We start from the raw sequence: 103,577 nt of genomic DNA, 5'->3' as shown, positions 1-103,577 counted from the left end.
ACTGCCCTGGGATCCCGGGCGTCTGGGTCCCCAATCCCTGGGTCGATTCATACATTCGCACTATGCAGACATTTTCCTAGGGACGCAGAGGGCACTAACCCTACCATCACGGCCCCAAAGAAGGTCTTCCCTCTCCTATAGTCCACCATATCGGGGTGACTGATGTTGACGTACACCCTCTCGCCCCTCCGGAGCTGCACCAGGCCGCCGAACCCCACGCTTGTGTACCAGAGGGGTCTGTACTGTGGCCTCCCGGCACGGTCCAATACTGGAGTCACGGTTTCGGCGCCCTCCAGCAGCAGCTCGGGAGCGCCCCGACCGTAGGCGCCACCAGCCCGATACAACGAGCTGCGCAGTGTGACGGAGCGATCCTGAGGGCCCCCGCCGGAAGGTGGCGCCCGACCCCGGTAGCCGACGTTACAGTAGAGGTAATAGAGGCCGTCCTGCGGGAGGGCCAGCCCCTCGGCGCCAGAGAACTGCGTCCCGCTCCTTAGAAACGCTTCTTCTTTCTTCGCCTCCCAGCTTAGCCCCTGTCCCTTCATCCACGCGCCTGCAGAAAGACGGGTGGATGGATTCTCGGGAGGGGGCGTGGATTCTCGGGGAACTGGCGCCGAGAGCACCGCTTCAGGACGGGACTTCAGGGAGGGTAGGCAGGAGAGGGCGGGGCGCGACTCCTGGAGGGGCGGGGGCGGCGAGGCTATGTTTGGAATGAATCCAAGCTGGGGGCTGAGCGCATCAGGTTGTGGGGTGCGGAGGGCTGTGGTAAGATCTAGGCTTTGTATGCTCAGGGAAGCAGCAAGAATGGGGAATTAGTGGAAGGATGGGCACTTTAGGGGCAAGAGGTGGTGGAAGGGGTGGGAAATCCAGCACTGGAATCGCAGAATGGAGGGACTCCACAAAAATTGGCACTCTTGGACTATTTGAATGCATATTCAGGTCGACCACAGCCTTACCAATAAGGTGGGCAGCCGGGAGCCTGGAACTGAGATCTGTTTCTGGCTTCTCTTCCTGCAGCTGCTGAAACCCTGGAACTGGTGTAGAGGCCACAACTGGGGGCAGGGTAGCCACCCATGGATGCTTCCCATGAGAGGACAGGGCTCCAGGGCGCAGGAATGGATTCTTGGAGGAAGAGGGTATCTGGGAATGCAGACGGGAAGGGAGTCCATTGCTCTTACTCAGTCCTTGCTGGGCTTGTGCTCCCAGGCCTGCGGACTCCATTACCTGGTTGGGTAAGGTAACCGTGTCCAGAGTTCAGATTCATCTGATGCCAACTGCACCCCTCCAACCATGGACCCAAACCCCAGGCTGGGTTTCCAGCACCATCCCCAATACACATCTCCCTGGAAGGGAGAGCAAGCAAGACATATGTATTTGGGCAGAGAGACGGGTCTGTGTGTGTCTTGGGAAGAGGAGAAGAAAGAAATAGACAACCAGGAAGGGAGTTGGAGACATCAAGACAGTAGCGGTACAGGAACATGGAAACATTCAGCAAAAAGACAGACATAACATTTCCACCAGAATCAGCCAGTCAGTTGAGCCAGGTATGCAAAAGACCCCAGTAATAGCCAGAGGTCAATGAGCATCAGCAAGATGCAGCCCTTTAAGGTCTGTTGCAGCCACTCACCAGTCCTCCCTGCTCCTGGGGCACCAAGGCCAGCACAGCCAGGACAGTGATAGGCACTGCCAGCAGGAGGGTCACCAGCGAAGTGGCTCCTGCCACAGCCAGCAGGAGGCAGCCCGTCCCCTGGGGCCTCCCACCCCGGCCCTGCAGCCCCAGTGCTCCCATCCAGACTCTGAACCAGGACCAGAACAGGGGGGCTTTCATACCTCAGGGGTGGGGCCACCCCCTCCCTATAGACCCACACACCTGGCTGGGACTTTCCGCACACCCCTGCTCCCCTCACCCAGCTTCCTGTTTACCCAGAGCTGGGGTGGGGCAGGTGGATGCCTGGGTTCTCTGAACTGGGGAAGGAGTTGGGGTAGAGAGACAGTCTCAAAGAAGAGATGGAGGGGCTTTTTGTTCTGGCTCACAGGGAGGGAAATTGAGACCCAGAGAGAAAAGGAAGCTTGCAGAAAATCAGACAGCAAGACTGTAATGACAATACAGAACTCCAGCTCTCCAATGTCTATTGCATTCTCCTATACCTCAGAGATGGGTGCTTAGAAGGAGGGCTGCAAACCCTTTCCTGAAGTAAAGGGCTGGAGTAGGAGGACAAGAACTGGGGTCTTGAGGGATGCATGTCTGATTTCCTGAAATAAACCTATATACACACACTGGGCTGACCTCTTCCATTCCCTTGCTCACTCCTATCCTCCTAGCAGTAGGTGGGAAAGGCAGAGTTAAGCCAGTTCACAGCAATGGCAGTTGAAGCAGGCCTCAGCCTCACCAATGACTGCTGACTTGCTGAAGAGAGATAGGAATACAGTATTACCTCCCTTGCTATAAAGATCAAGGACTAGAGAATGATGAGGCACACTCCCACCTTAGAGAGCTTTAGTCTAGAATGAGCTCCATCCATTAGTACATGCTTACTAAATATTCATGAATAGATGAATGAAAGGAAAAATGAATGAATAAGCAAAACAAAATAGGAAGGACCAGATGAATGGAAGAAGCAGGCAGTGGGAAAGAGTTGAGGGAAAAAAGATCAGGTCCGAGGAAGTTTCAGATGGCCCCAGATCATCTCTACTTCTTGATGACATCTCTCTGTGTTAGGATAATAACAATAACAATAGGACTAATAATAATAATAGTAGGACTGGGGTTATAGCTCAGTTAATAGTCCTTGCTTCCCATGCACAAGGCCCTGGGTTTGATTCCCCAGCACCACACACAAAAAAAATAATAGTAGTAGTAACACTAATAATAATAATAATAATATAGCTAATACACAAATAACATTGAGCACGTGTGAGACACCAATCTACATATTTTATTTATAATAATTATTTCAATCTCGATAAAAACCTAAGTAGAAATTGAGGTACAGAGAGGCTAGCTAAGAAACTTATGGACAGTCTGGGCTTGTAGCTCATTGGGAGAATGCTTGCCCAGCATGTGTGAGACTCTAAGTTAGATTCTCCCCCCCAAAAAATTTGTGCATTTCAAATTTGTGCATTTTACTGTATGTAAATTTTGTCTTCCTCAGGCAAAAAAAAGAAATGGAGAAATATACTCAACTTGAGTCAGTGATCAGCACACTCTGGGGTTTAGAGGTGACATGTTCTAACATTTGCAACTTCAAAAGATACAAGACACAAGATAAATGTGTGATAAAGAAAATACAGGCCAGGGCTGGGATTGTGACTCAGCGGTAGAGCGCTCCCCTAGCACGGGTGGGACCCAGGTTCGATCCTCAGCACCATATAAAAATAAAGGCATTGTGTTGTGTCCATCTACACCTAAAAAATAAGTATTTAAAAAAAAATACAGGCCAGATGCAATGGTACACATCGGTAATCCCAGTGATTCAGGAGGCTGAGGCAGGAGGATCCCAAGTTCAAGGCCAACTTCAGCAATTTGGCAAGACACTGTCTCAAAATAAAAAAATAAGGGCTGGGGATGTGGCTCAAGCAGTAGCACGCTCGTCTGGCATGTGTGCGGCCCAGGTTCGATCCTTAGCACCACATACAAACAAAGATGTTGTGTCCGCCAAGAACTAAAAAATAAATATTTTAAAAAAAGTTCTCTCTCTCTGTTTAAAAAAAAAAGAAAGAAAACCAAGTTTTAAAGATAAATAAATAAACAAACAAACAAACAAATAAATAAAAATGGCTAGGGATGTGACTCTGTTTTTAAGTGCCCCAGGTTTTAATCCCTATTACCAAAAATAAAGAATGAAAGAAAATATAGAAAACTCTTAATTGTAGAATCTGGGTGGTAAGGATATATTTGCTGTATAATTCTTTCAAATTTTCTCTTCATTTGAACTTTAAAAAAATATATAAAATAAACGAACATACATTAATATTGTCCTATTGTTCTACAGGGGGAACATTAAGGATGGTGTGGTGGTAAGAAGTAACAGAATTTTCCTGAATTTTTATTTATTTTTTTGTGGTACTGGAGATTGAACCTAAGGTCTTATACATGCTTACATCCCAGCCCTTTTTTACTTCATTTTGAGACAGTCTTTTTTTTTTTTTTTTTCTTGGCAGTACTGGGGGTTTAACCCAGGGGTGCTTTACCACTGAGCTACACCCCTAGTTGTTTTTTTTGTTTGTTTGTTTTTGTTTTTGTTTTTGTTTTTGTTTTGAGATAAGATCTTGCTAAGTTACTGGGGCTGGCCTTAAACTTGTGATCCTGCTGCCTTAGCCTCCTGAGTGGCTGGGGTTACAGGCATCCACCATGTCCAATTACAAAGTTCCTGAATTTGGAAAACAAAATGCAAATACATATAAACCCAGGCACCAGATCTCTTCCTCACCTCTTGCCTTCACTTAAGCTTCATAGTCTTTACCTTTCCCAAAGGTCAGGAGTACAATCTTCCATCATCCTTCACCCTCTCCATCACAGTATCATGAAGGGGCCTTTGCCCAGGTCTCTATCCAGAGGGTCTTGGATCACTGCCCTTAGTTCTGTGCTCAGCACCAGAATGTTGCCTCCTGCAGGAAGTCTTCCTGGATTACCCCCACCTCCTATGCCAACAACTTGTCAACTTTTTGTCCTTCATCTATTAGCAGTATGGCTACCTCTGATTGTCCTGCTTATTAATCAACCAGCCAAGCACCCTGCTGGATTCTTGGCTGTCTATATAGAAGACCAGGAGTCACCCTAAAGTCATCAGAGTTCTGTCCAATGTAGAAGTCAGGCTGTGTGTGTTCTCATGCATAAACCGAGATCATGAGCTCTCAGCAGATGCAGACTGAAAGGTAACTGGGAACAAGTTAATCAGGTAAGGCCTCTAGAGGAGGGGGACATTCACTGACTACTAGCATAATCAATAGTATGACTGGAGTTGAGAGGAACCTATTCACTGCCCACAGCCTGGGAACCTTGAAGGAAAGATGTTGTAATCCTAGACCTCAGAGATGTACTTCCTCTCCTAATAATAATGTGTTGGGGTGGTTAAGACCAGAGAAGGGGCAGGAATGTCTGAGATGGCCACTCTTCTTTCTACCTAGGGGTCTCTAGCCAACGTATCCACCCTTCAGGGTAAGCTGGAAATAGGTAGAGACCCTCATCCGGTAAATTGTGGGGTTTGGGTAAGGATGGCCACACCCCAGAGTGAGGTAAGGTTAAGAAGAAGGGAGTCAGAAGCATGTATTTGATATTCCCTAGGCCCTAAAGAAATCCTCTGTCCATCCTGAGTCTCTGCTGACCAAGGAAATGAAAAATAATCCATTTCTGTTCCCACCATCCTCATGGCCATCTCAGGCTTCTGTTTCCCACACACACCCTAACTAATTCCTCTTAAACCCAGGAGAGTCTTGGTTTTAGACCATAGTCAGTACATCTGGCTTTGGTGTGAAGTCAGTAGTCCCTTCTTTGCCCTCAAACAGGAACCAGTGGTTGGAGTGCAGGAAGTGCCTGAGGGGAAGTTGTGGGCCCCAGAAATTTTTCCACGCCCCAGTTCACCATATCAGCCAAGTAGAGACCTGCTCTACTGGGCCACAGTAGCTGAGAGGCTCTGGACACTTTTCTCTCTACTTTTCTACATCCCCCACACCCACTCTAGTTCCAGGCTCCTCTCCCTCCATCATCCCTCTCACCAGTTTCTAGAACTACCCAGTGCTTGAGAGGCCCCTCTAAACCACCTGGCCAGCCTTGGTCAGAGGGAAGGGAGGTGGAGGGCTCTGGAGTTGGCTAGAACTCAAACCCCAGCTCTACCCACTTCTGACTAGATATCTCCGTAAAAGTCCATGCTTGAGATTCAGACTCCTTAGACCTGGGAAACAAATGGATACTATATTACCCTCTACTCTCAGGATCTGTGGGAACAAGTGGAAAATGCCCATCTCAGGGTTAGGACATAGGTGAGGCTCCTCAGCTAGGGAAAAGATTGTAACACAGGGCCCCTTGTTTCACAGATAAGGAACTTGAGACACGTGACTAGCCCAGGTCATTAAGACTGTCAGAACACTGGCTAGGCTTCTTGATCTCCAGGCCAGTTCTCAGTCCTCAACCTAATGTGTTCATTCAACTGTGAGTAAGGGGCCCTTCTCTTCTGTACAGGGAGGGTTGTGGGTGTGTAGGGAGTAATGGGTGAAAAGAGATATGGATGGTTTACGGTAGGTGATCAAGGCTTCCAAGGACCACAGGTGTGGGTGGGAAAGAGACCCCACAGAGGTCCTGGATTAGCAGGGACTGTGATGGGAAGCCACAGGGGTGAGCGGTCCCAGATATGAGGCAAGGTAACTGATAAGGGATGCATAACTCTGGTAGGAAGTGAGATAATGAGGTCTAGGGTGAAAAATCTTTAAGAGTATATTTTTCCGCCTCTAAAACTGATAGGGAAATTGAGATGCCCACAACCAACCAGGAGGATGTGAAAGCTGAAAAGAGAAATAGACCCTCTAATACTTACCCCTCTTCCCTACAGGGTGCCCTTTCTTCCACTATGGGGTGTTGGGCCTGGGAGGGCTCCTGCTCTTCCTTGTGGTCACTCTGTTCACCTGCCTCTGTCTGCTCCGTCGGAGAGGTGAGCCCTAGCTTCATTTCCTCAGTCACCTATAGCAGTGCCCACCAACACCCTTCCTACTGCTGAGGCCAAAGTCTCAATCAATCCTGACAGGTCCTGACTGGTGGGAGTTGGGTGGGAAAGGTAAGAGAAGAATATGCAAAGGGCCAGCGCTGAGCTGGGGATGTAGCTTAGTGATAAAGCATTTGTTTCCTATGTGCAAGACCCTGGGTCCTATCCCAAGCAATGCAGAAAAGAAAAAGTGGGGGGCAGGGCTTTGTCCCTGGAAACCACCAGAATCAATAAGGGAAGAAACTACTGCTGGGATGGTGCAGAGCTAGTGAGGAAGGCTTTGCTGAGTTGCTTCTTTTCTTCCAGTGAAAAGATTGGAGAGAAGATGGGTGAGTCTGGGGCAGGGAGGGGAGGGTCAGAGAGAGCCCAAGCAGGGTTGGGGGATAAGGGGGTGCAGGGGGCTGAAGTGAGGGGTGGGGCCAAGAGTAAAGAGGGGAGACAGTGGAAACATGAGAAAGTCAGAGAAAGACAAAAAGAGAGAAGAAATTGAGAAGAGAGAAAAAGAAATGATATGAAGATCAGAGAAAATAAGATTGAAAGAGAATGGAATGAGAGAGACAAAGAGATGAAAAATGAGAGAGAAATTAAGAGAGAGACAGAAAATGAGAGAAAAGGAAAAGTAAGAGAGTAGGAATAAAAGTGTGCATGGGTGGAGGGGGGGTGGCAGGGGGGAGCAATAGATGGAGAGACACAAAGAGAAACAGCAATAATAGAAAAGAACAGCAGGGCCGGGGATATAGCTCAGTGCTCGCTTTGCACGTACGAGGCCCTGGGTTTGATCCCCAGCACCGAAAAAAGAATAGGAGCGTAGATCAGCAGAGAGAGAAAGATGGAGACAGGGAGAATGAGAGGAAGAGGGAAGCTTCAGAGAAAAAAAGGAAAACTGAGGCATCAGTGAGGTAAGAAAGATGGGAGCTGAGGGCAGTACAGGGAAGGATCTGAGGGTGCTGCTCCCAGCACCCTTCCATCAGCATCTCCTACCTGGCCAGGACCACCTTCCAGACCAAGAGCTCCACTATGCCTCTCTACAAAGGTTACCCATATTGGGCAGTGATCAGGTCGAAGGAGAAGCAGAAGGCACGAAGGAGGACCACAGCACTGACTACGCCTGCATTGCCAAGAACAAACCCACCTGAGTACCCCCAGACACCTCCCTCACCCCAGGCGGGTGGTCAGGATCATCCTGTGGTTCACTCAGTAAAGACCATAATCTTGCCACTTCTGTGTCTCAGGCCTCTCAATCCATCTCGAACCACTATTCCAAATGAGAACAATCCAGATTTAAGTAGCTCGCTCCCACTCTTTTTTGGGATCAAGTCATAAATATTGGGTAAAAAAAAGGTATTAAGGAACTGAACTTCCCTGGGAGCAGAAAATTGTCTGTGGGTCTGGCTGAAATCAGCAATTGACAAGTAGGAATAATTAATTTGATAATCTCCATTTCTCAGGAGCCACAGTCTCAGCCTCCCTGGCTGAGACTCCAGATAATGCTGGGACAAGCTCCAGATAATGCTGGGAGGGACCTCTAGGCCCTATTGCAGGGAGATCTCTCCTTGGACCTGTCCAGGTCAGACCCAAGGGGAAGAGAGTTAAGAACCAGGGGGACCAGATTTGGGCATCTGGAAAATTAAGAAGAAAATATACAAGACTCTAAAGGAGGAAGTAGTTATGGGGCAGAGAAGGATATATTAGGGTCTCTTGAAAAGGGTCAGAGATCACTAGGATCTGGAATCATTCCTCAGAGGCCACCCAAGGAATGGCAGCATGTCCCCATGTGATAGTGGCCTGGTGGAAGAGATGAAAGGAGCCATTCAGTGTCCCAACACTGAAGCTCTCTTCTTCATAACATATGTCCTTTCCTCCTCCAGTTCTTACTGCCCCTCCTATCCCTCCATAATTGCTCCAGGCTCCATACTCACATTTGCTCTGGTAAGAGAGGGTGCTGCCATGGAGAGAAAACCAAAGGCATAGAATCCAGCCTGAAGGAGGAACACTGTGCTTATCTTTAGCCCATGAGGTCCTGCATGAGGGCAGTGGAGAGGAAGGGGCTTAGTTAACAAGGGCAGGGGGAGGATTCCTGATTTCCAGGGACATTCCAGTCAAGGAGGTCCTGCCTCCCCAAGCCTTATTGTCTCTGCCAGCAGCTGAGTCCTATTGCCTGTGCCAACATCCAGGCCCAGCACCTCCACCCTGCACACATAGACGCCAGCATCTTGGCCTTGGTGTCCTAGATGTGCAGCTCAGCCTGGTGGTCACAGAGGAATTGGGAAAAAGAAAGGGGAACCAGGCGATCCCTGAACTGTGGGGTTCTGTTCTTCACTTCCTTCGCAGGGGCCACCTTGTCTTGGTACCATGTGACAGAGCCAATGGCTGGTCTCCCTCTGCTGGCATTGAAGGAGCAGGGCGGGAGGGCTGCAGAGAACACCCAGAGAATACAGAGAGAAAATCCAGAGATGCCTCTCTAGTTTCTCCAAGAGAAAAGAGCTTGGAGTGAATATCCCAACTATCCCTCTTTGTAAGGCACACAGACACATGCTTTGGGTGTCTCATTAAATCTTTCCCTCTTTACTAGTTTTTTTTTTTTTTTTTAGGGGGCGGGGGTACCGGGGATTGAACTCAGGGGCACTCGTCCACTGAACCACACCCCCAGACCTATTTTGTATTTTATTTAGAGACAGGGTCTCACTGAGTAGCTTAGCACCTTGCTAAATTGCTGAGGCTGGCTTTGAACTTGTGATCCTCCTGCCTTCACCTCCCAAGCTGCTGGGATTACAGGTGTGTACCACCGCACCCCGCTAATTTAATTTCTTAACATTGTTTATTAAATCATTTTTCAAAGTCTTTCCCGTTCCAATTCTCACCCTCACCCTCTCCAACTGCCTTCACAAAGGACTTGTCTTGCTGAATTTATGCTACCATGGTGCAATTGCAACTCAGTATTGAATGTGGCTGCCTAGCTAACTAATATCATCATGATATTATTTCAGGAATTACTTTAGTACTAATAACATTCCATAATAGTAAACCATCTTTGCTATGTTTTTTGTTAGAGCATTAACTAATTAAATTTCCAGGTGAAGATATGGCTGAGATTGGTTGAAATCCTCATTGAACTTGTCCATATTGATTAATTAAATCAATTATTAAAATCTCCAATTAAATTATCTAATTAGGGAAAAATTTCCCCCATCATTCTATTTCAGTGATTCTCAAACCTGACTGTGTATGGGAATTCCCCTGAATTACCTGTTTGTACTTTTTTTTTCCCCCCTTGAGCTGAATTTCACTCTATTGCCTAGGCTGGCCTCAAATCCCTGGGCTCAAGGGATCCTCCCCATTCAGCCTCCTGAGTAATTGGGACTACAACGCACACACACGCCAAAGTCTTTGTTGAAACAGATTCCTTGGTTGGCCCCTAGAGTCTGGACAGAGGCCTAAGAATTTGCCTTAGGTTCCCAGGTGGCTGAAGCTGAGAATGGAATCTACACCTAAGAAGCCCTGTATTTAGTTAACTAATATGCCTGATAGTTAAGCAATCTCTGTTAATTAAAATAGGTTTCACTAAAAAAAAGTATGTTAGACTTAATTAGGACTCCTGAACTCCTAATTATATATCCAGATCCTAGCTAATAAGCCTAGATTAATACACTTCTTAAACATCAAATGAAAATCCTACAAAAAAGATAAATCCTACAAAATTCTGGTCCTTTCCTTCCTTCTTTCCTTGCAGCCGTTTTTACTGGTTCTTTCAACTTTATCTTACTAGGAAGGTAACTGAGAAGAAAAGGTCTCTGGCATGGAAATTTAGAATAACCCTTGCAGTAAGCCAGAGACCTAGAGGGGCTGTGAACCTACTGTCTACTGGCATCAGCTAACAGAGGTGAGGGGAATTGCCCACGGCTCCCCTCAGGGCACAAGGTTCAGCCCTACCAAGCTTGCTCCCCTAGGGCATCTAAGTCCAGCCTCCCCCTAGCCTCCTTCTCCCAGCCCCACACCCCTAAGGGTCCTGAGCAAATACCCTGACATTTGGATAGACCATAATAAAGATGAGCAATAGCGTCCAGGCCATGTTGAAGGATGCTCCAGTTGTTGAGGAGAACCTGGGTGGAGGTCCTCAATCACTTGTGGTCAGATCTTTGGTCACCAGATGGGGGGTAGAAAGCTTTTTAGGACAAACAGAACTCACGCATCACTTGCTAAGGACCTGACTGCCTGGGACCTTGGGTACCAAATGCATGCCTCCCTGAGGAAAGAAGATGCTGCTGCTGAAGATGTCTGGAACTCTGGGAAGTGGGGCACATGGCCCACATGCAAGGAGCAGGGTGGAGCTTACATGGCTGGTAGCCCAAGGGTGGGTGAGACCAGGATGTGGTTCCCTCCGCTTCTGAGGTTCAAGAAGACCAACCCTTTACTCAGAATAAGCCTCCAGCAGCCCTACTGGGCCCCAAAGCTAACCTCCTTCCCCTCCCCCTTGCTCAAGTTTGCCCAAGCCCATCATTGCCCCCAATTCCTTCCCTGAACTCTGGTCCTCCCCCTTCCCCCCAGGACTGCCCTAGGATTTCTATAAATGAGAGAATTAGAGAAGTAAGCTGATTGATGATAGGAGGCAGGCACCAGGGACTTTGTGGAGAAGCTACATTTACATAGCCTGTTTTACTCTGATAGTGTTGATTGGGTGGTTTGGCAGAGGAATGAGTGCTACTGATGGAGTTTGGACTCATTCATATTCAGATCTCCATTCAGGAATCCACTCCTACTGGAGGTCTGTTTATCTGCCTTCTATACAGGCTTACCCACTGGGAAATTCACTCTGTATTTTACAGACACAAATGAAAGACACATCACATTCCACATAACTTTGAGTTTATATAGGGATTAGTACAAGAGTATGCCACACACCTGGTTATGTATACTGCACATAACACAGCATACAGAAAACAAGCATTACATGTAATATGCCAGGTGGAACCTTTTTAAACGGTAAGCATGTATTGATCGATTGACTGATTGATTGGTGCTGGGGATTGAACCCAGGGCCTCATACATGTGAGTCAAGCACTCTTACCAACTGAGCTATACCCACAGCCCCTATTTCTAGTTCTATTTTGAAATATGTTATTAGCTATGTTGCCACCTATCACTGCAACTCAGAGCTTTCTTTTAGAGAAGCAGTAACCTCAGGGGTAAAAATGCTGGCTTGGAACAGGCTGGGTTCAAATGCCAGCTCCCTCACAAACTAGTAACATAATCTTGAACACATAGTTTAACCTCCCTGAGCCACCTGGACAACCACACAAGCCACAGAATCTGAGAAGTATTGAGTCAGTCATTGTTCAGCAATGGAAAAGCCACCTCCCAGGGCATCTAACTGGACCATGTGGGACTGAGATGCCTTAGCAAGGCAAGAGCTGCCCCCTGCTGGTCACAGGGCATGAGAGACTGAGACTTCATGGTGGTTTTACTCCGCTGGGCCTCATTTCCAGTTTCTTCCCTGTCCCTTACTTTGTCTCCTTCTATCAACCCCCAAACCCACCCCAAAAAGTCAATGTGGAGAAAATTATCTCTTCTACTTCAACTGTGAGAAAGCCACAGTTTGGGGAGCAAGGCAAGGTCAACACTAGTGGGGACATGGAATGGGCCACCAGATACTCACATGTGGAAGTATTCCATGTCCCAGGTCCATGTGGCTTAGAAGCCAAGTCAGGCTAAGTTGGAGTCCCAGTTCCACTACTTACATGTCTGTAAAATGGGAGTCTCTCCTGTAAACTCCCAGATCCCTCTGCATCAGATGTTCAGGGTTCAATGATTCAGATTTCCCCAGTCCTGGGATAAGGTGATCAGGGTTATTGCTGAGACTGAACTCAAGGATGTCCTTCTCTCTACCCAAGACCTCCAAACCATTCATCATAACTTGGAATGCTGTGGATTCTAAATACAGTACTTAGGGGTTCTTTTCTTTAGTTCATTTAGAATAAATCCCGTTATGTGTAAGGATTTGAGGACCCCTTCAAATAATTCTGAGAACTTGTAGGGAAGTGTAACCTGCAGGATGGGAACTACTAGGTTAATCCGCTTGGTGGACACAAGGATGGAATTTTTTCAAAAGAAAACTCTTGCTGAGATCTGACTTAGTGGTAGAGTGCTTTCCTGGCATGCCCTGGGTTTGCGATCTAGCACGGCAAAAAAAAAGAAAAGAAAAGAAAGAAAAAACAGCTGTGGCCTGGTTGGAGGATGGGCAGGGGTGAATTTCCTCTGGCTAAGTTCCTGTCAATGATTGTCAGCTAATGAATGGCTCTCAGATTGTCACACTTTCTACGCCTGAAAACAGCTTCTCTTCAAGGTTCCCAGCATCTGATTCTACCACTTTCGGTCTTGCCTTTTGGCTGTCAGCATCCCTCAGGCCTGAGTCCCCCCATATTCCTGTACTTTACACACACTCCTGTATCTTCACACCATCCTCCTATTGCAGAACTCCCTCACGTTCATAAAGAGTTGCACTTGAGCCTGGTGAGGTGGTGCACACCTGTAATCCCAGCAGCTCTGGAGGCTGAGGCTGGAGGATGGAGAGTTCAAAGCTCGCCTTAGCAACCTCAGAGCGCTGAGCAACTTAGTGAGACTCTGTCTCTAAATAAAATACAAACTAGGGCTGGGAATGTGTCTCAATGAGCCTCTGAGTTCAATCCCCAGTATAAAAATGTGGGGATGGCCTGGGGATGTGATTCAGTGGTAAAGCACCTCTGGGTTCAATTCCCAGTATCAAAAAAAATTTTTTTAAAGAGCTTCATCTGACTTTTCATCTTCCCATTAGTGGACTTAATGCCCACAAAAATAACATTTTTAACATTGAGATTCAATTACATTCAGTAAAACGTATAGATTTAAGTGAAGAGTTTGATGACCCTTGACAAATATATATGCCCATGTAAACCACGCTGTAGTTCCCAAAAGCCCAGCAAATCCCCCCATTCCCCTTTCTGGTCAATCCATCTCCCCTCCCAGAAGCAACCATTGATTTATCCTTAACTTCACAGTTGCTTCACTTCCTCTACTCCAACCATCAGCTTGACTCTACATGACTTATATCTTAGAGCTTGTCACCAGGAAAGCCCCCAAATTCCTGTACCTTACACACACTCCTGTATCTTCACACCATCCTCCTATTGCAGAACTTTTGTATTGTTTCTCCCATTTTCATTCAACAAATTTGGAGCAAATGCAATGGGTTCACAGAAAGTTTATCTTTTACATCAGGTGGTTCATGTGCCAATATCATAACAGGATTTTAGAATAGCACATCTCACACAATAGTGTGAAAACCCAACCATCATATTTATGAATCATAAAAGGATCCATAGCCACAGTTTAATTGCTGCTTATTCTCTGATGAGTCCCCAGTCTATATTTCTACCTTCAGCGTCTTTCTTGAGACTAAGCCCAGAATATTTATCTGTCCTCCTAGATGTTCAATAGGCATTTCAAAATCATCAGTGCTACCCAAATCATGTCAGCCTCCTAAAATTCCTGTCTCAATAAGTGGAAGCTATCCACCCAGGCATTTAAGGTCCCAAACCTGGAATTGATCCTACTATGCCTTCTTCCTCAGTTCCTCCATCCAAACAATCTTCAAGTCCTGTCCATGCTGCCTCTGAAATATATCAGGTGTCTTTCCCCACCTCTTCATTCCCACTGCTGGTTAAGGCCTTTGTCATCTTGGATGAAACCAGTACAATTTTTTCTCTGATAAATAATGTGCATTCTGCTCAGTAGTCTTTCCACTCCTTCTTTGCTGAGCAACAAAGTCCATTCATTTATTCAGCAACACTTTTATTGATATGTTCATTTATATTTACTTCTTCTTTTTTTTTTTTTTTTTGAGAGATAGCCTTGCTCTGTGATACAGACTGACCTCAAACTCCTTTCAAATAGCTAAAACAATAGGAGTGTGCCACTGCATATGGCTTAGTGATGCTTTCAATAAGTGACTTCTGTGGGCCAAACACCCTATTCTTATCTCTCCCTCATTTCTCATGTCTCTTTCTGTCTCACCACCTTTATTCATATCATTTGTTTCTTCTCCATCTTTCTGTCCACACCCCACATCTGCCTCCATCTCTCTCTCTCTCTCTCTCTCTCTCTCTCTCTCTCTCTCTCTCTCTCACACACACACACACACACACACACAGTCCCCATCTCTCTCCACACCTCTTTTTGCTTCCCCATCTTTCTCCATGTTTTTTCTTCCATCCCTCCTTATTAGCACACTTTCTCTGACCCTATATTCCTTGCTCTCCTTCTCCCCCATTTCTCCTTGTTGAGAGAGTGAACAAGGCCAGCAGTGAGACACTCATCTCTTCCATCTGGGGCCCTTTGCCCCTCCACTGAGAAGGCATCCTTGACTCTACCAGGCTGTTTGGCTTGGCACATGTCAAGAAAATTTAAAAACACATTTATAATTCTTTTTGTGGGGGGAACTAGGGATTGAAATCACTTCTCTACAATTGAGTCACATCCCAGCCCTTTTTATTTTCTATTTTGATACAAAGTCTCACTAAGTTGCTGAAGCTGGCCATGAACTTGTGATCCTCCTGCCTTAACCTCCTAAGTCATTGGGAAGATAGGCATGGGCTACCATGCACAATTCATGTAGGTTTTTAAATTTCAAAATACAGCTGTCATCCCATTGACTCAGGAGGCTGAGGCTAGAAAAATCAAAAAATTTAAGGCCTATATGGACAATTTAGCAATGCCCTCAGGATAAAAATAAATAAAATAAGTGGTAGAGCAGCCCTGAGTTCAGTGTCTAGCAGGGCCAGTGAGCACGTGCATGCGCATGCACACACCCCCCCCCACACACACACTCATAATAATAATAAAATAAAATAAGTTATCTTTGAAGTTATCTACTTCCAAGACTGAGGATGTGGCTTAGTGGTAGAGTGCTTGCCTAGCATGAGTAAGGCTCTGAGTTGGACCCCCAGCACCACAATAAAATAAAATCCCATTCTAAATAATTTAAATGCTTTTAATATTTTAATAATTTAAATGAATTTAATATTTTCTGTCTAGAGAAAATATCTCTCTTTAGAGAAAATATCTGTTTAGAGAAAATATTTTTTATTTATTTATTTATTTTTTTTAGAAAGAGGGAGAGAGGCAGAGAGAGGGAGAGAGGCAGAGAGAGAGAGAGAATTTTAATATTTACTTTTTAGTTTTTTTGGCGGACACAACATCTTTGTTTGTATGTGGTGTTGAGGATCGAACCCGGGCCGCAGGCATGCCAGGCGAGCGCGCTACCGCTTGAGCTACATCCCCAGCCTAGAGAAAATATTATAGTGGAATTTAAAATATTTTGAATTTTGAATTGAATGACAGAGATAATACTGCCTATTAAAAATGTGGGATGTAGGACTGGGGCTGTAGCTCAGTGGCAGTGTTAGCTTAGTATGCACGAGGCATTGGGTTTGATCGTCAGCACCTCATAAAAATAAACAAATAGGGCTGGGATTGTGGCTCAGAGGTAGAGCGGCTCACCTAGCATAGGTGGGACCCAGGTTCGATCCTCAGCACCACATAAAAATAAATAAATAAATAAATAAATAAATAAATAAAGACATTGTATTGTGTGCATCTACACCTAAAAAATAAATATTTAAAAAAAAGTTAAAAAAAATAAACAAAATAAAGGAATTTTGTCCATCTACAAATGAGATGGATTAAAAAAGGAAGGAAGGGACAGACGAACTGGCGATGTAGCTCAGGGGTAGAATGCTTGCCTAGTATGTGGCAAAAATGTTTCTTTTTGAAATGGCTTTGTATTTTTCTGCTGTTTCTTGCCTCCTGCTCCCATTCATAGTCTCCTGTTACCTGCAGTCTCTTTTCTGAGTAGTTGTATTTCTGATGTGTGGCCTGCTTTCATCGCTAAGATGATAAGTTTTGTTCTTCTGTTCATGATGGAATTTTGGGCTGAATTTCCATCTGCTTTTAGCACTACATTTCTGAAAAGTTTCATTGCTCTTTTTTTTTCTCCTTTTTTTTTTTTTTTTTTTTTTTTTGGTATTGCGGATTGAAGCCAGGGTATTTAAACTCTGAGCCCCATCTCCAGCCCTTTTTATTTTTTATTTTGAAACAGGGCCTCGCTAAGTTGCTGAGGCTGGCCTCAAACTTGCAATCCTCCTGCCTCACCTTCCAAAGTCGCTGAGATTACGGGTGTGCACCACCTCACTCAGCTCTCATAATTAGTTGTACAGAAGTTTTAGTCATTTCTTTTTGCTACTCTTACCTAAATGGTAGATTTTTCTGAATGATTAGCAGGAGGGCCTTGTAAAGGGTAGGAGAGGATTCAGAACAGCTTTCCTGGTTTACAAATTCAAAGACTCTTTTGCTGCAATAATGAGTTTATTTCCTTAAAACCTGGCACCTTTGTATAGCCAGTACTTGCTCTGCTTCTGCAAACCTTTTCATGCTTCTGTGTTTCACAGCAGGTCCCACAGACTGTTATCACCCCATACACCTAAAAAGATGCACTCTGTGAAGGATTTTCACTCTGTATTCAAAGAATTTTGCTAGCATGTTCTGAGATCTGCCATTTCTGGGTCCCTCTGGGCATTTTAATCATTCTCTCTCCACCTACCCCAGTCTTTCCTCTATTCTAGCAACCCTGCTCTCAATTTTTCCTTCTGAGGGTGAAGCCTTTCCTCCCAAGAATGAGTAGGTATTTGCCAATACTGCAGTCACCAGGACCCTTCAGTGCAGCTCTTCTCTGCCACACTGTTGGGAACTGCCTGCCCAACTTGGATTTTATTTTTTTTTAATATTTATTTTATTTTAGTTATCGGCGGACACAGCATCCTTGTTTGTATGTGGTGCTGAGGATTGAACCCAGGCCGCACGCATGCCAGGCGAGCGCGCTACCGCTTGAGCCACATCCCCAGCCCCCAACTTGGATTTTAGACACACATATACATAATTTGGAATTTGTAGCTTCTGTGCTTCTCAGCTTTACTGAAAATGGTGTGTGTGTGTGTGTGTGTGTGTGTGTGTGTGTGTGTGTCCATTCTCTTCATTGCTCTATATGGATTCCAGGAAACAAGGGGGAGATTTAGAAATAAACTGCTGTCACATTCCTCTCAAAGCCCTACATGGAGACTTTGTAGACAAGGAAAAGCTTCTGGCAATGGCAGCAGGTGAATTGGTTTGGGTTCTACAGGCTGTGCCCTGAAGGCTCTGAACCCTGACTTATTTTCCTACTTCAGGAACAGCTGCTCAGTAACCACACTCCAGCAGTGCTACAGACATCAGGATATCCTTTTGTTCATTTACAACAAGAAATTGCACTGCAGAGATCTATTTCTTCCCAGCCCCTTGTTCTCCCTCCAGATACACACAAGCACTGTGTCAATCAGGGTTCCACAGGAAACAGCACCCACAAATTAGGACAATTGGAAGAAGACATTTTATTTACAAAGGTGTGGGTGACTGCTGGGAAACGCAAAGGATAGTGCTACCCTGGCCCAAAGGAAGGAAAAGAGAGGGAAGTTCCAACAGGGGTTCTGACTTATTTGGTGCCACACATCCCTTTGGCATTCTAGTAAAGCACAAAATATATTATATAGAAAACAAAAGAGACCCAGTGAATTGCATTCCACTTACCAAAATATTAATAAAACCCTGCAAACTTGCAATAGAATAAATCATGTACTTCTTTATTGCCATATTAAATAAAAGATAACATTTGAAACCCAGGCAAATTGAAGTTTAAATTTAATAAAGACATATCAGTACAAAAGATGTTGTTGCTTAGCTTGAATAAGATCTTTAAACTGTGAAGTGGTCTTTGACAAAGCAAAACACATACATTGGACAGTTTCACAGCTCATGTGAAATCTCTCTTCTGGGCTACTGAAACCCAGAAGATAGTCGTAAGAACTGTTCCTGAGGTAGGGTCTAGAGAGGAGTATTGTCCTTAATTGAGGTTTAGGTATGCCTGAGGTGACCTTATGGGGAGACAGCCAGGGGGATGGTTACTCCAAGCTAGTGTGTTCCCTTCCAGTGCATTCTCTTCTTGTAGGCACACTCTGTGGGACCTAACTTTAAATAGCAGTCCCCTGGAGAGCACAGAATCATAACAAGGGCCCTTAGCAACACAGGGCACTGACAAAGTAGCTCTAATCTCATAGGATTCCAGTGGTTCCCTTTTTGGAACTAAGTCAGCATTCTGTCTCTACTCCTGAGCAGCCCAGCACCCAATGACAGGTCCTTAAGCTATGTTAGTACCTTCAGGAAATACCTGGAAAGCCCTGCAAGCTCAGGAACTGCTCTATTTCTTCAGGATATCTTCTCTCAAATTTGAGTGTATATTAGAAGCAACAGAGACACATAAAAAAATCCATTGTTGAGCTGGGTGCAGTGGCGCTTGCCTTTAATCTCCGTGCTTCGTGAGCCTGAGGCAGGAGGATTGCAAGTTCAAAGCCAGCCTCAGCAATTTAGTGAGCCCTAAGCAATTCAGCTGAGGCAGGAGGATCACAAGTTCATGGCCAGTCTCAAAATAAAACTTTTAGAAAGAACTGAGAAAAATGGGTTGGAGTTGTGGCTCAGTGGTAGAGCACTTGCCTAGCATGTGTGAGGCACTGGTTTCGATTCTCAGCACCACATATAAATAAATAAATAAATAAATAAATAAATATCTAGAAACAACTAATATATGTGTGTGTGTATGTGTGTGTGTATATAAAGATCTGAGAGCTGGGCATGGTTGTGCACACCTGTAATCCCAACAGCTTGGGAGGCGGCAAGGCACTAAGCAACTCAGTGAGACCCCTGTCTCTAAATAAAATAAAAACTAGGGCTGAGGATGTGGTTCAGTGGTCGAGTGCCTCTGAGTTCAATCTCTGGTTAAAAAAAAAAAAAAGATCTGAGAAAAAATTAAAAAGGCCTGGGGATGTAGTTTAGTGGTAGAGTGCCCTGGGTTCAGTTCCCAGTGGTGGGGGTGGGGGCTTTCGGCCCTCCCTCCCACCAATGGCTGTGTTTTAATCAGTCTTGTCTGTGTGATGAAGCCTCCATAAATACTCAAAAGGATGGGGTTCAGAGAGCTGCCAGGTTGGGAAACACATGGAGGTGATGGGAATATGGCATGCCCAGGGAGGACATGGAAGCTCCCTACTCCTCTCCCAGTACCTGCCCTATGCATCTCTTCTATGTCCTGAGTTGTATCCTTTATAACAAATCAGTAAACATAAATAAAGTGTTTCCCTGAGTTCTGTGAGCCATTCTAGCAAATTATTGAACTCAAGTAGCAGGTCATACCCTCCTCTAGTTTGTAGCTGACTGGTCAGAAGTATAAGAGGTGAAAACTTGTGTTGGGCACAGTGGCCCATGCCTGTATTCCCAGAGGCTTGGGAGGCTGAGGCAGAAGTATCGCAAGTTCAAAGCCAGCCTCAGCAAAAGCGAGGTGTTAAGCAACTCTGTGAGACTCTGTCTCTAAATAAAATACAAAATAGGGCTGGGGATGTGTGTCAGTGGTGAGAGCCCCTGAGTTCAATCCCCAGCACCGCCCCCCCCCCAAAAAAAGAGGTGGAAACTTGTAATTAGCATCCTAACTGGGGGTGAGGGGTCTTATGAGATAAAGCCCTTTGACTTGTGGGATTGGTAGATAGTATCAGAACTGAATTAAATTGTAGGACACCAAAGTATCCAACAAAGAATTGGAGAATTGGTTGGTGTGGGGGGAATCCCACATGAAGTGTTATGAACATCAAGATAAATTGTGTAGGGCTGGGGATATGGCTCAAGTGGTAGTGTGCTTGCCTAGCATGTGTGAAGCACTAGGTTCGATTCTCAGCACCATGTAAAAATAAAAATAATAAAAAAAAAGATATTGTGTCCACCTAAAACTAAAAATGAATATTTAAAAAAAAAAGATAAATAGTGTATTTTTCCTTTTTACTCTTAAAGCCACACAACTTGTTCCCTCACCTCTTTGAAATCTGCTTAAATATCACTTTCTCAGAGAAACCTTCACTGCTTACTGTATTCAAAACTGCACTCTACACATGGCATTTTTATCCTCCGTCCCTACTTTTCCTCCTTCATCTTTAATATACTTCTTTATACTTATTGTTTTCCTTCCCCAATTTGACTGACTATGAGGACAAGAGTTTTCATTTGTTTGGTTCATCAGCCCTGGAAACATGCATGGCATATAACAGGCAGGCACTCAATAAATGTTTGAATAAATGCATGAATAGAGAAGCAAATTGCCCCAAGCGGGCAGAGAGAGCACTGGGAGGGCAGGGGCTGAGTCTCTCTGAAGCTGCTACAAAGGGAACTCAAGAAGTCAAGAGTCCACCCGGCATCCCCACCCCATCTCAGTCAGGAAGAGGCAGTGAGAAGTGAAAACTCAGCTATGAAGCAGAAGTAGCTGAGAAGACAGCAGCAGGAAAGGGGTCTACATCAGTACTGGGACAGAGTGGTGGGGCCCAGGGCAAGGACTTTGGACAAGGAGGACACAGTGAGGGGGGATGCTGTCTCCTCACTTTCCTGAAAGTGAAGAGTCGAAGAGTAGAAAAGGGAGAAAGGCTATGCCTAGGGAGGGCATTTATTAGAAAGTACTCACACACTCTGCTGAATCCATGGTGACCAGCACCCTTAAAACACACACACACATACACGGGGGTGGGGTGGGGGGTGTGCAAGCTGGTGCTTGTGATGTCAACTTCTCTGCAGTTTGAGAACCACTTTCAGTTTTGCTGAGTATCTATTTAAATTCTTGAATTCCACTGGGTGCATACCTGTAATCTCTCAGTGGCTAGGAAGGCTGAGAAGCAGAAGGATCCCAGGTTCAAGGCCAGCCTTAGCAGCTTAGTGAGGCCCTGTCTGAAAAAATAAAAATAAAAAGGGCTGGGGATATGGCTCTGTGGTAGAGTCCCCCTGAGCTCAATCCCCAGTACTACAAAGTTCTGAACTCTTCAAGTCCTGAACTCTTTACATTTTAACAAGGATTTCAAAGAAGACAAGATGAGGTGACATTGCACATCCTAAAGCAAATAAATTAAATCCTCCATTAGGCATTTCCATGTTTCCAAGTGCCCCTCTAGAACTGCCAGGAGTGAGGGTTCCCTCCATTGCTAGGCCCTGTATCCATCTCACCACCTTCCTGGATTGTCCATGGATTTCAGAGTCTTCTCCCACCCACAGTGCAGAAAAATTCAGCCAGTCCTCCCTTGGCTCCCTATCCTAACCCATGTGCCCAGACTAATGAAACCTAACAAAGTTCAAAACTTTATAGTTATCTGAATATCATGACTTATTCAAGGGAAATATTTGTTTATTCCTGATAATAAATGCCCTGGGATCTTACTGTCCTTCTCCCATATCTTCAATAGCTTATCAAAATATTTCTTTGCATAAGGGATATAACTCAGTGGTAGAGCATTTGACTAGCATGTTCGAGGAGGACCTGAGTTGGATCCCCAGTAATGGGAAAAAAAAAAAACTTAGAAACAAAAAAAGCACCCCCCTCAAAAAAATTATTTCAATACATCTGTAATCTAACATGCTCATGAGGCAGAAGTAATAGGATCACAAGTTTGAGGCCAGACTGGGCAACTTAGTGAGACAAATTTAAAAACTGTCTCAAATAAAATAAAAAGGTTTGGATGTAGCTCTGTGGTAGTGTACTCACTTAGCAGGTATGAAACCCTGGGTTTAATCCCCAGCATACACAGGAGTGGAATTGAGCAAAGTAGAGTACCTGTAGTCCCATCTACTTAGGAAGCTAAAACAGGAAGATCACTTAAGCCCAAAAGTTCAAGGCTAGCCTAGGCAACACAATGAGACCCCTATCTTGAAAAAAAAAAAAAAAAAAAAAAGAAGCAGCAGCAGCAGCCAGGAATGATGACACATATCTGTAATCCTAGTTACTCAGGAGGCTAGGCAGGAGGATTGCAAATTTAAGGCCAGCCTCAGCAACTTGGCAAAACCTGTCTCAAAATTAAAAATAAAAAGGGCTATGGGCCAGGCATAGTAGTGAATGCCTGAAATCCCAGAGGCTCCAGAGGCTAGACAGGAGGATCACAAGACCAGCCTCAGCAATGGCAAGGTGCTAAGCAACTCAGTGAGACCCTGTCTCTAAATAAAATACAAAATAGGGCTGGGGGTGTGGCTCAGTCCCCAGTACCCACCTCCAAAAAAAAAAGGGCTATGGATGTAGATATCCCTGGGTTCAATCCCCACTGCCACACACATACACACACATACACAAAAGGAGTTTATAGAATGTTCTTTTTATGCCTACTTCCCTTTCTTCCTGGGGTGCTGGTGTCAGCAGAAGTTGATGGGGGAAGTGAGATCTAAGAGGTAGCAAAGAGGGGAATGAGGAGAAAGGGGAAGTTTGGGAGGGAGGCCTCAGGGGAGACTGGTGGGAGAGAAGAGCCGGCAGACTAACAGACAGAGCCAGTCTGGTTCTCTCTCCCTACTGCCACCTGCCACCTGCCACCTGCCACGGGCATCTGCTGAGCTATGAGCCAAACCAGGGATTTACAGGGTAGGGAGGTATAAAGGCTGGAGCTCGCAATGGGAACAAGGAGGTGGGCAGCCCTGGGCCAGGGAGCTAGGTTAGGGCAGGCAGAGTGGGGGGGTGCTCCAGGACAGAATTGTGGGTGACCCTGGGCTGGGTGTGGGGGTGCGGAGAGTAAGGGAGGGGTGAGGGTAGATCAATCTTTGTACCCCTCAGGAGGTAAAGCTTTTGGACTACTGAAGGCCCAGCAGGAAGAGAGACTGAATGAGATCAACAAGGTAAAAGGAAGACCTGAGGAGGCAGAGCCTGGGGGATGGAGCCCTGGGGCAGAGGGAGCCAATCCTGCTGTTAACCTTTCCCCAACAGCAGTTCCTGGAGGATCCCAAATACAGCACTGATGAGGATCTACCCTCCAAACTGGAAGCCTTCAAGAGTGAGAGGGAAACTGTTAGGGTGGAAAGGGGCCTGGTAGGCTTGGGGGTAGGATTTCTACAAGAACCCAGAGGGGACAATGAAAACGCAGAATTGACTTTATTGTAGGAAAAGGAGAACCTACCTTGATTGGAGTCCCTTTCCCTGGCTTGCCCCTCTTAGCACCCCTCTAATTCCCTCCACTTTAACAGGGCTTCTCAATCCTTCAACCTTACTTCCTCCGCCTGCCCCTCCTCCTTCTTCCACATCTTCTTTCCCAGCTGGTCAGCCACCTCTTTCTCAATCCCCTTCCCTGGACCCTACAACCAGGGCTTACCCTATCTGCTTTCTTCCAGAAAAATATATGGAGTTTGACCTGAACGGAAATGGAGATATTGGTAAGAAAAGGGTGATTTGGGGGAGTGTGCAGGCCTAGGCAGATGAAAAACTTTTCCACTTATTCTATTCCCTGTGGCCTTGGGGGAGAGCCTACCTACCAGAGTAAGAGGACGGAGAATGAGAATTTGGGGGTGGGAATGGAGGCAGAGAGAGAGAGGGATTCCCTTTCTTCTCCACATCCTGATCCTCTCCCTCCAGATATCATGTCCTTGAAGCAAATGCTAGAGAAACTTGGGATTCCCAAGACCCACCTAGAGCTTAAGAAATTAATTAAAGAGGTGTCAAGTGGCTCTGGGGAGACATTCAGCTATCCTGACTTTCTCAGAATGATGCTGGGCAAGAGATCCGCCATCTTAAAAATGTAAGAGTCCATTTCCAACTTCTCCTATATTTACCAGTTTTCTTGTCCACCCCCAGCCCTACTCTTATCTCCATCCTCAACTGCTATACATTACTCAGCATCCACTTTTCCATTATTAGACAGGGACTCTTCCAAGGTCCTCTTCCCATCCCCATCCTTCTGCATAGCTCCTAGCACTGCCACCTCTGCTCTCATTCTTCCTCCTCCCATCCTCACAACCCCGTCCCCTTCGAGACGCTCACAGCAGCCTAAGATTTGTTCCCTTGAAAAAAGTGTTCCTTGATACCTGTGTCTCTTCCAGGATCTTAATGTATGAGGAGAAAGCAAGAGAACAGGAAAAGCCAACGGGTCCCCCAGCCAAGAAGGCTATCTCTGAATTGCCCTAATTTGTGTGTATGTGTATGTGTGTGGGTACACACATGTGCATGTCCACAGCGAGATTGAAGGGGCTTCTAATGATCCCAACATGAAAAAACAAAACAAAACAAAAAAAAACAAAATTGTGAGCCAAACTAAATAAATTATCCTTCCCTTCCAGATCAAGTCTGTATGGTTTTTATTTTGGGGATTTTTCTCCCCCTGGGTTTGGGAAAGAGAGATATATCTTCCAGGGAAAGACAGCAAGAACTTGTTCAAATAAACAATCTATCAACAATTCTGTAGCTATGTGTGGTGGCACACACCTTCAAGCCCAGCTATTTGAGAGGCAGGGGCAGGAGGATAGCAAATTCATGACCAGTCTAGGCAAAAATAAAAAGAAGTCCTGGCATAGTGGAACACACCTGTAGTCAACTCAGGAGGCTGAGGCAGGAAGATTACAAGTTCAAGGCCAGCCTCAGCAACTTAGTGAGACCCTCAGCAACTTAATGAGATCCTGTCTCAAAATAAAAAATTAAAAGTACTGGGGATGTAGGTTAGTGATAAAGTGTCCCTGGATTTAATCCCAATTACCAAAACTAAAGTAAAAAGGGCTGGGAATATAGCTCAGTGACAGAGTACTCCAGGTTCAATCTTCAGTACTGCAAAAAGTAAAAATAAATAAAAAATTGTAGTATCTACTATAACAGATGGCTCTGTGCACCAAGGGGGATTCCAGATATATAAGACAGTTGTGACCAGAAGAAATTTAGGTAGGCTATTTTAAAAAATCTGTTTATTTGGTAAAGGTCCATGGTAACTTTCACAAAAGAATGAGGATTACTTTGAACTAACATTCTCCACTACTATTAGTTTTCTGACCTTGACAAATCTCTCAGCCTCTCTGAGTTTTTTATCTGAAAATGGGGATAATATATCTTGCCTGGCATATCACAAGCCCTTAATGTTTAAAACTTGAATGAATGAATGAATGAATGAAAGAACTGATGTCATTAAATGAAGTAAAGGATTTACAATACTATAAGTTATGATAACTTAAGAGTTAAATGAGTCATTGGATCCTCCTATTGGGGAAAAGCTATAGAAACCCAGTTTATCATTGTGAGCATGTATGAATATGTAACAACAAATCCTGCTACTATATACAACTATAATGCACCAATAAAAATATGGAAAGAAAAAAAGAGGGGCAGATAATGGAGACACAGGATCTCTTGAGTTGAAGAAAGGGGTGAACAGTCAAATCCAGGGAAGGTAGGAGCCTAAGAGCTTCATAGTATTTGATGAGGCCAGACCTTTCCTCCTTCAAGGTATTCAGATGAGTCAACTCTAACAACCCTCACTCTTTGGACAGTATTTCAGATATCTTTCTCACCCCCTGCCCCACCCCAGCTTTTTTTTTTTTTTTTTGTGCACAGTTGGTTGGCGGGTGGAGGGGTTCGTCAAGCCCAGGGCTTCCTGCATGCTGGACAAGCACTGTAACACTGAGCTACATTCCTAACCTCATGTTTCTTAAGTCCCTTGATAACGAGAATCTGATTATCCAGTTTAATTCACATACTGAGCATGTACTGGACCACTAAGCCTTCCATAGTGGCTCTTCCCAGTGGGGAAGCCAGGAAGGCATCCAGGTAGGTAATTCCTATAGAGCTGCAGTGACTGTATACGACTTCAGATGATATAGAGATCATTGCTTCATGACCAAAACTTAATCATTGAATAAGTTAATATGTATCTAACTGTAATGAAATTCATAGCTAACCTTTATTGAGCACCTACTATGTACAGGATACTATTCTAAATATTTTCCATGTATTAATTCATTTAATTTTCACAACAACCCTGGTAACATCAAGAGGGATAGAAAGGACCTGGGGCTTAAATAATTCATTCATTCAGGATAAATAGCGTTATACTCATACCATGTACTATTACCACCCAGCAATAAGAATTAAGAAGCTACAACTGCACACAACAACATGAATGAATATTGTATATACAGTGTTGAGCAAGAGGAATCCTTACTGTATAATTAGTTTGTATAAAATACAAGAAAGGTAAAATTCAGGTATATTATATGTAGTTGGGATAGTAATTAGCCTTGGGAGAGGGTATTAACAAGCAGAAGTTCCAGGGCAGCTGCTGAGATGGGGTGCTAGTTAAGATTCTGTTTTTGTGATCACATGTTCTGCTTAGTTTGTGAAAATTCATACATATTTATTACATACATATATATTGTGCTGTGATTAAAAAATATTAAATCCTTTATTTTATAGGCATCAACTATAGGCTAGTCTCTTTTTGTAAGTTCTTGAGATGTAAAAGTGAACAAAACAAACATTTCTCTCTTTCATTCTATTTTGGGAATTGGTAGAGGAGGAGAAAGACTGTCAACAAACAAAATTTAAAATTTATATGGGATCTGGGGATTCAATTTAGGGGTAGAGTGCTTACCTAGCAAACCCGAGGGCCAGGATGGGATCTCCAGCTCCAAAAATAACAACAAATAAAACTTATATATTAGGAAATTATAAGTTGTGTGAATTGGGCATGGTGGTGCACACCTGTAATCCCAGCAACTTGGGAGGCTGAGGCAGGAGGATACCAAGTTCAAGGCCAGCATTAGCAATTTAGCATGGCCCTAAGCAACTTACTAAGATCCTGTCTCATGGTCTGGGGCTGTAGCTCATGCCTCATATGTGTGAGGTACTAGGTTCGATCCTCAGCACCACATATAAATAAATAAGTAAATAAAAGATATTGTGTCCATATACAAGTAAAAAAAAATCCTGTCTTAAAATAAAAAATATAAAGGACTGGGGATGTGGCTCAGTTGGTTAAGTGCCTTAGGTTCAATCCCCAGTATCACAAAAGTGAGGAATGAGGGGGTACCAGGATTTAGGGGTGGGGGCAGAGGAGATTAAAATTTGAAACAGTTAATAAGGATAGGCCTTACTGTTTAGGTGATTAACTTTGAGCAAAAACTTCAAGGAGGGTAAAGCGAGAGCCACAAGGGTTTCTGGGGGAAGAGCCAACTACAGAGGAAAAGGGCATCAGAAAGGCTCCAAAGTAAGACATCTCTTACAGCAGGTAGAGAAAGCAATAAAATCAGAGACTGTATGTGATCGACCCACTGAGGAATGGTATGTCACACTAAAGAGTTTGGCTTTTATTCTGAGACAAATTGGAACATTACAGGACATTGATCAGATGAGTCCCTTGAGGCTTCCTGGGAGAAAAGACCCATTCTGGCTACTGTGTAGAGAGGAGTCTGTAGGAGCAGGAGAGACTCAAGAGCCAACTGAGAGGCTATTGCTGTATCCCCACTGAGAGATGATGGTGGCTTAGATCAAGGTGGAAGCAGTGCAAGTGATGAGGTTGAATATCTTCTCAAGATAAAATTTCCTATTTGATTGCAAGTGAGAAGTGAGATTAAGAAAGGAGGCTGGGGATGTGGCTCAAGCGGTAGCGCGCTCGCCTGGCATGTGTGCAGCCCGGGGTTCAATCCTCCACACTACATACAAACAAAGATGTTGTGTCCGCCTAAAACTAAAAAATAAATATTAAAAATTCTCTCTCTCCCTCTCTCTTTAAAAAAAAGAAAAAAGAAAAAAGAAAGGAGCAATGCTGGACATTGAGGCACAAGCCTGTAATCCCAGCGGCATGGGAGGCTAAGGCAGGAGGATCACCAGTTCAAAGCCAGCCTCAGCCTCCGAGAGGCATTAAGCAACTCAGTGAAACCCTGTCTCTAAATAAAATACGAAATAGGGCTGGGGATGTAGATCAGTGGTTGAGCACCCCTGAGAGGGAGGGAGGGAGGGAGGGAGGGAGGGAGGGAGGAAGGAAGGAAGGAAGGAAGGAAGGAAGGAAGGAAGGGAGGAAGGGTCAATGAGGATTCTGAGGTTTTGGACTTCACCGGATTTTTGAAATTGCCATCAGCTTCAGCTGATGGGGAAGGCTATGAATACAGCAAGTTTTGAGAAGCTGGAGATCAAATGTTTATCTTTGGATACACTTAATTTGAAATGGTCTATTAGATATCCAAGAGACATCAAACCTAAATACAAGTCTGGAGTTGGGGGGAGAGATCCATGATGAAACTATATGTTTGGAAGTCATCAATGCATAAATGCTATCTGAAACCAAAAGACTCGATGTCCTTGACAACCTATTTTGGTTAGTAGAGGGTCAGGGTGAAGGCTTCACTGAAGTGAGTTTAAGTGAGATTGGGGACTAGAAGTAGAGCTCAGTGGTAGAGCATGTGCTTAGTATTTGTAAGGCCCTGGGTTGGATGAAAGTTACCTTGGAAGGACAGAAATTAGAGAAAGTAATAATAGACACCTTTAAGAAAATATTGTACTGTTAAAGAAAAAAAAGAAAAAGAAAAATTTTTTGCTATGGCAAAAGGGAGAAAAAAATGGTGTGGTAGTTAACTATATATAGAGAGGGAGGATAAGAGAATAATTTTTGAAAGTTTGGAAACTGACCCTTACAAATACAAATATGTATTTGTATTTGATGCCAGGTCCTCACACATGCTACACCCTTAAAGGCTAAAATTCTTCTTCTTCTTCTTCTTCTTCTTCTTCTTCTTCTTCTTCTTCTTTTTTTCGGTACTGGGGATTGAACTTAGAGTGCTTTACCACTGGGCTACATCCCCTGTACTTTTTCTTTTTAGACAGGATTTCTCTAAATTGCTAAGGGCCTTGCTAAATTGCTGAGCCTGGCCTTGAACTTGCTATCCTCCTACCTCAGCCTCCCAAGTTGCTGCAATTACAGGCATGTGTCACCATACCTGCTGCAAAGGCTAATATTCTTAACTGACTCCTGACAAATTTTCTGCCTTCACTGTCCAAAAAATGGACAAATAGTCATTTTATTTATCATTGCCAGCTAGGTGCAGGTCCCCAAACACATGCTTTCACTGATCTGTTCACTGAACCTTATTTTGCACCCTCTCAAAACTTGGCTAAACTATAATTAGCTCTTCTTTTTCATTCTTTTGGTACAGGGGACTGAATCCAGTGGTGTTCTACCCTTGAGCTACACACTTAGCCCTTTTTATTTTGAGACAGTCTTGCTACATTACCCTGGCTGAACTTGGATTTGCGATCCTCCTGATTCAGCCTCCGGAGTTGCTAGGATTACATATGAGCACCACTGAGCCCGACTTCATATTTCTTAATGTTTTTTTTCTAGAAGCACTTCTAAACTTCCCCAGGGAGACACATTTTATTTTTACTTCTATAATATTCTGTGCATATATTCAGAGTTTCAAAATATCGTTGTTGAATGATTTGTTGAACTAGCAGTAGGTCTAAATGGAGCCGAGGATTCTACAGTCAAGAACTAAGAGACAAAGGGAGAAAATAGTCCTGCAGTTTGTAAAATGAAACCCTCTGTTGAAACCCGATAATAACAAGTATAAAAATCTATTCAAGAAAATTATAGGTTGTAAAATCAATTGTAAGTCTCAGTCTTCGGTTGCTGATATTTTGAAGATTAGGTCATTCCTAGCTTATCTTTGTTCAATGATTTGCATATATTATGCAAATAAATAGAACTACTCAAAGAATGCCTACGCCGCGGGTGTCGATGACACGCTCCCCTAGAACCTGGGATTGGCCTGTCTACCCACTTCATTTGCATGACGTGATTTAATAAATGGAAGGCCCCGCCCCTCTGAGGCCTTCACCTCTCGCGAAAGGACGCGTGAGTTGGGACTCTCCCCGGGTCTACGGAAGCCCCGCCCTCGGCTTGTAATCCCTCCGGTTCGTTCGCCGTCCTTTCTTTCTCCTCCGCTGAAAGGACCACAGGCCTTGCATCGTTTCCTTCCACTTTCAGCGTCCCTACGTCTCTCCGCTCCCATCTTTCTGCGGACGCACGACGCACGCCCCGCCTCTTTCTCCCACCATTCGTCGTGTAAATTCTGCGCCCCAACCGCCCGGCCGACCGGCGCCGCATTCCCGCCCCCTCTACACAACTCAACGGCCGACGCCGGGGGCCCGCCTCCTCAGCCAACCAGCGTCCTATCGTCTGTAAGTCCCTCCTCTTTATGCAAATAAGCTCTGCAAGCCCCGCACACTCTGCCCCTTTTTTTTTTTTAAAATAAGGACTGCCCCAGAAGTAAAGAAGGTTAGGTTAGAAAGCGCCCCGCCCTTTATGCAAAACAGGGGGCGTGTCCAACCGCGGTGGGAGGCGGGAGGTGGGGGGGCGCTCCCGGGGGCGGCGGTTGCCCGGATGGGCCGTTAGTCGGAGCCCAGCCGCGGAGTGAGCGAGGGAGACGGGAGGAGCCGAACCCGGCGCCATCCGCCGCCATCCGCCCCCGCCCCACCGCCATCCCGCCCCGGGGAGCCCCTAAGTCCCGGTCCCGGACCCCCACGCACCCGGCCAGGTGAGTCTGGGCGAGTCGAGCGCTGACGCCCTTTTCCGGCGCGGGAGCGGAGGCGGCGGCGGCGGCGACAGCGGCGGCGGGCCGGGGGGAGGAGAAGCTGCCATTAGCCGCCGCCATTTTGTCCTCCTGCTGCCGGGCCTGCCTGCCCCTCCCCCTCCGGTACCTCTACCCCAGTACCGGCACCTCCAGCCCTTCTCTCAGGGTCTGCAGCCTGCCCCAACCCACTCACCGCCCTGGCTTCAGAGACCGACCCCAGCTCTTGAGCCCGAAACACTGTACCCTCTACTGCTCTTCTGCTACTTCACCCCCATCTGTTAGCCCCCTCCCCGCCACCGCCGCCCTAGGTTGAGCCGCGCCCGACAGACCTCCTCTTGGAGGGTCTCTTTTCCATATTATGGGACCTCCCCCTCCCATTACCCGGTGCTCTGGTCCCCCTTAATTGGCCCCTTTGCGTCGAGTCACTCCCCCCTCTAGAACCTTGCTTTTATCCAGCATCTGCCTTCTACATTCCTCAGTTTCTTCTCTGCTTTTTCATTTTTCGTAGTAGACCTGTCCCCTTCTTTCTTCCCAACACCGTGTTTCTTTTTGGGTCGCTAGACACTATACCATTACTTTCTCCTCCGCATCCTTTCTCTGCCATTACTTCCATATATTATTTCCCACCTGTGTTTGTGTTAATATTTTTATTAGTTTTAGTCTGTTCTCTTTACATTTTTTTTCTTCTTATATTGATTTTCGCAGATTGGCTTCCTCCAGTACTACAGAGCAATAACCATTCTCTCATCTCTAGCCTGTCATAAAGTTCTCTCTCTCCCTGATTTTGGCTTTCATCTTAGGCCTATCTACTTTCTCCTCACCATCTCCCATCTTTTTCCTTTACACTGTTCCCACCCACTCTAGATGGAGTTTGGCCTACTTGGGGAGCAGGGGCTATTAAGGAAAGAAATGACTGCTGATGGACATTTTTGAGGATAGGAAAATGAAGTTGATTCTTGGCTTGGCGTTCTGGTTACTGGCCCATATTACAGGGTGTTCTCAAAGTAGCTTCTTAGTGCTTTGGATTTTTCTCAATTCTTTCACAGTGCTTTGGTTTACTCAGGTCTACACATGGTAAGCCAGAGCCCACTAGTACTTTTTTGTGAAGGTAGAATTGTTCCCAGGAGCCAAGATGGGCTCAAGTTTAGGAAAAGGTAGAGTGTTTCAAATAATTGGAGTTCTATAACATGAGAGATGTAGAGTCCAGGTTGTTCCATGAGAATCCTCTGGCACCAGCTCCCATTCGGGTGGAGCAAGCTCATAAAATCCTTAAACTCCCAGCATACCTTCCTACAAACATTCCCAGATGGGACTTGAGATTGCTGGGAGTAGAACCTGGGGCACAGGGCCCTGGGGCATGATTTGGGAGCTGGTGTATAATAAATTGGTGATCTAAAGTTTTCTTTCTTTCATGGTGGAGTTGTACGCCTCTTTCTTATTTTCTTTGCCGCTTGGACTTGCTTGCCTCATTTGATTGTGGGTCTCTGAAATGATTTTGGTGGAGAAAAGGAATTATTACTTTTGGGAATAATAAAGAGGCTGCTGCCCTTTCTAGATTGGCACAAAGGGCAGAGCATTAATACTGGGAAGATAACTAGATTTTTTTTTTTTTTTCCCCTTGGCAGAAGGTATCAGAAGAAAGAGAAAACATGGCATTAGCACTATGTGGGAAATAAGTATATTGTGGTTGCTTAAAAAGAATGTGGAGTTTACATAGACTGGAGGAAAAGTCACTAAAGGGCCACATACCCGGGTCCCTAGTGAGAATGAAAGAGACCATCTACATTTCTGTTTCAGTCTATGAAAAGGGTAGAGTCTGAGACACTGGTATCTGGCCCACAGGCTCCGGCACGTTTTGGGGGAGGTGCCTGAAGAACCCAACGTACTCAATGAGCTTCCAGCGCAATGTCCGATCGCTCGGGGCCGACTGCCAAGGGGAAGGATGGAAAGAAGTATTCCTCGCTCAACCTGTTTGATACTTATAAGGGCAAGTCCTTAGAGATCCAGAAACCCACTGGTGAGGGTCCTACAAAGATGCTACTAATGGATGGAGGCTAGGCATGATTGGGGTATACATTTTAGAGCTCTTTGAAGGGGAATGGGTATAGTAGAGTAAAAGACCAGAGGAACACACTGGAAATCTCCCCGTTTTACCTTGAGTCCTATAGAGGGTGTTGAGTTCTGGGTTAACACCAGTTACCCTCCTACAAAGGCGTGTCTTTGGTTCCCTGTCTTTGGACACGTAAGAACTGGAGGAAAAGAACTGTGGATTTGGGGAAGTCTGGGGCCAGCTTGCTCCTCGCGGGCTCAGATCAGTCATCCCACATAGAGACAATAAATGTAATATATCTCAACGTTTCCAAGAGGCATTTCGGAGATTTTTATCGAGGGAAGGGATAGCTTCTAAGAGAAACTTGGAGTACGTAGGAAACAGGCCGTTCAGGAAGTCTGAATAGAATCAGGTTGGGATGCTGTCAGATCTCCCATGTGAGATGTTTTTCACCCTCTCTCCACCTTTTCTTCAGTTGCCCCTCGCCATGGCCTGCAGAGTCTCGGGAAAGTTGCCATTGCCCGGCGTATGCCACCCCCAGCCAACCTTCCAAGCCTGAAAGCCGAGAACAAAGGCAATGACCCCAATGTCTCACTAGTGCCGAAAGACGGAACAGGATGGGCAAGCAAACAGGAGCAGTCCGACCCCAAGAGGTAGACAGAGGTTTGGGGGACCAAAGAGTGATGAGTATCTTAACTTTGAACTTAAAAGTGGATTGGGATTTGGTTTGGTATAGTCCAGTCCCATGATAACCAGAAAAGAAAAAAAAAATGAAGGAGTCACCTTTTGAACCTATTCTGGGTTTCTGATTAGATACTAAGAAATGACACCGCCGGTGGTGGTGCAGGCCTGTAATCCCCAGTGATGAGTTCAAAGCCAGCCTCAGCAACTTAGTAAGACCCTGTCTCTAAATAGAATATAAAAAGGGGCTGGAGATGTGGTTAAGTCCTCTTGAGTTCAATCCCTTGTACCAAAAAAAAAAAATAAAAAATGGTACTGTAAGCTCTTTGTTAGAGAAAAACAGCTAACAGCCTATACAGGGTGGCAAAATTAATGGTAGTTTGTTCTAATATTTCTAAGTAATAGTATTGGACCTAGGGTCTATCCTTACTTTCTACTAATTGGAGAAGTTGGAGAGGCATCTTGGGTTTTGGGTAACCTTTTTCTATTATCCCTTCAGTTCCGATGCCTCAACCGCTCAGCCGCCGGAATCGCAGCCACTGCCGGCTTCACAGACGCCTGCCTCCAACCAGCCGAAACGACCCCCAACAGTCCCCGAGGTATCTGGAGATCTAGAGGTGTTGGGAGGGAAATGGTTTCTATCTCCCCCAACCCATGTCATCATTTATCTTTTTTCTTAGAACACTCCTTCGGTTCCAAGCGGGGTAAAGTCCTGGGCACAAGCCAGCGTCACCCATGGAGCACATGGAGATGGTGAGTACAGAATTGTCAGGGAACTGTGTCTGAGCATCACAGGAGGCAGGCGCCCTTGACTGTGCCTTAAGTGTCCTTGGTCCTCTCGCTGAGTCTCAGTCCCTTGTATTCAGTTTCATGGGGCACATGAGGAAGTTTTAAATCTATTTTCTATGTGGGGGTAGTAGGGTTCTAGGACCTTCTTGGGGAATGATCAGGTATTTCAAAGAGGTAAATTTGAAGGCAGGAACCTCTTAGAGCCCTTTACTTTCATGGTGCATGCATCTTTAACAAATGTATCTGTCTTTTATCTGCACCTTCACCCCAACAGGTGGAAGGGCATCAAGCCTACTGTCGCGATTCTCTCGAGAGGAATTTCCGACCCTGCAGGCGGCTGGCGACCAGGACAAGGCTGCCAAGGAAAGGGAGTCTGCCGAACAGTCGTCTGGGCCAGGACCAAGCCTCCGCCCCCAAAGTGAGTGACTGCATAGTGGGAGTAAGTGGTTCCCTTCAGCCACGACATTGTTTATTCTATCTCTGAGCTAAGTGACGGCTTATTCACCTTCCTCCCCATCATTTTCACTTTCCTTGGAATATAAACATGTCTTTTCTCCACCTTTGTCCAAAATGTAGATTCTACAACTTGGAGGGACGGAGGTGGGCGTGGCCCTGATGAGCTGGAGGGCCTGGACTCCAAACTTCATCATGGTCATGATCCCCGGGGGGGGCTGCAGCCTTCAGGCCCACCCCAGTTCCCTCCCTACCGCGGAATGATGCCGCCCTTTGTGAGTCTGGATTTTTTATTTTGGTTGCACTGAAAGCTAGTGTGTTAGGAGTAAGGACTTGACCTTTGGAGGATGCAGTTACAAAGCAGGCAGCCAAACAGAGGGTGGGTGGACAATAGCAGGTTTAAAGGACTGGCAGTCTATTTGTCCCTCTTGTCAGCTACTGTTGGGTCCTTTTGCAGATGTATCCCCCATACCTTCCGTTCCCTCCACCCTATGGACCCCAGGGGCCTTATCGATACCCTACTCCTGATGGGCCCAGGTAAGGAATCCCGGTCTGAGTTTGTGGTTGGGAGAAGGGGAAACCTCTGGGAAAAAGATATGGTTTTTTAGCTAGGAGATATAGTCTTGTGTGTGGTTTTATAACACATCATCTTTTATCTTGTCCCATTTTTCTTTCAACACACAGCCGTTTCCCCCGTGTGGCGGGGCCCCGGGGCTCAGGGCCACCAATGCGCCTTGTAGAGCCTGTGGGTCGGCCTTCTATTCTTAAAGAGGATAATCTCAAAGAATTTGACCAGTTGGACCAGGAAAATGATGATGGTTGGGCAGGTGAGTGAATATGAACAGTTAACTATTGGATCCTAAAAGGGATATCGTGGGAGAACAGACATTGAACAGTAGAGAAAATATATGAAGAAAAACCAGGTCTTGGCAAAGTGCAGAGAGCAGTGACAGTGACAAGACTTATAGTTGATGAACATAAACCTTAGAGGGAGGGGCCAGTATTGATAATGTGTCTCATCATGTATTTCAGACCACTTCCTGTGTCCTAGGAACACATCTGAGATTGAAGAGCAGGACACTTGGATTACTACTCTTTATTTTTCTTTTCAGGGGCCCATGAGGAGGTCGACTACACTGAAAAGCTCAAGTTCAGTGATGAGGAAGATGGGCGAGACTCTGATGAGGAGGGAGCTGAGGGCAAGTAAGTTAGGACTATCAGGGGAAAGGAGGGAGCTCTATTTTTTTTTCTTTTTCTACACCTCATGGTAATATACTCTCAGAGGAGTTGATTTGCAGCTGAATTTAATTTCATGTTCTGCTCACAGCAAGGATTCCCAATCAGCTGCTGGTGAGGAACGGCCTCCTGAAGCAGATGGCAAAAAGGGCACCTCCTCTGGCAGCGAACCACCCCCTCTCAAGACCGCCTGGGCAGAGACCTCTCGGCCTCCAGAGACAGAGCCAGGGCCTCCTGCCCCAAAGCCTCCCCCACCCCCACCTCACCGGGGCCCCACCGGGAACTGGGGCCCCCCTGGGGACTACCCAGTGAGTGTCTACAATGAGGGTTGAGAAGGGTTAAATTGTGGGAGGTATCAGCTGAGTAATTGAAGCAGTAATAATGGAGGAAACGGAAGGGAAGTCTGAAAAAGGACTCTGTGAAGTTGAGGGTAATGGAGAATCTCTGGAAAGCTTGAGAACATCCTGGGGAGTCTGGGAGAAAAATTGGGCTGCTAGTAAGGAAAAACAAGACCCCTGAGTGCTTAGGTCTCCAAAGAAGAAAAGGAATGGAAAAAAAAAAAGTGATTAGATTTTTTTCCACCCACAAAGGCCATTCACCCTGAGGCCTGACACTGGCATCCTTTGATTGTTCTGCTAAAGAGATGATAGAAAGGGCTGGGGATGTGGCTCAAGTGGTAGCGTGCTCGCCTAGCATGCGTGAGGTGCTGGGTTCGATTCTCGGCACAACACAAAGATATTGTGTCCATTTAAAACTAAAAAACGAATATTAAAAAAAAAGAGATGATAGAATGCCTAATGACTGACACCCCTGGCCTGCTGGGTCTGCCCATTGACAGGATCGTGGGGGTCCTCCCTGCAAACCCCCAGCACCTGAAGATGAGGATGAGGCATGGCGGCAGCGGCGAAAGCAGTCTTCATCTGAAATCTCCCTGGCAGTGGAGCGGGCCCGCCGTAGGCGAGAAGAGGAGGAGCGGCGCATGCAGGAAGAGCGCCGGGCAGCCTGTGCTGAGAAGCTCAAGCGACTGGATGAAAAGTTTGGGGCACCTGACAAACGGCTCAAAGCAGAGCCTGCTGCCCCACCTGCCGCCCCACCTGCCCCAGCTCCACCACCTGCAGGACCCAAAGAACTCCCTGCAAGTCCAGCTCCACCGCCGGCACCAGCCACAACACCAGAGAAAGAACCTGAAGAGCCAGCACAGGCCCCTCCTGCTCAGTCCACCCCCAGTCCAGGTGTGGTTCCAGTTCCCACTCTAGTGAGTGGTGGTGGCACTACCAGTAGCACCAGCAGTGGCAGCTTTGAAGCCAGCCCAGGTATGGAAAAGAGGATAGGTACTGCTAAGATCTTAAGGGTGCAAGGTAATAGGGATGGAAGTGAAGTAGAAGTTATTTGTTTTGGTTTGTTTGTCTATGAGTGGTGGGGGGAAGTCCCATCATTTGCTCATCTATGAAAGGGAAAGCTCTAAAACTGCTTCTATAAGCCTAGAGTGGAGCAAGATTGAAGAAAGTTGTTTGGGTGATTTCATAGGCCATTAATAGCAGCAGTAGTGGCTCTTGAGGCCATAGTTTGTTTTTATGGGTTTTACATGGGATGGGCTTCAATACAGTGGGATTCGGTTGAATACCTCAGTCTCTGGAGAGAGCGAGCTACATGAGTTGGCTGGAATTTCTGATCTTTTCTTGGACTGTCCTATTGCACTAGGTTACTCTGTTTTTTTCTCCAATGCAGTGGAACCACAACTGCCTTCAAAAGAGGGTCCTGAACCAACAGAAGAGATTCCTCCACCTACCACACCCCCAGCCCCAAAGGTGGAACCCAAGGGTGATGGGGTGGGTCCTACCCGACAGCCCCCCAGCCAGGGCTTGGGCTACCCCAAATATCAGAAGTCATTGCCTCCTCGTTTCCAGCGGCAACAGCAGGTGAGATCAAGTTGTTTTTGCTAATTTTATCCATAAGTTGTCTTCTGGGTTCTTTGCCTTTGTTTGGGTCTCCTGTGTGACAGTTTCCATCTACTCCAGGTTTTTGTCAAACTTGTGCATTAACTTTTTTCTCTGCTGCTCCCTTCGTGTGGGGGCTTTATAACCTCTTCCATCCCATCTTTTTTGTTCTTCCTCAGGAGCAGCTCCTGAAGCAGCAACAGCAGCAGCAGTGGCAGCAGCATCAACAGGGGTCTGCCCCTCCTGCCCCAGTGCCCCCATCACCACCACAGCCTGTGACCCTGGGGGCTGTGCCAGCTCCGCAGGCTCCACCACCACCCCCCAAGGCCCTGTACCCAGGTGCTCTGGGCCGGCCCCCACCCATGCCCCCAATGAACTTTGATCCTCGCTGGATGATGATTCCTCCTTATGTGGACCCTCGGCTCCTTCAGGGCCGGCCCCCACTGGACTTCTACCCTCCTGGTGTGCATCCTTCTGGTAAGGGGCCTTTGGAGGGGTGGTAAAACCCCTCAGTCCTAGGAAGTGTGGATATCAATGTCTCAATTTGTTGTGATTGGAATTACAAGTGGGGGTGAGGGGAGTGCTTAACGGCAGAGATAGTTCTGTGAGAGAGTGGACTTGGGGAAGAAACAAACGTTGGGCCTTATTTGGCAAGGCTTTATTAGGGGGTTTGGTTCTTTCGTATGACAACTGAGTGATTGTTCCTATTTCACAAGAATAGGCAAGGCACAGATTTACTGGTGTGAAAGATGAAAGGTGCTGACTTAACAGAGAAGACTAGATTGGGGAGGTGGTTTTGAAGCGCTGGAAGTCCAGATGACACGAAATGATTTTATTCTTTTTTTGTTTCCTCAGGCCTAGTTCCCCGAGAGCGCTCAGATAGCGGGGGTTCTAGCTCAGAGCCGTTTGAGCGTCATGCAGCCCCCCTTTTACGGGAACGGGGCACCCCACCAGTGGATCCAAAGTTGGCCTGGGTAGGAGATGTCTTCACCACCACACCCACTGACCCTCGCCCACTTACTTCACCTCTGCGCCAGGCTGCAGATGAGGAAGACAAGGGGTTGAGGTGAGTCTTGTTAATGAGGAATGAGTGAGTTCCTAGTTAAAAGGCCTGGGTCTAAGGAAAAGGTACTGTGGATTATTGGTGAGATGATGAACATAAAGGGAATATTTAGCTCGTATTAATGTGTTCTCTTTCCCCACCCAATTCTTGTTTTCCTCATCCTGAGATACTTCATTCTTTTTCTGTCTCCCTTTTAGGAGCGAGACTCCTCCAATACCTCCTCCACCACCTTATCTGGCCAGTTATCCAGGCTTTCCTGAGAACGGAGCCCCTGGGCCCCCAATTTCTCGTTTTCCTCTGGAGGAGTCAACTCCCCCAGGGCCACACCCACTCCCCTGGCCCCCAGGCAATGATGAAGCTGCCAAGATACAAGCTCCACCACCCAAGAAGGAACCCCCCAAGGAGGAGACTCCACAGCTGACAGGGCCGGAAGGTCGAAAGCCTGCCCGTGGAGTTGGAGGGGGAGGCCAAGGCCCCCCACCACCACGCAGAGAGAGTCGTACCGAGACCCGCTGGGGCCCTCGCCCAGGTAGCAGTCGTCGAGGAATCCCTCCAGAGGATCCAGGGGCCCCTCCCCGCCGGGCTGGGCCTATAAAGAAACCACCACCACCTGCAAAAGTGGAAGAGCTGCCTCCTAAATCCCTGGAACAGGGGGATGACTCCTCCAAACCCCCAAAGCCAGACCCACTCAAGACAGCTAAGGGGAAAATGGTCCCCAAGGAGACCCCACCCAGTGGGAATCTTTCCCCTGCACCAAGGCTTCGGAGGGATTATTCATATGAGAGAGTGGGTCCTACCTCTTGCCGGGGTCGGGGCCGAGGCGAGTATTTTGCCAGAGGGAGGGGTTTTCGGGGGACCTATGGGGGACGGGGACGGGGAGCCCGAAGCCGAGAGTTCCGCAGTTACCGGGAGTTTCGTGGAGATGATGGGCGTGGAGCTGGGACTGGAGGACCAAACCACCCTGCTCCTCCCCGAGGCCGCACTGCTAGTGAGACACGAAGTGAGGGTTCAGAGTATGAAGAAATTCCTAAGCGGCGCCGGCAGCGTGGCTCAGAAACAGGCAGTGAGACCCATGAGAGTGATCTGGCTCCCTCAGACAAAGAGGCTCCCCCACCTAAGGAGGGAGTACTCACCCAGGTCCCTCTCACTCACCCACCACCAGGAGCCCCCCCTTCACCTGCCCCTGCCCGTTTTTCCACTGCCCGGGGTGGACGTGTTTTCACTCCAAGAGGGGTGCCCTCACGGCGTGGCCGAGGGGGAGGGCGGCCCCCTCCTCCTGTTTGCCCAGGCTGGAGCCCTCCATCCAAGTCCTTGGTTCCAAAGAAACCTCCAACAGGTCCTTTACCTCCGAGTAAGGAGCCTTTGAAAGAGAAGCTGATTCCAGGACCTCTGTCTCCCGTGGCCCGGGGAGGCAACAGTGGAGTAGGCAACATGGGTATAGGTGTGGAAGATGGGGAACGACCCCGAAGGAGGAGGCATGGAAGGGCTCAGCAGCAGGACAAACCACCTCGGTTCCGGAGGCTGAAACAGGAACGAGAGAATGCTGCCAGAGGGGCTGAGGGCAAGCCCTCTTCCCTAGCCCTTCCAGCCTCCACTCCTGGACCTGAGGAAGCCTTGGCAACAGTCACAGTGCCCCCTCCACCTCGTCGGGCAGCGGCCAAGTCTCCTGATCTGTCAAACCAGAACTCAGACCAAGCCAATGAGGAATGGGAGACTGCATCAGAGAGCAGTGACTTTGCTAGTGAGCGTCGTGGTGACAAGGAGGCTCCCCCACCAGCAATTCTGACCCCCAAAGCTGTGGGAACTCCTGGGGGTAGTACTGGTGGGGCTGGACCAGGCATTTCAACCATGTCCCGTGGAGAGCTGAGCCAGAGGGCCAAGGATTTGAGCAAGCGGAGCTTCTCAAGTCAGAGGCCAGGAATGGATCGGCAGAACCGCCGCCCAGGCCCCAGTGGCAAGACTGGCAGTGGAAGTGGAAGTAGTGGAGGTGGTGGTGGAGGTCCAGGGGGAAGGACCGGCCCAGGACGAGGGGACAAGAGGAGCTGGCCCTCTCCCAAAAACCGAAGGTGTGTACAGGTTGGAGTTTATTCTTAAGATGGAAAAAAGTGGGAGAAAGCCCCAGGGGAAGGTGAGGGTAGGTACAGGCAATCTGTGGGCACATGGACTCAAATTAGAAAAGCATTAGGGTTCCATGGTCAACTAAGGTGCCTGATTACTAGTACTCCACATCTTGTTTCTTGCTTTTAACTACACAGATCCAAACATGAAAAATCCTTAGAGGGGCATAACAAAAGGACAGGTTTTAATGGGAAAAAGTTGAAAAATAGAACTGTATAGAAAAACAGTTTAGTGAACTTTGGGAACTGATGCTCTTTTCTCTTCAGCCGTCCTCCAGAGGAGCGTCCTCCAGGACTCCCCCTGCCTCCCCCACCCCCTAGCAGTTCGGCTGTCTTCCGCCTGGACCAAGTTATCCACAGCAACCCTGCTGGCATCCAACAGGCTCTGGCCCAGCTTAGCAGCCGCCAAGGAAACATAACAGCACCAGGGGGGCACCCAAGGCCTAAACCTGGGCCTCCCCAAGCCCTTCAGGGCTCCTCCCCTCGGCCCCCAACCCGATATGACCCCCAGAGGGCCACCAACAGTGTCAGTTCTGGTAAGCTGGAGAGGGTACTGGGTGGGAATGTTTCTATCCCCAGAGAAGGTCAGGTGCTAAAGTGGGAAGAGCGGCCTGGGGGCCCTGCTGCTGGGTGTCTTCATTGAGCAAGGGTGGAAGGATTGGGGGGAACAGTAGGGAGCTAGGGTCAGTGATAGTGAGGCAGATGCTGACAGTTTTCCCCTTTTCCCCAGACCCCCACTTCGAGGAGCCAGGGCCGATGGTGAGGGGGGTGGGCGGGACTCCCCGGGACTCTGCCGGGGTTAATCCCTTCCCCCCCAAACGGCGGGAGCGACCTCCCCGAAAACTGGAGCTGCTGCAGGAGGTGAGGGATGGGGCTGGAGATTGGGCTTTGCTGCACTTTCACTTTGAAGGTTCTTGGTTATATTTCTCCACTCTTTGCTATTCCCATATTCTTACTCAAAATTCTCACTAGTAGTTACTGTTTGTTTCCCGTGTGTCTTCATTGTTGCCCCCCCCCAATGCCTCACTCTGTCCTGGCTTCCTATATTCCCCAGTTCCTACCCAATTCGTGTTTTGCTTCTGGCCTTTCTCCACCTTTAGGAATCTCTGCCAGCTTCTCATACCTCTGGAATCCTGCCCTCAAAGCCTGAGGTCCCGGGCCCTCAGGGAGAATCCAGAGATGCAGGCACAGAGGCCCTGACCCCCCACATCTGGGATCGTTTACATACTGGTGAGTGAAGCTGAATGAAGGAAGGAGCTGGTAAAGTGGTGAGAGTGAGGTGGCTTTGGAACTGTCTTCTCACTGCCTGCATCCTGGTTGGTGCTCTCCTCCAGCCACCAGCCGAAAGAGTTACCGGCCCGGCTCCATGGAGCCCTGGATGGAGCCCCTGAGTCCATTTGAGGATGTGGCTGGCACAGAGGTGTGTGAGGATGGGAGGGAGTTGCTGAGTTGGGATCTTGTCAGAATATTGGCCATATTTCCCCCACCTGTTCTGGGTCAAGTCTGGGGCTGTTCTCACATGGTTATCTCCTTAAATTTGTATGTGTGCATCAGTCAGGTATCGGGATGCTCTTTACCTTGATTTAACTAGCTCCTTCTCCGCTCCTCTCAGATGAGTCAGTCTGACAGTGGGGTGGACCTGAGTGGGGATTCTCAGGTGTCATCAGGTCCCTGCAGCCAGCGAAGTTCCCCTGATGGAGGACTCAAGGGGGCAGCAGAGGGACCCCCCAAGCGGCCTGCAGGCCCCTCACCCCTGAATGCTGTTCCTGGTGAGGGTCCACCTGGCTCTGAACCCTCTGAACCTCCTAGGAGACGGCCACCTGCCCCCCATGATGGGGACAGAAAGGTAAAAGACCAAAGGAAAGGATAAGAATGTTTCAAGTAATCTTTTACTTTGGCTTTCCCTTTATCTGTTCCATCGCTCTTTCTGGGTGTTCTGGGAATTCCCTGATTTGGGTTCCCTTTCTTTCCTCCCTACACCTTCACTTTACTATGTTCTGCAACTCAGGAGCTGCCCAGGGAGCAGCCTCTGCCCCCTGGCCCCATAGGCACAGAACGAACACAGCGTACAGACCGAGGCCCAGAGCCTGGCCCCCTCCGGCCATCCCATCGACCTGGCCAAGCAGTCCAGTTTGGAACTAGTGACAAGGTGTGTGTGAACTAGACCTGGGAATCTTCCTATGTTGGAAGGAGAGAGGAGGGGCTAGAGATAGGACATGGAAAACATATCTGAATCACAGGATGCTCTCCTGCCTTATTATCACAGGACTCGGACCTGCGCCTGGTGGTAGGAGATAGTTTAAAAGCAGAGAAGGAGCTAACAGCATCAGTTGCCGAGGTAGGTGGAGAATTCAGTAGGAAGACCCAGCATTTCTGGTGAAAATTTCTGAGAGTGACCTGGGTGTCCAGGACATCGGGCATTCTTCTTGACAAGTTTTCTCCTGCCCAGGCCATTCCGATATCCAGAGACTGGGAGCTACTCCCCAGTGCTTCTGCCTCAGCTGAGCCACAGTCCAAGAGCCTGGGTTCTGGGCACTGTGGCCCAGAGCCTAGTTCCTCAGGCCAGCGCCTATATCCTGAGGTCTTCTATGGCAGCCCTGGGCCTCCCAGTTCCCAGGTAAGCCCCAATTTTCATCCTGTGTGCCCTTGAAAGAATCTTCTCTGCCTGTTGTTTCTTCTAATCAGACCTAATTTGTGTAATTGTAAAACACTATTTCCTTGTTATTCTATTTCTCTCCTTTTTAAGCTGCTGCAGTCGGGGGATGGGTTAGCTTTCTTGACCAGATATAAATGGAGCAATTTCAAACCTGCCTTTTCTCTAGCAGGTCTCTGGGGGAGCCATGGACTCTCAGTTACATCCCAATAATGGAGGCTTCCGCCCTGGGACACCCTCACTTCACCCTTACAGGTAAGACCTGTGAACCTCAGAATAAAGTTGAGATAGATTTCAGGGAAGAGAAGATGCAGTTTTGGGTTCTAGAGGTTTTCTGGATTTAGGCATTGCTGAGATTAAGAGTAAATAACTGGCTTCTTAACACCATTCCTTCCCTGATGTCTTTTCAGGTCACAGCCCCTATACCTACCCCCAGGCCCAGCTCCTCCCTCGGCCCTGCTCTCTGGGGTAGCACTCAAGGGCCAGTTTCTGGATTTCTCAGCACTGCAAGCAACAGAACTGGGGAAGTTGCCAGCTGGAGGAGTTCTCTACCCTCCACCTTCCTTTCTTTACTCTCCAGCTTTCTGCCCCAGCCCTTTGCCTGACCCACCTTTGCTTCAGGTAAGAGGTGGTTAGGTGCTAGGGGTGGGGGGAATGTTTAGAGGAGTTGACATACTTCTCCCCATTCCCTAACAGGTACGCCAGGACCTGCCATCCCCTTCGGATTTTTATTCTGCTCCTCTGCAGCCTGGTGGCCAAAGTGGCTTCCTTCCTTCAGGGGCCCCTGCACAGCAGGTACCTTTTATCTTCCCACTCCCCCTTTATTCTCTATCTAGTCACTAGCTTTTTTATTTTCCAAAATGACTTCCTGACTCAATGTACACACTTGCCTTTTTTGTTACAGATGCTTCTACCCATGGTAGATTCACAGCTGCCTGTGGTGAATTTTGGCTCCCTGCCGCCAGCACCACCTCCTGCCCCACCCCCACTTTCCCTGTTACCTGTGGGCCCCGCTCTGCAGCCTCCCAGCCTGGCTGTGCGGCCCCCACCTGCTCCTGCTACTCGGGTGCTGCCTTCACCTGCCAGGCCCTTCCCCCCTAGCTTGGGGCGAGCAGAGGTAAAGTACAGCAAGTGAGGCACTCCAAGTTTAGGGACAGGGATTCTGTCTTAAGATGAATGGGTTGATGGGCGGAGGCTCAGGAATTCTTTACCTTCAGCTTCATCCAGTGGAACTAAAGCCCTTCCAGGATTATCGGAAATTAAGCAGCAGCCTTGGGGGACCTGGCTCATCTCGTACTCCCCCATCTGGAAGGTAATCACAAATTGGAATGCAGACTCCCTATCTCCAGGGATTTGGCTTTCTTTGGAGTCAGGGAAAGTCCTAAACTTACCTTAAACACGCTTCCTCCCTCAGGTCCTTCCCTGGGCTCAATTCCCGTCTCAAGGCCCCACCTTCCACCTACAGCGGGGTGTTCCGCACCCAGCGCATCGACCTCTACCAGCAGGTGAAGAAACTCTTGTGGCCTCCGGTCTAAATTCAAGAGTTGCCACCTGAGTTTCTGACCTAATAATTTGATTTACTCTTCCATAACCACCTGTCCCTTAGGCCTCCCCACCGGATGCCCTGCGCTGGATGCCGAAGCCTTGGGAGCGGACAGGGCCACCTTCTCGAGAAGGGCCTTCCAGAAGGGCAGAAGAGCCTGGGTCCCGAGGGGACAAGGAGCCTGAATTGCCCCCACCCCACTGAGGGAGTTCCTCTTGCCCCCACCCCACCCCCCGGGGCTTGTATATAGATTATAAATATATAAGGGGGAAAGGGGTGGGTGGGGAGGGGTTGTGGGGCTGGAGCCTCGCTTCCCCTCCTCCCCCTTCCCCTGGTCCCCTATCCCTGGGGCCGTTTGTTAAAAAAGAATAATAAAATGATTAAAAAAATATATTTCTAAGTGACTCGGGGGATGGGTATGTTTGGTTATAATACTTTTAACAGCATGGTGTTATTAGAGTGTAGCTTCATTAAGAATATGTCTGGGCTTAGTGCGGTGGCACTCGCCTGTAATCCCAGCGGCTTGGAAGACAAGAGTCAGGAATATAAAGTCAGCCTCAACAATGGTGAGGCTAAGCAACTCAGTGAGACCCCCGTCTCTAACAAAAATGGGCTTGGGATGTGGCTCAGTTGTCAAGTGCCCCCAAATTCAATCCTTGGTACCCAAAAAAGACCGTGTCTGAGAGGGACTAGGGATAAGCTCAGTTGGTAGAGGCCCTGGGTTCAATCCCAGCACATACAAAATCTTTTTTGAGTGTTTTGCTTTTGTGGTTTTGGCATGGGGCTCTACAGAAGCTGCAGAGCTAACGACTTGCCCTTAACGTGTTTAATGATTTCTATTGGTCTAGCATGAAGCTAGTTAAAAGGGAAAGGGACATCAACTACATCTCAAAAGGAATGGCAAAGAATGCAGATGTCTTCCATATCCAAGTACATTAACAACTGGCTTTTTGAGTTTTGACAGCCTAGGTCCAGCATGATCAAACCTTAATTTCATTGGGGCATCACATGTAGGTTATGCTTCAAGAGTACTTGAGTCCAAAGCCATGTTTTCTGTCCTAGTGTACACTTCCATCTCAAGACCTTGGTCTTTTTGTTTGCGTGTAAAATTAGTCCTCTTGCCCAGCTGCTTGGTGGCATGTCCCTATAAATTCTAGCTATGTGGGGGGCTGAGGCAGGAGGATACAAGTTCTGAGCCTAGCTTTAGTGATTTAGCAAGACCCTATCTTAAAAAAAAAAGTTGGGATACAGCTTGATTACAAAGCCTGGCTGGGTTCAATCCCTAATACAGGAGATGTTTCTGCAGAAAAAGCTAACCTTCAAAACAATCTTACAAAGCTAGGGATGTGGTTCAGTCAGTGGTCTAGTGCTTGCCTAGCATGCATAAGGCCCAGGATCAATCCCCAGTACTACAAAATAAACAGGCTTACACGTTACGTGCTGCATGACTGAGTACATATGCTCACTGGGACAATTACAAGCTGTTTCTATAAAGTTGGGTTCCTAGGAAATACTAGATTTTTAAAAAACATACAAAATAAGGGACTTAAAATACTTAAAGACAATTTGGAGACAAGAGCCAGGAAAATCCGACTTTTATTTCTTAAATACTGTGAAGGAAGAATGGGAAAATGGTCCCCTGGTGAAGAAGGGCCATAGAGCAAAGAGCTAGGGATCATCAGCAAAGGCCCGGTGGGCATTAGGGAAGCGCTGGGGGCTGTAGTTGGGATCTTCCTGCAGTCTTTTTTGTATATCAGACCGGAGCTAGAAAGAGAGAATAAGCAGGTCAGAGTAGCACTGAGCAAGCCCCAGATCCCAGCAAGCACACGACACCATCCCCTCAGGAGCTAATGCTTTCCCCACCAGCCACATCTGTCAATTGCCCAATATGGCATCACTGAGACTTCCCAGATACCACATGGGAAAATCTTCAAAAAGTGGCAGCCCCAGACTACCACTTCCTCTGAAAGGATCCAGGAAAAGGGACCCTAGCCCAACCCCTCCCGCTAGACCATCCCTATTCTGCTTCAAGGTGGGGGCACCTGCTGCCTGTAGCTCTCCTGAACCTCTGGTGCCTCCAGGTCCCGGCTCAGGCTCTCGGGGCTCGTCAGGGGCCGAGCTCCGGCTGCCTTAGCTGCCCGGCTCACGGCCTCTGAGAGAAGCAGCTGGGGGCCCTCACCCTGCATCGTCTGGGGGACGGGGTTAGGAGGGAAAAGAGGATCAACGTCAGATCCAGTGCCACCACCCAGCTCACCCTTTCCATGAGTCAATCACTGAGTATTTATGCTAGAGGAAAGAAGTGGGAACATTTTTACATGTGGCCTTCCTAGCTGGCTCTGGCCAAATACAGTGTTTGTGTTAAACTTGCTCTTCTAAGCAAGGGCCAAATGCAAGCCATCTGAGATTCTGAGCAAACTAATCCAAGCCCACCTGAAAAGAAAATGAGCCCTAGTCACTTGGGCATTAGATAGCTGAGGGACTAAGATAGCAAACAGAGGTAAAGTCTTGTGTGGTTATACACCAACTACAAGCCAGTGTGAGTCCCAGAAAGATTTTCTCATTAAATAATCAGACCACACTAGGAATAGCTCCTTCTAGCTCTGAAGAGTTTGTTTTATTTAAGCATGATAAGAGAACCTGGGTAGACAGGGATCCTCAGGGAAGAGGTAAACCAACCTTGCGTCTCTTGGCAGGCATACCACTGAGGTAGGCATCACTCAGAGGTGGCTGCGGTTTCACCTTCCGCTGGCTCTGAATGTCCTGCTGAATGATAGGGACCCACTCCTGGGAAGGAAAGGATTAGAAAGTAATTCCCACACCCTGCAGCTCCTTAACCCACCACTGGATCACCTCCTGCCACTTACTGGGGGAACTGCAGCTGCCCAAGGTTCTGTCTCAGCTGAAGCTCCATCCTGTTCATCTTGAGAGCCTACTTCAGGAGCAGGGGGTGGACCTCGAGACATGGCCTCCTCTGCTGTTGTTCCTGGGGCTGGGGAAGCATTCTCCCTCTGGGTGTCAGAAAGTAAGAAGACCCAGATTTCAGAATTTTTATCCTCAAGCCCTTCTTTCCCTATCCCTCCTTCTCCACATTACCTGGCCCCCTCAACCTCTCTCCCTGGTACCTGAGGCTCAGGAGTAGTTCTTTCTGCTCCTTGAACTTCCATTGGCTCCTCAGAAAGTGACTGTAAAAGTGAATAGAGAGGGGGCTGGGGATGTGGCTCAGCAGTAGAGTGCTCACTTAGCACATGCAAGGCCCTGGGTTTGATCCTCAGCACCACATAAAAATAAATATACTGTAGATATTTTGTGTCCAACTATATCTAAAAAATATATTTTTAAAAAAAAAGTGAACAGAGAAAGAAACAAAATGTAGAAACTTCTCAGATCTCTCCACTTCCCTCAAGTTTCCTGACAGAGTCCACTGGGTCCCTTACCTGGGGGGGATCACCAATCCTGCGAACATATCTGAGGATGGCATCAGGGCCCACAGGCATGTGCTCCAGAACCACCTGAAGCCTCAGTCCCATCATAGTGGTCAGCCAGCTTACCAAGGATGGATTCACCCCACGAGACATACGACGCTGAGGGATAGAAAGCAAACTTGCAACACAACCCTCAACCAGCTTTTACAATTTATCAGACTCAAGAGTAATAGGCTGTAGTATGGCTAGAAAAGTGAAAACTGCAAAACATCAAAGGAAACAAGAGACTAGAGATCTGAGGTTGCATGGTACTTACAATTCGACCATTGATAACAGCAGCAAGCTCCATCTGCTGTCCCCCCAAGCAGTGCAGGTTTAGGGCTAGGCATTCAAATAGGCCCTGGTTACACAACTCCAGCAACCGGGCTCCAAATCCACTATCTGTAGGCAAGACATGAGGAAGGAATGTTGGTACCCAGCAGCCCTGCACACCCAATGCCCCACTTTCCCTGGCCCAGCTAACCCCTAACCTGTGCAGTGCAGCACATGAGCAGCAATGCTATTAAACTGTTCTTGCAGAAACTCTAGGTTTGTCCGAATGATGTCCACGCCTGGCTGAACCTGTACCAAAGACTGTAAGACAAGACACAAGAAGACCCCCAAATCAGGAATCCTAACACTAGAAATGGAGAAGGAAGCCATAAGGAATATTAGCTTCCCTGCCCAGACCCAGAACAGGAGGGAATAGAGAAGGGTCACTCACAAAACTCTCCCGCACATATTCTTCTAGTCCGGTAATCAATGTGTGGGTTGCCATCTACAGGAAAACATCACAGGTTTAATTCCAAACCTTGGTTCTCAAGACTCCCCCTCTCCCTACCCTAACCCTAAAAAGTCCAAGGCTTAGGCTGGGATAGCTGTGGCTTTAACTGGCAGATACAGTCAGGAATAAGCAATTGGTAGTGGGAAAGAGGAAAACTGCGAGGGCCCAGGCTTGCATTTACCCGGATGTTACCAGGTGTGGGCTCCTGGCCACCCAAGTAGTGCTGGTGGAAGAAGGAACGCAGCTGAGGCTGGAGCCTCTGCAGTGGCTGGAAATGCCCATGGAGAAGCATCACCACATCCACCATGGAGAAGTTCTGGCACAGGAGAGAGAGCAGGGCTCCAAAGAATCCTGGGAATATAAGCAGAAGTTAGCAACCACCTTTACCACCTAGGTTTGCCCAGTCCATCAGCTTCATCCCATCTTGCCAACAGCCCTAGACAAAGGTTATCTACCTTCTCCTCTGTGCCCCCCTTCCTGGAATAAACCAAGACACTCCCTGCCCTTTGCTTACCAAGGGCACCATCAGCCCCAGGTTCAAAGATGTTGCTGGATCCACTGAGGCGCTGGATGAAAGCAGCAATGCTTTCACTGCTGCCAGCTCGAGCCCCCAAGGAGCCCAAGAGGGAGCTCAGCACACCCTGCACCACTGAGGTAAAAAACTCTGGTGGCAGGCTCTCAGGACCCAGGCCTCCAGGACTCCCTGTGCCACCAGAAGGGGACCCTGGTGGTGGTGTGGTCTGTTGTTCTGGGGCTGGGGGTGGGGGTGGAGGAGGTGGAGGAGGTGGAGGGGCCGTCTGTGTGGCCTGGCAAAGAGAGAAGAAATAAAGAACAGAAAACAAGGTGAGAACAGGGACAAAGACATAACATGGCATCAAGAGGGAACAAAACAGGGCTGGGGTTGTGGCTCAGTGGTAGAGCACTCGCCTAGAACAAGCAAGGCCCTGGGTTCGATCCTCAGCACCACATAAAATTAAACAAAGGTATTGTGTGCAACTACAACTAAAACCAAATAAATAAATAAAAGAGGGCACAAAACAACAGGAGTCTGGGAAGAAAGCCTTTACTTCTTAAAGCAGAATACTCATACACAGGTATTCAATAACAAAGTTAGACTAAACAGTGACCTCTATCCCTCTGAATAGGTTAGATCAAAAAGCAGTGACATTACTGCATGATTTTTTTTTCTCATCTCCAAAACAGAGGATTCACAATCAATTGATTACCCAGTCCCTTTCCCTGCCATGTTACTAAAGGGTAATCCAATGGCTATAGAATGGCAACAAAGTATCACTGCTTGGCCCAATGCTGGAGAGGAAGAACAGAATAAAAGGCAAGTCCATTACTCACCTGCAAGAAATCAGTCATGCCCTGGAGAAAAGCAGGGACACCAGGCATTGCCACAGTGATGGTGGGAGAAGCCATGCCAGGCCCACCAGCTCCTGACCCTGTAGGCCCAAGCAGGTTCCCCAGGAGCTGGGAGAACTGGAGATCAGCTGTGGAGGACTGGGGGGGTGGAGGCTGAGCAGGGCCCCCAGGAGCAGGACCAGCTGTGGTAGCTGTGTTGGTGGTACCAGCGCTGGCTGAAGCAGTGGCAGGGGCTGGAGGTGGAGCCATTCCTGGGGTCCCCTGAGCTGTCCGAAACCCAAAGAAAAGTGAAATTTGAAGAAAGACTAGACATTTATAGTAGCCCCATTTCTAGCAGGAAAACAAGAACATAACGAAAGAGCTAGGAAGTACCAGTGAACAGCTAGAAAGCAAGTATCAGACTTGAGAGTCATAGAATTCTTAAGTTTGAAGTGAGGAAAAATGAGGACTCACCCACAAGAACAGGCTGCATAAGAAGCTGCCCCACAAGGCCGCTCACCATCTGAGCCAATGAGGCATTGGTACCCAGTCCAGCACCCTGCTGACAGGAAAGGAGAGGAGAGGATTTCAATCCTGTTCTCCTTATACATGACCCCTAGATTCTTTCCCGGACTCTTCCCCACTAGAACTCTCCCACCCTTACTCACCAAAGCCCCAGAGACTGGGGGCCCCCCAGGATGAGAAGGCCGAGCCTGTGGAGGGGTGGGCCGGGCAATCACCACCCGGGTTGGAGCTGTTGGGAAGCCTGGCACCTGCTGTCCTGTGGGTGGCAGAGGAGAGAGATGGAAAAGAGCTGAGGGCCAGACTCTTGAGTGACAGCCAACAGTACCCACCACCATGGACTAGGCCCCAACCTCCCAGGCCTCCCCTTCCAGGTGATTACCTGCGGCCGCGGAGGCAACAGCTGCCACCATGGCCTGATGAGTGATCTGGTGGGCGACGGCGTGCATGAACTCAGGGGGCAGGGAGGGCAGCTGGATGAGGGTGGAGCCTGGGGGGCGGGTCTGATGTAACCTTGAACCTGGACCCCTGCAACCCACCCACTCAGCCCTAACCCTTCTCTACCCAGAGCTCAACCTGCTCTGATGCCCTTGTTCTTACCCAGGGTCTGGCCATGACCAGGGGGTCCTAGGGAGCCAGTGGGAGCACTCGGGACACCACCGGGCTGTGTGCCAGAATCTGGGCAGGGAAACAGAGAGTGTGACCCTGAGACCACTGGGGCCAAGGCCTAAGTGTACCCTCCTGAGATCAGTTGTCCTACAGGCCACCATTTCCCAACCAAAAAGTCAGCTTTTCACACCTCTAGCAGGAACAAGGTGACTTCTTAACCACAAAAAATTTCCAAGGATAAATCAGTCCCCTTCATGCCTCTCCCAACACATGCCAACAATCTGCACAACCCTATCCGACCCTTACTCCCTCACACCTCAACACCAACCCCAGACTTCCTTCAGCCTACTGGTCTTCTCTTCCAGTCACTGATCCTAACTCACCTTGAATATTCATGTGCATCATGACGACAGGTTCCACACTCTGGTGTGATATCCGGATAACCCTCGGGTGGCTGGTGGCTGGCGGGGGAGCTGGCCCTGGTGGGGGAGCCCCCTCAGTTGAGGACTCAACAGTGGTAGAAGACGGGGCCAGAGTCGAGGCCTGGCCAGGACCAGGGGGAGGTGCCTCAGCATTGGGAGTTGTGGGGGGGCGAGTCCCATTCCCTGTCATAGTCACAGTGGTCCCCACGTTGATCTAAAAGAGAGATGGACAGGCAAAAGTGAGAAAAAACACAACAGCTTAATCCAAAGCACCTCTACCATCTATCTCAGAAGCCTCTATCCTTTATCATTATGTTTCCCAAGTTCTCTCCCTCTCTACCCTCCTTTGAGCCCAATAATCACTCTGTATCACTGCACCACCCCCCACTTCATCCTCTCTTGGGTCAGCCTCCCATGACCCACCTGGATGGGAATGGCTGCCTGCTGAAGCACCATGGGCGTGGTGTAGTGAGACATGGGCCTAACCACATGCAGGTGTCGTGGGGGTGCACAAGCCAAATTGCAACGCAGGTCAGAGAGTGCCACAAAAGTGTTGCCCAGAAGCCGCAGGCTCTCCCCAACCAAATTGATCAACCTCTGGTCCTCCTCACGGCCTTCATGCTGTGTTCATCACCATGTCAAAAAAAGAAAAGAATAAGTCCAAATCACCTCTTCTAAGGATCTTCTAAGGATCCCAAGTTTTCAGTTACATATTTAGAAGTTTCTACATTGCTCAAACCTTTGCAAGTCAATTCTATTTTATGTACAAAAAGAACTTCCTACTAAGACAAATTCTACAAAAGATCATAAGTCATCAAACTAATCTCCCTTACTATGTAAATTTCTTAAACAATTCACTTAGGGACACAAATGGTGCAAGGACAGTGGGTACTGCAAAAATTACCACCTTCCAAGGGAGTAAAGATCATTTACGTGTCTAGAGGGATTTTGTTGCAATGCTGTTTGGGGGAGTAAAGGGTTATCTGCCTCAGCCTGTTCTGTTTCAGGAGTACTGGGGGGAGGGGAGAGGAAGGATAGGCCATCAAAGGGCTCACATTGTTGTTATAGTCCGTGGTGGCAGCAGCACCCAGAACTTCATAGTAGCGCTGCAGGAAGGGCTGGAGGCGACTCTCCAGCCGCTGCAGCTCCTGGAGCACTTCAACATACTCCGCTGGGGAAGGATGGCTGTGGATAACCCCAAGGGCAGTGAGGAAAGGCTTTCCTTACAGTCCCCACCTCAAAGTCCAGAGATCATCTACTCTGTCTCCCCCTGGCCTCCCAGACCCCTGGCCCAATCCCTTCCTGGACTAGCAGAGCTTCTGTTCTTTACTCCCACCCAGGGGAAGATGGAGAGGACAAAATGACCCTTACTCTCATCTTCCCCACTACAATCTTGTAGCTATAATGTATGAAACTAACTCTAAAATAAGAGATGGGCCCTGTGTGAACGTGAGAGAAAATCTTGCGGTACTAGGGATTTAGCCCAAGATATCCACTTAACTACATCCATAGTCCCCCATTTCCCACCCCAAATTCTGAGACAAAAAATTGTTAAGGTTGGCTTCAAATCTGCACAGCCTCTGGAGTCACTGAAATTACAGGCATGTGTCATGTGCTCAGGGGAGAGAAGAGCTTCTGCTCAGCTGTCAATTCTAACCTCGTTTACCTCCAATGAGACCCCCTCACCCACCATACTTCTCCTGGTCTTCATATTGCACTTAGAGCCCACAACCCCAAAAGGTTCCCTCCATCTCTCACTTGGGTGCGTTTGTCTCTGGGGCAGGTGTAGGGCCTGTTGGAGTTTGGCCAGAAGGGGTAAGCTCCGGGCTCTGAGCTGGGGCACGCTCCTCCACTTCTTCTGCCTCCATGGGCTCCCGAGGAGGTGCTTCATTTTCAACTGATTCTGATGTTTGTGAGTTCAAGGATACTGGCTCTGGAGCCACAGCTGACGTCTGTGGGGGTGGCTGACTGTGCTGTGCCTGGGGTCCCCCTCGACACTGAAAAGTGGGGAAGTCAGGACACCAAAGACAAGATGAAACTAAAGCAGATAACTCAGGCCAACTGAATGTGAATGGAGAAAGTGCTCCAACTAGGCTCCCTAAAGACAAGGACTTTATATTCATTCTCTTTAACTCCCTAACAATCAGTATAGGACTAGCATAAATTAGATACATGACAAATAACTAACACTTTTAAACAAATTACTAACAGAGTAAAAATTGCAATTTTCTAACTTCTATAAGGAAAGACCACAGGTTGTAGTTGCTACACAAACTAATGAAGTTAGAGCATTCCAATGCTGAACATGTCAGTTAAGAAATCAATTATGGGGTCTGGGGATACAGCTCAGTAGAGTTCTTGCCTCATATGCACAAGACCCTGGGTTCAAAATCAGGGGCTGGGGCTGAGTGGCAGAGCGCTTGCCTAGCATGCATGAGGCACTGGGTTTGATCCTCAGTACCACATAAAAATAAATAAAGGAATTTTGTCTATCTACAGCTACAAGAAAGAAAGAAAGAAAGGAAAGAAGGAAGGAAGGAAGGAAGGAAAGAAGGAAAGAAGGAAAAGAAAAGAAAGAGTGGAATTCTTCTTTAACTGAAAAGATGCTATGCCAAGTTATCTAAGAACTGAAACAAACTCCCCCGATACCAGGCATTCAGAGGATTGGCAGGGACAAGATAGCCTCACAAAGATACTTTTTTCTGCCCAAAAGAACGACTGCAAAGAAGAGACCAGATTAGTAAGACAGAATCCTGTGGATGAGGCCAATCATGCTCCTACCCTCAGGCTATGAGGAGAAGGGGACGCAGAGAACCTAGGCAGATTTGCTCACTTACCTCCATTCGGGATAATAAGGTCTGGATATCCCTGATCATGTGCTGAGCCATCACTAGCCGTACCCGGGGCTCACTCTAGAATAAAAAAGGAATAATCAGGACAGGTCTGAGATGAAGCCATAAGCTCCACCGCCTACTAATCCAGGTCCCAAGCATCTCATTAGCCAGGTCCACCCCACCTCATGGCCTCCTTCTCCCAGATCCCCTTCCCTGACCCTCCCAGGCCCCTCAATACCTGAATCGGGGCCTGTTCCATGTTGATGTGAACATCCACAGCAGAGCCGTCACTCTGGGGAAAGGGTAAGGGAAGTTGCTCTGGGAGAAGCCAAATACTAAGGCCTCCACACTTTTCAACTCATTCTATTCAGCCCCACCCCTTTTTCTCAAAGACCAAGGCCAATATCTGATCAGAGAGCTCTCCAAACCCAATCTCAAGACTGAGACAACTATCTAATGTGTTCCCTGACGCTAACACAACCCAAACTACCCCTCCCTAAAAAACCCTTCTATGTGAAACACAAGCTTACAGGAAGATTGAAGGTTCCAACCATGACATAGCTGTTGGCATTCCGGTCATGAACAGAGGCCCCAGGCCCCCGAGTACCAGGCAGGGGTCCCCCACCATGGGCAGCTGAGGAAGACCCTGTCCCAGAAGATGCTCCAGAAGGGAGCTGAGTCTGAGGAGGAGCCCGTTCCACCAGGTGGATAACCTTTCCCCCAACATCTGCAGGAAAAAAGATACACACCAAAACATTGCATGAGTAGGTATATACATGGCCTTAAGCTCATCCCTCTGGGTAGCAACCTAAACCTCTGAATTGCCCTCCAACCCTCTTACTGTATTCTTGGAGCTTCTTATCATCTTGCAGAACTCGCCCCTGATAGATGAGCCGTTGTTTCTCAGAGGGGATGCTGACAGAGGCAGCAATGTGCTCCTTAAACTCCTTTACATTCATCTGTAAGGAGGAATAATCATACACAGGAATCAGAATGGAGGAAAAAAAGAGAAAAAGCCAACTGATTTGTGGAGTTAAGGGGTAAAAACCAGTATAGAATCACTATCCAACTGTCCTGACTCTAAGATATTAATTGTGCAAAACACTGAACCAAGACAACCCACCAAAATACAGAATAAATTTAACAAACTTTCAGGCATAATACAAACACATATGTTTAAAATTTCTTTTAATAGTTGTAAAAGAACAGAATGACTTTATTTTGTTTATTTTTTATGTGGTGCTGAGGATTGAACCCAGTGCCTCATGGATGAGGAACAAAAAAGCCAACTAATATTCCTTCTCTCCTTTGCCTAGCTTCCAAAGGAAAGTGTATCTAGAGAGATCAGTAACCCCTTCCTAAATACAAAATGATACCAGGAGTTCATTTTTCTGCCGTAATCTCAAAGACAAAAATAACTGCAAACCCAGATGGGGTGGTACACGCCTATAATCCCAGGGACTTAGGAGGTTAAGGCAGAATTGCAAATTCAAGGCCAACATCAGCAATTTAGCAAGGCTATGTCTAAAACAAAAAAGGCAAGGAGGATAGGGTAGGGAATTAGGTTAAGGAAAACCAAGAAGAGGCCCCAAGCCCCAGAGTACCAGGCAGGGGTCCCCCACCATGAAGGTAAGAAGGGAGCAAAGGGCTGGGGGTGTAGCTCAGCACTTGCCCAGCATGTGCAAGATCCTGGGTTCAATCCCCAGCTCTGCAAAAAAAAGAAGGAAGCCAAAAAGAAAAACATTTGCCCTAACTACACAAAGTCTTGGAAAATATTACAAATATCTAGCCACAGAAAAACCTATATGACTTTCTTAAACACGTCTTAAAATATCATAGACCCATCAGCTCATGAGTTTGTCTCCAAGAACTACAGAATTAAAAACAGATAACTATGGTATTAAATTCAAGAGTCATTTTATGCAACAGATGTTAGTAATTCCACTGAATAGTCTACTAGGGCTCCACCTGCATTATGGGTTCTGGTTTCCAGACTTCATAAGTACAGTATACAGCTGCAATCGATCTGTTTATCAGAAAAACTGTTTGAGGTCCCCGCATTGTTTCCTTTCCCCAAAACTGGAGCCCCAACTCTTCCTTTGGGCTAGGGTCCACCCATGATAGAACAGGCTCCTCCTTCGAGTCTATTTTACTTTGCACTGAATTCTAGCAAGGTGAAGAAAGACAAAATAAAATCTGCCTCACTTAACAATAAACATACCTCCCCCAACAAACACATCAAAAGATGTTCTATCTAGAATATAAACAAAGGAATCAATGAAAATTTGAAGACAAGAAAATCAGGCTCTCCCATCAGTCTAAGGGAGGAAGACGAAGAGCTAATGGGTATCTTCCAGAAGTACTGGGATCTCACCTGGGCCCCCACAATAAAGGTCCGAGTCTGAGAGTCCAAGGTCTTCACTAATACCTCCAAGTTGTCAGGCTCCTCCATAGCGGTACTGGTAGAATCACTGGGCTCCATGGCGGACAGCTCTCTAAGGAAGAACGGAGGAAGGTCCGCTGTCGCCCGTAGATTTTATATACCGGAAGCCTCCCTGGCCTGAATCTCCGCCCCAATACCTAAAAAGTTTCTCCTACACAAGCACACACACTCACACCCGCCCCCATCCCCCTTCTGATTCCGGGGCACAGGGAGAGAAACACAAAGGACAGGAGATCGACGGCATAGGGAGCTGAAGGACAGGAGGTGGGAGGGGCTCCACAATGCCAATCACAATAAAGGAGGGCCAGTTGGGCTGAGAATGAGGGAAGGAAGCACGAGACCAGAGACCAGTGTCATCACCGGTCGCGATAGGGCAAAGGCCCTAGAAGTCGGCAAATTCTGGGACAACGCGAGAGCGGGGGTGAGGGTGGGGGTGGGGGTGGGGGTAGCGCCCGGCTCGGCGGAGAAAGTGGCTTCGCGCACGCGCGCCACGCCCATCGAACCCGCCGAAATCACTACACACCCAGGACGGCGGACACTTACGGGGAGGGGGGGCTGGACCGGCTAGCTGACTGCCCCCCTCTTCCGCCTTCCTCGGTGTTCCAGCAGAGCGGCGCAACCAACACGCGGCCACTCACATATACATACACACCCCACCACCCTGTGGCTCCGCCCCCGACTTCCCCCGGTACCGTCACTTCCGGTTTCCCCTAGTCTGCTACCGAAAGCCACTTCCGTTTCCCCAATAGTATTTGGGGCTCTCGACGCGGTACTTTCGGCTCCTCCAGGTCCCCAAAGTTTACTTTTATGGGGCACGATGAGGAAGTCCGCGGCCCCAGGTAGTGAGCTCCCGGGGGTGGAGATGGGCTGGGGCCGGCCTAGATGGGAAAGAGCCGAACACCCTGAGTAGCCACCGCCGCCGTCGCCCGGGGAACTGTAGTGCGCCTGCGTGAGTCGCACTACGCATGCGTAAACATTTAAGCACTTCCCTACCCCCCTCACCCTGGCTTTTGCACTTTGCCTATAAGCACGCTAGAGACCTAGGAGGTTGAGGTGGCCATTATAAATGCCTGAAGAAAATATATCGACTCCACGCCTTCTTCGAGAGACGCTGTGGATGGTTTTATGAACCTTGGATTTTGGAGATTTGGCATTATGCCTTATCTATATTAAAGTTTTGGCAGGCAGAGAATTTTGAGCGGCACTGACCTAGCCACCTAAAACTCTCATTCTCACTGTGGCCCTCACCTGACCCTGTGCTCGGCGCCTCCGGAAGTCACTTTACCTTAGGCGGTTGGGGTCCGTTTGCGGGCTACTTTGCGTCTCGTCGCGTCGTTGGGTAGAGATCGTTTTGACCGGGTGGGGCGTGTTGCGGACTGTGGTGTCAAGCTAGCCATTGGCTAAGTGCGGCTGAGGGGACATGCCATGTTTTAGGAAAGCTAAGCAAGCCACTGCTTTTTAGGACTTTTCAAGAAAAGGGACACCACCACTGAATTTGAGAACTGGGAGCATACGGAGTCCGGCTGGACCAAAAGACAAGACCCTGAAAATGGGGACTTGAAGGGCCCACCAACAGGGTTTCTAAGCTTTGGGTGATTACAATCTCTATAATCCTTATCATTCCTAGCTTTTCTAGAATTCGTAGTTTATATCCAGGTGCAAGTACTATATCCGTTAAGTTACCATAAAGCCGGACGTGGTGGCTCCCTCGTAATCCCAGCAATTCGGGAGGCTGAGACAGGAGGATCGCGAGCTCGAGGCCAACCTCAGCAGATAAGTGAGGCTGTCTCAAAATTTAAAAGGGGTGGGGATGTGGCTCAGTGGTAAAGCGTTCCAGGGTTAGATCCCACCCCCCCAGGGGGGAAAAAAAGTTCCAATAAGCATGTTTAGTGAGCACTTCGTTTGTGCCAGCCACCGAGTGGGTTACAAACAGTCATGTTTTTAAGCCTTAAAAGGGCCCTTAAAAGGAGTGCAGCTCAGTGGCAGAGCTCCTTCACAGCATGTGTGAAGCCCTGGGTTCATCCCAGCACCACACGAAACACCGAAACACCGCAAAAGGGTTTTCAACATGTGAGATGGATAATAACATCCACGAGCCTAAGTAGAAGAGCTGGCAAATCCAGGCCTGCCAGACTCGGGATTGAGTCTTCTGCTTTACTGCTACAACAATTGTTTGTTTGTTTTTTAATTTTTATTCAAGGGCTTGCAATCCCAGATATTCCAAAGGCTGAGCCAATAGTTTTGCCAGTTCAAGACCAGCCAAGGCAACAAAGTCAGACCATGTCTCCAAAACAAAAATTTTTTCAAGGGCTGGGGTGTAGGTTAGTGGTTCAGCACTTGACTAGCATAACAAGCAAGGTCCTGGGTTCACCCCCAGTCCTGCAAAAATAAAATTTGTAAACATTACTCCCAACAGTATAATTAACTCTTTAGACACCCATTGCCCAGATTATGTTTTCTTTTAACTAAATCACAAGCCCATAGCCCATTTGCACCTCTCAGTGCAAATCTTTTTGTGGCAGCCCATGAGTTTTAAATAATTAAGCCCCACAACTCATCACATTAACTGCTTAACTCACTTGGCCCTATCCATTGCCTCTTGAGAATTCTTATCATTATTAGAGAATTCAGAAAATATAAGTTCTTTATAAACAGTATTATCAATTACAGAAAATGCTTCTTTAGATTTACTGTGTGCAGGTCATTGTAAAAGGCTTTATGTACCTTCCTATTTAATTCTCTAAAACTGAAGATTTGCACATTTTACAGATGAAAAAACAAGACAGAGAGATTAATAAAATTGTCCCAGATCTGAGTTAGGGTTTGGACCCAATCAGACAGCAATGCCATTTTCTTTAATCATTAGAATATGTGGTCTTTTGTAGTAATAAACATTGAGTGAATTAACTCACTTATGTGTCAGCAAGCTTATCTGGGGTATGTACAAACTATTTCTACAATTATAAACTTAGGAGAAAACCCTCCATGCCCCAGCAACCAGTTCATACCTGTTCAAAGCACTTAAGATTGTATGTCAGTGGTTGTTTACACAACTAGTTTTTCCTATATCCCTGGCTTCTTCAAGGCCAGGGATTGTGTCTTATTTGTTTTTATATCCATAGGGATTAGCCAGTTCCTGGCAAACAGCTAGGACTCAAAAGTTTCCTAAGTGAAGATTTGCACATTTTACAGATGAAAAAACAAGACATTAATAAAATTAGGACCCAGTCAAGCTACTTCTCTTTGATGCAGCACAACACAAAAAGATCTCCCATCAAGATATGGGACGAAAGACCACAGGCTTCTAGCTCTCCTCAAAATTGAGAGATCCTGCAATGGTTGCATCCAGAAGAGGGGGAGGAAGGCCCCACACACTGTAGATAATCCAGGTTTGGGTTGGAAAACAAGGTTGAAGTTATTCATTAGCAGGTGAAGGGGTCAAGGGTCGAGGCATGGGGGCTGGAAGCGAGTGGACTGAGCAGCCCTTGGTGAAGAGAGCAGTTAAAGCACCAGTTACCCCACGCAGACCACCAGCTCCTTCCCACCTGAAGATGTTCAATCAAATTTGGGCAGCTCTACTCTACCTCTATGGCATTCTCCTTAACTCCATCTATCAGTGCCCTGAACACAGTCAACTGACAACTCTGGGAGTGGATGAGAAAGAGGTATGGACTGAGAATGGGGGAAGCCTATGGTGGAAGCCTTAAGAGTCTTGGGTGGGTAGCCTAGGATAACCAGAAGCTATGTTTGAAAAGGGAGGAAGAAACATGAGTGTTTTGATGATGAAAACAGGAAGAAAAATATCAATGCTGTAGCCATCACTGTGGAGATATGAAAGAATTGGAGGGTGGGGTAGAGTGGTTACCCAGGTTGATTGCAGAGAATCAAAGAGGAAGTTATTTCATGACTCCTTGTCATGAACTTAGCCCCCAATTGGAAAGAGGAAGACAACCAACACCTTCACCCCAAATCTTGCTGTGCTGACCGATGAAGCAGTTGAATGAATTCTGAGATAGACCCCCCAATCTACCCTCTTTTATTCCCCTTATTGTCTCTCCAGTTCCCAGAGCCCCACCTGGGCCAATGGTACTTTATCGCAGGGGCAGCTCCCACCAAGGAGGAGTTGGCGACTTTTGACTCTGTGGACAACATTATCTTCAACATGGCTTCTGGTTCTGCCCCACTGCAGCTCCAGCTTCGTGCTACCATCCGCATGTGAGTAGTGAGAAGGCAGAGGCATCAGTAGTTGCACTCTCTGCCTGAAGTGTGAGCAGCCACCCACTGGGCTCTTGGTCGGTATATCCATGACTCTTGGCCCAGTGAATTCAATAGCTCTACCAGTTGCTCTCTGGAGAAAGAATGGACTTAACCATCTCTTGGTAGCTTGAAACCCAAAGGGAATCAGGCATCAGCAAAGAACAAGATGGAATAAAAACATGCTGGGGCTGGGGATGTAGCTCAGTTGGTAGAGTGCTTGCACAAGGACCTGGGTTCAATCCCTGACACCACAAAAAACAAAAAACAAACAAAAAAAAAACATGGTGGTACTGTGTGGTTGGGATAACACTCTGTCTTTTCTTCTTGCTATCATCACCTCTGCAGGAAAAATGGATTCTGTGTGCCCCGTGAATGGATTTATCACTTGACTGAAGGGAGCACAGACCTCAGAACTGAAGGTTGGTTCCCACCAGCTCTCAACCACCCCAGCCTCCCTAAGCTTGGTTTTGCATTTCTGTTCTCACCCATCTCCCACTCTGCCCTGACAGGCCGCCCTGACATGAAGACTGAGCTCTTCTCCAGCTCATGCCCAGGTGGAATTATGCTGAAAGAGACAGGCCAGGGTTACCAGCGCTTTCTCCTCTACAGTGAGTGGAAATGCAAGGCAGGAAGTGTCAGTGAAACAAGGGAGGGCAGAAGGGCTCCTCAGTCTGGGCCCTTAGACATCCTTTCAAAATGGGCTGAGAATTTCTGTGAGGTCCTGGGAGTGAGAAGGAGGGTCTTTGACTGGCCTGGCTGCACCCTGCCCTTTCAGATCGCTCACCACACCCTTCTGAGAAGTGTGTGGAAGAATTCCAGACCCTGACCTCCTGCCTGGACTCCAGAGCCTTCTTACTAACTCCCAGGAATCAAGGTGAGGGGTTAAAGTCTTCCAGAAGAGGACTGGGACTCACCAGGTCTTCTGCAAGTGCTAGATGAGAGGCTCATGTGATGTTACCAGAGGGCATGGCCAAAGGCAGACATCACCTGAGTGGCTGTGAGGTCACTTGTACTTCTCATAAGCTATGATGGCATCACAGGGATATGACTAAGAGCTGTGATTTTTGTCTAAGGGAACCAGGATGGGTTCTGGGCTATTCAAAAAACAGGTTTAAATCTATAGTGGATAAAGGGGGCAGAGATTCAGACATACAGGAGAAAAGGCCTTTAAGAGTCCTTTGACATGGGGGAATAAAGGTGCACATTCTCCCCCAACCCCAAAACCACCAACCTTGTTCTCTTCCTGGACTGCCTTTCTATCTTCTTTTCCTTCCTCCCATCACAGAGGCCTGCAAACTGTCCAGTAACTGACCTGTAACTTCATCTGTGCCCCCAGAACAATATAGCGGGAGCTGAGTTGTTGGGGGAAAGAGAAGCTGGAGACTCCTGATTCCCTTTCAAGGAAAATAAAGATCATTTTTCAATCCACATCACATCCTGGGGTTTATCTCAGACATCAATGTTACTCCCCCTAACTCAACACTCCTCTAGACCCTCTACCACCTAATCCCCCAAATTGGACGGCGTCAGGAAAGACACTGAGTGACAGTACCTCTCACATTGTAGTGGTGTATTTAGGATTTAGTATTACACAGTTATTTATTGCTGAGTGAACAAGCCCCTAGTCTCTAAGTGGGAACTACAAACTTCAGTGCTCCCCTGTCTGAGCTGCGAGACCCTTCTGAGCTGTGGTACTCCTGCCAATACTGCCTATACCATCCCTGCTTCCTCTGACTCATGAGCACCAGATCTTCCTGCAGCCTTTGTCACCTGTGGGCCCTCTCCAGGCTCCTAATCCACGAACATAGCAGCCCCATTCCTTCCTAGATGGCTCAGGTTCCAGGCTCCTGGGACATCTTGGGTCTCTCAGCCACACTCTTAGTGAAGAGATCTCTATTGTGCCTTTTTGGTCTCCTCCACCCCTGGCAAATTTGGAAAGGGAGGAAAGACCCATTGGTATTTATTCTCCACTATCACTTTTTTTTTTTTTTAATGGAGGTGGAAAGAAAAAATGTAAAAGGATAAATGTAAAAGCAGAAAGTAACAACAGCTGGTGAATCCTAGGGTAATGCCCACCATCCATAAATATGTCTGTTCTCTCAGCTAAACAGCTCTGTTCTCTCCTGTGTATGAAGGGGGGCCCTGTGCCTCACTCTCGGGTTTCTTTCTGATCCCTGAGGTCCCTGTGCTTACAATCAAAGTCATGCTCCCCAGTCTTTTACTAAAGGCCACACTATCTTCGCCTTTTGCCCCCACCCCACCCCATAGTCACAGTCCCTTTCCTTGATCTCCCCTCTGTTCTTCACCCTCCCTCAGGAAACCCTCACCCTCCCAGTCAGTGGCCTCCTCATCCCCACCAGGCTCCCGGAGGCTGACAGCCAATACCAGCGCCTGCAGGAGACCAAAGAGGCAGGCAAAGTGTAGAGGGTGGGCAGTAAGTAGGCTCAGCACAGCATGGAGCCCATGCAGAGCAGCAAGGAAAGACAGTAGCCCGTGAATCCAGAGGCCCACTGGTCCTCGAAGACCCAATGCATCCAAGACTGCCCGCAATGGCCGAGAGCACAGCGCCAGCAGGGCTGAGGCCAGCAGCTCTAACAGATGTAGGGTCAGGTTGGTGGAGATCTGCAGACACTCCTCTGGGCCCCCCAGGTACCGTGGGGGTGCCCCTGGTTCCCCCCGCAGCCAGCCCAGCAGCTTCTGATGCTGGCCAGTTTTCTCCACTGGGACTTCTGGCCCAGGGGCGCCCAGTCCCCCTTCAAGAGACACCACAGGACTCCTGGTGCCACCTGAATCCACAGGATCCCATTCTAGTTTTGGAATGGCCCCTCCATCCTCCAGTCTCCCAGACTCTTGAGTGCTAGAGACAGTCTTGTCCCACTTGAGGGAATCCATTCTTTTGTTCCCCAGTTGCTCAACTTGGGGCTCCCTGCTTGGTTCTGGAGCAGCCCGGAAACTCCTCAGTGTCCCTGAGTCCTTGGTCTTGGGAGGCCCCACATCTCCTATGGTTTCTGGGGCACTGTCCCAATCACTCCCTGAATTCTCAGGGGAGCTGTCCACCCATTTGGGTTCTGGGGCAGGTGGGTCAGGCCTCATGGGTTTCCGGCGGCCCCAAGGGCGAGGTAGCCAGCCACCAAGGCGTCGCAGGAACATGGTTGGGGTGTGTAATGAACTCCCCAAATCTGGGGCTACTTCCTGGCACTTCTTACACTCTCAAGGTCTCCTCAGAAGGCAGAATCTATTCAGGTTCAGAACAGGTTATCTGCTTGTTGATGCCGTCCTATTCTGAATTCAGAAGGGGCTCCCCGCTCCCCTGAATGGTCATGCAGCCTCAAGAATGGCAAGTGGTTTGTTTTGTTTTCCGTTTGGGGGTAAAGAAGGGAGGCACACTCGAATTCATTCACCACCACAATCCCACCCATGAGATTTCAAGAGTCTCAGGGTCTGACAAGACCGGGGTCACCCCTACAGTGTCCGTGTTTCCAGATTTCCTTCCCAGCAGGCAGCACCCCAAGTTTCACTCACCAAGGCCACGCCACAAGGTGCCCCAGAAACTGGGGAGGCGGTGCTCCATCAAAGAAGGGAGGAAGAAAGGTGGCCCAGGGTTCTTAGGTCCTCCTGGATCTGAAAAGTCTTAATCTGCTGCCCCAAGGGAGCTCAAGGAATAGAAAGTCTCTGTTGGGAAGTAGATGGAAGATGTCCAGCAAACTCCAGCCAGTAGCGTCCGTCCCGATTAAGGAGGCTATGATTCCTACAAAGTGGCCCCACCGGCCGGCGAGGACGCAACAGAGACGCGGCCTCCGCAAGGTCAGGGCGGAGATCCTCGGAGATCCCAGTCGGGAGGCACAGCGCGGGCCTACGTGGGGACCCAGGCGTCCAGGCGCTGTGCACTGGGACCGCTCCTGGGCCCAGCGTCGGAGCCTGGGCCTCGCGGACCGCCCGTAGTCGCGGAGCCCGGAAGCAGCTGCACCGGGACGGGAGGGACTGGCGGGGGCGGAGCCCACAGATCGCGGGGCGGACCCTGAGGATCGACCTCCCCGCTACCCCCGCGCTTTCTTTGAGCTCGGTTCCGCAGGCGGCGGCGCGTATCCGCGAGGGCCAGAATCAGAATACAAACCCAGTTCTGTTTTCACCTCCCAGAGGCACTACGCCCCGGTGCTTCTCTAAATTCGCCTACCCACTGCCCTTGGGTTCTTGTGTATCCGTCCTCCCAACTCTAGCACACACTCTCCACTTCTCTCGCACGGCTTTTCCGTAGGGGAAAATGATGAGGGGGACATTGAGACTGTAGCAGCCCTTCTTTGCCCCTCCAAGCAGGGATCTGTTAACTCTTCATGTGCCTAGCACCTGGTATGAGCACAATGGAGTGAGGGGGTGCTAAAGTGGCAAACTGTGGGAAAACAAATTATTCCCTGCCCTCAGAAGCTTTCAGGTTGTGAAATGAACTGTGACAAGTTTAGATTTGGGAGGACGGTTTGGTCCCAGCTCAAACAGCATTAAGGGCGGATAATTACACCTTGTATCATAGAGCTCTTGAGAGCAAGGGCTTTCCTTGACTTACCCTGTCACCACCCATTATAATGTAATAAAATGACTACACTTCCCTCCTGCAGGGTTAGGAAAGTCTTTCACTAGTAGTCTTAGTACATAGTATATGACTATGTTTAAGATCAGTGACTGAATTGGCTGGAATAGTCAGGGGACCCTTCTTAGGGGAGGTGAGAATTATGGCAATTCCAGAGTTCAGGAAAGTTTGAAAGAATAGGTGTGGCACCTATCCAGCAGGGGCTAGGATCTGGAAATGAACCCAGACTGGCAGTCACCTGGGGAGGCAGCCTCTTTTGGCTCAGGTGGAACTTTTATGTAGTCCCCAGATTTCTGTTTGGCTTCCTCAACAGATTCCAAAAAAGTAAATAAACCACAATACAAGATGTTTATTTCTCAATTCTCAGCCCTTCCTCCCCAAATCAGTGTCCAACAACCAAAACCTGAAGATCTGGCACCTGGGCAGATCCCAGAAAACATAAGTCGAAGGGCCCAAGTCAGAGATCCAAGTTCAGAATTCAAAGCAGACCAACGTCAGATTTCACCTATGTCAGAAATCAAGGTTCATGTATATCCTCAGATCCCGCTCCCAGGCCTTGTCCTTCTCCTCTTGCTTTCTGTTCTCCCTCCAGCTAAGTGTGGCCACTCGAGGAGCTCTCTCTCTCCCAGACACAGCCCGGGTATCCCGAGCTGGGAAATGTGTGACTCGGGGCTGGGGTGCTGATCTGTAACCTAGACCTTCTTGGTCCCTCTTGAGGACAGTAGGTATGGGGTTGGCACGGCCTTCACCACGGGGTCCCAGCCCCATTCCTGGTTCCCAGCCTCCCCTCAGCAGCAGCTTGAAACCAGGGCTGGAGGTGGGCACCCCAAAGGGAAGGCTAGGGGGCTGGGAACCCCTGGACAGTGACAGCAGATGAGCAGTGGATGTGCAGTGGTTGGAGTCTTCAAAATGGGCATCACAGGTCTCGCAGTACTGAGAGGAGGGAGAAGGAGACCTACAGAAAAAGAAGAACAGAGGAATCAAAGGCGAAGAATTGAGGCCTTAGGGAGATGGCAGTGTGAGGCAGAATCCCTCCAGCTTTTCTGCTAAGGAACACATTGCCTTCCTTCCCACTTAGCATCATCACTTTGTTTTGCTTTGAATGATGGGATTAAAACCCAGGGCTTCAGGCATGCTAGGCAAGTGCTCCACCACTGAGCTATACCCAAGCCCCTCCCCACCTAGCAAGAGGGACCCAGATGGCAATATTGGGAAGAAAAGTTGGCAACCAAGCCTCACAAGATCTTGGGAAAGGGAATGATAATGACTATAGATATTATTTTTATAGTGCAGAATTCATGGCAAGTACTATTCTAGCATTTATATATTTAACTCAATGAATCCTAAAAACAATCCCATGAAAAAGGTGCTCTTTAACCCCCATTTCTCAGATGGGAAAACATATGTAGTCATTTTCTTCCAAATAAGTGGTGTTAGAATTTAAATCTAGGGAGTATATGTCCATAACCACTTGAGTATATTACTTTATCAACCTACCCTGGAGAATAGGGACACTCCTTAAGCTGTTCTAGGGCCTCTGGTGTGGGGTGGCCAGGAAAGGCAGAACATATTGAAAGAAGAGTATGGGATAAGGTTCCCCCTCACCGGTTCTCTGGGCTCCGTGTCTCTCCATGGCTCTCCCTGATCATGCGGGCCACCTTGGCAAAGCCTGCTTCTTCAGCCAGCTGAGCAGCATCCTTGCCACCCAGCTCACAGACCCCCACCCAGGCAGCCCCTCGGCCCAGGAGGTAGTGCACAGCAGCACTCTGGCCAGCTCGAGCAGCACACATCAGAGGTGTCCACCAGAAGGCATCTCGAGCGTTGATATTCCCTCCAGCTCCCCCTGCCTCACAGGGCTCCAACAGCCTTCGAAGTTCTGCCAGGTCCCCCTCTTGGGCAGCCTTCAATATCCACTGGGTCATTTTGTCCTCAGCTTCAAAGGATCTGCCTTGTCCATGTCTTCCTGATATTCCTACTGCCACTGCTTCTGCTGCAGCCTCCCTTGTCATTCTTCTTTTCTTCCTTTTTTTCTCCCTAACAGGATCAGGCCGAAATCTCTGGGGTTCAGATGTACTGTTCTCATCTGCAATCAGTGCCTCATAGAAAGCCCGTATTGCAGCCCCATCCAGGGTGGGCTCTGGCTTTTCAGGCTCTGACTGCTGTTGCCCATCCTTCCATAGGTCACTGGGGTCTGTGGCTGGGGTGAATGTGATGAGGGAAGGCCTGGACATGGCTTTTGGGAAAATGTAGACAAAAGAAGGATGAAACAAGCAACCTAACCCGATGGCCTCTGTAGTGACCAGTACCACCTCCAGGGATCTGCTGGGAGAAAGGGTGGCCTTGGATGAACAACACCCTACTGCCTCGAAACTTGACTCCACAACCTAAAGCCCTGCAAGGCTTAAGGGTCCTGGGTCACATGTAAAAACAGTGACCCCTAGAATAACAGACCCGGCCCCTTAGTAAAGATTACTAAAACTCCATGAGGGATTAGACGTGTGGATCTACATAGATGGCAGAGCTCTTGCAAATATAAAACCCTGGATTCAATGTGCAGCACTGAGAAGGGAAAAAAAAAAAATCTCTTAATACATACCACTAAGGAAACTCAAACCAGCCCTTTAATTCTTGCTCTATCCTATTTCGAGATCTCCTGTTTCCAAACAAAAACAGACGTGACATTTTTCTGCAGTATCTCCAGAAAATGGGAAAGGCTACTGCCTGCGTTGCTTTGTAGGTTCCGTACCGTAAAATGGCGCTATTCTAATCTAAAGAGTTGACAAACAGCCACACGGCAAGAAGACGCATGCGTGACGACACCAACAACAAAACACCCAAAAGGTGGTTTCCCGCGCTGGAACCTTTTCGAGTATACGCGTCAAGCATCGCGTGCCTAACTAGCGCGAGGACCCCGGCGAGGACCCCGGAGTTCTGTCGGTTGGGGTCCTACTTTTACATAACGCCCCCACAATGCCCTTCGCGGCCCTCGATGTGGCCCCCACCTACAAGTTCATTTCCTGGAGCTGGGAAACCATTGTCCGGTTTAAGAAAGGCCCTGAGGAGCCAGAAGGAAACCTGTGGAATTCCGAGAAGCTGTGAAATGAAATAACGTCACGTTGCCCCTCACCATTACTCTGACCAGGGTTCGAAGAACACACTTAAGAGCCCGCAGCAGAACGCTCCATTCAAGCCCTAAGAGGAAATGGAGAAGTCCAAAGGGACCAACAGCAGAATGGCTGGCGCCACCTCAGGTTAGCGCACTGGGCCGTCCCGGTTCTCACACCACTCACTCAGCTCAGCCTAAGCACACCCGATCCAAGTCCCTCTGAATGGAGCCGGTCACACCTCCCGGCCTTACGCCAAATCCCGGGTGAAACATGGGTCCGTCAGGGGATCTAGTGGCGGGTCCGACTCGGAGGAGGAACCTGACTGGCAATAGGGGCCCAGTGGATAGACCTAGAATGGAGTCCATCCGCAGAGTTGTAGCGCCGAGGGGAAAGGTGTGAGAGAGGCGGGGAGGGATCAGTCAGCTTGCCCCAGTCCCCGCCCCTTCCCGACCCCTCAGTCCAGTGAGCGCACGACTGTATTTCCCAGGCTCTCTGGCCCCGAACGCCGTACTTGGCTTCCGCTTCCGGTGGAGCCTCTCTGAGCCCCGCCCCCCAGACGTCTTTCTCGGGGGCCTCGCGACACCAGGGTCGTGCGCAGGTTCTCCTGGGATTCGTAGTTCGCCTCTACTCAAATCGGTAGTTTTTCTCCATACTGGGGACTCCATTTCCCGGCGTCCACCGAGCCGCCCGACCCTTGGCGCTTGCGCATTTCCCTCTTCCCCACCCTCTCCAGTTTCCACTCTCCCCCCCAACTCACCCCCCCAACTTAGCCTGCCGCGGTCGGGTCCGCGGCCTGAGCTGTAGCGGTAGCCGCCGTTCCTTAGAAGCCGTAATCCCCTCCCCCACCCCGGTCCCGTTCCCCGTCCAGAGGGTGAGTCTAAGGTCGTCGCCGTGCCTGTCCCCTGTCCCTGGGCGCGGCACATGGGGTCTTTGCGCCTTGATGTGGGGGCGAGGAAGGAAGTGACCCGGTCCATCACCAAAGGAAGGGAGGGAGAGTGAGCTGAGGGCCGGAGGTGTTATCTGGGTACTCCGGTGAAAGGGGCATGACGGCCGTTCTCAGTATGTGAGGAAAGGAGGGACCCGACCCTTGGGAAGGATAAACTTCAGAACCCTTGGGAAAGACGCGGAGGACATGCAGACACCTGCGGTGGTAGGGAGCCCAAGCCGAGGGCCCTGCTGAAACTGACACAAAGGGGAGAGGTCAGGGAGGGTCAGAGAGTGGATGGAGTAGGTGGATCAGTACCTGCGGTTTCTTACAAGTGTTGGGACTTAAGAGAATTTCCCCCTCACCAAAAAGTGGCAGAAGTGTAAGAGAGGCTGGAGAGGGTTGCTTCAGGGCCTGGGATCCTTTAAGAAAGGGTGGCCCCAAATCTTTCCGTGTTGGAGTGTGGGAGGAGGGAGGATACCAGAGGCAGACAGGAGAGTTTGGGCTTACTTATAACACCACCATATCCGCCCCCTTTTTTTTCCAGCCGACGTGAAGATGAGTAGCTCAGAGGAGGTGTCTTGGATTTCCTGGTTCTGTGGGCTCCGTGGCAATGAATTCTTCTGTGAAGTGAGTTCTCTTCAAACCCCTAATTGACAACTCCTCATGTCTTTCAGCTTCTGTACACTTAGATGTGTCTATGGGCACTCCTTCCCATCAAGGAAAGGTCTTACCAGTAGTTCTCTACTAACCAGTGAAGAAGAGGCGTGACTGGGGACCTGCCACCCTGCAGCAGTATAAATTTGGATTTGTCAATCTGTCTTATTACTAGGATGGTATACTGGTAGTGTCTACCTTTGGTAGTTAAGAAATTTGAAATGCTTCATGTTAAGATCTTTGTAATGGGCATGGCTGTGTGTTAATGTAAGGGATTCAAACAGCCTTTAGACACCAGGTTGTTCAGTGTCCATCATCATCACAAAGCCAGATGTACCAAAGTAGAAGACAAAACAGGTTCCTAGAGATGAGAGGCAGAAGAAGAAATAGTGATCTTGAAAGGAATATCTGTGTAAGGAGGAGGTTGCTATACCTGCTTATCCTTAGAAAAGCCTAAGCTTTTTGAGAGAGTGATGTAAACTGGCAGGAGATAACTCAAGTACTTCTGCCAAGTTGGGAGTGGGGAACAGATACAGTTTAGAGCCTCTTACCCAAGTCAAGCTGGGTATTCTTATAAAGGTTCTGTCTTCTGTGTTCTGTCAGGTGGATGAAGACTATATCCAGGACAAATTTAATCTTACTGGACTCAATGAGCAGGTGCCTCACTATCGACAAGCTCTAGACATGATCTTGGACCTGGAGCCTGGTGAGGCTTCTTCAGGGTTGTTGTGTGTATGCATGTGCATTCACACACACATATGTGCCTTCTTTTCTCTTCCAATCCCTATTATTTTCTTGAGATTTTAAATTTCCTTTTAGTTCTCTACTCTCCTAACCTCAAATCCCCTGCTTTATTTTGATCCCCTATCTGACTTGCCTCATTGTGCGATGGTTTTCTTGCTCTCTGAATTTATAACTCATCATTCCATAATGCCACTTTACTCATGAATATCATTTATGACCTCTTTCTCTTGCTTTGCACCTTTCAGTCTAGACTGACTTCTTTGTGTTTACGTGTTAAGAAGGGAGTAGGGAGGGAGAGAAGAGAGCAGGGGCTGAAGAAGTGTAGAGAGAAGGCAGAGCTTCTTTGAATTGGTGAAAAGGTCAAAGGACCAGTTTTCTGGTTTGGATGCCAGGTGATGAATGGGGTGGGGCTCATAGGTAGGCACTGGACAAGCTGAGTAGCTTATGATCCCTAAGGGTGGATGGATATCTAGGAAAGCTGAAAAACAAGTGGTTGCATCTGGCCGGCCCACATTGCAGATGAAGAGCTGGAAGACAACCCCAACCAGAGTGACCTGATTGAGCAGGCAGCTGAGATGCTGTATGGATTGATCCACGCCCGCTACATCCTCACCAACCGTGGCATCGCCCAGATGGTGAGGCCTCTCTGCTCCCACTTGACTCCTTCTGAAGCAATAAGGGAAATAATTCCTTCAGCAAGAAGTCACCATCGGGAATGGCTTCATCCCAGTCAAGGAATTTAGCTCAGGGCCAGGGCTTGGAGAATGAATCTTACTGGGGGTTGTGCTGAGGGGACTATTTTGAGGGAGGGAGATGAGAGCTTGGACAGGGAGTTGTTATAGATTGCCTCTTCTTTAGGGAACAAATAGCAGATGGCACTGATGTTCTGCAGCTTGCCCAACTGGAGGAAAGGCAGCAGAGGAGTCAGAGGGCCCATCTGGACCAGAGAAGGGGCTTCTGGTCAGAAGTGGGAGGTGGGAGGGGCAGAGTGATGTTGGTTGGGCTGAGGAAGGGCTTGCCTCTTCTCATCACACTTACCTGCCAACTCCCTTCCATTTTATTCACCTCAGTTGGAAAAGTACCAGCAGGGGGATTTTGGCTACTGTCCCCGTGTGTACTGTGAGAACCAGCCAATGCTTCCCATCGGTGAGTGTTGAAGAAGGGAGAGGAGGGCACTGTATGTCAGTCCTCCAAGACTGAGGCTCAGCAGGTTGGTGCCTGAGTCTTATGGGGAATTTGGGCAGAGTTGGGGGGTACCTGGCCTGCAGAGTCTGGCTGTCTCCCAGGCCTTTCAGACATCCCAGGCGAGGCCATGGTGAAGCTCTACTGTCCCAAGTGCATGGATGTGTACACACCCAAGTCATCGAGGCACCATCACACGGACGGCGCCTACTTCGGCACCGGTTTCCCTCACATGCTCTTCATGGTGCATCCAGAATACCGGCCCAAGCGACCTGCCAACCAGTTTGTGCCCAGGTGGGGAGCAGGGACAGAATCACCAAGGGTCAAAGGAAAGGCTGAGGATTTACTGAGAAAAGGGAGGTCACAGATAGCCCTTTCTTGAGGTCTGCTTTTCCAAAACCAGGCTTCTTCCTGCTGAATGATTGTAGAGCAGTTATTTGATTATCTGTGCCTCAGTTTCCTTGTCCATCAAACACGGATGCTAATAGCATGTGCCTAGTTGATAGTGCTTTCTTTTTCTGTTTTGGTTGTTTTATTTTTTTGTATGTTATACTGGGATTTGAACCCAGGACTTGGGACATGCTAGACAAGTATTCTACCACTAAAGTACATCTACAACTCTTTTAAATTTAATTTTGAAGTAAGATTTCTTTAAGGTGCCCAGGCTTTCCTCAGAAACTTATGTTCTCCTCCTCAGCGTCTTGGTAGCTGAGATTATAAAAGTGTGTCACGATACCAGGCTTGTTTTGTTTTCAGTCTTGCTCATGCTGGTCTCAAAATTCCTCAGTAGCTGGAACTGTAGGGAGCACCATCACACCTGGTCTGGAATTTAAGTTTTAATGATTTTTTTTTTTTTTTTTTTTTTTTTTTTTTTTTGGTACCAGGGATTGAACTCAGGGGCACTCAACCACTGAGCCACATCCCCAGCCCAATTTTGTATTTTGTTTAGAGACAGGGTCTCACTGAGTTGCTTAGCACCTCACCATTGCTGAGGCTGGCTTTGAATTCTCAATCCTCCTGTCTCAGCCTCCCAAGCCACTGGGATTACAGCTTTAATGGATGTTTAAGATACATTCCCAAATATTCATAAACACAGAAGCTTGGGAACAACTGTTCTCAAGCATTGAGCAGGCCCATGGAGGAGCTGGGGTAGGGAGGTGGGAATGCAGGCAGGGCCAAGATTGGGCTCACCCTGCTGCCTCTCTGACCTCTGCCCCGGCCAGGCTCTACGGTTTCAAGATCCATCCGATGGCTTACCAGCTGCAACTCCAAGCCGCCAGCAACTTCAAGAGCCCAGTCAAGACGATTCGCTGATTCCCCACCCCGTGTGTCCCTCACTCAGTCTTTGACACTTCCATTCCTTTGCTGCCACCCTTTCAAGAACCCTCTGGTTTTTAGTTTAAATTAAAGGAGTCATTATTGTGGTGGGAATATGAAATAAAGTGGAAGAAAAGGCCATGAGTTAGTCTGCTGGTCCTTGTGGTTGGGAAAGGGATGGTGGTGGTGTGTTGGACCCAAGGGGCCATGGCTCAGCCCACCCTCCCAGGTTGTAAACCAGCACACATCTGTGCTGCATGGATTTGGTTTTATATTTTTATTGTAGAGCAGAGTGGGGAAATAAAATGTCAAAAGGAAAAGAAAAGAAACAATCAGGTTTTAAGGACAAGAATAATATTTTTGTTTTCTTTGAGCACCATGGGTATTTGTTTATAAGGGGCTTAACCAGCAATATTATTTTTTTAGTTTTGGTTTTAAGGGAATGTAGTCCTAAAATAAACAGAACTGTAAGGGGTGGAGAAGAGGGAAGAGATCCTGTGGTAATCCATGTTCCCCGTCTGGGGTATGTGAGACATGCTCCTCAGAAGGATGGGGATTCTTAGGCCTGGGCAATGTCCCAGCACAATGGGTACTAACCCTATTGTATGGGAAAGACTACAGATAGTGCCAGAGACTGACACTAATCAATCTATGGGCCCTTGAGAGAAGGGGGACGTGTAGGATAAAGATAGACAACTGAACAAAGATCTGTGTGGTAACCAGGTATTACCCTGTCTGGGCCACTGCTCCCACTCTTGGGAACCAGACTTTATGGTTTAGGACATGCTGTCCCTCCTGCCAAGTTAATAATTTCCTCCCCCAGCCAGAATCCTGCCCCAGGCAGGAATATAGCTCCACACTCACAGCAAACTCCTCAGACTGCCTGTCAAAACCATCCTGCTGTTCAGGATCAAACTCTTTCCTAGGGTTTTAGGCATCCTTCAGGAACCACCCCTCTCTCCCGAATTCAATAATGAAGGCCTATATGCTTGTAGATGTGCTTATCATGGTGGCCTTCACAGTGGGAAAGGGTAAGTGAGGCCCAGGGGCAGGGAAAAAGGGGAAAATCGTCTAGAAAAGGGGTAGAACTGGGGCTCTGAATGCTTGCCATCCTAGCCTCTGCTCCCATCCTTCCTTCTTTGGTATCCCCAGGTCCTGTCCCCCAGGTCCGGACCTGCCACTTGTGCCTCTTAGAAGATCCTTCTGTAGGATGCATTTCGGGCTCCGAGAAGTGCACTATCAGCAGCTTATCCCCATGCATGGTGATCACCATCTATATTAGTGAGTAAAGTCCGAGGAAGGGGCTGCTGGTGGGACAGCTATGGCTTGGTTTCTTCCTACAGAGCATCTTGGAAGGAGGGGCAGGGGTTCTTGTGGCCTCATCTGAAGGTGGCCAGAATAGAAATCAGGTCTGGGTGAGGTTTGGGAATCAATGGCAGGGGAACCAAGTTTGGGGACTGTGTGAAGCTATTATTGGAGATTATGGCTGTCCCATCTCCTTTAGATAACAAGGTTCGCTTCATCATCCGAGGCTGTGGACAGTACAATTCTTACCGCTGCCAAGAAAAACACAGCACCTACTTGCCAGGGTACTGGTATGAGGCCCAGTGCTGCCAGTATGATTACTGCAACGCCTGGTTCAGCCCCCAACTCCAGAGCTCCCTGCCTGAGTCCAGCAAAAGACCCATAATCCGGCCCCTGTCCAACCCCCAGATCCACCAGTTCTACCAGGCCCTGAACCTCTCATTGCCCCTGCCTAGCTTTGATGCTGGGAAGGAGCCTAAAGGCCAGGAGACCCTGTTCACTCTGCCCCTGGAGCTGGGCTTGTCCATTGCTGACCTGCGCCGCATGTACTTGTTCCTCAACAGTTCAAGAGTTCTGGTTCTTCCCCAGGCTGGACCCTGACATCTTTCCCTTTCAAAATTCCACTCTGTTCCAGAGCCTTTCCTCAACACCTCCAGCATCTTGCAGTACCCTCTGAGAATATCACATTCTCTGACCCCTGTGATCTCTTGGGCCTCCCTCCTTTGGACCTCCAGTGTCTATATGGTTTTCATTTAATTTCCTCCCAGGAACCCTGGTGCTGCTCTTTTTTCCTCCTAATAAAGAATCTCAAATGTGAATTCTGCCCAGTCTGACCTGAAAAAGGCACAGAGGTTCCCATCATCTGAGTGTTTCACCATCTTCCCCTCTTCTCAGTCTGGTCACCTGCCATATCTACTCAGATCTGGCACTATATCTCCTTTCTTTTGCCTGTCTCTAAGAGTTGGTGCCAGACTGAACTAGCAGAAGAAAGGACTAAGGGTAGACTGCTGTGAAGATTTCCTGACATAGCAATCTGATGTTTCTGCCTCATTGCCTCTTCCATCTCCTCTTCTGTCCTACTTTCCTGCTGCCTGTGTCCTTTCTTTTCACAATATTTGTCCTCCTCGGCCCCATTTCACCTCACTGAGTACTGATACCCATGTTCATTAGTGCCTGGTGAAAGGAAAGAGAGGGTCTGTCCTACTCTGCTCTACATCCCCCATTTCCCTCCACAATAAACAGACTGAGCTACTAAATCTGTGTCATGTTGTTTGTGATGTCAGGTTTAGTTGTAGGCAGGTGTAAATAGGATAAAGAAAGTTAATAAGTTTGGCATTCAAACAGGATTGCAGAGTCCCACCCACTCTATGTGGCCTTTGTGGTCTCTTGGCCCTCCCCCAAAGGGCCCACATCCTTCCCTACCCGCTGCTCAAAGATCAAAGCATGAGGATCCTGACTCTCCTCAATCTTAACATATTCTGCAAATCTAGGAAAAAACTTCAAGCCAGGAAGATTCAGGATCTACATCTCAGAATCACTTGATGCTAAGGGACCTGGACTCCTTCCTGTACTTAGTTTTCAAGTGTATTAATACCCAAGATCCCCTGTATGGGGATTCAAATGGAGGGGGGATGTGCAGAGTGTGTACTGGTGGGAATGCAGTAGTTGGATCTTTAATATTTTGTTTCTGAAAAATTGCAAGCATACAGAAAGCAACAGTGGATACTCAAAAGTCAGCCTTCACATATTCAACAAACACCGGTCACTGCCCTGAGCCAGATTTGTTAAGCACCAGGAGTCCCACAAAAGTATAGTCAGGGGCTGGGAATATAGCTCAGTTGGTAGAGTGCTTGCTTGCATGCACAAGGCCCTGGGTTCAATCCCCAGCACGACCAAAAAAAAAAAAAAGTATAGCCAGGTATCTGCCTTTCCTAAACTTGGGGGTTATGAAAACTTTCTGAAAGCAGTACAGCTTTGTGGCTGGGAAGCCTAATCTGAGCTCCTCTGCCACTTGGGTAAGTCAGTCTCTCCCAGTCTCATTTTGGTTACCTGTCAAGGAAGAATGCCTTTTTATGCCTCATGGTTGAAGGACACGTAAATATGCACACATACAAATTGTATATATAAGTGCTTTATAAACCAGGTACCTTGTTGTATACCTAATCCCAGAAATTTGGGAAGCTAAGTCAGGAGGACTGCAAGTTTGAGGCCAGCCTCAGCAAATTAACAAGACAGCAGTTTGGTAAGGGTCAACTCCCAGTGCTAAAGAGCGAAAAAAAAATTTTATTTTTGAAGTACATAATGCACTTTAGAGACAAATGCACATACAATTTTTGATCTTACTTTTTTTTTGAAGGGTGGGTACCAGGATTAAATTCAGAGGAACTCGACCACTAAGCCACATCCCCAGCCCTATTTTGTATTTTATTTAGAGATGGGGTCTCTCTGAGTTGCTTAGCGCCTTGCTAAATTGCTGAGGCTGGCTTTGAACTTGCAATCACTTGGCTCAGCTTCCAAAACTGCTGGGATTACAGGCATGCACCACCACACCTGGCTTGATCTTACTTTTTTAAACCTTTCTGGCAAAGCATACAGAAGCTTGTGCACAACGTAAGATGGGTTTTTGTCACCTATGCATCTGTATAACCATCTGTCAAGTCAGCTTTAAGACCTTTACCAGACCCAATACTGCCTTTATGTCCCTTCCCAAGCACTACTAACCCTCAGAGGTAGCCTTAAAGCAGCTTGGGTAAGTTTTGTCTCTCTGCTTGATGGAAATGGCACTACATACTCTTTCCTATTCAGCATATTGCAGATCAGCAAATCTACCTGTTGATGGTCTGTACTGGGGCAAAGACACCAACATTAAGTTTTAGATCATGAGGCACTTGGAGGTACAAAAACAAACCCTCTGTGCCCCCACTCCTAGCTGAGCTTCCTGTCCCCCAGAACCTCTAACTTCAGTACAAGACAGAGATAAGCCCAGGTTTATGCAGCTCTAGCAGGCCAATTTGGAAGACAGCCTCAGGCTGAGGAACCCAAGACCCTTGGGAAATTTGCTGATCCTTGAAGAGGGACACTGAGCCTGGAAATCGAAGACCAGGGGTCCACTGGGCCTAATGTGCCCTTCTCATCCACCCCCTCTCCTCCATAGACCTGGCCTTTTGCAGCCACCCTTTTTGCCATCATAGTCCTCTGAACCTCCCCTCAAGCCCCACACTTCTCTAGTTGAACAGAACTTCTCAGGATGCCCACTAATCTAGCCTTCATAGGAGGGCTTCCATTCCTTTTTGCCCTTTTATGCCTAGAGCTGAATCAGAGATACTGAAGTGGGGCAAGAGCAAAGTTGAATGCCTCTTTCCTGTCCCCATAATGGGACATTCAGGGAGTTCTACCTCGACCAGATGATAGACAAACCAAACACTTTGCCCAACCATTTATTTCTAAGGAACACCTGGGGACTTGGGGCAAGAGAGGGAACCTGGGAGGCAGAGTGGGAGTAGGAGAGAATTAACCAAGAGGAGGAAAGTCCAGTCTGGGGTAGTGACTTGAGGACGGCAGGGAGGGGAAGTATAAGAAATTGTAAGTTTCCCTGGCTGAACCCAGGTAGAAATCAGAAGGGTGACAGGAAACTGGCAGTTTTCTCCAAAGTTCTTGGTAGTCCTTCTAATGAATGTTAGAGTACTTTATTTTTAGGGTCGTTGCAGAAGTCCAGGAAGCAGCATTGAGAGTATATCCAGAAGCCAGACACAGGAGAAGAATGAGTATATGAACAATCACTCATCTGCTCCTGGCTGCGGCAGTCATTCACCAAGATGTCAGAACCACTGCCTATGGAAGGACCACAAACTCCAGTGACAAGGAGGTTCCCATGCAGAGTCCCATCCTCACACCCTCTTCCCCCAAATAGACTTCCCTGGGTCAAAAGAAAAGACTCCTAGAATTGGGTAGGAGTGGGGAGTGTCCAGTGGGTCACAAGCCACGCAATTCTGAAGTTTCCCAAGGAAGGTTGAAAGAAAAGAACCATTTAAAAATGTAACACTAGAGGAGCCAGGACTAAGTTGAGGTCTGTAGAGCAAAATGGGGAGAACAAGCACCCATTAGAGGGTAAAAGTAATAAAATAGGGTGATGATGTCTTTGATATAATGTATGTATTAAAGGGGAAAAAAAGCTTTGTGTCCCTGTCCCAAAAAGTCATGCACAAGGATATTCAATTGCTATCCTGCTTGAGAGAGAAAAATATTAGAAACAGCCTAGATGCCTATCAATAGTAGGATGAATAAATCAGCTTTGATATGCCCACTGCCATGAAGTACAGTGGAATACCTCAACAGAACAACAAAGCGTTTATAACCTGATATGGAAACATTAAGTCCTCATAACTGTCAAATTTAAAAAGCAAATGCAGAACAGTGTTTGTGTGTTTATCATGGTCTGCTACCATCTGGGAGAAATAAAAGAGTGAATAAAAGAATATGGGGGCCAGGCAGTGGTGCATGCCTGTAATCCCATTGGCTTGAGAGGCTGAGGCAGGAGGATTTTGAGTTCAAAGCCAGCCTCAGAAACTTATAGAGGCACTTAGCAACTCAGTGAGACCCTGTCTCTAAACAAAATATAAAAAAGGGCTTGGGATATGGCTCAGTGGTTGAGCACCCCTGGGTTCAATCCTTAGTACCAAAAAAAAAAAAAAAAGCGCAGCATATTTAGGGTGAAATGTGCACAGAAGGTTGCAGACAGGATAAAGTAATGAGAGGACTAGGGAATACAGCTTGGCCATATAGCAGATGTCTAGCATTCTTAAGGCCCTGGGTTCAATCTCCAGCATGGCTGAAAAAATTAAAAAAAAAAATTTTAAAATGTAGTGGAAGGATGTAAATGAAGGCAATTTCATGCATTGGGTGTTAAGAACACCATCCATGGAGCCACTACTTCTGACGCAGCCTCTGAGATTCAGGCAGATTTTTTTTTCTTTCTACATCTTTATATACCTATCTGTAAAGTGGGGATAATATACTGCCTCATAAGGTTCTAAAATAAACAGTACCTGGCACAGAGTGTGTGTGCTGTCTTTTGTTAACTTAGTAAAGGTAGGAGAAAGTGGTGTGCATCTGTAATCCCAGCACTTAGGAGGCTTTGGGAGTTGGAAACAAGTCTGGGCAATATAGAGAGACTATGTCTCAAAAGATAAATAAATAGCCAGATGTGGTGGCAAACACCTGTATCCCAGTGGCTTTGAGGCTGAGGTAGGAGGATCACAAGTTCAAAGCCAGCCTCAGCAATTTAGCAAGACCCTGTCTTAAAATAATAAACAAAAAGGGCTGGGGATGTGGTTCAGTGGTTAAGCACTCTTCGGTTCAAACCCTGGTACTAAATAATAATAATAATAAGGAAGGAAGGAAGGAGAGAGGGAGGGAGGGAGGGAGGGAGGGAGGGAGGGAGAGGAGGAAAGGAAAAGAGAGAGGGTGAGGGAGGGAGAAAGGGAGGGAAGAAAAGCAGACAGGGGACTAGGTGGAAGAACAGACTTGAGGAAAGAAGGAATGTGGTCAATTTTTGGCAAGTTGAAAATGAGGTAGAGATGTCCAGTAGATAACAGGACACAAGGAAAGTGGTTCAGAGTAACATTCAGATCCAGGAGGAAGTACTCTGTGGCTGCTGGTTGAAGTCAAGGAAGCAGATAATGTCTTCTAGGAAGAGCTTTGCAGTGGGAAGACAGCTAAGGACCAAACATGAATCACTGAGTCTCGGGGGGATAAGGCAAGACAGTGAAGGTCACTATGAGGACCAGTGGAAGTTTCAGAAGAGTGACACATATAGGAACTATGCCGATAGCTGGGGAGCAGGCAACTTGAGGAAAGGCCTATGCCTCTGGAGATCTCCAGGGTCCCCTTCAAACCTGGGTGCCAAAGAGGGTAGGAGCCAATCAGCTGTGGGTTGAGGAGGAAAGCTGGTGGAAGTGGAGATAGGGAGTGATTCTGAAGGAAAGAGATGGAACAGTGTCCTACGGCTATAGGAACAGGACTTGGGGTACTGTTTAGGACGCTGGGAGAGGCTGCTTAAGAGGGCTGGGCCCATGGTGGGAAAAGGCAGCTTACTGTTCTTTATATGCAGAGTGAAGCAGCTGCTGCCAACTGGAGTGAGGCAGATGTCTGATCCCAGAAGGCACCCCAACTCCTTGGTTTCAAAGAGACATCTATAGCAACGCAGGTATTTGGGGAGATGAGGTGGTTGAGGGGGTCCCGGATTGTCAGGAACGAGCTTACCTAGAACACAGAAAAGCAATGACCCCAAACCTCTCATACCTGATTCCGGGTTGGCCAATCCCACTGTCTCTCCCCACCTCAGAAAACTATAAAATCCCTGATTCTTTAAATCCATTTGGTTTAGTATAGCAGAAGCTTTAGTCCTTATTGAAAAAAAAATCTTTGTTCTCTCTTCTTTTGCCTCTAAAGGTGAGAATTCATTAAATCACTTATTCATTCATTCAACATGTATTTGAAGAGCTAACATTTGCCCAGCGCTCAGTCTCTCTCAAATTCACAGGTGAGGCTGAGACAGCCCATACCAGCTTTGTACAGCCCTGTTAGGGCAGTTCTTCCTCTGTAACTTTCTCTCTAAATCTTCTGTCCCCCAGACTCTTTTCCAAACATGCTTCATTTTATTTGTGATATTAGGGATTGAACCCAAGGCCTCACACTTTCCAGGAAAGCTTTTTTGTTTTGAGACAGTGTCTTACTAAGTTACCTAGGCTGGCCTTGAACTTGCAATTCTCCTGCCTCAGGATCCTGAGTAGCTGGGATTACAGATGTTCCCCAACATACTTGACATGAACTTTTTAAAATCCATAATGCTGAGAAGTAAAAACAAGAGTGCATCACAGGCCAGAAAGACTATGCTTCATGTAGACAGGGGACGTCAAGCAGCCCATGCCACATGCTTTGTTTTTGCAGTCCTATCACAGGAGAGGCCCATATTAAACTTTGTCCACTCAAATACCCATTCTCTCCCTCCTTCCCCAACTACATGTATATACATTCCCCTCTTCCTTTAGTCCTCAGCTCAGACCAAACATTAATGAAACCTCAGACTCAGCAGAGCACTTGGGTGAGGCAGAGGCAAATACTAAACAAACACTTTGAATCCTGTTTCTCTGTAGATGGTGCTTTCAGCCCAGTAAGATCATCAAACAGAATTTAGCCTAGTTCTACTTTGTGGATTCTGCTTCCATCGTTGGTAAAGTACTTTCTCAACCTTCCCTATTCGGTTCTCCTCAGATTTGGATAGAATCCCTTCAGTATCTCCATTCAGATCACTGTCACTGAGTGAGACAGCCATGGGGCAGTTCCTAGAAAAGACCCTCAGGGTCAATATCAGTCCTTAGGCAAACCCAGGTATTTCCCTACCACACCTGTCCATTGCATCTTTTCTGCTGCCTGGGTTTACCTAAGCATCCTGATGTGGGCAGATGTGCCCAGACAATCAGTGTATTTATTTCTCCATCCAGCAGGCTAGGAGACCCTTCTGAACCCTTGGAGCCACTTACCAAACACCAAGCTCATCATGACCATCACTATTAAGAAGATGCTGTACAGGGATTGGGGGATGCTGTGGAGGCTCAGAGGCCCCAGACTCAAGCTCCCTGAAAAGCCTGCCATGAAATGCACCACTGCCCTCTGGCCTCTGTTCTGGGCTTATATTGGCGGAAAAGAGGTTGGCCAAGAGGAAGGAGAGAAGCAATACATTTAGGATGGAAATCAGTGCCAGAACAGTCAGATCAGAGTGTCCTCACCCACAGCCACTCCAGATCTTAACATCCTGCTTGGGGCAGGGACCCAGAAACAGAGGAATGAGAGGGAAACTTTTATATTAATCCATCAGATGTTTATTGATTTACTGCATCAGATGTTGAAGATAAGCAGTGTCCAAAGCCCCTGCCCTCACAGGGCACAGTCTAGTGGAGGAGACAAGTCAACAGGCAATGGTGGGAAGAGGCAGAGTGCTGCTGGGAGCACATGGATAGTAGAAATCACTATCCAGAGGGATTTCAGCAGAAGAGAAACGCGATCAGATTTCTCATAAAAGACTGCCATTGTTTGCCTGTAATTCCAGAGGCTTGGGAGGCTGAGGCAGGAGGATTGAGAGAGTTCAAAGCCAGCCTGGGCAACAGCGAGATACTAAGCAACTCAGTGAGACCCTGTTGCTAAATCAAATACAAAATAGGATTGGGGATATCATTCAGTGGTTGAGTGCCCCTGGGCTCAATCCCTGGTGCAAAAAAAAAAAAAAAAAAAAAAAAAAAAAAAAAAAAATTTCCATTGTTACACATGGGAGAATGGGAGAATGCAGGGAAATAGGGAGCTATTCCCGAGTTCAATCACAAGATGGCGGCCTGGTCTCGCTGAAGAGAATGAAAGAACCTGAGATACAGTGCATTTAGAAAAAAGATTGTACAGATTTGGTGTATGAATGAGTAAGTGAAGGAATGGGGAATAGATTCGCACGAGGAGATGACTGGTAGTATCATTTTCCAAGTACCATGTCTTTCCAAAAGCGGGAATATCTGGATCACAGAGAAACAGTGACACTCTCCCAACCCCTATTCTCAGACTGGTGCCCCCTTGAGGTTCCGGGGCACCTTCTCCCCCAGCACCCCTTTTACTCCACCCCCGCCCAAGCTCGGCTGCAGGCCAGTGAGTCTAATCTCCGGCTCCTACATGTTACCGGGCCGTGCGTTCTCTCTCCGCGCCTGACTGCACCTTAGAATTCTCAGGAGGATGCAGGGGCGGCCCCTGCCCAAGCACAGTTCGCTTGGCGTCAAGCCAGGCGAGCTGCGCGTGGGGACCCAAGGGTGAGCCAGCGGACACCCTGTGCATGAAGCGGCTTACCCGGAAGGTGGTGCTGTAGTACCACCGTTCCTCCGGGTGGATTCCGGAGTCCGCGGCCCCAGGGGCGCCGCCCATTTCCTCGGCACTAGACCTGCCGGGCTCCCCCACTTCACCAGCTCAGTCCCCACCTCCTTAGATCAGTCGCAGATAGACTCAGGGATTTTACTTTTAAGGACACTGGACTTAAAAGTAAGGACACTGGGAGGTCCTCGGCGTCCAGGACGACATCACCTGCTCCGGTTTCCCCTTTGGAGGTTTGGGGCGGGGTCCTGAAGTCGGATTCTCTGCTAATGCCCTGACTACTCAAGAATCATGCGATCTTGTAGTGTTGATGGGGAAGATGGTAAGAAACCGACAGGAAAAGCAAGGACGGGTCCCAGAAATTACGGGATGGAAGAAACACTAGAGAAAAACGCACGCTACTGCGCGCCCCACCCTACCCGTCTTGGAAAGAATGAAAGTTCAACGCTGTATTACAGAACGAAGAATTGGGAGAGAAGCGCCTGTCACCTGTCTGTTAAATGAGGGAGTTCGTGGAATAATAAGGAAAAAAATCAACGAGCGAGGGCTCCTCTGGAAGCGAAAAGGGCAAAGCGGAGTCAAAGGGAAATTTTACGGAGCCCTCAGAACCCCTTTATCGAATATAACCGCACCTGAAAGGCCAAACTAGGAGCTAAGCGAGGCTTAAGTGGGGTACGAGAAGACTTGCCCCGCACTAAGGTTACAGCCCCGCAAGCTTTGAGCAGAACCTATAGGAAGACCCGGGAGCGGAGGGCAGGTGCTTGGTGGGAGCCGCCTCCGCCGGACGGACGTGGTCTCAGAATCATTAGTCCAGCCCCTGCTTCTTTTTATTCCTTGCCTCGTTCACGCGGCAGGGCGGGGCGCACACGCTAAGCGCCGCGAGAGTTCGTTTTTGTAGTGATGGGTTCCACCCAAGCTTTCCTAGTGTAAAAAGGTGGGGCGTTGTAGCAGTCGCTATGGTGATAGCAAGGAACGAAGGCATCCGAGCAGATTGTTCCTCCCTCCGGACTACTAAGGACGCCTAGGGGTAGGCTGCCGAGTGACGAAAGCGAGGAGGTGGGGCCTGAGACTGAAGGCCACAGTTGGAGGAATCCGGCTTGGCAAACGAAGGGCGGTAGGCTCTGCGCGAAAGGTGTTTTTTTTCCCTCCCTTTCTCCTCATTTATTAGTGTTACTGAGATTCAAGCCTAGGGGCACTTTGCCACTGAACTACATCGCCAGCCCTTTAAATATTTATTTATTTACTTACTTACTTATTTTACCGGGAATTGATTCCAGGATGCTTTACCACTAAGCTACATCTCCAGCTTTTTTTAAATTTATTTTTTATTATTTTGAGACAGGATCTCGCTGAATTACCCGGGCTGGCCTAAACTTTGTGATCCTCCTGCCTCAGCCTGAAATGAGGCAAGTTCTGTTAAGGGATTGCAGAACTTTAGACTGGGTCTTTAGATTGGCTTCCTGATTGGATGGATGATGGATGGATGGATGGATGAGCCCCACCCCCTAGGGATCCTTCACCAGAAAGACCCTCATTTACTTGTGACAGCTTTGTGGAGAGACACATGCCCCTCCCGGGCTTGTGGAGCAAACTCTCAAACACACAGCCCAGCCCAGAGCCAAGTCAGAACCTCAACTTGGAGCAGCTGAAGGCAAAGCTTGGGTCAATGAGATAAGGTAGGATAAAGCATGGCCCTGTCCAGGGACCTGCCCCCTTCTTCCCAGGTTTCCTGCCAGACTCTAACTTGCCATCTAGCCTCCACTCTCATGCCAATTTCCCAGCTCCTCAGGTGCCTGGGTATTCAGGCCTTGCTTGGTGCCCAGTAGAGGAGGATCCAGAGAGCCCCAGCAGCTGTGTGGTGGGCATCTCAGCTGACCTCTTCTGGAATCTTGCTATATAGAGTGAGGAGTGGACCAGGAGCTGGTCCCATCCCAAGATGAAGGATGGTTCTGTTTAGCTACTCTGACCTTATCAGGTGTGGAATAATCTGACATAGACTGAGGCTCCTGAGTGGGGTACTTTTAGGAAAATCAACATGTTGGTCCTCCCCTACCCTTACCCATTTGCAGAATCCAAGGGTCCCCTCTTGTCATCCACTGTTCTCTATAGTATGTGTAGAAAGGTGGGGCAAAAGTGGCTTTAGGGAAGGTCTACAATGTCCCTAATGCCTATACAGGGCTAGGAAATGGGAGTTCTTGTCTCCAGGGTATGGGAGACAGAAATGGGTACCCCCTATTTGCACTTAAGAAGGTTTCCTTGGCTGAACAAAGTCTTTGTTTCCAAGAGATTAACTGTCCTGATGCATCTGGGAGAGTGAGATTCAGAACCATGCAGCTGGTCCCACAGCTTCCTGTTCCACGCTTCCCATCCCATTACCCCCTGGGATGAGACAGAGGAGAAGGGTGTCAGGATCAAACTTGCAAAAGGCACAGCATTCTGGAATTATAGTCACCTCCCCTCTAACCCCAAATTTCAGGCCCATATCACCTGATACGTCTCAGATCTCCCTTTCCTGTGGAGACTGGGAATACCCTCTTAAGGAGTTGCTAAGCTGCTGGGGCAGACACAGCCTCTGTCCCCCAGATTAGAGGAGGGTCATGCATTGGAGGTGGAGAAGACACAGAAATCAGCCAGAGACTATAACTAGAACATCAGAACATTTTCGCTCATGTTAAGCATCTTATACCTAACGATGGTTACTAGGTAGTATAGTAAACTTGGGGGTATATCATCTGAAAAACAGAAGTTTCTGAGGGAAGGTAGCCAAGCCACAAACTTGGAAGAGGAATATATTCTGTTACATAAGGTCCAAGGATTAGAAATTTTTGGGAATCCATTTCCTCAGGTTAAATCTAACAACTTTATTTTTCTTTCCTTCTTTCTTTCTTTTCCTTCATTATTATTATTATTATTATTATTATTATTATTATTATTTGCAGCATTGAGGATTGAACCCAGGGTCATTCTACCACTAAGCTATATATTCACCCCTTTTTGAGACATGGTATTTCTAAGTTGCTCATGATAGCCTTAAACTTCAGATCCATCATCTGCCTTAACCTCCTGAGCCACTGGGATTACAGGTATGGGATCTGACTAACCTAAGAATTTTCTAACAGAGCTGTCCAAAAGATAAAGCATGGCTCTGGGAAGACAGGTGTCCTTGACTCCTGGCATTAAGGTCCCTGGCAAGCTCTGTGTTGAATTGCAAAACTGGGAGGACAGTTTTGATGACATGGTGAGGAAAGTGGACAGGTTTTCCTGCATACGACTCCAAGAGAGAACAGACTGCTTCTCACTCCCTGTTGGGATGAGAAGAGCTGAGCAAGGATGGCTGTAAGGGCTGAGAGTGACACCATACAAACTGGACCTGGAAATCAGCAGAGAAGTTGAATAGGTGAAATCAAATACTAGAAAACACTTTGTAAACAGGTTATAAGTTAGAGGGGGCAACCACAGGCTCCTAGGGCTGTGGTATGCAGGAGAGACTGAGGAAGGAGGAAGGAGAAGCTAGGGAAGCTGTACAGCTGTGATAACCCTAGGCACTCCAGGGAAAGGTTAGGCTTTGGGACCTGCTGCATGAGGACAGCTCAGATTGTGGTTGAAGGCCAAGGGGTACACAGAGATGGGGAAAGTTAAGCTGATTGTCTGGAGTTATGGTTTTCCCAAAGCCTTGCCCTTGGGGCCTCTGCTCTCCCCAGTACCATCCCCTAGCTGAACATCTGTGAAGTCACACAATTAGCCAGATAGTAGAAAAAATACCTTTTTATATTAATTATTAGGAATAATCCATTCATTTAATGCAGGATATGTATAGGGGAAGGTTAGGTGCTGTCATGTGAATGAGGGGAAACGTGCAAAAGGAACTGTGGTAAGGAGGGGGATGGTCCCCCACTTTCCACAAACTACAAACAGCAACATGAACATAGAGAATCACGAATAAGAGGGTCCTCCCTCATGTCTCCCCCATCCTGTTCTTCCATGTGTTCCAATGTGGTCCCTAGAGGTGCCAGGGCATCTGGAAGTTCTGGGCAGGAAGTGGGGTGCAGTGTGTGGCCTCAAAATTATGCAGATGCTTCCGAGCCTGAGGAAAGGGGGTGGGGCAAGTGGGCACAGAGCACCATAGGCAGCAGAAGCCATTGGACACCCTCCTCACTTCCCATCCTCCACCCTCCAAATTCACCACTCTATGAAAGCTGCCACTTCTATTGCTTACAAGGGATCCCCTGTCCCCAAACTCTATATGTGACCCCTTCCATTCAGTCCCCTTCCACTGCTTCTCACTGAGCTCACCAAAAACAGAGCCAGCTGCCGCCGTCCATCTGCACTCATGTCCTCCCCTGCAGAGAAGAGGCACTTAAACCTGGCCAGGTGCTTAGGTATTCAGCCCCTTCTTGGACTCTCCTCACTTGCCCTCCTTACCTACACTCCAGGGGAAGTCAGGCCCATGTTCTGCCTGGTAGGAACGGAGGACAGACAGACACCAGTCCTCTTCCACCTCCCATCGGCTATAAATAGAGGCTGTTCAAGGAGAGAAATGAAAACCTATAAGCAACCTAGCCTTGTTAGGCCCCTGCCACAAGCCTTATCAGGTACCTCTCACCTTCTTCCAGCTGTGAGGAGGCCTCCAGCCACTGCCTCACCACACGAAGGCCTTCCTCTGCCATCACACGAGGATACCTACAGAGAAGCACCAAGACAGGAGGTTAGGACTGATTTCACTTCACTCTTCACCCCAAAACTTCCCTCCCTCCCCATGCTAGTGTCTATCCCCATCTACCAGCTCTCACCGAAACTGCAGGAGCTTCAGAAGGAGGTCATTGCCTCGGTTGGACATGATGTCTTCAGGAACCCTGAGGATGAGAAGAATTACTCTGGAGGGGCTGGAGGTTGGGAAGGAAGGATCTGAAAAGCTGTGTTTCTGGTAGGCAGAGGTGGCAGGGGCAACTTCTAGCCATCTCTGAGGTCTGGGGAGGGCAGAGGCTCCGAAGCACTCACGTCGTGGTGATGATCTCATCCTTAGTTCTCCGGATCAGTAGCACGGGGCCCTGGTACCTTCAGGACAGAGCAGCAGGGAAGGAAAGCTCAGACGGAGAAAAGTAACAACTTGTCTACCCCAATCCTAAGCTAGCCTTCACCCAGGAGTGAGGTCAGAATATTTAAAATGGGCATGGCAGTCAGGACATGGTGGTGCATGCCTATAATCCAAGTGTCTGCAGAGGCTGAGGCAAGAGGATCACAAGTTTGAGGCCAGCCTTAGCAATTTAGTGAGGCCCTCAGCAAGTTAGTGAGGCCCTGTCTCAAAAATAAAAACGAAGCGGGTGAGGCTATAGCTCAGTGGCAGAGCACTTGCCTAGCATGTGTGAGGCGCTGGGTTTGATCCTTAGTACCACATAAAAATAAACAAATAAAGGCATTCTGTCCATCTACAACTACAAAAACTAAAAAAATAAAATATAAAAAGGATGAGATGTAGCTCAGTGGTAGAGTGCCCTGGGTTCCATTCCCACAATTAAAGAAAGAAGAGAGAAAGAAAGGCAGGCAGGCATTGCTTAGTTTGATCTTGAAGGGGGGAGAGCCCTGCTCTGCCAGGCCCTAATCCATTGACTGCCAGATCATGAGGAAGTTCAGGGTCTCAGGGGATTTGAGGTGTGACTGGGTGTGACGGGTAACTCATGGGGCAGTGGCTATTTGCCAGCTTTCCATTTAGGGCTATTTTCAGTATATTAATACCCAACAGTGCTGTGGCATGGGTTGGTGGGTAATGGGGGTGAGTGAGATGCTGGACACTTGCCTGCCCTCACCTGCACAGTTGTTCTGCATTGTTTAGATTCAGATGCTGCCTCACAGTCCTGGTCACCAGGCCCCCTAGAGTGGGACAAAGGTAAAGGGATAGCAGTGTCAAAGACCTTGCCCAACACAGAGGTCCCCACTGTTCACAGGAAAAAACTGAGCAGAAATAAGAGGGCTGAGCCTTCCTAATTCTTCCCACACACACACAAATGAAAACCATCTCCAGTTAGAATAGCTCCTAATTCCAGCCCACCCCTTCCCTGGAAGGACAGTCCTGGGAGCTGTACTCACTCCAGCTGTCTGGCATGACCTTCAAAGCCAAGGGTACCAGGTCATCAAAGGAGGCATCCAGGATCACAGCACTTACATCTGGGTAGGACATAGCTGCCCATGTGGCTAGTAGCAGAACAAGAAAGAAGGCAAGGACTGAGAGATGCTCTTGCCTACCATACACACCCTCATCCCATGGGCCAGCCCCACCCTAGCCAGGATGTTATCCCCTGGTCTCTCCTTAAACCCCACTTCACTTGGCCAGGGCACAATCTGGAGAAGAAGATATCCAAGTGCATGGAAAGACAGTAGGCAGAACATACTCTTTCCCTGAACTGCCCACCAAGGACCCTCGGCTACTTCAAAGAAGGAAGGAAAGGTGAAGTTTATACAACTAGATATCTACTCCTGGGCCCACCTAGAGATTTTTAACTCCTCCCTCTTCTTCCTTGAGCCTCTACCCCCATCCAGAGCCATTGGTGTATTTCCCCACCTCTCCTAGGTGGGGGGCATGAATGTGTCTACAGTGGCGTGTGGAAAGAAAATTGGTACCAGTGAAGCCACCAATGGACCAGGCGTAGATGATAATGTCCTGGGGCTGGAAACCCAGGCGGTGGATGGCAAACTGGACCACCACATCCATGGCGTTGGCTTCATTCTGAGGAAAAGGCACCCCCTGCAGGAGGAAGGGCAAAGGAAGGAGGGGGTCACACCAAAGGCCAGCTCACCTGCCACCTGCATCCTCCTAATATGGACCCTTCCTACAGCCACCCTGCAACAGAGAAGATGTGGAAGAAAAAGGTGGTGGGAGAGGACAATGTTTGAGATCCACTGCCTTTCAGCCAGCCCCCAACTGTGTGTGTGTGGGGGGGGGCAGCTCCCATGCTGCCTTCACATTTACAGCCTCCCAGCCCTCAGCACCTAGCCTCAGTGAGTGGAAGGCCCCACAGAAATTGCACCCCAATTCCTCCCCTCCAGTAGCTCACCAGAAATAATTCTGGAAAAGAAAGGGATTGCAAAGAGGGTCTCACCGTGCTTCCAGCAAAGCCAGGATGATTCCAGCCCAGGACTGAATATCCAGCTGTAACACAAGGGGAGGAGGAACTGAAACCTCATGGTCCATGCCCCTCTCTGTCCCTGAGGGAAAGACAGCAGAAGTACCCTCCAAACTCAGAGGCAAATTGCTCCATGCCTTGCCAGGATAAGGAGATAATGCCAAAGACTCTGAGGCAGCAGAAGGGAAAGATGTATGACTGTGTGGTGGAACAGAATGAAGAGCATAATAAAGGTAGGGGATACGGAAAAGGGGAACAATATATGTTTCACAAAGCAAATGGGGAGTGGACTTTTCCCCAAAAGTGAGAGACTGAGACCTCATGAGAAAGTAAAGGTTAGTTCTGGGAAGATCAGAGCAGTGTGAGCGGTAGGTATATTCCAGTCCAAAGAGCAGAAATAAGAGGGCTGAGCCATGGCCTACCTTCCAGGGGCGTGGAGACACAGCCCACCTCATAGAACCCAGCATTCCCCTCACAGCAGATCACCTAGGAAAGAGACAGAAAGGCAGGGCTCAGAGATCCACTGGAAATTCCCACATGAACAGGGAGGGCAGCCTGAGAAGAGCTGTGTAGGGAAGAGGAAAGGGAAGTTCCTATTCTTTTTTGAGGTGAATAAAAACTTATCATTCCACAAAGTCCATAAGATGAGAGGCAAAGTGACTACAAATGCTTGGCAAACTGGACCCTCAGAGGAAGATGACTCAAGTTGGATCACTCCACCACCCAGTACAATGTCCATTTTCCCTTGGGAGGCCACCAGGTAGGTTGCTCTTAGGAGAGGATGGGATTATGGATCACGCAAGCACGCTGGAAACAACTGAACCCAAAGCCTCACAAATGCTCTATCACTGAGCTACACTCCCAGAGCCTGAATTTTCTTTCCTTCATAGCTTTTGGTCTGTTTTGTGCCTGTCCCTGTTTTGTGGCATGCCTACTGCTTTCCTTCTCCTTCTCCTTCATTGGGCTTTAATCTTTTAATTAGATAAACTCCAGTTCCATGGTGTCCCAAGTTGAAGCCCGGAGATGGTGGGACCTGCATGAACTCCCATAGCAGGCAGAGTTAGCCCTAGAACCCAGCTCCTAGATTCCTGGGTCAGTGCTCTTTCCAGAGCACCTTCAAGGAAGCAGGAGACTTTGGAGCCAAGCTGCCTGAATCCACATACAATGCTACCACTTACTAACTGTATGAGCTAGGAAAGTTATTCTGTGCCTCAGTTTCATTATCTATAAAAATGGTCTAACGTGAATAGTACCTATCTCACAGGATTGTTAAGAAGATTACAATACATGTCTTACATGGAATAAATGTTCTTGGTGGTGACAACTGTGATTATTATTTTTTGAACTTGTATTTCCCTGTCTTAGAGTTTTTCTATAGAGGGCTTTAGGGTACAGCTTGGATTATTCCCCACTCTGATGCCATAGGGAAAGTCTGTATGGCTGGGGTCCCCTGAGCCTTTACTGCCCTCCCCGCACACCACCTTTGGTCCCTGTGGTCTCTCACCAGCTTCTGTCCCTGGGGCTCAGCTGTCCCCCGCCGATCCACAAACATGGTGTCAATCTCATTGCCATCACAGGCCAGCAGCTTTGCCCGGCGGCCGTTACACTAGGGAGATGTAATGGCCAGGTTGTGAGTAGCAAGAGGCTACATCTCTGGGGAAGAGAAGGGCCAGCAGGGGGCAAGACAGGGGGCCTCACCTCTTCCACCAACCGGGCCTGGCCCTGGAGCAGCACAGGCATGAGGGCCTTCTGGAGCAAGTATACAGAGCCTGGATATAGCATCCGGCGCCCCAAAGTGTGTGCCACCAGGAAGCTGTAGGAAACATAGAATAATGAACCCCAAGTCCCCAGTGGGGCCTGGATATTGACTCAGCTCTAGCATTGTCAGAATGATGAGCCTGCTTCACCACTGACCTTCACAGCTTCACAGTCCTCTTTCAGCACTTAATGAAATAATATATGTGCTAGGTTGGTGTTTTTGAAACTTTTTTTTAACTGCAAGAATTGTAAATATGTACATTTTCTACTGTGGCCCACTATATACATATATACACAGATGCTCCTCAACTTATAAGGTGGTTACAGCTCAACAAAATCATTGTAAATTGAAAATATCACTGTTAAAAACACATTTAAGGGCTGGGGATGTGGCTCAAGCGGTAACGTGCTCGCCTGGCATGCGCGGGGCGCTGGGTTCGATCCTCAGCACCACATAAAAATAAAGATGTTGTGTCCACTGAAAACTAAAAAATATTAAAAAAATTCTCTCTCTCTTAAAAAAAAAAAAAAAGATTGACTAGTGGGTCAAAATCCATAGTTTGAAAGACATCAAACTAGACCACAAACTCCATCAGGGCAGGGACCTGGCTATTTTGTATAATGCAATATGCCCAGTACTTGCCACATAGGAGGTACCTGAAACACTGTAGAGTAGGGGCTTAATAAATAATTATTGAACAAACTTTCTAATCTAGACAGATAAGACACGGTAGGTGCTATTCCTGAAAAAGATGATTGACAATTTCCAGTTAACCTTGAAGTTGGACAGCCCCAGAATGTCTCACAAACTCTCTAGCATCCCCTTCAAAACCTCAACTCTGAGGGGTTGGGGATAAGGCTCAGTGGTAAAGCACTTTCCTGGCATGCGTGAGGCCTCTCAAGTACCTCAAAAACAAGTGCTCAAATCTGGCTTGCCCATCTACTGATCGGCACACTGTCAACAATCAACCCCTTAGTTCAACCCCTTCCTTAGTATTCTAGAAAATGCCCCATCTCCCCACAAAAGAAAATGCCCAGCATCTGCTTTGCTGTAAGATATGAGTGGTTGCTGTTGTTATTCTGTCATCAATAAACTAAGACTTACTTGGCATAGGCACCCAGGCAAGGTATGAGTCCTTCAGAAATGTTACCCTACTTATTCTCCCCAACAACTCTATAAAGCAGGCTACTCACAGATGCAGAAACTGAGGCACAGTGGGGCCAAGGGCCAGGGTGGAAGAAGCGAAGGAGCCAGGATGGTTACACAGAAGTGCACTAGAGCCTGCTCCAGCTACAGATGATGTGTTTCCTTTCCACCCCCAACCCTACTGTTCCTTCTCAGTCACACTGAAAGAGCTTTTGTGTCAGACAGAGCTGTGTTAATATCCCAGTTCTTCACCTATGAGATTTTGGTCCTCTCTGAGTATTTTCTTCACACATAATGTGGATAAAAACTTCTTCACCACAAATGACACACACAAGCACTTGGCCCTAGGCCCAATCAATAAATGACAGCCATTTTATGATGGAGTACCAGTCCTAGGATCCTTACCCCATGTCCTCTCCACCCTGCTGGCCTCCCTCCCGCATCATGTCCCACCTGGTGATCTGACAAGGCAGCTTCTTAACACGATTGAGGAGGGTGTCTGCTGTTCCCCTGTGTAGGGGCTCTGGGCGAAGTAGGGCCACACCCCGGCGGGAAGGGCCCCCTCGAGACTCCTTCCTGAGAAAGAGAAAGAAGTAAGGGAAGATAGGGTCAAGAAAAGAAAGCTGGATATCTGAGGTCCAGAGAAAGGTGGGGGTCTAGGAATGAGAAGGTGGCACTAGAAGACAGGCACTGGGACCTGAGAGGGGATGGAGGGCAGGGACAAGCAGTACAGGGATTATCTGAGCCAGTTCCAAGGAAGGGATAGAGTAAAAGGACTGGGGTCTCACCGACTACTGGGTTCTTCCCAGTGGAAGTCAATTGGCCAGCTCCTGAAGTCAAAGTTATAGTTGGCAAGCTGCCTCTGTGGTGACCAGGGTATGAAAGAGTTGCAGAGGAAAAGGGGGATTCAGAACTGAGGGTGGGTGGTCCCCATCCACCCTCAACATCCTTGTCATCCACAGGCCTGGCCTCCACACGTCACAGGAGACCAAGTGGAGGTCAGCACCCTCCAAGTTCTCAGATGGAAACTCTACTATGACTAGAACAATTGGGAAAGATAGGTGTCTTATTTGAGCATCAGTGCTGACCCATCTTCCCTCTTCCAGACAAGGAAACTAACTTTTCTTTTTAAAGAATCTAAGACTGACCCACCCCTAGCAGGTGCTTCAGATATAGAGAGTGGGGGCCCATTGGCTGGTCACATTCCCTTCTCTACCTGGATGCCTTAAATGGTGCCATCTTGGTGGCTCAGAAATCCCCCAGCAGATCAAACTGATGGTCTCATGGCTGAGTGTCAGGAGGGAAGTCACCACAGTGGGCTCTATTCTGGAAAAAAAGCTCTGACTATTCCATTCACACGGCCAGCTCCCTCTCTTCGACTCCTGCAGCCAGGGGCCAGTTCTGCCACACAGACCATCTGTGCCTCTGGGCACCCTGCTGTGTTAGCCCACATGCTTTCTGCGGGCAATGGGAGCTGCATCTTCATGCTGTACTGTGTTCCTCCCCCACCCCCAGAGCTCCAGCTCTCTATTTTGAGGAGGTTTTTTTTTCCTCCTGTCAGAGAAATTTTTGATATTTTCAAAAATAACTTGACTAAGAGAGAGCAATATAAAAATTGTACAAAAATATAAATGACAAAACAAAACAAAATGAAGAAAAGCCAATTTCAGCCAGGCTTTGTTCAGATCTGCTCTCAAATCTAGACTCAGCCACTTCCTTGCTCTGTGACTCTGCACAAGTCACTTAACCTCTCTTTTTGCCTATGTTTCTTCAGATGTACAAATGAGGGTAATTATGCTACCTCACACTGCTGTTATGAGAATTAGAAAGGACATATGCATTATGCAAAATGTCTCAGAACAGTGGCAAGGTACAGAGCATTATTATACAGCTCCATAAATGGTGGTATGGAGTAATCATCAAGGCAATGATGGTAATCATAGCTATCTGATCCCAGAAACAGGAAGGAGCTTCATGGGGCCCCATAGCCCCTTCTCAAAGATAATCACACTCCAGCACTGGCAAACCTGGCACAACTTCAAGGACACTGTGCCCTGGCTTTTCTGCCTCCTGGAGCCACGCTGTGCTCTCGGGCACAGGAGTATCTATGCCTGTCCATCTTGTCCCATCCCCAAACAAAGCTAGCATGGTGTTCAATGCATACAACAAAAACAAACATTTACAGAACTGAGTTGCTGTGATAGAAAACTCTCCCAAGAAACATTATGGAGGGCTGGGGATATAGCTCAGTAGTACAAGCGCTTGCCTAACATCTCTGAGATGCTGAATTTAATCCCCAGTACTGCAAAAAAAAAAAGAAGAAGAAAGAAATATTATGAATGTTTCTACCTTTAGACAATTCTTGTGGATTGAAAGTGGAGAGGAAGAGGGTTGTTCTAAGAGAATATTCATAAGAAGTGATAGCGAGGACAGTTCATTTATGGAGTACGGAAAGGACACAGCAATATATGCAGGCAAAGACCCAGTGTGGTGGGTGGCAAAGCACACCACCTCCTCCTGGCAGAAGCTGGTTCCTGGAGCTCTGGGGGCAGCTGAGGAAGCTGCTAGCAGGGTATGTTGTCTGACACCTTTCCTAGAACTTCTCACCTTATTTTCTGCAGACTGGTTCCGATGTGTTGCTTCTAAGATGGTGATGAACTGCCGGTATTGGGGGTTGGTCCAGCGGCCAATGCCTGGCAGAGAGAGGACAGGAAGTAGTTTATTGGGAAAACAAGGAAGAAAGATGTCTTGGTCTTAGGGAGAGATGGGTAAGAAGGCCCTGGAAGGAAAGGTAAGGAAAAAGGAACTGAGAGCCTACAATGTGGGGAAACAGACCTTCCTCCTTCTTCCACATCCAGCAAAAGGCTAAAGAATTCTTGAATTCCTTAGCTTCTTCAGTTTGTCTATTTTTTTCTTTCAGTGCTGGAGATTCATTTTGTTTCTTTATAGACTAGCAAGCTTCCATCTTTCAGAATGTTCATTCTCCTTGGTCTTAAAACACTGTCACCCAACCTTACTCTTCCCTTTTGCTAACATCAGGTTTCCTGACTTTTCCCTTCCAGACTTCTCCAGGGCTTGCTTTCTGTATGTTCTAACCCTTGCCATCTGGCTTCACACTCTCTTGCCCTTGCCCATAATTATCTCACCACTGAATCTATGTACCCTTCCTCTGTCCTTATTCTCTTCAATTGCTCCACTCAGCATTCTTCCTGTCCCTCCAGATTCCTTCTTCCATTGCTTCCTGGGCTTGCCCTAGCTTCCTTAGGATTCCCACACTGCCTCTCTCCTGCCTCTTTTCTCCTTCCCATTGGGAAGGGCAGCAATTCTCAGTGCTGACTCCTCTCCCCCTTCAGGATCACATCCACTCTCCCTTACTGCTGAGAAATATCAAATCCCAACTTTTCTCCTTACTGCTCACTGACCTGGCAGGTGTTGTATGCCAGGGACTGTTCCACCCAGGGGAGACAGGCAGGAAATGAGATGCATAGCTCCCCGCCTCAAAGAGCTGGCATTCTGATAGGGGTGAGGTGGAACCAGGAAAGTCAAAAACTTTTTAAAAAATTGTCAGAGTGGTCTAAGTGCTACAATAACAATAAAACCAGAATGAACTAGAACTTTTTCAAGGGTAATGCCCCTGAACAATATGTCAATGAGAAAAGAAGCAAGATACAGAATGATTTGTATGGAACAATGCCACCTATGCCAAAAATGTAAAATGCACAAAATCACACTGTATTGTTTACAGATTCTTATCATATTTCATAGATTCTAAGAAGAATTGTTTTAACATTTGAAAACTCTAAAATTAATATACATTTTTCAATGAATGTTAGCTTAGATTTGATAAAAGAAGGTATATTATTCATAAAAGTACAAAAATATGGACCAGATCAGAGTCCACCAGATGAACTATGATTATTTCTGGGCAAAGAGGAAGTGGGGCTGGGAGGATTCCAATGGCAAATACAAGTCCACTGTAATGCTTTGATATTTTATTGACAAAAGTAACAGACCAGGGTTGAGATTCTGGCTCAGTGGTAGAGCACTTGCCTAGCACATGTGAGGCGATGGGTTCAATCCTCAGCAACACAAAAAAAATGAATAAATAAAATAAAGATTAAAAAAAAAAGGTAATAAACTGGGTGTGGTGGTGCACGCCTATAATCCCAGTGATTTGGGAGGCTGGGGCAGGAAGTTCAAGAGTTCAAAGCCAACCTCAGCAGCAGTGAGGCACTAAGCAACTCAGTGAGACCCTGTCTCTAAATCAAATACAAAAAGGGCTGGGCATGTGTCTCAGTGGTTGAGTGCCCCTGAGCTTAATCCCTGGTACCTGCCTCCCCAAAAAAGGTAACCAAGGCAAATAGCAAAAAAACACAAGCATTGTAATATTTAAAATATTTTGTTCTCTAGATTTTTGGTTTTTTTCCTAAATTAAAAATAAATAAAAAATTAAGATGAAACTTGAGTAGTATAAGCCACTTTTGAGACAAGTGGTCAGGAAAAGTCACTCAGAGGAGGGAGCCCAGCCAAACAGAGATCAGGGGTAAGAATGCCTCAGGCAGGGGGCCCTCACCTGAATGACCCCAACTGTAACCATCCAGCCCCAACCCCACATCTCCACTCTGAAGCATCTCCCTCACCTGGTGGTCATTAATATGTACCCACCAAGTCTCAATGACTTGTTTTGCCTTTTTGTTTTGTTTTTTACTAATAAGATGTAACATAAAACACATATTCAGATTAAAAAATGCAAAGCAAGTGAGGTGTGGTGGCACACACCTATAATCCCAGCTACTCAAGAGACTGAGGCCAGCTGGGTAACTTAAAAAGATGCTATCTTAAAATAAAACATAAAAAGGGCTGAGGATGTAGCTCAGTGGTCTAACACTCCTGGGTACCCCCCGCAAAAAAAAAAAAAAAAAAAAAAACCCTACAAAGTAAACATTGATGTGACTATCACCCAGTTCAAGATAAAGAGAGCCACTTCCAGTCAGGAGTCTTCCCATCCTGTATTCCTCCACCCCAGGGAATCATTCACCTTACTTTCAAAATAAGCATGCCCTTGTTCTTTTGAGTGACTTATCACATACATAAGTATTCCTTTTAAATTTTATATAAGTGAAAACATACTACATACATCATATCGTGGTGCACTTCTTCCACTTCATATGTTTGTAAGATTCATCTGCAGTAAGTGTAGACATAGTTTGTTCATTTGCATTGCTGTGTAGTCTTCTATGGTTATACCATAAAGTATTATTTATCCATCCTATATGTCATGACCATTGGAGGTGTTTCCAATAGGATTATTATAAATGATGCATGCTATATTCTTATTTATACTTGTGCAGGAATTTCTCTAGCTCCTTAGGGAAAAGATTGTGCTTTATACCATCCATGGTTATTCCCCCTCAGGACCCAGCACCAAACTGTATTGGCAAAAATAACTTAATATTTACCCAGTGATGGATAAATCCAAACTAGGCTTCCTCTCCACCTACCTCGGAGGCAGGCCACGCCTGCCAGTAGCAGCAGCAATGTCCCAGCATAGTGAGAAAATGGCACCACTTTGGACAAACTCAAGTAACCTGGGAGGGGAGAGGGATGATATGAGAAGCTCTCCACAGTCTCCTCAGCTCTTCTTCCCCACTAGCCCTCAATCTCCCCCAACACCTCTCTTTGGAACAGCCACACCCTGAGAGGAAGAATATATGCCTGATGGAAGAGGGAAGCCAAGCCAACCTCACAGGTTCTCTTTCCTCTTTAGGGGGGTGGTTCACCTGCCAACAACCTGCCCATTTCCTGCCCCACCACCTTTGAAACCACACTGACCTTTCCTGTACAAGTAGAAGAAGGCGAAGGGAGAGGAGTAATAAGAGATGGACCAGAAGACTGAAGCCTGCAGCAGAGAGATAGGGACAGGCAATCAATATACTCACATGCACACATGCATACTGGTCTACCATTTCCAGGCCTGGACTCTGAGCAAGGTAGATAACCTGAGGAATATCATATCAAGTTTCTATTCTGTGGATGACATCATGCACACAGAAAGTGCTTAATATTTGTTGAAAGGTAGGGCATCATAGCATAATGCAGGCTGGGAAAACTAGGTACAGATTCTATTTTATTCCTCTAATCATTCCCAGACAAAATCTCATCACATTTAAAGACCAGTCTCTAACTACTCCAGTTAATCAAGTCTTTTCAATTGGTCCTGCTCAGGACAGTCCCTGGCCTGGTCCCCAGGGACCAGAGATGCGCAAACGTCACCATAGGAACCCTGCCAGAGAGAACAGCTGTCTCTGCAGCCAAAGAGGTTAGTTGCCAGGGAGGACAGGTCACAGGGGACTGCAGGACTTAGCGCCTGCAGATGGTCCCAAGAGTAAACATGTTTTCCTCAGGGGTTAGGCTGCCCCAGAAAAAGTTTTGCTTCATACAAAGGGGAGTGCCAACTGTACACGCTTGAGAGTGTGTCTGTGTGTGTGTGTTGGAAAGGTCTGCAGCAAAGTTCAGAGCACCCTCAACCCCCAGGGGCACTGCTTTCTCCCAGGCCTGGGGAAGAGTAAGTTCAAGAGGGCAGCTGGGTCTGAAAAGATGCAGTGAATAGCAGATGCTGGGGTAGACATACCAGTGCCAGGATGCTGTCCGCATGTTTCTCCAGGGCACGGGGCTGATAGTATGTATCCTGCCAAAATAGATGGCCCCATTAAGGACCCTGACCATTAAAAAGTCTTACCTCTTCCCTTTCAAAAGCCCTAATATGCATCCTTTGGTTCTAGCCTGCTTGGCTCTCTCTCTTGAGACACTCCTAGCCTCTACAAAAGACTTTCTTCCCCACCCCCACCCTGAACATGATTTCCCATCCTTGACCATGAGAACAAGCTCAGGGTGCTGGACTTATAAGCAAAAGTGAAAGCAGGATTGGGCAACTTTTGCTTCTTTTTCACAACCCAGTTGCAAATGGGTTGAGCATGTCCCTACAGGGAGCAGGGTTAGTGAGAAGAAAGGAAAGACACCATGACAATTCTAAGAGGGAAAGAAGAGCAACAGAAATAAGAGTAGGTTGATTAAGAAAGAATGAGGGGGTTGGGGATGTGGCTCAGTGGTAGAGCACTCGCCCAGCATGTGCGAGACCCTGGGTTCGATCCTCTGTACCACATAAAAATAAATAAAATAATGGTATTATGTCCAAATACAACTAAAAAAAGAAAATATTAAAAAAAGAAAAGAAAAGAAAGAATGTGGCTAGGAGTGGGCAGTTTGTAGAGGTTAGTAAACATAACTTGAGACTAACAATAAAAGGAAGAGAACAGGGGAATAGCCTATCACTACCCGCAGATTTCATAAATGCAATGACCCTGGGGTCTCCAGGCTAGGTTTGGAGGGGGTGTGTGTGAGGCGGTGGGTGGGGGGGAGAACGGCAGATACATGATAGGTAGATACATGATGCGCAGAAGTCATTTTGAAACTCAATGCCAGGTTAAAGGGAAAAATAAACAAAGCCCGGAGAGGCACCAAAGGAAACCGAAGAAGAAATTGGCAGTATGACGGCAAAATCCACCGGATCCCCAATCGCACAGGGTCTCTAGCAGGACTTGAGACCCAAGTGGGGCCGGCATGAACCATGACAGATGGGGTGGGGGGGATGCGGGGAGGAAAAAGCAAAGACTGGTAGTGGAATGAGAAAGCAGTGCTCAAACAACGATGAAGAGAGAAGGCGGGTAGTCCATAGGCGTGACTTGAACCCTGGAAACACAAACAGCGCAGACTTTTCGGACAACCGGTTTGACAAGCAGACTCCCCTTATTTCCAATAGTGGGCACTTCTGGGGAGCAAAGGCCGTAAAAGGTTTGGGCTGTACCATGTTTTTGACCAGGGAGGAACTCGACTCACCCAGGAGCTGGTAGGGGGATTAGTGACTGAAGTTGGAGTCTCAGGGACGCTGGATGGGGCCCTTTCTGAGTCCCTCTCCCGGTAGATTTTGTAGAGCCGGGGACCGAGGACGCAGCTCAGTAGCTTCGCCATGGCCCCGGCTCGGGCCGCTGCTCTTCCAGCAGCAGGTCCCCCTACTGGCCCCGCCCTCCCCTGCCTCTGAGGTGTTGCGTGCCCTTGACGTCAATACGTACCGGCTCCGCCTCGTGCCGAGTCGCGACTTTCTCAGCGCTTACTGGGAAGGGTTTCGCGCTGCTGGACCTACGGGTACAGCAATGGTCAGAAATTAATAGGAAGCGTTTGCAACCGGGAAAGTTAGAAAATTGCCCGGAATTGTTAAATCATTCTTTCTATTTTCTAATATGAACAGACTCTAGAGTGATAGCAGAAACCCTGGATAAGATTAGGAGCGCTTGCCGGCGCTGCGGTACACACCTGTAATCCCAACAAGTTAGGACACCAAGGCAGGATCGCAAGTTCAAGACTAACCTCAGGAATTTAGGGAGGCCTT

The 103,577-nt window shown here is 47.8% G+C and overlaps 13 protein-coding genes and 2 non-coding genes across 44 annotated transcripts in view; 7 read left to right on the top strand and 8 right to left on the bottom strand.

Annotated features, from left to right (window-relative positions):
* Ltb (lymphotoxin beta) overlaps nt 1-1,786 on the bottom strand; it is a 1,876-nt gene extending 90 nt beyond the window's left edge. The window contains exons 1-3 of one of the 2 annotated variants that reach the window (XM_076857778.1): nt 1,625-1,786; nt 954-1,221; nt 1-550 (exon numbers count right to left, since the gene is read on the bottom strand). The exon at nt 1-550 is cut by the window's left edge and continues 90 nt beyond it. In XM_076857778.1, coding sequence (XP_076713893.1) covers nt 48-550; nt 954-1,221; nt 1,625-1,786 — 933 coding nt within the window. In that variant the 3' untranslated portion in view covers nt 1-47. The remainder of the gene's footprint in view (nt 551-953; nt 1,222-1,624) is intronic. The other variant, XM_076857779.1, reaches the window with a different exon arrangement.
* A 4,296-nt stretch (nt 1,787-6,082) lies between these two features.
* On the top strand, nt 6,083-7,829 carry Lst1 (leukocyte specific transcript 1). The gene is made up of 4 exons (XM_076857777.1): nt 6,083-6,145; nt 6,543-6,641; nt 6,999-7,021; nt 7,682-7,829. Exons 1-4 carry the CDS (start codon nt 6,130-6,132, stop codon nt 7,826-7,828), a joined length of 285 nt encoding a protein of 94 aa, XP_076713892.1. The 5' UTR covers nt 6,083-6,129; the 3' UTR covers nt 7,829.
* A 285-nt stretch (nt 7,830-8,114) lies between these two features.
* On the bottom strand, nt 8,115-10,761 carry Ncr3 (natural cytotoxicity triggering receptor 3). The gene is given in 6 exon segments (XM_076859540.1): nt 8,115-8,266; nt 8,612-8,641; nt 8,644-8,691; nt 8,806-8,916; nt 8,919-9,153; nt 10,711-10,761. Coding segments are annotated over 6 exon segments (627 nt in total).
* A 3,176-nt stretch (nt 10,762-13,937) lies between these two features.
* LOC143402691 (small nucleolar RNA U13) lies at nt 13,938-14,041 on the bottom strand. Its single transcript, XR_013091760.1, has one exon. It is a non-coding gene; the product is annotated as a small nucleolar RNA U13 (small nucleolar RNA).
* A 9,052-nt stretch (nt 14,042-23,093) lies between these two features.
* Aif1 (allograft inflammatory factor 1) lies at nt 23,094-24,913 on the top strand. Of its 2 annotated transcripts, none has more exons than XM_076857775.1 (6): nt 23,094-23,232; nt 23,422-23,483; nt 23,572-23,638; nt 23,973-24,014; nt 24,214-24,376; nt 24,678-24,913. In XM_076857775.1, exons 1-6 carry the CDS (start codon nt 23,208-23,210, stop codon nt 24,760-24,762), a joined length of 444 nt encoding a protein of 147 aa, XP_076713890.1. In that variant the 5' UTR covers nt 23,094-23,207; the 3' UTR covers nt 24,763-24,913. The 2 variants fall into 2 exon arrangements, with proteins under 2 accessions (XP_076713890.1, XP_076713891.1); XM_076857776.1 differs by having other exon boundaries at nt 23,094-23,240.
* A 6,052-nt stretch (nt 24,914-30,965) lies between these two features.
* On the top strand, nt 30,966-46,099 carry Prrc2a (proline rich coiled-coil 2A). Of its 2 annotated transcripts, none has more exons than XM_076858962.1 (31): nt 30,966-31,148; nt 33,027-33,201; nt 33,710-33,887; nt 34,415-34,514; nt 34,596-34,668; nt 34,979-35,122; nt 35,281-35,432; nt 35,615-35,694; nt 35,842-35,984; nt 36,270-36,360; nt 36,485-36,701; nt 37,232-37,706; nt 38,122-38,312; nt 38,510-38,807; nt 39,186-39,396; nt 39,591-41,459; nt 41,778-42,046; nt 42,241-42,371; nt 42,611-42,740; nt 42,845-42,930; nt 43,123-43,356; nt 43,519-43,659; nt 43,777-43,848; nt 43,960-44,127; nt 44,336-44,418; nt 44,574-44,784; nt 44,860-44,958; nt 45,068-45,280; nt 45,381-45,475; nt 45,578-45,668; nt 45,770-46,099. In XM_076858962.1, exons 2-31 carry the CDS (start codon nt 33,090-33,092, stop codon nt 45,908-45,910), a joined length of 6,498 nt encoding a protein of 2,165 aa, XP_076715077.1. In that variant the 5' UTR covers nt 30,966-31,148; nt 33,027-33,089; the 3' UTR covers nt 45,911-46,099. The 2 variants fall into 2 exon arrangements, with proteins under 2 accessions (XP_076715077.1, XP_076715076.1); XM_076858961.1 differs by having other exon boundaries at nt 44,333-44,418.
* Nucleotides 33,384-33,513, top strand: LOC143402677 (small nucleolar RNA SNORA38). Its single transcript, XR_013091750.1, has one exon. It is a non-coding gene; the product is annotated as a small nucleolar RNA SNORA38 (small nucleolar RNA).
* A 1,185-nt stretch (nt 46,100-47,284) lies between the features above and the next one.
* On the bottom strand, nt 47,285-66,337 carry Bag6 (BAG cochaperone 6). 20 transcript variants are annotated; one of them, XM_076858932.1, is made up of 26 exons: nt 65,908-66,337; nt 58,060-58,180; nt 56,527-56,644; nt 56,216-56,412; nt 55,924-55,977; nt 55,689-55,763; nt 54,610-54,848; nt 53,907-54,036; nt 53,275-53,472; nt 52,813-53,065; nt 52,421-52,498; nt 52,203-52,310; nt 51,967-52,079; nt 51,773-51,860; nt 51,302-51,585; nt 50,466-50,757; nt 50,133-50,302; nt 49,892-49,945; nt 49,659-49,761; nt 49,445-49,569; nt 49,141-49,287; nt 48,829-48,888; nt 48,571-48,714; nt 48,383-48,490; nt 47,749-47,895; nt 47,285-47,470 (listed from the first exon to the last, which is right to left on the bottom strand). In XM_076858932.1, the coding sequence occupies exons 2-26, from the start codon at nt 58,165-58,167 to the stop codon at nt 47,375-47,377; spliced, it is 3,489 nt and encodes a 1,162-aa protein (XP_076715047.1). In that variant the 5' UTR covers nt 58,168-58,180; nt 65,908-66,337; the 3' UTR covers nt 47,285-47,374. The 20 variants fall into 20 exon arrangements, with proteins under 20 accessions (XP_076715047.1, XP_076715044.1, XP_076715049.1 ...); XM_076858929.1 differs by lacking the exon at nt 65,908-66,337 and adding an exon at nt 58,821-59,080; XM_076858934.1 differs by lacking the exon at nt 65,908-66,337 and adding an exon at nt 58,821-59,080 and having other exon boundaries at nt 51,773-51,857.
* On the top strand, nt 58,844-63,815 carry Apom (apolipoprotein M). 8 transcript variants are annotated; one of them, XM_076858955.1, is made up of 8 exons: nt 58,889-58,967; nt 61,251-61,469; nt 61,746-61,793; nt 62,189-62,343; nt 62,731-62,804; nt 62,895-62,993; nt 63,161-63,259; nt 63,671-63,815. In XM_076858955.1, exons 2-8 carry the CDS (start codon nt 61,464-61,466, stop codon nt 63,694-63,696), a joined length of 507 nt encoding a protein of 168 aa, XP_076715070.1. In that variant the 5' UTR covers nt 58,889-58,967; nt 61,251-61,463; the 3' UTR covers nt 63,697-63,815. The 8 variants fall into 8 exon arrangements, with proteins under 8 accessions (XP_076715067.1, XP_076715073.1, XP_076715070.1 ...); XM_076858956.1 differs by lacking the exon at nt 58,889-58,967 and adding an exon at nt 59,224-59,720 and having other exon boundaries at nt 61,381-61,469; XM_076858954.1 differs by lacking the exon at nt 58,889-58,967 and adding an exon at nt 59,224-59,720.
* C6H6orf47 (chromosome 6 C6orf47 homolog) lies at nt 63,939-65,897 on the bottom strand. Its single transcript, XM_076858950.1, has one exon. The coding sequence runs from the start codon at nt 65,533-65,535 to the stop codon at nt 64,654-64,656; it is 882 nt and encodes a 293-aa protein (XP_076715065.1). The 5' UTR covers nt 65,536-65,897; the 3' UTR covers nt 63,939-64,653.
* A 959-nt stretch (nt 66,338-67,296) lies between the features above and the next one.
* Nucleotides 67,297-70,557, bottom strand: Gpank1 (G-patch domain and ankyrin repeats 1). Its single transcript, XM_076858926.1, has 3 exons — nt 70,424-70,557; nt 68,573-69,200; nt 67,297-67,922 (listed from the first exon to the last, which is right to left on the bottom strand). Exons 1-3 carry the CDS (start codon nt 70,437-70,439, stop codon nt 67,478-67,480), a joined length of 1,089 nt encoding a protein of 362 aa, XP_076715041.1. The 5' UTR covers nt 70,440-70,557; the 3' UTR covers nt 67,297-67,477.
* A 267-nt stretch (nt 70,558-70,824) lies between these two features.
* Csnk2b (casein kinase 2 beta) lies at nt 70,825-75,040 on the top strand. Its single transcript, XM_076858927.1, has 7 exons — nt 70,825-70,945; nt 71,547-71,629; nt 72,260-72,362; nt 72,920-73,035; nt 73,471-73,546; nt 73,687-73,876; nt 74,806-75,040. The coding sequence occupies exons 2-7, from the start codon at nt 71,558-71,560 to the stop codon at nt 74,894-74,896; spliced, it is 648 nt and encodes a 215-aa protein (XP_076715042.1). The 5' UTR covers nt 70,825-70,945; nt 71,547-71,557; the 3' UTR covers nt 74,897-75,040.
* Nucleotides 75,041-75,107: 67 nt separating this feature from the next.
* Nucleotides 75,108-77,420, top strand: Ly6g5b (lymphocyte antigen 6 family member G5B). The gene is made up of 3 exons (XM_076858928.1): nt 75,108-75,930; nt 76,052-76,180; nt 76,404-77,420. The coding sequence occupies exons 1-3, from the start codon at nt 75,873-75,875 to the stop codon at nt 76,802-76,804; spliced, it is 588 nt and encodes a 195-aa protein (XP_076715043.1). The 5' UTR covers nt 75,108-75,872; the 3' UTR covers nt 76,805-77,420.
* Nucleotides 77,421-79,880: 2,460 nt separating this feature from the next.
* On the bottom strand, nt 79,881-83,860 carry Ly6g5c (lymphocyte antigen 6 family member G5C). Its single transcript, XM_076859539.1, has 3 exons — nt 83,746-83,860; nt 82,298-82,465; nt 79,881-80,035 (listed from the first exon to the last, which is right to left on the bottom strand). The coding sequence occupies exons 1-3, from the start codon at nt 83,855-83,857 to the stop codon at nt 79,881-79,883; spliced, it is 435 nt and encodes a 144-aa protein (XP_076715654.1). The 5' UTR covers nt 83,858-83,860.
* A 4,995-nt stretch (nt 83,861-88,855) lies between these two features.
* On the bottom strand, nt 88,856-103,213 carry Abhd16a (abhydrolase domain containing 16A, phospholipase). Its single transcript, XM_076858925.1, has 20 exons — nt 103,028-103,213; nt 101,763-101,819; nt 100,964-101,030; nt 100,633-100,719; nt 97,739-97,824; nt 95,920-95,993; nt 95,585-95,707; nt 93,925-94,039; nt 93,731-93,832; nt 92,649-92,712; nt 92,203-92,252; nt 91,724-91,847; nt 91,193-91,297; nt 90,913-90,976; nt 90,107-90,163; nt 89,899-89,961; nt 89,712-89,788; nt 89,531-89,629; nt 89,402-89,448; nt 88,856-89,192 (listed from the first exon to the last, which is right to left on the bottom strand). Exons 1-20 carry the CDS (start codon nt 103,157-103,159, stop codon nt 89,109-89,111), a joined length of 1,677 nt encoding a protein of 558 aa, XP_076715040.1. The 5' UTR covers nt 103,160-103,213; the 3' UTR covers nt 88,856-89,108.
* Nucleotides 103,214-103,577: the final 364 nt, after the last annotated feature.

The sequence above is a fragment of the Callospermophilus lateralis genome, chromosome 6, assembly GCF_048772815.1.
Source record: "Callospermophilus lateralis isolate mCalLat2 chromosome 6, mCalLat2.hap1, whole genome shotgun sequence".
In the NCBI taxonomy this organism is placed as follows: Eukaryota; Metazoa; Chordata; class Mammalia; order Rodentia; family Sciuridae; genus Callospermophilus; species Callospermophilus lateralis.
Note: the sequence above shows the minus strand (reverse complement) of the source record. Positions and strands in the feature narration are given on the sequence as shown.

Bases quoted from the DNA above. Each gene is read 5' to 3' on its own strand.
- Lst1 (XM_076857777.1), top strand. The intron at 6,642-6,998 runs GTGAGCCCTAGC...CTTTTCTTCCAG, and splicing joins CTGTCTGCTCCGTCGGAGAG to TGAAAAGATTGGAGAGAAGA. The intron at 7,022-7,681 runs GTGAGTCTGGGG...CTACCTGGCCAG, and splicing joins AAAGATTGGAGAGAAGATGG to GACCACCTTCCAGACCAAGA.
- Apom (XM_076858952.1), top strand. From the start codon at position 58,936: ATGGGGCACGATGAGGAAGTCCGCGGCCCCAG. The intron at 61,794-62,188 runs GTATGGACTGAG...TTGTCTCTCCAG, and splicing joins TGGGAGTGGATGAGAAAGAG to TTCCCAGAGCCCCACCTGGG. The intron at 62,344-62,730 runs GTGAGTAGTGAG...TCACCTCTGCAG, and splicing joins CTTCGTGCTACCATCCGCAT to GAAAAATGGATTCTGTGTGC.
- Gpank1 (XM_076858926.1), bottom strand. The intron at 67,923-68,572 runs GTGAGGGGGAAC...CTTTTTCTGTAG, and splicing joins ACACGGAGCCCAGAGAACCG to GTCTCCTTCTCCCTCCTCTC.
- Abhd16a (XM_076858925.1), bottom strand. From the start codon at position 103,159: ATGGCGAAGCTACTGAGCTGCGTCCTCGGTCCCCGGCTCTACAAAATC. The intron at 100,720-100,963 runs GTCAGTGTGGTT...CTCCCCTCCCAG, and splicing joins CTTCTACTTGTACAGGAAAG to GTTACTTGAGTTTGTCCAAA. The intron at 94,040-95,584 runs GTGGGACATGAT...TGTTTCCTACAG, and splicing joins CTGCCTTGTCAGATCACCAG to CTTCCTGGTGGCACACACTT.
- Aif1 (XM_076857775.1), top strand. From the start codon at position 23,208: ATGAGCCAAACCAGGGATTTACAGG. The intron at 24,015-24,213 runs GTAAGAAAAGGG...CTCTCCCTCCAG, and splicing joins GAACGGAAATGGAGATATTG to ATATCATGTCCTTGAAGCAA. The intron at 24,377-24,677 runs GTAAGAGTCCAT...TGTCTCTTCCAG, and splicing joins AGATCCGCCATCTTAAAAAT to GATCTTAATGTATGAGGAGA.
- Ly6g5c (XM_076859539.1), bottom strand. From the start codon at position 83,857: ATGGCAGGCTTTTCAGGGAGCTTGAGTCTGGGGCCTCTGAGCCTCCAC. The intron at 82,466-83,745 runs GTAAGTGGCTCC...TCTGTGTTCTAG, and splicing joins CATGATGAGCTTGGTGTTTG to GTAAGCTCGTTCCTGACAAT. The intron at 80,036-82,297 runs GTAAGCTGCCTT...GTCCTTCCATAG, and splicing joins CACTCTGCATATAAAGAACA to GCAGTGGTTCTGACATCTTG.
- Csnk2b (XM_076858927.1), top strand. From the start codon at position 71,558: ATGAGTAGCTCAGAGGAGGTGTCTTGGATTTCCTGGTTCTGTGGGCTC. The intron at 72,363-72,919 runs GTGAGGCTTCTT...CCCACATTGCAG, and splicing joins GATCTTGGACCTGGAGCCTG to ATGAAGAGCTGGAAGACAAC. The intron at 73,547-73,686 runs GTGAGTGTTGAA...GCTGTCTCCCAG, and splicing joins CCAGCCAATGCTTCCCATCG to GCCTTTCAGACATCCCAGGC.
- Ly6g5b (XM_076858928.1), top strand. From the start codon at position 75,873: ATGAAGGCCTATATGCTTGTAGATGTGCTTATCATGGTGGCCTTCACA. The intron at 75,931-76,051 runs GTAAGTGAGGCC...TGGTATCCCCAG, and splicing joins GGCCTTCACAGTGGGAAAGG to GTCCTGTCCCCCAGGTCCGG. The intron at 76,181-76,403 runs GTGAGTAAAGTC...CATCTCCTTTAG, and splicing joins GGTGATCACCATCTATATTA to ATAACAAGGTTCGCTTCATC.
- Bag6 (XM_076858932.1), bottom strand. From the start codon at position 58,167: ATGGAGCCCAGTGATTCTACCAGTACCGCTATGGAGGAGCCTGACAAC. The intron at 53,066-53,274 runs GTGGGTCATGGG...TCTCTCTTTTAG, and splicing joins AGGCAGCCATTCCCATCCAG to ATCAACGTGGGGACCACTGT. The intron at 49,762-49,891 runs GTGAGTGACCCT...CTTGTCTTACAG, and splicing joins AATATGTGCGGGAGAGTTTT to TCTTTGGTACAGGTTCAGCC.
- C6H6orf47 (XM_076858950.1), bottom strand. From the start codon at position 65,535: ATGTTCCTGCGACGCCTTGGTGGCTGGCTACCTCGCCCTTGGGGCCGC.
- Prrc2a (XM_076858961.1), top strand. From the start codon at position 33,090: ATGTCCGATCGCTCGGGGCCGACTGCCAAGGGGAAGGATGGAAAGAAG. The intron at 35,695-35,841 runs GTAAGGAATCCC...TTCAACACACAG, and splicing joins CCTACTCCTGATGGGCCCAG to CCGTTTCCCCCGTGTGGCGG. The intron at 39,397-39,590 runs GTGAGTCTTGTT...TCTCCCTTTTAG, and splicing joins GAGGAAGACAAGGGGTTGAG to GAGCGAGACTCCTCCAATAC.